This window comes from Rhinichthys klamathensis, unplaced genomic scaffold, assembly GCF_029890125.1.
Source record: "Rhinichthys klamathensis goyatoka isolate OS25496 unplaced genomic scaffold, OSU_Roscu_1.1 h1tg000119l_1, whole genome shotgun sequence".
NCBI classification, from domain to species: domain Eukaryota; kingdom Metazoa; phylum Chordata; class Actinopteri; order Cypriniformes; family Leuciscidae; genus Rhinichthys; species Rhinichthys klamathensis.
Window position 1 is genome coordinate 1,738,962 of NW_026606656.1, and position 105,752 is coordinate 1,844,713.

Consider the following 105,752-nt stretch of genomic DNA (forward strand, 5'->3'; position numbering starts at 1 on the left):
GTAAGCTTTGGTTGACGAAAAACAGAAAATATGAGCATAGTATGAAGTTATCCAGTGACTCCAGACAGTGGTTAACCTCCATTTTATGAAGCGGCGCAAGTGCTTTGTTTGTGCAAAAAAATTTAATTTGAAGCAAAAGAGCAGACATTGTTGCGTTAACGCGCGTCCGAGATTACTATGTAAGTAAAGTAGTAAATTATGTGCACTCGATTTTATGAAGCATCGTTTCATAAAATTGAGGTTAAACCACTGGAGTAACAGGATTACTTTAATGCTGTCTTTACCTTTCTGGGGTTTGAAAGTGGTAGTTGCGTAGGCTGTCAATGGAGGGACAGAAAGCTCTCAGATTTCATCAAAAGGATCTTCATTTGTGTTCTGATGTAACGACATGAGGGTGAGAAATTGACAGAATTTTTATTTGTGATCAGAAGATAAGCTCAAACAACAGAATTTGTGGCATAATGTTGATTATAACATTTTATTATAATCCTTTACTTTAAAAAAATCTGAGTTACAGTGAGTTTCAACAGGAGTCAAACTGTTTGTTTTTTTGTTGGTACCAAAATGCCAACAAATTCTATATTTGACTTTAATTTCTATAGAAAGGTGATGTTCTTTTCAGCATGTGAATTAAAATGGCTTTTAAAAAACTTTTTAGTTATTTTGTTTTACTATGTAATTTTTACAAGATTTTAACAGTTGAAAGACTGAAAATTTTATTTTACCAGTAAAAGCCTTGCAATGCCTTGCTGCCAGTTTTAATAAATATTTAGGCTACTTGCAAGTTGCAACATTCACTATGGTTTTATTCATTTTTAAATATATATTCAGATAGTGTTCCGTGTATTACAGTTTACTGTTAAAACGATTCTTTACAGCATTCTTAAACAGCATTTAACAACATAATCTTGGATTGTGTGGTATTTACAGGATTTTATTGGCAAATATAGTTGCCAGGTAAATACCAGCATAGGTAAATACTGTACTTTAGTGAAATTACAAAAAAAACTGCCTGTAAAATATATTTACTGGATTTTATTGGCAACTTTTGAATGAATGAGCATAGGCTAATACAGGGGCGTAGGAGCCATTATACGTAGGAGCATGCGCATCTAGGTGACACGGATAAATGTACGCAGCGATAATGAGTGTTCCTGGGAGATCCTAGTTGCACGGGATGTGGAAGCGTGCAAAAGTTCCAGAAATGTAGCCTACATAAAGTGCACTAGCCTTGAATGACAAGGTAAGGAAAATAAGACTAAATCTAAATTAAATAACCAAGACTAGGTTGGCCATGTGATTTTTCTCATGAGATGTTTTGAGCATTTTACTTCAGACACCGGATTATTAGCAAACTCCCAAGAGAACTGCTAGCTGGCTACTCAAAATAAACTAGCAATCTATTCAGGCAGCATATTTGTATTTGATCTGTGTGAATAACAGAAATATAAGACTTGCTAGACCTACTTTTAGCTACCAAGGAACCTTTCCACAAGGATGATTTTATTTTTCAATCTATCCTTGGGGGTAAGCTAGGTGGTTAATGGAAATTAAATCAACCATTTATTTGAGTTTTTAATTTTAGTTAATCAGTACATGACTGATGAACAGTAATGTAAATGCTAAATGTCCTAATACCTGTTGATACTACAACAATGCAAAGTATACTCTTAACCTTGCAGTTTTTCACATATCATGTAAGACTCATTTTCTCAATTTCTTTGCACAAAACTCTCCAGAAAGTGCCATTTAATGGTTTATTTTTTAAAAAAAAAATCACTGCTTTGAACCAAACTAAGTAATGCAGTCTGTTCCCATAAGTCTTTAGAAATTAGCATTTAAGTGCCTTATATATAAAAAAATATATACAAAAATCCCCCCCCCCCCCCCCCCCCCCCCCCCCCCAACTTATAACACAGGCTCGTGTGTGAACTTTAGGGGAGCACTCTAGGGGGGTGTGGTTATAACACTCACTACCAGTATGAGATCCATTCTGCACTCTTACTTTCGAGACGAGCGTTGCCCTCGAACACTAGAGAGACACTGGTCGCTACAATAATGAATTCTCTGTTGAAATACTTATTGATACTTGTGGGACTTATCTCAGTGATCATCAACATTGTGTTGATATGCTTAAATTCGAATAGGCTTCCAAAATGTACTATGTCCCGGCCGCAAGAATCTCTACAAGTCAAACATTCAAATAAAAGTCTGGTTTTTGCGGACCTGACAGCAGAGGAGTACAAGTCTGTTCGCGACTACATGTGGGCTCAAAAAGATTTAAAGATCTCCCGTTCGTTCATAGCAAAGCCCTCTGAAAGTTTTATCTTTTTAATTGACCTCTCGCTCCCAAGGAAGGCTGATGTGCTGCGCTACTTGGATGCCAACGGACAGAAGCCCGCACGCGAAGCGATCGTCGTGGTGTTCAATGGCGAAAGAGGTTACCTAAAGGAATATGTGGTGGGACCGTTACCTGGTCCACTGCAGCATCGAGATGTTACTCAGAAGAAATACAATACGCCGACGTTGCCCTTCACAGCCCGACCAGTGACAATTGGGGAGTATGTGAAGCTCTTCAACCTGCTTAATCAAGTTTTCCAAAAACTTGAAAAACCTTTAAGGGAAAGTTTTGGTTATATCCCCAAAAAACGTGAACTGCTCCCGTTTGAGTGTATGCCGAGGGGCATTAAAAGTGGTGACCGTAGGACCTGGATCTCTTTTTTCCGCGATTTCAATGGCATGTACATCCATCCTGTGGGCTTCGAGATGCTGATCAATCACGAAAGCAGCAACACGTCACACTGGACGATTGACAAGTTGATGTACAACGGCCAATATTTCGAAAGCATTGACAAATTTATTGTAGATTACGAAGCGGGTAGTATAAAAAAGATAGTCAACAAAAATATCCCAAACTACGCCTCGCTGAAGCCAAGGGAAAAACCTTCTGGTTTAGGACCACAACAGTATTATCTTCAAGGTAAACGTTACAGCGTTAAAAACAACCAGGTGATTTATCTGGACTGGAGCTTTGCGTTTGGTTTGAGCTCTCTGACTGGGATGAGGGTGTTTGATATTCGTTTTAAAGGAGACAGGATTGCGTACGAACTCAGCGTGCAGGAGGCGATGTCTGTCTACGGTTCTGTAACGCCTGGGATGATGCTCACGAAGTTCCTCGACTCAAGTATTGGAATCGGTCGCTTCGCTCACGAGCTCGTGCGTGGGATCGACTGTCCGTACGCTGCCACCTATGTAGACACGTACCGCTATATTGACACAAACGTCACGCAGCGTTTCAGAAACTCCATCTGTGTTTTTGAGCATGACATTGGGCGACCTCTGCGACGACACTTCTCAGATTTCTTTCATAATGGTTACGGTGGGATGGCAAACAGCGCTCTGGTGATCCGCACAATTACTGCTATTGGGAACTACGACTACATATGGGACTTCATTTTCTATCAAAGCGGCTCCGTGGAGGCGAGAGTTCACGCCACGGGCTATATATCATCCTCCTATAAGGTTGATGGAAATCTGAAGTACGGGCACCAGGTTGCAGAGAATGTCCTTGGAAATATCCATACACATTTTATTAACTTTAAAGTCGACCTGGATATCTTAGGTAAGTGCCATAAAATGATCAAGCACATTTAACCTAATGGAGCTGAAATAACTTAGTTAGAATCATATTTGGTAACTTTATTTTACAGTGTCCTTGTAAATTATTCATAATTACATGCAACTAACCCTCAACCAAATCCTAATCCTACCCTAACCCTATAAGTATAGTTAGGCTACTTAATATTACTCAGTACTTAAATATATAATTACTCTCTAACAATGACACCTTAAAATAAAAAAAGTGTAACCATATTTAATTACACACATTGATTGTGTGTAAACACAATTGGGTGAGTAAATGATGAAAGAATGTTTTTTTTTTCTACAGGTGTCTGGCTGCTAGCTTCCTACATATTGGTCATCTAAAAATTATCTCACAAAGAAATATAAAAATGTTAATTTAGACCGTCTTTTGCAGAGAATACCACATGAATATCTACTTTTGAAAGTCACAAAACAGTTTTAAAACATTTTCTTTCTTTTTTGAAGGTGTGAAGAATATATTTCAGACTAAAGACATGATATATGAGGAGGTGCCATTGCCATGGATGCCCTCAGAGAAAGCAAAGATACCACAACTGGTGGAGCAGCAAATCAGGACAGAGAAAGAAGCGGCGATGCTTCATAACGCCAAAACACCCCGTTACCTTCATATTGCCAGTAATCAGACCAATCGCTGGGGCCATCAGCGCTCTTACAGGCTTCAGGTGGTGAGCTTTGCTGGAGATCACCTCCCTGAAAGTGAGTCTGTAGAGAGGTCCATGTCCTGGGCACGGTAAGGCCTCAGTGTCTTGAGTCATGCCACAATACTGAGACACATGCATGTTTTAGATGTGTTGTTTCTAGCTTTAGCTTCTCTCACATTCACTTTATTTCTTCTAGGTATAAAGTTGCTATAACCAAGCATAAAGATGAAGAGCAGACTAGTAGCAGTCTCTACAATCAGAATTACATGTGGTCCCCATTTGTTGACTTCAGCAAATATATTGAAGATAACGAGGTGATCGACAATGAGGTATTGATAGACAGCTTTATCAGAATATTTTTATTTATCAGATATGTTTCATTCGTTCAAATAATGATCTTTATTATGTCTTCTTAAGGATTTGGTAGCCTGGGTGACCGCTGGTTTCCTGCACATTCCGCATGCCGAAGACATCCCTAACACAGTTACAGTGGGCAATGGTGGTGGCGTCATCCTTAGACCGCACAACTATTTTGATGAAGATCCATCCATCAACTCACCTGATGGAGTGTATTTTGGACAGGGCTCGGAGAGTGACTGTGAGTACAACAAAATGGCGTGTCTGGAAAAGGATCAATGCAGTTCCACACTGGAGCCGTTCACTTACCACGGCTTTGAAGGTGTTATGAAGTTTGAGTAAGGATCTTAATCCAGATATGTATGCTGTTACAGTCTTGCTAAAACATTTGCAGTAGTATATTCTTCATACTCACTTTACACTAGCAAGTTGTTTTGTCAAGTTGTTCACTGCTTTTGTTGCTGTTTTTGTAAATATTATGGATGTTCTCTCCATTTGTCTTTGTCAAAATTATTGTTGTCATAAGTGATGACCATTTCTGGTGTTTTCTTAGTTGATGCTTGTTTTAATTAGACTAGTAAATTAGCATATCCTTTCTATTTCCTATATCCTATCTATTTTTTGCATTTTAAAGTTCATGTGAAGGGTCATTTTCTAACAGTGTAAACTATTTCTAAAAATAGAAAAAGAGATTTATAAAAAAGAGAGATTTATATTAGATAGACTGATAAAACGCCTCACTAAGCTCACTTTTTTATTATAAAAATGTTCATCCATGCAATAAAATGTAAAGGGTGACTATATATTGGTTATTTTGGTCATACTTTTTCCTCACAATCATCATGCTTTCATTTCTAAATAAAATAATAGTATACCAAGGCTGTAATTTCAAATGTTAAGACCTGTTAACTATAACAAGAATAAGAACAATAACTACAATATGAGCAGTCCACATTTCAAGCACAGAAATGACATTCACATACTTACGTTTTAAAGTCCCCCTGTGGTGAAAATCAAGTTTTTAATGTGGTTTAAGTTTATGTGGTGTTTTTAATATGCTTTAAGACAAACCAAAGTCATCAGTCAACACCATTGCTGAGTATTTTCTCCTTTAAATGCAGTGAACCAAAGACAGTCTCAAAAACACGGTTTAAAATCGCTGGTGTTTCTTACGTCACAAACTACCTTGTAACCGGGCTTTAGCATATCATCATGCTGCGAAGCAGAGGCATCTCAAAAGAAGCCAGGTTATCCTGGTGTATTTTTCTGTAAAATCTGGTTCATTTAGCAATATAGCAGGTGAATTACCTATGATGTATATTACGATGTTATGATGAACTATATGCATTTCTTCACTGACGTTTTGAGTTGTTCAAAGCGTTTGTAAGGATGCTGATGTTTAGAAGGCAGCTGTCTGACTCTGAGATGGTGAACGGGAACATGGTTTGTGTAACATTAGCAACACATTATTAGCTGTTTGATAACATAGTCAAGCAAAAGGCTGATCATATAATTATGTAATATTACCATAATATTAATATTATCCATATTCAGGATCCACGTATTCTAAATGAAGCAAGGTTGTAGAGTTTTTTTTTTACAGGAAAAATGATTTAAATGTCATTTTGGTGATCAAAGATGAGTTTTAAGGGATAAAACAGGGGGGTTTGACTATAGGGGGACTTTAAATGAATCGTTTGCACCAAAGCAACTTGCAGAGACCATTTACTTACAGTCACACTCATATTCGAAGAAAAAAAAATTGTGGAATACAAAAGGAGAGTTTTGAAAAATCTTCTTGCAGGTGTTTTCCATTCAATAGTTCCAACAAGAACAAAAAAGCAACATAAAAACTCAATATGACAGACTCGTGCTCAAAATCTTTTGAATATGATAGCTTTGAAGGACATACTAAAATTAGTTGAATTCACTGAAAACCCTCAAAAATTCAAATTACACATGCGGCGCAGGTTTGTCATCATGACAATGCGTTCAGGATACATTTTTCAGTTCATGTATACCCTGGGAATTTAACTTGTGACCTTAGCATTGCTATTGCCATGCTCTACCAGGTCAGGTGCAATCATTTAATGGCGCATTCGGTCTCCTTCGAGTATTTTTTTTGGCTTGTTTCACATACACACGTACTCTCTACTTGTATAGGAGACTGTTGAATTAAAGTCTCAGATTCCTTATTAGCCACCAGCAGATGCATACAAAACAGGCCTGGTTTTACAGTTGAACAGATAAGGAATCCAAACACAAGAGCATGACCTGTCAGAGGGCTATAAATTATGAGAACTGACATTTTACGAGAAACTTCTTCCAGGATTGATGATTATTTTGCCCCCAGCTGCCTCTTATTTCAAGGTATACATGCAAGTAAAGACTAATGTATGTATATATTAAACAAATTCCAAATCTGTTCCAAATCTGTCTCAAACAGACACCCTTCCCCCACATAAACATACCGTATACAGCTATTCTGTTAAGATCTCAGCAGTCAATGAATTCCAGATGGTACATTTGGAGAGCAGAAGCCGTGACAGTTACGCCCATGTAATCTTAGTTTACATATACTTTACTCTACTCCTTAAACATTTGCAATGAGTTACGTCCTATGAGATACTGTATGTGAACTCTATGAAGCCATCACACACACACACATATATATATATATATATATATATACAGTATATATATATATATATACAGTATATATATATATATATATATATATACAGTATATATATATATATACAGTATATATATACAGGGGAGAAGCATGGGCTAGTTGTCGAACTTCTTACTACAAAAAATCAACCATTTTCAATGTACTGTTGCCTTTGTAGGGCATATTGTCACAAATGAACACATCAAAATTTAAGCAGAAATACAATTATGAAACAAAACCAATGAAAAAAAAATGCAACAGCAAAAAGTAACATACAAAAATTTTTCTGACTAAGAAATCCATCCATCCATTCTCCATACCTCTTATCTTCTGTTATCCTCTTATCCTCTGGAACACTCTGGATCGGGGGCCAGTCCATCGCAGAGCTTGGCTATGAAATATTATAATTCATTTATTGCATACATTTATAAAAACATGACAAACTGTCCTAATAAAATGTAACAATTTGCTCCAAATTGTCAAATACATTTGTGTAATTAGTCATTTGACTCAATTCTTTATAGTTATCGTGAGATAGACCTATAGCCCTTGTAACAACCTGTGTAACAACAAGCCCATTCTCCCTATATAAGGTAAAAGAATGTATTACTGTCCTGCAACCTCTCAGATTCAAACAATGTGTCTCACGTGTCATTTCAAACAGTTACAAACAATAAAACAACATTTGATATCTACAAACAGACAAACTGGTGTTCTGAACAAACACAGTGAGACTATATTAATTAGAGTATGTGCTGTGTTTGTGACATGCTGTGTGAACTCAAAGTAGACTGTCAGAGTGATGAATAAGCAGTTGCTGACAAAGAACAGACAGTTCTGTCAATATCCAGAGAGACCTGAAGAAAAACAAACAAATATCATGGTTCTGTTATGGTCACATTTTGTATGTGATTTTTATTTAAAAAAAACACTGATATTCAAAAATTAATTTGATGTTTTAACAAAAAGAGGGGGAAATTAAATATACTGCTGGATTAATAATCAAGCCTTGATATTTTATAGAACTTTTTTATTTTGAAACAATAGCAGCTTTACTTCTTTCTCTCTTTTTGGTATGATTAGGATTTCAGTTTTTAATCACACTAAGACTAGATCTCTTGCAGCATTTCTTTGTAATTTGCTAGATATTTGTACTTTCTTCTCTTAAGAAGACGACCAATTGCACCATACAACAGTTTAACTCCAGCTGTGCTTTTACTTGTTTTCGTGCTTTTACATGTTTTTCTTTGAGTAATTTAATTTCTTGTACACTCCTTAAGTAGACTGGTATATCTTTACATCATTCCCAGCCAATGAACTCTGCAGCCCCATCAATCTGTTTTCAAACTATAAACAATGTCAAAAAAAAAAAGATTGGTTGAGACTGTGGGAGACTGGTTTACAGTGCTTAGAAAAAACAATGTAGGATTTGTAATTCAGTTAAGGGATGAAAATGGGTTGGGTGGGAATACTTTTATTTGAAGACTTGATCCAGCATACGATGCAAAATTTACTTGTTCTGTAGCTTATAAATATTACTGCAATAATACTGCGTTAAGACCTGTTTCAACAGAGCACAGAATCAACTTATCCAAGCTCTGCTGTCTTCCCCATAGTTTCACAGGAGGGATGATAAGTGGTTGTGTATCATTGCAAGAATTCTGAGAAATCTCAGAAAGAGTAATGTCTTCTGGCTTGTTCTTTGAATTCCATAGGTTCCAAGGGTTGCACAAGCTCTACAGCTGCTGCTTTTAACTTTCTCAGCACTCCCACTGGGAATAGATCATGATATCCAACTGTGGGCTGCACAGTTACAGTTCAATTCAGCGGTCAATCAAAGGCAAAGGCTGACTGCATAATGAGGACTCTGAAAAGAAAAAGTTATTTTAATATTTTCATGATCAATGATGATATGCAAAACCAACACATAAGCAAACAAACTAAACATATCCTTCAACTTTATGCATAACTGACACAATCAAACACGTGTATTACCATGCAAAATATTACCATAAAGAGGGAAAGCAAAGCAAGTGCTTCTGACTAAGAAAATTGCTGTTTCACTCTGTAACATATCTCCTTATCATCCAACACGCTCAGAGACAGAAGATCTTACATACACTCTACTCCATTTTACGTTTATGATGATCTTCTTTCTCACTGGAACATCTCGTTTTCCAGACCAGCATATATATAACGAAATATAAATTCACACATTTCAGGAGAACGTGTGGTGGACAGTATACAGTATTTATTTTCAAAGCTGAATGCCCACAGGAACTGGCCGTTGTTATTGTTGTTTTTTTGGTTATCTGCTGTTTTGTGGGGGAAAGACCTCAGAGACTGGACTTGACCAGACAGCGTGAGATTGCCCTGCCCTTTGTTGAACTGAGCACTTCCTGTATGTCTTCCTGTGTATGCGAGCTACATTTGGCTCATTTGAACAAAACTGTTGACTGCAGTAGGCCTAAAATGCATGTTTGACAGAAATCAAAATGCAAAACATGCTAAAATGCAAGAAGGCATCACAAAGGAGACATTTTATTATGGTAGTACAATGTCTATCAATGCAGCATGTTGTACATTGACTAGGCATGTCTCCGTAGAGATGGAATCTGTAAACATTGCCGAGCTCTTAAAGGGTCATGAAACCCTAAACCAAATTTTCTGAGATTTTAACAGAGGTATGTGTGTTGAACAACATTGAAGACAATGTTAGCATCTGTTAGATTTAATAGTAGGGCGAAAATGGTTAAATTTTAGTTTTTTCCAGCTATTTTCGTCTTCCGGGTTTAAAATCTTCATCGCAGGCTGTGACGTGGCAGTGCACAGTGTAGTGCGTTGATGACTCATCGGTCTCTCATAATTATTAATGAGACTGAGTTTTTATATCCTATGAGAAGACACGGTCTCTTAATTATTCATGACACCACGTGGATCTTTCCACAGACATGTCAAACTGTGATATCGCGTAGTAAAGGAGAGAGACCATCATGGGACGCAAGTGCCTTAAAGGGTTAGTTCGCCGATTTAAGACATGAAGTTGTATGCAATCCTTACCAGCACTATAGTGCATACACACTGACCCACTCTGTTGTCACCTCCCTGGTCAGAGTTCTGGCCGCTGGAAGTTTTTCAATAAAGTACTCCCGGTTATTTTCCGGGGCCACAAAACTGTGCGTTTTTACGTGAAAAAATGATTTGCGTTTCAAAGCTTGATTAATTTACCACACAAAAAACACGCCGGTCAAAATTCATACCTCAGTTTTAATCTGCACTATTTTCTATCCATTTCTATCAATCCGCGCGGCTGTCAACGTCAACAGTGCGCACGTTCCGATCAGCTGTTGATAGTGCGACTCGCTGACAACATGTCTGACTGCGAAACTTGGAAACTTCTGATGATGAAACCAATTTTAGCACAATGTCAGACGGATCAGATGATTAAAGTAATTTTACCACAACGACAATGTTATTGATTGCAACACAAAACCTCAATTGTGTGTGTGTTCAATCAAATAGTTTTCTCAGCAAATTGTACCAATATCCCTATATGTTTTTATATTAGACATCTTTTCACGTGTTTTATAATGGAGTCTAAACATCAGCTTGTTTACCGTACAGTTTAGACATGGGATAATAAAGTTAGTAAATAGAGCTTACCCGTGTTACTGGTACAGCAAAACTCTTTAATTTTCCTTTTCCTCCCGGTTGGGGATGTAATCGTCTTCGCTGAAGTGAGCACTACGCACACGAAAATCCTTTATTCTGGATATTTTAGCTCCCGCAGAGTAGCCGATGGCAACCAGCCAACAACAAGCGCTTGCACCCCCTGCTGGTGAGATCGACTAACAGCAGATGGAGATTATGCTCGGTAAGCTGTCTCTAGTTATATTCGAAACAGGAAAACGATGGAATCTGAACTTTGATCCCGGCACATCCTTGTGTTCACAGCCTGGGAATTTACAAGTTCGCACTTTAAATTGTTAATTTAATACTTTTTACGTCGTTGTCAATCGATTGTGTAAACACTACAGCAGATCGGAACGTGCGCACTGTTGACGTTGACAGCAGCAGCGCGGATTGATAGAAATGGATAGAAAATAGTGCAGATTCAAACTGAGGTATGAATTTTGACCGGCGTGTTTTTTGTGTGGTAAATTAATCAAGCTTTGAAACGCAAATCATTTTTTCACGTAAAAACGCACAGTTTTGTGGCCCCGGAAAATAACCGGGAGTACTTTATTGAAAAACTTCCAGCGGCCAGAACTCTGACCAGGGAGGTGACAACAGAGTGGGTCAGTGTGTATGCACTATAGTGCTGGTAAGGATTGCATACAACTTCATGTCTTAAATGGGCGAACTAACCCTTTAAACATTTTACCCGAGAGAGCTTCGAGAATAGGAGAATGGTGGACTTCGGCCTTGTCGATGACCAATGCAAGTTACGTCTTGCGAGTAATGCGGTACCAAGTCCTGAGGACTTTTCTATCCCTTCAGAGTGTGTGTCTAAAATGTAACCCTGGTCATTTTACTTGCATTTTGTTAAATAAGCGGTCGTTATGAACATTTGAGATATTTCGATAATATATCAATTGTATGCTTAATGCGGGAGACTTGTGAATGTGTAGTGTTGACGTGCGGGCCGGGCGACACCGTGTTGTGTGTGTGTGTGTGTGTACGTGCAGGCAGGCGAGCCTGCGAAATGATTCGGGGTCGGGGGGAGAAGCGGTAGGATGTGTGTTTGGACGAACGACTGAAAACTCTGAGATTATTGTTCATTATTGATCGTACATTGTACAGAGGTCAAAATTATTGTACAAATACGATAATTATCGTACATCTGGCAACACTGCTGGCTGATGACAGTTCCCCCTCTCCCCTGCCGTGCCACACCCACTCCCTCCCTTCTTCTCATAGCCATCCACGCCCATTTAAGTTGCATTTTTCAAAAAGATTATGAGCTAGACTTGAGCTGATAGAGGGGGGTTTCATGACCCTTTAACAACCTGCAGGTAGTGTTCTTGTTTACAGTCCACTCTGGACATGTTCTATCTTTGTTTTTCCACATGGTTGAGTAGTTCTAGTGACTGCTCTCAGAAGTTCTGGAAGCCAATGGAAAATTTGCCATCTCACAAAGTTGTAAGTCTTCACACGAACAGGCCTCTGGGTTTCTGGAAATTATCCATCAAGTCAAGGTAAACAATGTCATGTGAAAGTCTCAGTCAAACTCCTGGTTCTTCTTCATTTGACGGCCACACTAGAGAACCAGAACTGAGCTATACAGTACACAATTTCTTGTCATAGCACATCATTTTCCCCTAAATTTCAATACAATACACATTAGACTATACCGTTTAAAGTTTGGGGTCAGTAAGTTTTTCTGTTGTTGTTTGTTTTGTCATGTTTTTTTAAGAAATAAAAATTGTATTCAGCAAGGATGCATTAAATTGCTCATAAGAGACAGTGAAGATGTTTATAATGTTCTATTTCAAATAGATGTTCTTTAAAATTTTCTAAGTAGTAGTATGCGCACATCCAGAAAACTTTCAAATCAAGCATTTCAGTGTAAACAAAGAGTAAACAGACCTTCGGGTCGAAACGTAGTCAATACATTAATCCTTTGAAAGCAGCAGTGACCGAATAATAATAAATGTTTCTTGAGCAGCAAATCAGCATGTTATAACTGATTTCTGAAGGATCATGTGATGCTGAAGACTAGATTTAAACATCTAATTTAACACAGGAATAAATTACATTTTAAAATTTATTAACAGTTAGATTGTAAATTGTAAAAAATATTTCACAATATGGCTGTTTTACTGTATTTTTGATCAAATGCTGTTTTGGCGAGCATAAGATACTTTTCAAAAACAAAAAAACGTACAGATCCCAACCTTTATACACTGCTGTTCAAAAGTTTTGGATAGGTAAGATTTTTAATGTTTTTAAAAGAAGTCTCTTCTGCTCACCAAGGCTGCATTTATTTGATTAAAAATACCACACAAAAAAAAAAAACAGTAATATTGTTCAATATTATGACAATTTAAATAAACTGTTTTCTATTTTAATATATTTTAAAATGTCAATTATTCCTGTGATCAAAGCAGTATTTTCAGCATCATTACTCCAGTCTTCAGTGTCACATGATCCTTCAGAAATCATTCGAATATGATGATTTAATGATCAAGAAACATTTATTATTATTATCAATGTTGAAAATTCTGTGGAATTAAAAAAAAGGATTCTTTGATGAATAGAAAGTTCAAAAGAACAACATTTATTTGAAATAGAATCTTTTGTATTCATCAAAGAATCCTGAAATAAAAATGTAAATAACTGTTTTAACATTGATAATAATGGAAAATGTTTCTTGAGCATCAAATCATGATATTAGAACGATTTCTGAAAAATCCTGTGACACTGAAGATGAGTATTGATGCTGAAAATTAAGTTTTGATCACAGGAATAAATGACACTTTACTATATATTCACATAGAAAACAAATTTAAATTGTAATAATATTTCACAATATTAGTTTTTTTTTGTATTTTTAATCAAATAAATGCAGCCTTGGTGAGCAGAAGAGACTTCTTTTAAAAACGTGTGTGTGTGTGTGTGTGTGTGTGGACTAAAGAATCAGGAGCCCTACGTGTCCATGTTATCACCTCACACAACTAGCAAGTGTCTTTCTCATAATCGAAAGCTAAATTTAGCGCACAAAACCTGCCACTTTACACACATGCACAAAACAGGCCCCCTTTAATGACCAGCGTAGAGACAATTTTCCCTCTATTTACTTCAGAGAGTCCAAAGCTCAGGTGGTGCCCAGTGACCAGGCAACTGAGAGGATAGATAAAAGGAGCAGACTGAATTCAAGCAGGTCGTCGTTGCAATGACAGTCTGGATTCAAGTCACGGAAAACAAGATGATGAGATTTTACAAAATGTGTATTGTGTTCGCTGAGACTGACAACGTTATCCATAGACTGAGAATGAAGATCCATAATACTGATGTTTTATAGCAGACCGACAGTAGTAATGGACGTCTTGTATGGGTATGGGATAAGCAGTACGTTATACCTGCAGACCCATTATGGGCATGCCCAAGGCTGGTTTATGTTTGTGTACTGTGGCAGACATGCGTACAACCTTTTTATTCTTTTTTCCCATCTGGTTCCACCTACAATCAGCAGTGGGAGTGAAGCTGGTCTGGGCTGCTGTTGTAGGAGACTGGCTCAACTTAGTCCTCAAGTGGTAAGTGGTAAATGTTGTTGTTTCAGTAAATATCCAGGAATACCCTTTTAGAAGATGCTAAAAGAAAAAAATTAAAAAAGCAAATAAAGCAATCTCTCAATATTGAACATCTTTCGTTGTAATGTAAAGAATTTATCTTCATGAAATGTCCTCTTATCTGATCTATTTATTAAATCATTAAATAGGTTAATGTTTAGCAAGCGTCCTTATTGGTGGGTTAAAGAAACTGTTTATTATGGCAACTTGACTCTACCACAAATTAAACGGTTCCCCATGACCTGCAAGACTGGCACTGGTGAGTGTCTCCTGATGGTTCTCGTTTTATAGACAAACCAACACACTAAATCAAAAGCAGATTTCACAGCGGATTCTGTCCCCTCTTCAAGGAAGTCCCTCGGGTCATGCGATGGGAGCTGCAGGGGTTTTACTACGCCATGATCACATCACTGCTGCCGATTTTGCAGGGATGCGACCCCCTAAAAAGATGGTAAGAGATTCAGTCCTGTTTACCTTCCTTCCCCCTTTTGATAAAGTACTCTGCATGTTTTTTAATCAATTAAAGAGGAAGGAAAGTGGGAAAAGCACAACATATCACAATCTAAAGTATCTTCCAATGGATGTTTCCAATGGAAATTCCTCATTAGCCTGTAAACTCATTTATCTTAGCAGCTGTGTTTTTTCACCATATCAAGTTCACTCACACAAAGATATTGAAGGTCATTTTGAAGAATAACAGGTTCTTCATATCAACGTTTTGCTGTTTAAAGGGTTAGTTCACCCAAAAATGAAAATTCTGTCAGTAATTACTCGCCCTCATGTTGTTCCAACCCCGTAAGACTTTCGTTCATCTTCGGAACACAAATTAAGATATTTTTTATTTAATCTGAGACCTGGATCACTCCTCCATAGGCTTCTAAGGGATTGAAACTTGCCGGCCCAGAAAAGTTATTAAAGACATCGTTAAAATAGTCCAAGTGACTACAGTGGCTCAACCATGAGTTAATCAAGCGACGAGAATACTTTTTGTGCGCAACAAACAAACAAAAATAACGACTTTATTCAACTATTCATTTCCTTCTCTGTGGGCCTCGAGTGAGTTCACGTAATGTAACAGCGCAGCGCTTCTGTGTTGTACGTCACACGTAGGCTCACTATTGGCCGACCCTGGTCATGTGTGTGACGTACAACACAGAAGCGCTGCGCTGTTACATTACGTGAACTAACTACAATTCTAGAACCACAATTTGTGTTTTGTAGTTTTGTACCTTACTGCAAGAGCACATTAGCAAATGTATACCACAGAATGAAAGCACATTAAGCTTTTTATTTTTTGCCAATTAAGTCTGTTACTATTTCTCACTTTGCCAGTTTTGTATTATTCTAGAAAAAAAATATTACTTTATGCTTTGATGTATACAAATTAGAGCAGAGATATCATGAATATATTGAAAGAGCCATGAAAGAAAGAGATCAGTCAATAAAGAATCAGTCAGAATAAAGTTTTCTGTCAAAATTTACGCATATGTATTATACACTACAGTATATTACATTTTCAACATAATCGTTTGATATGTTTGTGTTACTTTTTATATTTGTGCTCACACGAATTGGTTTGTGTTTCATAATTGTTATACTGTTTAAATTTAGCTTAAAATAGGCTGTTCCATGTCAGGTTCAACAACTTACCCCTTTTTGTGTGATAACACCTCTCTATAAAAAGCAAATGTTTGTTCAGTGTGCCTACAGAGAAATTGACTTTCAAAAATGAACAAAAAAAAGTAAAAAGGGTTACAACTAGCCCTGGTAACCCCTATTATGAATCAAACACTTTTTTTAAATCGAGCTTGAACAATAAACTTACCATGATATGTTGCACATAATAACAACTGGTGGGTACGTTTCTCACAACTTCAAGTTTGGCATAATAAATGAACAATTGTATGGTGTCATCGACTGTGGAAAAGCAAGTGTTTTAAATGTATTAAAATTCATATCTAGTTCCAGAACGCTTTAGAAAATCAAACTCAACGATGAAAAAACATAAATAAACATTTATGTCTTCATCAGTGACATTACAACTCAGTATCGCCATCTGGCGACAGAAGTATTAAAGGAGGAACTGCACAACGGTAAAAAAAATAATTAAAAAATAATAATAAAAAACCATTCTTTGTGTTTTTACTTGATAGAAGTTTGTAAACTGTTAAAAAATAGAATAAATATAAATAAATCGTCCAAATATTTTTCAACACAACAGTTACTTTTATGACATCGTGCTTATCATTTTCCGTGAGACCTTTACATACATTTTTTGTACCGGAAGTGGAGAATGTAAACAACAGACGCGCGCAGTCGTGACCCGTGACTGTCTGTGATGAAACAGTTTCCTTACTGCTGATTAATGTTTCCCTCACTTCCACTGGAATGCATCACATATGCCGCCCTCGACAAGTTTATTCGATCTAACTGCATGAAGAAACCAAGCAAATTAGCCCGTGTGTATCGGCTGCAGTGAGGGAGAGTCGCGGAGAAGCGCTATGCCGCGGCGGAAGGTATGAAGAAGGCCAGCTGCGCTGCGTACATGCTCATAAAGCGCTCGCATCACTCACCTGTGTGTGTGTGTGTGTGTGTTCGTTCATGTGTCATCACGAGAACCAGCAGTTTGCATGGGCGCCGTCGCAGTCATCCTTAGCAAATGACTGTCATGTTTTTTCAAGTTAATTTGTTTGTGCGGGGAATGTGTTCTAGATGGTTGTCAAAACTATCAAATTTAGGCTCGAAATGTACCAGTTAATTTGAACATTTATGTGTAATTACATAATAAGATATTTCCAGCCTTTAATAAGCACAAACACTTTATAAAAATACAAAATAAATGTTTATATATTTTAAGCATAAAATCTAGCATTAAGCATTAAAAATATTTTAAGCAGTCACATAGCCTATCACACACATCAGTTCAGACAGATTTGTATTTTTGTGATACAAGGAAAATGGCTAGAAAGAATGTGGTCATTTTTCTCACAGTCATTGTAATTACCTAATATCTTACTATCAGGATTAGGGATGCAAATTATCGATTAATTCATTAATCATTAATTGATCGACCATTAATCGATCGATTAAAAGCGGCTATTTTCCTGAGAATGTACATTTCTCACGGTATCAATAGTGTCTTTAACATAAAAAGCAAAATATTGCTTATATACTGAATAAAAATGCATGTTATATTGCTCAAATTATGTTTTATTGTAACAGTTGGGATACGGTACAGAATAGCATTTATGTAGTTTAACAAAATAAATTATGCACAGACAATTAAAATACATAAATAATTGTGCACTGGCTCACCTGTTGCAAACATTAAGCAACATAAAATAAATGTTAAATAAAAATCTATATGGGTTGTCTACATATAATAATCTATCTGGTGAACTACTTGAATGAAAAACTTGAAACATTAGCAGCAGCACTTATAATCCCCTTTGCTCTGAGAAAGGTAACAGTAAGATTACTAGACCTGGAAACTTCAATTATAGAACTGAAGGGATGTCAATTTTCACAAATGCCCATGATCGATCGTCATTTAAATGAACAATCAATTATGCGTCTGCTGCTGTGGCATATGGCCAAACGCTATGTTCCTCACCAAATTAATAAAGTGCTTTATAAATAAAGGTGACTTGACCTGACTTGAAGCATCAGAGCCCATGGCATTTTTTATTAGATTTTGGTTTATTGTGTACACCCATCTTTATATTAATCTAGTTCAAATATTTTGATTCCTTCAAGCCAGGGACCCCAGTGTAAAAAAAAAAAGCTCAGTAACATTTTATTAATATAGTTTTCTGTTATTGAAGATAATATAATACATTTAATATTCTTAAGTTTTATTAAGAATATGAACATATATTACTACATTATATAAATGAGTTAAAATTAGGTAAAAATGAATTGACCCTGTGGAGCACCTACTGGGACCCCTGGTTGAAAGTTAAACCCCTGTGTCTGTGAGATTAAATTGAGAAACATAAGGAGAAACTCACCAGGGTCATTGTCACAAGTCAAGTGGAACTATTTGTTTTTTTAGTTACAGTTAAGTTACCTTAATTAACTGAATTAAGTATTCAATTTTATGAAAAACTTGCCATCCTTTTAAAGGTCATTTTATTTCATATGAATCAGTGTGTGTATAACAATAAAAAGATACATTTTGTATTCAGTGACCAAAAGGTTTTTGATGTTTCTGACTCTTAGAAAAATGCGGGCAGTAGCTCTGAAGGTACAGAGGATTCAGATTTCTCCGCTGAGCACACAGACAGCTCAGAGAGTGACACCCACACGGTTAGAAACACCCGACTCACTCGATCCTCTCTGAGACTCAGCCGCAACTCGCAAGGTAGGACACGAGAGAGCAGCCATTGCTATATGACTTACTAAGAGCTCTTCTGTAAAAGTATGATTTACTTTTTCATTGGGCTGTAGGAATTATGAAATTATTATGTGATTTTACTTGCCCCAACATAAAAATATAATTGTAATCTTGCACCAATAGGTGATGGTTTGATTGGTAGAAAGCGTGATTGGTGGAGAACAAAAAAAAAGAAGGAATGAACGAACAAACCTGAGAGCTTTGTTTCTAGATTCCAGTCCTGTGGGGAACCCTTCTGCCCCGGTTTCAGAGAAGGTGGTGAACTATTCCACCCGCCGTGTGACTCGTAGTCAACAGCAGGGGGTGACAGTCTCGCCCAAGAAATACCCCTTGCGGCAGAGTCGCTCTTCTGGCTCAGACACGGAGCAGCATGGGGAAATCTCAGAGAGGGGTAGGAGGAGAAAACCGCATGGTTCTTCACTCATGCCTTCCCTCATTTGAGTATCTCCATGCTTAGCTCTGCTCACATGTGCTTCTCTTCATTTGCTCTTTTTTTAAAATTGTATTAATGACAAGTCAGAGTTCATAAAACATGTTAACTTCACACAACATGAGTTTTCTCACAGGTTTTCTCTTAAGATTCAAAAGTTGGGGGTCAGTTAGATTCAATTTTTGAAAGAAATTAATACTTGTATTGGCAAGGATATATTAAATTAATCAAAAGTGACATTTATAATGTTACAATAGATTTATATTTCAAATAAATGCTATTATAAATAAATACTTTGTTCATCAAAGAATCGTGAAAAAAAATGTATCACGGTTTCCACAAAAATATTAAGTAGTGCAAATGTTTTGATATAATTTGATAATTGTTCATATCAACAATGATAATACTAATAAATGTTTCCAAATCAGTATATTATGATTTCTGAAGGATCATGTGACACTGAAGACTGGAGTAATGATGCTGAAAATTCAGCTTTACCATCACAGGAATAAAATACATTTTAAAATATACTTAAATAGAAAACAGTTATTCTAAATTGTAACAATATTTCTGTTTTTACTTTATTTTTAATCAAATAAATGAATCCTTGGTGAGCATAAGAGACTTCTTTCAAAAACATTAAAAAACTCAGCGACCCCAGACTTTTGAACGGCAGTTTGTATCATTTTCATAATTCTTTGTTAAGCTGCACAAAAATTATTATTTCAAGTAATGCATATCTCATTTCATGTTATTCTGTGGCTTTTGCCTACTTTTTCCATTGTCATTTGCTATCATTTGAATTCATATGCACCACTCTCCATTTGTTTAATTTTGTTAACAAATAAATACATATACAAACAAACACCCTAAAATAGTTAACTCAGTTTAATTGGTTTTCAAAAATATTTTGTCTCGAGCAATAATAAAACTACCCTATGTTGCATTTCAAAGGCATCCTGCCTTTTGAAATTAGTTAAATTTGACTTAATTTTAAAAGTTGAAAAATGTATTAAATTTGTCTGGAGAAAATAAAAAACTTGTCTTTTTGCTAATATTGTCATGAAATTATAGGACAACGACAATCAACATTTTATAATTATTAAATCCAGTTTTTTTAACAAGATTGATCATCACATATTGAATCATTTTTATACTGTAGATTACTGATAAATATGTTAAATATCAAGAGATGTGGTTTGTACTGTATGTAGTTAGCTATACTTTCACTTTTACCTCTTGTTATGGTATTGTTTCATTCTCCCTTTCCTCTGTAGTTGGTTACACATTTAATACAGTTTTCATTTATATTTAGTTTTTATGTAATGATTAGAATATACCTTTTCACATTCTAAGACTTTATACGGTCCGGTTTTCTGTTGTGTTGGTCATCCAGACATTAAGCAAAGCGCAGACCATGATGAGTCCCCACCCAGGACGCCCACAGGCAATGCTCCTTCCTCTGAGTCTGACATTGACATGTCCAGCCCAAATGTGTCTCATGATGAGAGCCTGGCAAAGGAACTATCACTGAAAGAATCCGGCCTTGCTCACCGGCCCAAAAGACGGCGCTTTCATGAGAGCTACAACTTTAACATGAAGTGCCCCACACCTGGTTGTAATTCACTTGGTAATTGAATTTCAGGTCCTCTATTTTAATTTATAAGAATATTTACAATACCATTCAAAAGTTTGGGTCCAAATATGTTTTTTTAAATAAATCTGTAATGCTCAACAAGGCTTCATTTATTTGATCCAAAATACAGTAAAAACAGGAGTATTGTGAAATATTATTACAATTTGAAATAACTTGTTTTCTATTTTAATATATTTTAAAATGCGATTTATTCCTGTGATGACAAAGCTGATTATCCAGTATCATTACTCCAGTATTCAGTGTCGCATGATCCTTCAGAAATCATTCTAATATCATGATTTGCTGCTCAGAAAAAAAATATTATTATTATCAGTGTTGAAAACGGTTGAGCTGCTTGATATTTTTGTGGAAACCATAATAAATTTTTTTCAGGATTCTTTGATGAATAGAAAGTTTTTAAAAAATCATAAATGTCTTTACTGTCCATTTTGACCAATTTAATGTGTCCTTTCTGAATAAAAGTATTACTTTCTTTAAAAAAAAAAAAAACATCTTACTGACTCCAAACTTTTGAACGGTAGTGTATTTCAGTTATTCATTTATGTATTAATAGTGGTTTTATTTTTTAGGTTTTGTTATGTTTACAGACTTTTTTAATGCAGTATTTAAACACTGAAATATTTAAATTCCACCTTCATTTCTCTTTCAGGACATTTGACAGGGAAACATGAAAGGCACTTTTCAATATCTGGATGTCCACTGTACCATAACCTCTCAGCAGACGAGTGTAAGGTAAGGGTTGTTACCGACGAAACCTTTAGCCAGATTATATTCAGCAAGGTTTGCCTAAAAATCAAACATTTTACTCAGGTGAAGGCAAGCTCCCGAGACAAACATGTGGAGGAGAGGACGCTGTCACAGCGGCAGGATGAGAACCGCCATTCCGCCCGGCAACAGGTAAAACAGCACATCAAGTATTTAACGTCCTCACTCGTGAACTGGTATGTGCCCTAGTAATGATCCCCGTTGTATGACATTCTTTAAGAGCTTCTTTCAGGTTCTATGTGCAATGAACTTTCCGTGTCAATTAAATAGTTTCTAGCACTCACATTCTCTGAGTTACCGCTTCCCTCCAGGCCCAAGCAGAGAGACAGCTGCGATATAAGGAGAAGGTGACAGAGATGAGGAGGAAGAGAAACTCTGTTCCACAAAAAGACAAGTACATGGTGGGTGTCACATGCTCCATATATGAAGATCCCTCAGCAGATGCATGTATCAATCTCTTAGCTCTTGTTTGACTCTCTCCAGGAGCACAGACCGTCCCATGGCAGCAGTCGTGAGCCTCTGCTGGAGAACATCACAAGTGACTATGACCTGGAGCTGTTTAGAAAAGCCCAGGCACGTGCTTCGGATGATCTTGTAAGAGAGAAGACCCATCACATTTTCGCCCTCTTGTTTTCTCCTTTCCCCTCTCATTTTCATGAATCTGTAAAGATCGCAGGTGGGATGAGCCTTCGCACCACTGATTTCTAGGATATGCAATGGGCCCACGCTGGACTCTCTTCCACTGTAGCCTCCACACTGCTGCCATTCTCTCATCTGTAGCATGGAGTGTCACTCAAAGTTTTAGAGCACAATACTTGATCTGTTCTGCCAAGACCACCTTTCCTTAAAGGGACAGAAATTCTGTCATTTACTAATCACCATGACATTTCAAACCTGTATCTCGTTATCTTTTAGAGCTTGACTGGGGAAAAAATCATAAGGAGCAACAAGAAGGTGTGTAAGTAATGACAGAATTGTTATTTTTGGTTGAGCTGTTCCTTTAAGAGAAAATAATAATATTAACTTGAGTGGACATTACATGCACCTTCTTATTTTCTCCAGCTGATTTCTATCTTAACTTTAATTTCTACATTGCCATCTGTTTATTAATTAGAACATTCTCTGAAAATGTACACTTCCGTTGAAAAGTTTGAGGGTTGGTAATTTTTTTTTAAATGTTATTGAAGAAATATTTTATGCTCATCAAGGCTGCATTTATCTGATTTTTTTAAACAGCCATAAAAAAACAGTCATATATTATTGCAATTTAAAAGAACTGTTTTTTATTTGAATGTATTTTGAAATGTAATTTATTCCTGTGATGTCAAAGCTGAATGTTCAGCATCATTACTCCAGTCTTCAGCGTCACATGATCCTTCAGAAATCATTCTAATATGATGATTTGCTGCTCAAGAAACCTTTATTATTATTATTATTATCAATGTTGGAAACAGTTTTGCTGCTTAATATTTTTGTGGAAACCATTTAGTTGAAATAGAAATATTGTAAATTTACTGTCACCTCTGATTGATTTAATGCATCCTTACTGAATAAAAGCATTAATTTCTTTCTTTAAAAAAAAATCTTACTGATCCCAAGCTTTTGAACGGTAGTGTATATCTCAACCTCCTCACTCACATGTGAATCTTCTGTGGTAGACCTCAGGGTTTTTTCCTTCTAACTCAGTGTGGTCATTCCCTCTAGTCAGACCTGTGTTTCTCCCACCCTTCATTGGTCCTTGCAGGAAAAACTCCGGCTCGAGGGACAGGTCACAGAGGGCGGCAACATGATAAAGGCCATTGTGTTCGGCCGCTACGAGTTGGACACTTGGTACCACTCGCCGTACCCCGAAGAGTACGCACGCCTTGGCCGTCTCTACATGTGCGAGTTCTGCCTAAAATACATGAAGAGTCAGACTATTTTGCGACGTCACATGGTAACTTTTTCACATGTTCAGTTAATAACAGTTTAAATTTGAACTTGAGGAGACAACGACTTCAATTATGATTCATAAATTTTCCCCAGCCCTAAATCATTATGTTGATAAGTGTGTGTTTTTGCATTCACACATAGACCTCTCTCTTATTTCACTTGCGATCAGGCCAAATGTGTGTGGAAACATCCACCAGGTGATGAGATTTACAGAAAAGGGCCTATATCTGTTTTTGAAGTGGATGGCAAGAAGAACAAGGTAGACCTTCCACCAGGACTCTTGATTATCAAATATCAGTCAGTCCACATATTAATTTGTGATTCTGCCTCACTGACACTGGCATTTTTTTATTTGCAGATTTATTGCCAAAACCTGTGTCTGCTTGCCAAACTCTTCCTGGACCACAAAACACTGTACTACGATGTGGAGCCGTTCCTCTTCTATGTGATGACTGAAGCTGACAATACCGGCTGCCATCTTGTAGGATACTTCTCCAAGGTACTCTGTTAGTGAATCCAGTGCACCACAAACTTCAGTTACCTTGCAAGTGATGGTTTTGTGGTAATTAAAATACGTATTTGGATTTAGGAAAAGAATTCATTCCTGAACTACAATGTCTCCTGCATCCTGACCATGCCACAGTATATGAGGCAGGGTTATGGCAAGATGCTGATTGATTTCAGTGAGTGCAGTAGATCTAGACCTTTTATATCTACATTTGGTCATTCCTGTGTTTAAGCTGAAACAAAAGATCGGTCTTGCAAATAGGTGGTTTTAAATTTACAATTGCAATCACAGATTACATAATTTATGATAAGTTATTTTTTAAAAGGCAAAGAATGTGTTAAAAATAGCTCCTTTACTGTGTGGTCACGTGCACTTTTGTATGCTGTAATTAATGGAAGAGATTAACATGTTAGTGTGTGAATGGCTGGTATCTGCACAGGTTACCTGCTGTCCAAAGTAGAGGAGAAGGTTGGCTCTCCTGAGCGGCCTCTCTCTGATCTCGGCCTCATCAGTTACAGGAGCTACTGGAAAGAAGTGCTCCTGCGCTACCTGCACAACTTCCAGGGCAAAGAAATCTCCATTAAAGGTACTTAGTGTTACATGCACTACTGTTCAAAAATTGGGGGTCAGAAAGAAAGACATTATAAGCATGCATTAAATTGTTCAAAAGTGACAGTAAAGACATTAATAATGTTACAATAATGATTGGGAAAAAAGCATTTCTGGTTTCCACAAAAATATGAAGCAGCACAACTGTTTCCAACATTGATAATAACTAGTGGAATGCCCGTGCAAAATCTGTTTTTGTGTTGTTGTGGCAAAAATTCATCTCAAGCAAACATCACTGCGTAAGAGACACTCAGAGTCAAATTATATAAAATAGAAGTATTTATTCTTGCAAGAATAGGAGCAGTCTAATACACAGTTGTTACCCTGTGCAGAAGAGTGACACACCCCCAGACAGACTGAACTAGCTTTTATCTTAGTTTCAAGGCCTTCTTCCCCCCAGAGCCTTCCTCCCAGTAGTTTTCCATAGACGTCACTAGTTGGCCCATAAGCCCCCCTGCACCAAAATGGCCTTCTGACATCTAGGTCAGAGGTCCTTGTTCGTCTGTTCTCTGGAGTGTCTCCCTCTTCTGCCTCCCCAGGTACATAAACAGAATCTTCTCTCACTACAAGTGAGAGACACACATGTGACATTCTTTGAATCATCTATATTTTACACATTGAATAGGTTCTCTCTCTTATGATATCTGTTAGGGATCAATGACTATTAAAATTTCCACAACAAATTCCCGCTTTTTATCATTCTGATTACCCATAATCATAACAATAAACAATAAGACAAATTTTAAGTCATATCATCACACTTATACTCTTCATCTCTGATTTTTGCATAAATGATCACTCTCCTTGAACCTGTGAAGAAAAGTTTAGAATGAAGAAGCATAAGGCTGTTTTTGTGGGGGAAAGGCCCCGTAATATTTTAGCTAGCAAGTAAACATTTTTACGACGCCGGGCTAAGCGAGAAATCTCTGTTCCTGCGCTCCTGTAAACAGACCCTCAGTCACGCCAGTAAGGAAAAAGGTAGTTATAACATAGTAAGGAAACAAACAGATAAAAGTATAATAAAAATCACTCAGTTTCAAACCCTATCTTTGTACGCCATCTCGTAACACGGATGACCGCTGCTTGTAACCTTCTTTAAATCTTTTGCCCTTAATCTTTCTCAGAAAATAAACAAATAGAAGAAAAACAAACAGAACATACATTTAACACATATCTCACTGTAGCTCCCGCTACCTGTATCGTCACATAATTTTGTTCATCCTTGGGATAGACTGTCATTTTCACCAATTGAACAGACAGCATGTTTCACCTGTCACTGTAATCATATTCACCCATGAATAACAAAATTATTAGAATAACAATCCTAACTCCTATCATTAAGCCTTTTCCATTATTCTACGCCCATCTCCATATTTCACCTCGGTTTTCCTAACCATATTTTGTTCACTTCTAATTCAATTTAGTAAGCTCTATTTAATGCCATATTTAACAAAATCTAACCAGAGAAGTCTTATAATTTTATCCATTCTTCTAACCAATGCAGTTGTTCAATATTAACTCTAATATTTCCATTACGGACACAATCAATATATTTTCTACATTTACAATCAAATCAATACCTAGTTTGATTCAATCAAACAAAATCATCACAAAAACAGATTCTTCTGTTAAACGTTCCGTTTCTTTTACCTTTAACTTTTAATTCAAACATGCTGTGGTTCTACTTAATAAGCTTCAACAATTATCCCTATAATTTACATTAATTAATAGATCTTCTCTTCCCAAAAACATTTTCCTTAAATATTTCCTAATGAATAAGTAACCAATCAAATCTTTTGATCTACTGTATATCAATACTAAGCCCTATTTTGATTTAATCAAATAAAATCCTCAAAATAATCACAAAACCACATTCTTAAACCATTAGTTGGTTCACATCCTCCTCCAGGCGTGTTGATCATCTCGTTCGCCCCATGGACTATGGGATGATTGTGGCCTGTTGGTGTTGTCTAAGGTGAGAGGCTTGGACCCAGGTGACACACTGATCTCCTGAGATCACCACCGCACCCCCACTGGAATGAACCATTTCCTGCTTCCCGTCACCTGTGAATGGAGACCTTAAGTATTTTGTTAGTGACCGCTTGTCTTGCCGCTCGTCCCCTTTGGTGTGACCTGTGGATTCAACAATCTGAAACATTATCACCGGATAATTTCTTGCTCACTTAATAGCACTCGGGGTCCTTTTACCCTGAAAAACACATATCCACTTTGCTTACGTTAACAAGTCAATATTCATACATTTGGAACAGAATTAGTTCTGTTTGATCCAATCCATCCTGACATTCTGTACAAGGAAAATTTTAATTTATGCGCTGCGCAGGTGTGGCACCTTTCTGCCACAATAATAACCCAGGCCAGGACAGTTAGCCAAATTCATCCATAGCCATTATTTTATTGGCACATTTTGCCCTGTCTCCCAATCCTGCATGCTCTCTGTAAAGAGAAACAAATTTCGAGGTTATTGTCAGATAGTAAAGTACGTAGTTTCTTTTGTCTACTGTTCTCCCGTGTCCTTCGATGCCCTGGCGTTTCCTGTTGAAACAATCTTTGTTATTGGTGTGTGCAGCACACTCACAGACATAAATTTTGTTAGGCAGAAAAATGGCTTCTTTCAGGGCTTTTATCCAATTACCCCTAGTGTTCTCCCAACATTTATTCAGCAAATGTGAACCCCTTAATAAACCATATTTGGCAATTGTTATACCATCCCCCTTTTGATGCACGACACAACTCGAGCATCAATTTAACATAACATTTAACATAGTGTTTTTGATAAAGTTTGCCATCAACAGTTTAAACTACTAGTTTAAACTACTACTTTAAACAGTTTATACTACGACTAATCCAAACATTCCTTCAGACAAATTCCCTCCAGACATCTTTCTCTGCCTCTGAAACAAAAATATTACAAAAATATTACATTCTTCACTTAAAGCCACAATCTCATCTTCTTATCGAAGTATTTGAAAGGCAACGGCCCTCAGTCTCACACCGAATCTTGCTTTTCAGGCCTGTTGTTTGGTCTCTCAAGTCAGTCATCTACAAACATTTCCAAAGTCATCAATTGTTTCAGGTCAGGTCATGCTGTACAGACTTGGTCATTGTCAGTCAATCATTTCTCCCCCTTTGTTCACAATAATCATAAATGTGGGAGGCTCTCTTGATAATTTCATGTTGACTTAGCCAATATGTCACTTTGTTGTTTCCCTCAAATCTACAACATTTTCATTTATCTCAGCCCATGCCAGATGGTGATCTACAACTACACAATTCCAATTTACTTAAACTGATCTTCAAATCTACATTATGTATGACAAAATTATTACTACCAGACAGAGCTTGATGGCCAATCAACTTAAAGCTTGTCCCATGTTCTGTATTGTCTTTTCATCAGAATTATCAGCTTCTTTAAAATTTGTCATTTGCCTTAACCCATCTGTAATGATAAACTCATTCCAGAGGTTAATGACGCAATATACACACCATTCAGGCGGAATATTAGTGCCCCAAACTAATACATACAAGACATAAAGTGCTGTCACCACACACACTCATACTAGACACACATATGTTAACTGTTCATTTTCAATATTCATTTTTCTTTATATTATTGCTTAAAGATTTAAATTTTAAATAAGATTTTAACCTTTTCATTTTTCCCTGTAGCTTCTACCTAATTTTACATCTGTTCATTATTCATTTGATTTTTAGACAAGTCAGCTGGGTTGTTTTGTTTCATTATCATTATTTTGCTTCAGCTTGCTCTAGCAGGCCGATAACAGAAAGACAGACACAGTTACCATCCCTTCCTCCAACTCAGGCAGTCTCTCTCACTATAAACAAATAATATTTCCCCCCCCCAGCCTCCTAAGGCTGTAACTTAGACAAAATTTGTATTCATTACAATAACCTTTGACCATTCACCTTTGTTATCCAGACTTTTCTCAAATCTACAAAAGCTGTCTTCATCTTTAGCCACCACCATGTCTAACGACCTTCAAGAGTTAAAACTATGTTATAACATATTAGTTCAAAATCAACACTATGATTTTCCTTGCCCATAAGGCAACCAGTACATAAAAAAAATGTATTACTGTCTCCACAACAACTAATGGGAATCACTTCATGGCCTCAGCTGGCTCTTGAAAGCCCACTCCTGTTCGCCCTTTATCTATAATCTCCATCAGGGTGTTTTCCCCTGGCATATTTGCAGACGCTTGTCACAATAAAAAACAAGCCATACAACTAATGCGGTTTCTTCTGGCGAGTGGTAAATAGAGGAACTCGCATTTCCTGGGTCAGACCGCCGTGACTGTTCCTCACAGCGCATCTCACCTCTCAATGCTCTGCTGACCCCGGTGGCCTCCAGTAATCAGCGCTCAACTCTCATACCTTTCTCACATATAACACCTCCATCCCGGAGGTGCCCAATGTTCGTGACCCCCTGCGTTAGGCTGTCCCCTGGCCAGGAAGATCAAACCCGTCATTGAGTAGCCACTGTACACACTGGTGACCGCTCTTTCCCATCACAGGCTGTTTGCTTCAACAGAACTCAGCTGTTTTCTAGAGCTTAGGAAAGGCACGTTCAAGAGTCACCAGGGCCATCCGGATTGCCTAATAGTGTTCACATGGGGAGACAGTTCAATAACAACAGTATTTAATCACTTAAATCCATTAACTATCTTAAAAGCAGCAACCTAGCTACTTGGATTATACTCAGTGAATTTAGATCACAACCGTACATTCAGTGTACTTCATCTGTAGCCGGAGCCATCGGTCCTGAATGGTGGAGACTAAATGAGACAGAGAAGTTACTGTCCTAAAATAAGCTAATCAAAATGTCATCTCTATCTGTATTATTGTTTTAAATACTTCTTTAAAAAGTCATTCAGTTTTACTTCTAAAACAAATTGCTCTCTAAATGGTTTCTTTTACCATCTCTGTGTCTATGATTCTTCAACTGACACACTGTGCTTTACACATTATCACAGATAACAGCTTTTAGCTGACTCATTGAATGAGAGAGACTCTGAGACTCTATTGGATGGTACACTGCTCTCTCATATACTTCTAACATCAAACATTTATCTATCATCTTTTAACTCTATCCCAGCTTAAGGCATCTTTGCCAGAAATTACATACGGTTTCAAATAAACATATTATTTATATTTGTCTTTTGCCCACCTCAGGGAATTTAGACATTACAAATTTTCCACTCAGATTGAGTCTGTTGCACTGGCAGTTTCAGGCACAGCACACATCAGATTTTAGATAAGCGAACTGTTCAATACAGCCAATAACAAACTTATCTTTTGAAAGCAAAACATCAGCTCTGTTCTTTTCATGGTCAACACTAGCAGGCCTTTTTTGTTTAATCAAATGCCTCTCTATACATTTTACATTTCGCGACTGTTAATCCTATAACACTGCTTCTGCTTATTTGTTCTTACATAAAGGTAATTATTCTAGTTCTCAATAACGTTTCACATTTCTCAATCTCAATTTTAGTTGTCAAGTTCTCAATTACCATAACTTAATATCTGACCTCAAAGTTTTCTCTTCTAGGAGTTTATCAGTCTCCAATCAGGATTCACACTAACTTTTACAAGGCTACTGCCTCTTTTGCAGTTATTATAAATCATCTTTGAGATCTGTCTCTCTATATTACCTGAACCCTTTTAAAAATGCTTAATTAAAACACAATTCTCCTTCTAGTTACCTTTACTATATTTTGCAACTCACATTTGTTGCAGTCATTCATTTTGCATCAACCTGTATTCCACAATTCACTTATAAAAATTAGTATTATAGATCTTTTCTTCAAAAGGATTCACTTTAAGATCAATCTTTTGACCTTGTTTTTTATCTCTTATTTCTCAGACCAAAAATTGTCACTGTCGTCATTTAAACACTGATCTACTTTCAAACCCACACTATTATCAGAAATGTGTCACGTGTTAAATGGTCCTGTTGACCACAGTCAAGACAATCTCTTGTCATCTGGTTGGTTGGTGTGTCAGCCTCAACTACAGCATCAGACACCTTGCAGTTTGATCACTGTGAGCTTCCAAAGGGCTTCAACTTAACACGCCCCTTGAAGCAGTGTGTGTCCCATTCAGGAATGTAAACAGAGCCACTGATAAGCAGTTCTCTGTATTCTTTTTACAGTCCACCAATGGCGGATTTAATCACAATTGCCAAATCATAATCTTCATCATTATTATTGGCAGAACATAATTTCATGAGCAGCACAGAAAATGCTCAAAATATTCTAATTTGTTTTCTGTCTTTACCTTACCAGCTTATCTTTTACAAAACATCTCTGCAAATCTCTTCAAAGTGAGATCTTCAGAGCAGAGCTGTTTACAGCATTTGCTCTCTTCTGTCTCACTATTTATTTACTTATTTATTTTCCCGGACTGTTCCGTTACTCTTCATAAAGTGTAACAATTTGTACATCATTATTTTCATTACAACTGGTTTGAAGCCTTTTTTCCTTCCATCACATTATTGTCTCAGTCTTATCTCTACTGTTTCTCCAAAACAGATTATATTACTCAGTCCGTAAATTACACAGACAACCATTATAGCTACTTGCTTCTTTAATCTTATTTTCTTAACATTAATAAAATAAAGCAGATATATCATCATTTCAATCATTATTTTATCAAAATCTAGAATTGTTCCCCATTCTGCTTAAAACATTCTTCATATCATGTTAATCCCTGTCAATCATACAATGCCTTATTTTATTCTAAAACTTTTCATATCATATAAACAGTTAATTTGACTTCCATAAATTCTATCAGACCATTTCTATTTTCATCACATATAGTTTTCTACTATATTTCTCCTTTCTTTTCCCTACATGCCAGTTCCTTCATTATCCTCTCCTTTCTTTTCTCAAACATGCCAGTTCCTTCATTATCTAACCAGTACATGATTGTTTGAACAATCCCCACACACACATCTCACACACCAACCTTTTTTTTTTTTTTTTACTTCCCTCTTCCACCAAGTCTCACTTACAGTTACCTCTATTTCACACAGACAGCCTTATTGCTTCTTGCTACTTCAATCCTTGTCATATAAATTTAAGTTCTATAGACATCTAATGTCATGCATCCATTTACTGGATGAAGAAGTAAAAAACATTATTTCTCCTGGCAGTTCGACATTTTTATCTTCAAGCCAATAATCCATTATCTGTTCACATTTTTTACACACATGTTGAACGCAGCCACAACAACCTTTTGTCCCGCTGCCCTGTTCCACTGATTCTCGCACACTCTTAGTCTATTTGTGCTCAGTGTTCCCTCCCTGGGAAAATCATGGTATTTTCTCAGTTTTTTCAATATCTAAAACATACATTTCCCCCCATACTTTCCTAGTTCTACAGAAAACCGGTGTATCAAATTTCGCAAGCTTGCTTTTGAGACATCCCCATACTGGCTGTTTTCTGTTCTCTGTGGATTTCTCTTCAACGCGCGTTCCCTTGGTCTGAAAGGCGTCCCTCCCAGACCCGATTTTTCTTTTAACCCAAATCGGTCGGGTTGCACTATTAGTGCCCTCCTAATTATGGTTTACCAAAAAATCTTTTTCTGGTTCCCCCTAATTAGCCTCAGCACCTAAAAACAATTTGCTCCGTGGTGGAACAACTAATTTTCAGGGTACCTATCTGTTTGAAATCTCTTGATCTGTTACAGTTCTCACTTAATCCCAGATTATTTATCTGCTTGAAATTTCTTGTTCTGTCACAGACCTCAATTAATCTCAGATATTTTCTCTCGTATCTGTTTGAAACCTCTTGATCTATATATAGATCTCAATTAATCTCAGATTACGTACCACAGAAACAGCCCTCAGCCAATATGGTTCAGTTTCACTCTTTCCCCAATTAAACTGAATTTAATTAACTTACCCAAAAGAAAATAAATTGAACTGTCTCTTACCAGAGATGCTTCTGTTGCCACCTGCGGGTTCTTTAGGTTCCAGTGGTCGATTCTCCCGGCCCTGATATCGGTCGGCCCCTCTCTCTCAAGTTTACGAGGTAGAGCTGGAACTTACTTAGTCCAGGTGGCCAAACACCGTCCGATCTCAGGTCCAGGAGGCACGTCCAAGGAATATCACTTCTGACACCAAAACTGTTGTGGCAAACTTTATCTCAAGCAAACATCACTGCGTAAGAGACACTCAGAGTCAAATTATATAAAATAGAAGTATTTATTCTTGCAAGAATAGGAGCAGTCTAATACACAGTTGTTACCCTGTGCAGAAGAGTGACACACCCCCAGACAGACTGAACTAGCTTTTATCTTAGTTTCAAGGCCTTCTTCCCCCCAGAGCCTTCCTCCCAGTAGTTTTCCATAGACGTCACTAGTTGGCCCATAAGCCCCCCTGCACCAAAATGGCCTTCTGACATCTAGGTCAGAGGTCCTTGTTCGTCTGTTCTCTGGAGTGTCTCCCTCTTCTGCCTCCCCAGGTACATAAACAGAATCTTCTCTCACTACAAGTGAGAGACACACATGTGACATTCTTTGAATCATCTATATTTTACACATTGAATAGGTTCTCTCTCTTATGATATCTGTTAGGGATCAATGACTATTAAAATTTCCACAACAGTGTGTTTTTAGTAATTGTTGGTTTGGTATGTTTGAGTTGCTGAATAGCCTAGGCTACTATTACACAGGAGCCTAAACTCTGAGAAAACGATAACGTTAAGCACACCAGAATAAAATATAATGTTCAGAATTAAACAGTGTAGCTGACTTACAGATTCAGTTAACATCCACAAATGAATAAGCTCGACGATTCAGGGGAGCACAAAGTGAACTAAGAGAAAACGCTACGCTTGAGAAAACAGTTTGTGAATAGGCTACTACAAATGATGGCCGTGAATAAAATATAATATTCAGATATTTTTAAACCACAAACCTGTAATGTCAGAATGTTTATTTTGGGGAGTGGCCACTCAGTGTGCAGTGTGAGAGGGGGAGTGGCCACTCAGTGTGCAGTGTGAGAGGGGGAGTGGTCACGCAGTGTGAGAGGGGGAGTGGCCACTCAGTGTGCAGTGTGAGAGGGGGAGTGGCCACTCAGCTTGCAGTGTGAGAGGGGGATTGGCCACTCAGTGTGCAGTGTGAGAGGGTGAGTGGTCACTCAGTGTGCAGTGTTGAGAGGGGGAGTGTTCACTCAGTGTGAGAGGGAGAGTGGTCACTCAGTGTGCAGTGTTGAGAGGGGGAGTGGTCACTCAGTGTGCAGTGTGAGAGGGGGAGTGGTCACTCAGTGTGTTGGTGTGAGAGGGGGAGTGGTCACTCAGTGTGCAGTGTTGAGAGGGGGAGTGGCCACGCAGTGTGAGAGGGGGAGTGGCCACGCAGTGTGCAGTGTGAGAGGGGGAGTGGTCACTCAGTGTGCAGTGTGAGAGGGGGAGTGGCCAATCAGTGTGAGAGGGGGAGTGGCCACGCAGTGTGAGAGGGGGAATGGCCACTCAGTGTGCAGTGTGAGAGGGGGAGTGGTCACTCAGTGTGCAGTGTGAGAGGGGGAGTGGCCAATCAGTGTGCAGTGTGAGAGGGGGAGTGGTCACTCAGTGTGCAGTGTTGAGAGGGGGAGTGGCCACTCAGTGTGCAGTGTGAGAGGGGGAGTGGTCACTCAGTGTGTTGGTGTGAGAGGGTGAGTGGTCACTCAGTGTGCAGTGTGAGAGGGGGAGTGGTCACTCAGTGTGTTGGTGTGAGAGGGGGAGTGGTCACTCAGTGTGCAGTGTTGAGAGGGGGAGTGGCCACGCAGTGTGAGGGGGAGTGGCCACGCAGTGTGCAGTGTGAGAGGAGGAGTGGTCACTCAGTGTGCAGTGTGAGAGGGGGAGTGGCCACGCAGTGTGAGAGGGGGAATGGCCACTCAGTGTGCAGTGTGAGAGGGGGAGTGGTCACGCAGTGTGAGAGGGGGAGTGGCCAATCAGTGTGCAGTGTGAGAGGGGGAGTGGCCACTCAGTGTGCAGTGTGAGAGGGGGAGTGGTCACTCAGTGTGCAGTGTTGAGAGGGGGAGTGGTCACTCAGTGTGAGAGGGAGAGGGGGAGTGGTCACTTAGTGTGCAGTGTGAGAGGGTGAGTGGTCACTTAGTGTGCAGTGTGAGAGGGTGAGTGGTCACTCAGTGTGCAGTGTGAGAGGGTGAGTGGTCACTCAGTGTGCAGTGTGAGAGGGGGAGTGGTCACTCAGTGTGAGAGGGAGAGTGGTCACTCAGTGTGCAGTGTGAGGGTGAGTGGTCACTCAGTGTGCTGTGTGAGAGGGTGAGTGGTCACTCAGTGTGCAGTGTGAGAGGGGGAGTGGTCACTCAGTGTGCAGTGTGAGAGGGGGAGTGGTCACTCAGTTTGTTGGTGTGAGAGGGGGAGTGGTCACTCAGTGTGCAGTGTTGAGAGGGGGAGTGGCCACGCAGTGTGAGAGGGGGAGTGGCCACGCAGTGTGCAGTGTGAGAGGGGGAGTGGTCACTCAGTGTGCAGTGTGAGAGGGGGAGTGGCCACGCAGTGTGCAGTGTGAGAGGGGGAGTGGCCACGCAGTGTGAGAGGGGGAATGGCCACTCAGTGTGCAGTGTGAGAGGGGGAGTGGTCACTCAGTGTGCAGTGTGAGAGGGGGAGTGGCCAATCAGTGTGCAGTGTTGAGAGGGGGAGTGGCCACTCAGTGTGCAGTGTGAGAGGGGGAGTGGCCACTCAGTGTGCAGTGTGAGAGGGGGAGTGGTCACTCAGTGTGCAGTGTTGAGAGGGGGAGTGGTCACTCAGTGTGCAGTGTGAGAGGGTGAGTGGTCACTCAGTGTGCAGTGTGAGAGGGGGAGTGGTCACTGTGTGAGAGGGGGAGTGGTCACTCAGTGTGAGAGGGAGAGTGGTCACTCAGTGTGCAGTGTGAGAGGGTGAGTGGTCACTCAGTGTGCAGTGTGAGAGGGTGAGTGGTCACTCAGTGTGCAGTGTGAGAGGGGGAGTGGTCACTCAGTGTGCAGTGTGAGAGGGGGAGTGGTCACTCAGTGTGTTGGTGTGAGAGGGGAGTGGTCACTCAGTGTGCAGTGTTGAGAGGGGGAGTGGCCACGCAGTGTGAGAGGGGGAGTGGCCACGCAGTGTGAGGGGGGAGTGGTCACTCAGTGTGCAGTGTGAGAGGGGGAGTGGCCACGCAGTGTGCAGTGTGAGAGGGGGAGTGGCCACGCAGTGTCAGAGGGGGAATGGTCACTCAGTGTGCAGTGTGAGAGGGGGAGTGGTCACTCAGTGTGCAGTGTGAGAGGGGGAGTGGCCAATCAGTGTGCAGTGTGAGAGGGGGAGTGGCCACTCAGTGTGCAGTGTGAGAGGGGGAGTGGTCACTCAGTGTGCAGTGTTGAGAGGGGGAGTGGTCACTCAGTGTGCAGTGTGAGAGGGTGAGTGGTCACTCAGTGTGCAGTGTGAGAGGGGGAGTGGTCACTCAGTGTGAGAGGGAGAGTGGTCACTCAGTGTGCAGTGTGAGAGGGTGAGTGGTCACTCAGTGTGCAGTGTGAGAGGGGGAGTGGTCACTCAGTGTGTTGGTGTGAGAGGGGGAGTGGTCACTCAGTGTGCAGTGTTGAGAGGGGGAGTGGCCACGCAGTGTGAGAGGGGGAGTGGTCACTCAGTGTGCAGTGTGAGAGGGGGAGTGGCCACGCAGTGTGAGAGGGGGAGTGGCCACTCAGTGTGCAGTGTGAGAGGGTGAGTGGTCACTCAGTGTGCAGTGTGAGAGGGGGAGTGGTCACTCAGTGTGCAGTGTGAGAGGGGGAGTGGTCACTCAGTGTGAGAGGGAGAGTGGTCACTCAGTGTGCAGTGTGAGAGGGTGAGTGGTCACTCAGTGTGCAGTGTGAGAGGGTGAGTGGTCACTCAGTGTGCAGTGTGAGAGGGGGAGTGGTCACTCAGTGTGCAGTGTGAGAGGGGGAGTGGTCACTCAGTGTGTTGGTGTGAGAGGGGAGTGGTCACTCAGTGTGCAGTGTTGAGAGGGGGAGTGGCCACGCAGTGTGAGAGGGGGAGTGGCCACGCAGTGTGAGGGGGGAGTGGTCACTCAGTGTGCAGTGTGAGAGGGGGAGTGGCCACGCAGTGTGCAGTGTGAGAGGGGGAGTGGCCACGCAGTGTCAGAGGGGGAATGGTCACTCAGTGTGCAGTGTGAGAGGGGGAGTGGTCACTCAGTGTGCAGTGTGAGAGGGGGAGTGGCCAATCAGTGTGCAGTGTGAGAGGGGGAGTGGCCACTCAGTGTGCAGTGTGAGAGGGGGAGTGGTCACTCAGTGTGCAGTGTTGAGAGGGGGAGTGGTCACTCAGTGTGCAGTGTGAGAGGGTGAGTGGTCACTCAGTGTGCAGTGTGAGAGGGGGAGTGGTCACTCAGTGTGAGAGGGAGAGTGGTCACTCAGTGTGCAGTGTGAGAGGGTGAGTGGTCACTCAGTGTGCAGTGTGAGAGGGGGAGTGGTCACTCAGTGTGTTGGTGTGAGAGGGGGAGTGGTCACTCAGTGTGCAGTGTTGAGAGGGGGAGTGGCCACGCAGTGTGAGAGGGGGAGTGGTCACTCAGTGTGCAGTGTGAGAGGGGGAGTGGCCACGCAGTGTGAGAGGGGGAGTGGCCACTCAGTGTGCAGTGTGAGAGGGTGAGTGGTCACTCAGTGTGCAGTGTGAGAGGGGGAGTGGTCACTCAGTGTGAGAGGGAGAGTGGTCACTCAGTGTGCAGTGTGAGAGGGTGAGTGGTCACTCAGTGTGCAGTGTGAGAGGGTGAGTGGTCACTCAGTGTGCAGTGTGAGAGGGGGAGTGGCCAATCAGTGTGCAGTGTGAGAGGGGGAGTGGCCACTCAGTGTGCAGTGTGAGAGGGGGAGTGGTCACTCAGTGTGCAGTGTTGAGAGGGGGAGTGGTCACTCAGTGTGCAGTGTGAGAGGGTGAGTGGTCACTCAGTGTGCAGTGTGAGAGGGGGAGTGGTCACTCAGTGTGAGAGGGAGAGTGGTCACTCAGTGTGCAGTGTGAGAGGGTGAGTGGTCACTCAGTGTGCAGTGTGAGAGGGGGAGTGGTCACTCAGTGTGTTGGTGTGAGAGGGGGAGTGGTCACTCAGTGTGCAGTGTTGAGAGGGGGAGTGGCCACGCAGTGTGAGAGGGGGAGTGGCCACGCAGTGTGCAGTGTGAGAGGGGGAGTGGTCACTCAGTGTGCAGTGTGAGAGGGGGAGTGGCCAATCAGTGTGAGAGGGGGAGTGGCCACGCAGTGTGAGAGGGGGAATGGCCACTCAGTGTGCAGTGTGAGAGGGGGAGTGGTCACTCAGTGTGCAGTGTGAGAGGGGGAGTGGCCAATCAGTGTGCAGTGTGAGAGGGGGAGTGGTCACTCAGTGTGCAGTGTTGAGAGGGGGAGTGGCCACTCAGTGTGCAGTGTGAGAGGGGGAGTGGTCACTCAGTGTGTTGGTGTGAGAGGGGGAGTGGTCACTCAGTGTGCAGTGTGAGAGGGGGAGTGGTCACTCAGTGTGTTGGTGTGAGAGGGGGAGTGGTCACTCAGTGTGCAGTGTTGAGAGGGGGAGTGGCCACGCAGTGTGAGGGGGAGTGGCCACGCAGTGTGCAGTGTGAGAGGAGGAGTGGTCACTCAGTGTGCAGTGTGAGAGGGGGAGTGGCCACGCAGTGTGAGAGGGGGAATGGCCACTCAGTGTGCAGTGTGAGAGGGGGAGTGGTCACGCAGTGTGAGAGGGGGAGTGGCCAATCAGTGTGCAGTGTGAGAGGGGGAGTGGCCACTCAGTGTGCAGTGTGAGAGGGGGAGTGGTCACTCAGTGTGCAGTGTTGAGAGGGGGAGTGGTCACTCAGTGTGAGAGGGAGAGGGGGAGTGGTCACTTAGTGTGCAGTGTGAGAGGGTGAGTGGTCACTTAGTGTGCAGTGTGAGAGGGTGAGTGGTCACTCAGTGTGCAGTGTGAGAGGGTGAGTGGTCACTCAGTGTGCAGTGTGAGAGGGGGAGTGGTCACTCAGTGTGAGAGGGAGAGTGGTCACTCAGTGTGCAGTGTGAGGGTGAGTGGTCACTCAGTGTGCTGTGTGAGAGGGTGAGTGGTCACTCAGTGTGCAGTGTGAGAGGGGGAGTGGTCACTCAGTGTGCAGTGTGAGAGGGGGAGTGGTCACTCAGTTTGTTGGTGTGAGAGGGGGAGTGGTCACTCAGTGTGCAGTGTTGAGAGGGGGAGTGGCCACGCAGTGTGAGAGGGGGAGTGGCCACGCAGTGTGCAGTGTGAGAGGGGGAGTGGTCACTCAGTGTGCAGTGTGAGAGGGGGAGTGGCCACGCAGTGTGCAGTGTGAGAGGGGGAGTGGCCACGCAGTGTGAGAGGGGGAATGGCCACTCAGTGTGCAGTGTGAGAGGGGGAGTGGTCACTCAGTGTGCAGTGTGAGAGGGGGAGTGGCCAATCAGTGTGCAGTGTTGAGAGGGGGAGTGGCCACTCAGTGTGCAGTGTGAGAGGGGGAGTGGCCACTCAGTGTGCAGTGTGAGAGGGGGAGTGGTCACTCAGTGTGCAGTGTTGAGAGGGGGAGTGGTCACTCAGTGTGCAGTGTGAGAGGGTGAGTGGTCACTCAGTGTGCAGTGTGAGAGGGGGAGTGGTCACTGTGTGAGAGGGGGAGTGGTCACTCAGTGTGAGAGGGAGAGTGGTCACTCAGTGTGCAGTGTGAGAGGGTGAGTGGTCACTCAGTGTGCAGTGTGAGAGGGTGAGTGGTCACTCAGTGTGCAGTGTGAGAGGGGGAGTGGTCACTCAGTGTGCAGTGTGAGAGGGGGAGTGGTCACTCAGTGTGTTGGTGTGAGAGGGGAGTGGTCACTCAGTGTGCAGTGTTGAGAGGGGGAGTGGCCACGCAGTGTGAGAGGGGGAGTGGCCACGCAGTGTGAGGGGGGAGTGGTCACTCAGTGTGCAGTGTGAGAGGGGGAGTGGCCACGCAGTGTGCAGTGTGAGAGGGGGAGTGGCCACGCAGTGTCAGAGGGGGAATGGTCACTCAGTGTGCAGTGTGAGAGGGGGAGTGGTCACTCAGTGTGCAGTGTGAGAGGGGGAGTGGCCAATCAGTGTGCAGTGTGAGAGGGGGAGTGGCCACTCAGTGTGCAGTGTGAGAGGGGGAGTGGTCACTCAGTGTGCAGTGTTGAGAGGGGGAGTGGTCACTCAGTGTGCAGTGTGAGAGGGTGAGTGGTCACTCAGTGTGCAGTGTGAGAGGGGGAGTGGTCACTCAGTGTGAGAGGGAGAGTGGTCACTCAGTGTGCAGTGTGAGAGGGTGAGTGGTCACTCAGTGTGCAGTGTGAGAGGGGGAGTGGTCACTCAGTGTGTTGGTGTGAGAGGGGGAGTGGTCACTCAGTGTGCAGTGTTGAGAGGGGGAGTGGCCACGCAGTGTGAGAGGGGGAGTGGTCACTCAGTGTGCAGTGTGAGAGGGGGAGTGGCCACGCAGTGTGAGAGGGGGAGTGGCCACTCAGTGTGCAGTGTGAGAGGGTGAGTGGTCACTCAGTGTGCAGTGTGAGAGGGGGAGTGGTCACTCAGTGTGAGAGGGAGAGTGGTCACTCAGTGTGCAGTGTGAGAGGGTGAGTGGTCACTCAGTGTGCAGTGTGAGAGGGTGAGTGGTCACTCAGTGTGCAGTGTGAGAGGGGGAGTGGTCACTCAGTGTGCAGTGTGAGAGGGGGAGTGGCCACTCAGTGTGCAGTGTGAGAGGGGGAGTGGTCACTCAGTGTGCAGTGTTGAGAGGGGGAGTGGTCACTCAGTGTGCAGTGTTGAGAGGGGGAGTGGTCACTCAGTGTGCAGTGTGAGAGGGGGAGTGGCCACTCAGTGTGCAGTGTGAGAGGGGGAGTGGTCACTCAGTGTGCAGTGTTGAGAGGGGGAGTGGTCACTCAGTGTGCAGTGTTGAGAGGGGGAGTGGTCACTCAGTGTGCAGTGTGAGAGGGTGAGTGGTCACTCAGTGTGCAGTGTGAGAGGGGGAGTGGTCACTCAGTGTGAGAGGGAGAGTGGTCACTCAGTGTGCAGTGTGAGAGGGTGAGTGGTCACTCAGTGTGCAGTGTGAGAGGGTGAGTGGTCACTCAGTGTGCAGTGTGAGAGGGGGAGTGGTCACTCAGTGTGTTGGTGTGAGAGGGGGAGTGGTCACTCAGTGTGCAGTGTTGAGAGGGGGAGTGGCCACGCAGTGTGAGAGGGGGAGTGGTCACTCAGTGTGCAGTGTGAGAGGGGGAGTGGCCACGCAGTGTGAGAGGGGGAGTGGCCACGCAGTGTGAGAGGGGGAATGGCCACTCAGTGTGCAGTGTGAGAGGGGGAGTGGTCACTCAGTGTGCAGTGTGAGAGGGGGAGTGGCCAATCAGTGTGCAGTGTGAGAGGGGGAGTGGTCACTCAGTGTGCAGTGTTGAGAGGGGGAGTGGCCACTCAGTGTGCAGTGTGAGAGGGGGAGTGGCCACTCAGTGTGCAGTGTGAGAGGGGTAGTGGCCACTCAGTGTGCAGTGTGAGAGGTTGAGTGGTCACTCAGTGTGCAGTGTTGAGAGGGGGAGTGGTCACTCAGTGTGAGAGGGAGAGTGGTCACTCAGTGTGCAGTGTTGAGAGGGGGAGTGGTCACTCAGTGTGAGAGGGTGAGTGGTCACTCAGTGTGCAGTGTGAGAGGGTGAGTGGTCACTCAGTGTGCAGTGTGAGAGGGTGAGTGGTCACTCAGTGTGCAGTGTGAGAGGGTGAGTGGTCACTCAGTGTGCAGTGTGAGAGGGGGAGTGGTCACTCAGTGTGCAGTGTGAGAGGGGGAGTGGTCACTCAGTGTGAGAGGGTGAGTGGTCACTCAGTGTGCAGTGTGAGAGGGTGAGTGGTCACTCAGTGTGCAGTGTGAGAGGGGGAGTGGTCACTCAGTGTGCAGTGTGAGAGGGGGAGTGGTCACTCAGTGTGTTGTGTGAGAGGGGGAGTGGTCACTCAGTGTGCAGTGTGAGAGGGGGAGTGGTCACTCAGTGTGTTGGTGTGAGAGGGGGAGTGGTCACTCAGTGTGTTGGTGTGAGAGGGGGAGTGGTCACTCAGTGTGTTGGTCTGAGAGGGGGAGTGGTCACTCAGTGTGTTGGTGTGAGAGGGGGAGTGGTCACTCAGTGTGCAGTGTTGAGAGGGGGAGTGGCCACGCAGTGTGCAGTGTGAGAGGGGGAGTGGTCACTCAGTGTGCAGTGTGAGAGGGGGAGTGGCCACGCAGTGTGAGAGGGGAGTGGCCACGCAGTGTGAGAGGGGGAATGGCCACTCAGTGTGCAGTGTGAGAGGGGGAGTGGCCACTCAGTGTGCAGTGTGAGAGGGGGAGTGGCCACTCAGTGTGCAGTGTGAGAGGGGGAGTGGCCAGCGGCTAGAGCGGCAAAAGCCAATGTGTGCTTCTTTTACCGATATATTTACCGATATCGTTTGCATTTCTAATCCAAACAACGTCAAACTCGGCACTGCATTTACTCGTGCCCATAGCAAGACACCTGTCAAGTTTGAAATCCATCGGACTAACGGTTCGAGAGATATTTGATTAACAGACAGACGGAGTGACCTCAGAATGACCTAAAAATATTTTAATATCTAAAAAACCGAAGGAGCACAAACGCGACGTTTAACAGCACAAATCAGCACAAACGATTGAGCATATTTTGGGTGAATGACGTTATCGACCTAACATTCAGTGATTAATATTTTAAAACCCGACACAGCACAAAATTTACTTTTTACAGCACAAAACAGCACAAAAACGGTGTTGTTTAAAATATGTAAATATTAAAATATGTTTAAATATTGTTTAAAATATGTAAATATTTTACATTTTAAAATATGTAAAAACGGTGTAAAATATTAAAAAATTAATATTATTTTAATATCTAAAAAACCGAAGCAGCACAAACAAAGCTTTTTACAGCACTAACGATTGAGCATATTTTGACGACGTTTTGCGTTGGTTGGGGGGCCAACTTAAAAAATCTTAGCGACCCCAGACTTTTGAACGGTAATGTATTTTCTTTTATGGTTATCATAAAGATTTAATACTGAATAGTGATTTTTCCTCTAATTGTTTTCTTTCTTTCTTTCTCATATATTTACTCTTGGGAGCAGAAATCAGTCAAGAAACAGCTGTCAATCCTGTAGACATTGTCAGTACTTTACAGTCACTCCAGATGCTGAAGTACTGGAAAGGGAAGCACCTGATCTTAAAAAGACAGGTAATTGTAATGTAATGTATGTAGTGATTTTAGTACCAGACTGTTTACATGAATTATAGGTTTATTATTTTAATCTTATTTGGTGGTTTCTAATGCATCTCAATGATTGAATGATCTTTAGGATCTGATTGATGATTGGAAAACCAAAGAGGCAAAACGTGGAAGCAGCAAGACTATTGACCCTACGGCCTTGAAGTGGAGCCCACCCAAAGGAACATAAGACAATAATCTGCATGCTCTTCCCTGTTTGCTGTAGTTTAGCAGGTCTTGCTCACTATAGGAAAAGCTTAACAAATAGGAAAGCATTTTCTTGTTACAGTAAGTTACAAGTAAAGCTGCAATCTTAACTGAATCGTGTTTGTCACATGATGCAGCTAGCATTTAGAGTTACCATAACTGTCCTATTCTAGGTTTTTGAAACATCCTATCGATCCTATCACCTAACTTATTTTGAGTTGAGTACCAGTGTTTGATACTCAAATGGCAATTGTTTTTACTGTTGTTTTTAGTCACAGTTAATAAAAAATTGCATCTCTTTATTTTAGAGAATTGACTATTTGACTGTTATATATTTATGTGTTTCTACCACTAATTGTTTTGTGAGCTGAAGAGCTTGACTCTTCTAATTGGGTTCTTGTTTCTTTTTAAATTCCTCTTAACCAGATATGTATTTCCAACCCTATTTGACATTAGCCAAAGTCACTGCAAGTAAAAATAATATTTTATTATTTCAAGTGAGACTAACGTGTATTTTGGAACAGACACATTGCAGTAAATATGATATATTTACCCTTCATTGTCATGTTTTTTTTTTTTTTTTTTTTAAGTCTACATCAAAAACTATTAAGTGGAAGCCTAGTTTATAGCATGTTTTGGCTATATATTGCAGCAAGTGTGTAATTTGTGAGCAGCCAGAATAGCTTAATTTAGCTCATAAAATTACCGTGATGCACTTGTAAACTCCACATGGTGGATTTAACACAGACTATACTATGATATGTCAGTAGCATGTGTTGCAGTTGATTTTCTATGTCTCTCCTCCAAAATAAATTTAGTCACTGTTTAAATCGATGAAGCTCTGTGAGTTTATTGGATATAAATATTACGGTAATAAACAATGGAGAAAATTTTCTAATTTACTCACCCACACAAATCACAAAAGAAGATATTTTGAAGTATGTTGGTAACTTACTTAAGAAAATCAATAATATCAGAAAGGTGATCAGCAGATCCTTGAGTTACGTTGGGGTCAGACAGATCAGACCACAACCTCAGAAAGTAGTTACTAATTTCTAAGAAATTGATGGCAAAATTTTGAAAGAAACCGTACAGCACCTTAAAACATCAACTTGCGCTCTTGACACACTTCCCACATCTTTTTTCAAAAGTGTGTTAAACTGTTTAGAAGCAGATCTCCTATGGTAAATGCCTCACTTTTCTTTGGGAATTTTCCAAACTCCCTGAAAACTGCAGTTGTCAAGCCCCTCCTGAAAAAGAGCAATCTGCAAAGACCATATTAAGCAACTATAGACCGATCTCAAATCGTCCTTTCATTGGCAAGATCATTGAAAAAGTTGTCTTCAATCAGCTGAACAAATTCTTAAGTTCAAATGGATACTTTGTCAATTTTCAATCTGGTTTCCGACCGCATCACAGCACAGAGAAAGCACTCGAGAAAATAAACGATATTCGCTTAAATACTGATTCAGGCAAATTATCAGTACTGGTACTACTCGACCTCAGTGCTGCATTTGACACTGTTGATCACGACATACTTCTTGACAGGCTGGAAAACTGGGTAGGGCTTTCTGGGATAGTCCTAAAATGGTTCAGGTCATACTTAGAAGGGAGAGGTTATTATGTGAGTATAGGAGACCATAAGTCTGAGTGGACATCCATGACATGCCTCAAGGCTCAATTCTTGCGCCACTCCTGTTCAACCTGTATATGCTCCCACTGAACCAAATAATGAGAAAGAACCAAAGAATCTGCTTACCACAGCTATGCAGACGACACACAGCTCTACTTAGCCTGATCGCCTAACGACTACAGCCCCATTGACTCCCTGTGCCAATGCATTGATGAAGTAAACAGTTGGATGTGCCAAAACTTTCTTCAGTTAAACAAAGACAAAACTGAAGTCATTGTGTTTGGAAACAAAGATGAAGTTCTCAAGGTGAACGCATACCTTGATGCTAGGGGTCTAACAACTAAAAATCAAGTCAGGAATCTCGGTGTGATTCAGTAGTCACATTCAAATCCAGACTCAAAACACATCTGTTTAGCTGTGCATTTAATGAATGAGCACTGTGCCACTGTTCGTCCGACTGTTTGCACTGTATTTTATTTCCTTTTTATTCTAAACTGTTCTTATTTCTTTTGATTGTTTTAATTACTTCTATGTAAAGCACTTTGAATTACCATTGTGTATGAAATGTGCTATAGGAATAAATTTGCCTTGCCAAACCAAACATTTTTAGTTACCATTGAGTGCCATTGTCTGGACCAAAAACTGCAAAAATACTGCAAAAAATAAATAAATATATATATATATATATATATATATATAGGCTATGTATATATACATACATTTTTATGTTCTACAGAATACAGGTATGAAACGACATGAGAGTGAGTAAATGATGACAGTTCCCACATTTTTGGTCTCTTCATTTTGGTCCCTTCATTTGCCAGAGAAACGTGTTCAAACAGTTCATTGGTTGTAGCCATAGAAACGGGTAAGTTAAGTTAACGCGATATCAAATATTTGGCAACACACACAGGAAACAGTCAGTGAGTGCACGCTCGTAATAAAGGAAGTAGTAGCACGCCACCAACCAGCGTTTTCAAAACACGGACACTAGAAACGTCATTGTTATCACAGTCAGTCTCGACGTTATGTAGAAAAAAACTACATAGTATGAAGATATAAATATCATGAAAGACCTCTTGTTTTCGGACGTTAGTTCACGGTTTAACGTTAGCTCGCTGACAGTCTGAAGCTTCAGTTATAGTCTGTCATTGCTCTTGTGAACAGAAAGGTAGGTGATATTTTGTTATTTTAATTTTTATGTATTAATTATATACAGTACCAAATTTGTATGTAGCATAGTTGCCATTCTATTATATTCATTGTTATGGTTTAGAGGCAGACCTGTAAACAAACTTAATTCATTAAAGGGATAGTTCACCCAAAAATGAAAATTCTGTCATAATTTCCTCACCCTCAAGTCGTTCCAATCATGTATTCTGCTGAACATAAAATATATATTTGAATAATGTTGGTCACCAAACGGTTTTGGACAATCGTGGACAAAAAAAACTGAGACACTTGTCAGCATATCTTCTTTTATATTCCACAAAAGAAATTCATACATGTTTGGAATGACAAGAGGGTGGGTAAGCGATGACAAATTTTCGTTTTTGGGAGAACTATCCCTTTAGCTTGTTTTCTCTATGAGTAGGTCCTAACAAAATGTCACAGATGGATCTCCTCGTCACAAATGTAGCTGAGCTCCTCACTGCTGCTGTACAGGAGGTGTTGCAGCTCATGGGTCAGGCTATGTTAGAGTATCAGAGGGAGTCTGCCAGAACACGCCTGGAGAATCAGAACCTCCAGCAGAAGTTAAAAGAACTCAAGGAGAGGACGGCTGGGGCTTCAGGTGAGGTTATAGTATAGTTGCTGAATTAACTTGTCTATTTACAGTCATATAAAAATTCTCAGTCAATCTCTTTTATATTTTAGATAAAGTCCTGAAAGTCTCTTTTCCCAGAGATGAGCCTCATTTAGGGGAAGATCATGTGCAGGAAGATCTCGTTCATCGAGGAGATTCAGTAGTGAGTGAGGAGATTCTGAGTGAAAATCCTGTTCATTTAAAGCTAGTTTTAGATGATATTACTATAGACAACCAACATAATTTTCTACAAGGGACCTGTGACTATTCTCTGACGAATCAAAGACCCCTCTCCAGGGTTAAGAGTAGCCCTCCGAGAAGAATCCCCAACCCTTCATCTGGCAGCAGAGAGACTCCAGCAACCAGCAACACTGAGACCCCATTGGGTTTAAACAAAATCAAGGTGGAATCTAAATCAGAGCTTCCGGAATGTTCCGTCACGGAGGAGACAGACAATGCGACAACACAAGCGCCTGTTGTTCCCATGCAGGATGCTCCTCTAGCAAATGAACACGACCAGCAGCCTGTCTCCACCTTTTCTGACAGCATTGTCCACTATAACCAACCTTGTAAATTACTAAATTCTACTTCTAAACACATTCTTAGGTCACGGGTAGAGAATACGGTCCACACAGGGGATGTTCACAGTGCCCCCTGCATGAGTGAGAGCAGGGAGATTCTGCACAGCTGCCACGTGTGCGGTAAGACGTTCGCGACGCCCTCCAGCCTCGGAGCTCACTTTGTATGCCATTCAAATGAGAGACCTTTTGTTTGCAAGTGCTGTCAGTTCAGGTTCAGTCGTTTAGCCGATCTGAAAAAGCATGAGCGCATTCATACAGGAGAAAGGCCATTTAACTGTTCTCTCTGTGGACGGCGATTCAACCGAACAGAGAATCTCAAAAGACACTTGAGGAAGGTTCATTTTGGAGCAGCGCTGTGAGCTTTAAATTCACAGCATGTATATTTGCTGGCTGCAGTATGATAAGGGCCTTTATACAGTTGTGGTCGGAATGATTTCCACCCCTGGTAAATATAATCAAAGATTGCTGTAAGAATAAATCTGCATTGTTTATCCTTTTGATATTTTGGGAAAAGGATATGCAAAAATTAAACAAAAATCCAACCTTTCATTGAAGAAAAATGGCTGAAAGTGGGGGGTAAATCACATTATGAAATAAATGCTTTTCTTCGAAACATGTTGGCCATAATTATTGGCACATTTTTATTAAATACTTTTTGCTACCTCCTTTTGAAAAGATAACAGCTCTGAGTTTTCTTCTATAATGCCTGATGAGTTTGGAGAACAACTGACAAGAGATCAGAGACCATTCCTCCATACAGAATCTCTTCAGATTCACAAGTTCATGTTGGTGCCTCTCCTCTTCACTTCACTCATTTTCTATAGGGTTCAGGTCAGGGAACTGGGACGGTCATGGCAGAAGCTTCATTTGATGTTTGTTTTGGATAGTTGTCCTGATGGAAGATCCAACCACAACCCATTATAAGCATTCTATCTGTTGGTATTTGCTAGAATCCATGATACCATGTATCTGAACAAGATGTCCAGGACCTCCAGCAAAAAAATAGGCTCACAAAACATTAAAGATCCAGCAGTATATTTAACCATGGGCATGGGGTACTTTTTATCCCTGTTAGCACCAAACACATCTATTGTGTTTGCTGCCAAAAAGCTCTTTTCTTTAGACCATTGAAGTTCCAGTCGTATCTGAGATCTGAATATTCTGGAGTTTGTTTTTGGATGAGCGAGGAGGATTTTTCTTGAAACCCTCCATAGATGGAGAATCTCTGCAATTCTCCATCTATGATCCTTGAAGAGTCTTTGGCCACTCAAACTTTCCTCCTCACCGTACATTAAGGCAATATAGACACACGTCCTCTTCCTGGCAGATTCGCAACATCTTTAGTTGATTGGAACTTCTTAATTATTGCCCTGATGGTCAAAATGGGGATATTCAATTCTTTAGCTATTTTCTTACAGCCACTTTTTATTGCGAATCTCAACAATCTTTTGATGCACATCAGAACTATATTCTTTGGTTTTACTCTTTGTGACGGATGATTGAGGGAATTTGGCCTTTGTGTTTCCTCATATTTAAACTCCTGTGAAACAAGAAGTCATGACTGGACAATTTTATGTTCCTAGTCACCCTGGTGTACTAAAAAAGTAAATATTAATGGGAATATTCTTCAGAAATATTTTACTCATAAAAAATTCTAGGGGTACCAATAATTGTGGCCAACGTGTTTTGGAGAAAAAACATTTATTACATAATGTGCTTTAAATTATTTTACTTCAGTAAAAGGTTAGATTTTTTCAAATATTTTGAATTAAAGATCAAAAGGATAAACAATGCAGATTTATTTTTACAGCCATCTTTGATCATATTTACCAGGGGTGCCAATAATTCTGACCACGACTGTATAACTTTGAATGCTGACTTTGGATCACAACATTCGTTAATTTCTCAAAATGACAATTACACCAATATGATTGATTTCTCCCACGTTAATATGATGCATTGCCAACTGGTTGCATCAGACTGAATTGAAATAAAAACCAAATCATTATCAGTGGCTAAAATATGATACATTTAAAATATGATACATTTATAATGATAAAAACAACAAAGGACAATAGATATGTGGTAAAACTCAAAACGTTTAAAGTGCGGAACACTGGATTCTTGTTCTTGATTTTTTTATGTTGTTTGAAAGAAGTGTCAAAATTTTGAATTACAATTCAAAATAACTGTTTTCTATTTGAATATTTTTAAAAATGTGATTTATTTCTGTAATAGCAAAGCTGAATTTTCAGCATCATTACTCCAGTCTTCAGTGTCTCATGATCCTTCCGAAAGGATGATAATATGATGATTTGCTGCTCAAGAAACATTTATTATTGTCTTCAATGTTGAAAACAAAATTTTTGTGGATTCTTTGGTGAACAGACAGAATTTCAAAGAAAAACAAACAAACAGAAGTGTAAACACGTAGGGTTTTTTTCCTTTACAATAACTGTTAGAAATTTCTTACATGTGGTTTTGTTTCCCCCACGGGTTGGTGAGGCCTCGTTGTTGACCATATAGGAATACATAATTGCTGCTGCAACCCTGTTGTTCTCATTGTTTTTATTTTTACAGTATAATATCGAAGACACTGATATAATCTTTCTTTTCTGCAGCTGAGCTCTGGCAAATAATTAAACACTGAGAGATGTTTCAAAGTGAATTTCAGTGGAAATAAAAAAACATCACCCATTTCTTTTATAACAATTTGCTTCAGCTTCTCTTTTTCCTCCATTCCACACGCCACTCGTTCCAGTCCAATAGTGTCCGGTCTGTCTGCCACTTCGCTTGATCCAGTTCTGACAGAGAGAAGCAGAACAGACGATTACGAATTTCATAAGAAATTTCCCATAACATTTTGTCTCTGAATGCAAATAAAACGTTTCTTTTTTTTTTTTTTTAAACATGCATTACTCTTTACCTTTTAGAAATGTGTCGAAAATTTGATCAATCATCTTATGACTCTGCGATACTAACTCCCATGGGTCTGGAAAATAAAACCCAGTGTCAGAAAAGAGGCTACCATCAGCAAGCGCTATTCAGAAACAGATCACGATTGAACAAGTGCTCACCCTTAGTGTTCGCGAGCTGTTTGAGTGCACCACCCAGAGAGGAATCATTGTGCAGCACATTACGGAGACACAAGGCCTGACATGCTGCCATTATTTCATCATGCACAGACGCATCACTTCCCAGACAAACACAGACAGTAGCTGGCAAGAAAAACACAAACCATAAATCTGTCATCGTTTTGCCTGAGGAACAGTTAAGCATAAATTGACTAATATAATTTTAGACCATGTTATTATGTCTACCTCTACTTGTATAGCAGAATTGGGGAGTTTTTTGTACCATTTTTGATTCCAATGAGATACGGTTTGCTGTTGTTCTTCAACGCCAGCTGCAGTTCTCCTGGCCTTTAAGTCATAAAGACATAATTTACAGTGTTTTCACAACAATAAAATATATATTCTTTCTAATTCAGTGAATGATTATAAAACTGGGTTTAAGAGCATATGAACGCACTCTTGAACAATGTCTCCAAGCCTCACACCCATCTTGATGGGAACTGTCCTTCCAAGTGCTGCAAAAAGAGAGAGCATTTTGTTGATTAGATGCGTAATGATTGACCCAAATCATTTTAATCCTTAAATGAACAAGAAAAGGTGATTAGGTTTTAAGGCCATACACAAGAACACAGGCTCCCTCTGATTGGCCTCCAGTGGACTGAGCACTTGACCATTCAGCAGGTACCGATGGAGGACTATGGACAAGCGAGCCTCGTTAAGGGTTTCCATAACAACCGAACGAACAGCTTTGTAATTGGCAAACAGGTGGAGAACAGTGAACAGGAAGAACAGGATGAATGTCAACCTGCATGAATGAGCACAAATCAGTACAGTATCTGTCACACACTTCATTTACAGCGTGGCTTACATATCGGGGTGTTACTCACAATGGGTTATCTGTTACAAGTGGGATGAGCACCAGGCTGACTAGCAGTCCTGCCAGGTTCACCAGGGTTTCCTTATTGGGAAAGAAAGGCAGAGAAATGATACACTGATACATGACACCACTGACACACATAATGACATCAATTTCACACACTAAGAGGGAAATTTGCTGGGAAAATCAAGAAAGAAATGAGCAAATAATTATTTAGCAAATGAGAGAAATTGAGTAATAACCTGGCTCCCATCTTTAGCAGAGATATCAGCCATGTTGTTTCTCCGAGCTTGATGGACAGTTAATGCAGCTCTTGTTGCTCCACCAGCAACTCCTACAATGGACTGGAATGACAGGAATAGAAGAATAACCATAGATATTCATTATCAAATGATGATTTAGGCACAGTCATGTTAACATTTAGAGCAAGATGTTGTTAATATTTTACCTTAAATATTCCAGCAATGCAGATGATTAGAATAAAAAAAGGAGGGAAATGAGGGGCTGCAATCTCCATGAACATTGCCACGTCATTAAGAATGTCAGCGAAGAGCCTGAAAAGACAAACGTTGAAAACGTTTAAGAAAAGTATTACAATAAAATGGTTATTCAAACTAAAACTTAGTAAAACTAAAACTAAAGTCCTTAGTATATTGTACCTCCATTTTTTGGCTTCAGAATCTAACTTGTTCCTGAAACACAGGGTAACAATTAAATACTATAAAACAAAACATATTCACAATCTGAAATGTCTGGCGAAATATTACCCTTTGAGCCAGGCAAAAAGTATTCTTCCCAGCATCCCTGTTCCATCTGAACAATGAGAGAGAAAATGGTCAGAAAAGTAAGCATTCGAGAAATAAACATCAGTACTTCATGCACATACCCCTAAGCAGCCATGTTATTGTAGCTGCTGCAACCGTTGCTTCTTGATTTCCAACCCCAACACCCCTCAGTGAAGCCTGAGTAGCGAGTGTACCAGACAGAGAGCTGGAAAATGCCTTGGAAAACAAAAGACAGTGCTATGATGCTAGTGTGTGTGAATATATTTTATATAAACATTCATGTCAAGTGGCATCATCAGAATAGCATGCTGTGAGACAGCTACATCAAGGTAAATGTTGCTATCCTTTAAATAAAATAAAAGCAATATTTTAAAGAAAAAACACGGATATGTATTTGCGTCCAAATGTGCAATAAATACAATTTCTGAGGGATTTTTTATGTACATGCCAAATGTTAAAGTCCCCCTGTAGTCAATAATTTTATCCCTTGAAACTCATCTTTGATCACCAAAATTACACATTTAAACGTTTTTTTTTTCCTGTGAAAGTTTTTTAGTCATGCCTTCAAGTAGCTTGAATGTAACTCTACAACCTTGCTTCATTAAGTATACCCAGATCTATGAATATGCAAATTGGCCCCACCTCCACTCACTTATAGCGGCTCAGAATACCTGATCCACTTGGTTAACTAGTAAACGCTGCACAATGGCAAGTGGAAATACTGGTTTCATTCAGCCATATATGTTTGAACCAGAAACTGATTCAGAAGAAGTGTGAAGAGAAGAGTGAATTATACAGGCTCGTCTGTATACTTCAATGTATCAGAATGGTAATGCGTTTTATGTATCGCTCTCTACAACGTCGACACATAATGGTAATTAATATGATCAGCCTTTTGCTTGACTATGTTATCAAACAGCTAATAATGTGTTGCTAATTTTACACAAACCATGTTCCCGTTCACCATTTCAGAGTCAGACAGCTGCCTTCTAAACATCAGCATCCTTACAAATACTTTGATCAACTCAGAACATCAGTGGAGAAAGGAATATAGTTCATCATAACATCGTAATAAAGATCATATAGGTATTTCATCTGCTATTATTGCTCAATGTACCCGATTTTTCATATCAACAGAACAATATGCCAGGATAACCTGGCATCTCTTGAGACTTCACGGATCCGCAGCAGTTAATGATATGCAAAACCCTCCCCCCTCGTGAGTCGTGAGGGGATTGGTTACAAGGTAGTTTGTGACGTAAGAAACACATACGATTTCAAACAGCGTTTTTTTTTTCACTGCAATTTTAAAGAGAAAATTCTCAGCAATGGTGTTGACTGAAGACTTCACACATGGTTTGTCTTAAAGCATATTAAAAACACCACATAGACAAATTAACAACATTAAATACTTGGTTTTCACCACAGGGACTCAAGGATTTGATACTGAACAATGATTGTATGATTAGATGTTTGGCTAATGGGGAAAAAAGACATACGAGTGTCAGATCCATATGACATGTACCTGCACAGTGTCCCAGAGCTGATACTGTAAGTAATCCTCACTGACACTCTTAGGATATCCCTGTGGCAGGAAAACGCTCTGGGAGAGGAGAGATCAGTTAGTGACGTCTCACAGAGTTTTTTTATAGGCTCTGAAAGACTTTCATGCTTTTCTGAACGAGTCACGCACTTTAAACACGCCAGAGATTGAATTTCCCGCAAGTCTGCCGTCCATTGCTTCCTTCTGTCTCTTCATCCTCCTATCCTTCAACAGGTATTTCCAAGACTCCTGTGAGCCATAACGCTCTGTCGCAATCACTCCTTCACAGTCCTCCATCTCTGGCATCTGCACATCAGTTAGCACGAGTTTATTTAGAAACAATCGAGCAACTAAGAGAAATAAAAAACAAGGCTTTTACTTTGAATTTTCACACTCAGCTGTAACCAGTCTCACACATTGCAGCTCATGCACATCATTTAACAAGTTATATGGTTGAATACAATGGTGCTTTCTATATGTTGGCACGCAGAGCAGATTAAAATGCTATTTAAAATACAATAACAAGAATTGCTCCTTGCGATTCAGTTGTGATTTCTTAGAATCGCCCACCTCACCATGTCTCACTCTTCCGTGTTTAGATTGTATCGCCACGTCACGAGCATGTCGCGGCTTCTGATTGGCTCGTTGAATCTTACGTTGGCGCAAAAAAAGACCATACAAAAAGAGAGAAGATTCTTTCCTCATGACTGGCACTGCCTGTAAATGCTGTAGTAGTTTTTGTTCACTTAATTTCCCTATTTGTATGGTTATGTCATACACAATATATTTTATTTTGTTAGTAAATTAATGTATTGTTCTGTATAAATTTGTGCAGCTGTAGATTGGATTTTTCTTTTCTTTTTCATTTTCTTTTAATTAACTTAAGGGAAACAAGAGGGGGGGAATAAGGAGTGTTTATTTTTAAGCTGTCTGACCTCAGTGTCTGTCTCTTTGTTAGTGTGTCAGCTCAACCCAGAACAGCCAACCTTCACACGCACAGCAGAACAGAGCCTGTTCGTGTGTGTTTGATAGAGACCATTACAGAACAACAGGTCAGGCCAGCATTGACAGACTTGCACTGAAAAATATTGAAGCATCAGAGAATCTGTTTTGGATATTTCATATTAAGTGGCAGTTTTACTATTTATTACTGCAACTTTTATTACAGTTCAAAACAATCTTTTAAAACAGTGGTTCTCAACCAGGGGGCATCAGTAAACCTCTAAGTGGACCCCAGATGGCTTTAAAATAAGTCAAAACAAGTATTAAAATATGCGAAAAGAACTAACAATTATTTTATTGTTTTAATTCCCTCAACCAGGATTCCACTGTCTTGAAAACCCGGGATATGTGACTTGACATGTAAATTAATAAAATCTTACAATTCCATTGGGCATTTTTGAATATACACTAAAAGTTTTAAATCTGTAAGATTTTTTTATGTTTTTAAAATAAGTCTCTTATGCTCACCAAGGCTGCATTCATTTGATCCAAAATACAACAAAAACAATAATATTGTGAAATATTATTACAATTGAACTGTTTTCTATTTGAATATATTTTAAAATGTAGTTTATTCCTGTGGTCAAAGCTGAATTTTCAGCATCATTATTCCAGTCTTCACTGTCACATGATCCTTCAGAAATAATTTTAATATGCTGATTTGATGCTCAAGAAACACATTCTTATTAACAAAGTTGAAAAACAGTTATGTACAATTTTTGTTCAGGATTCTTTGATGAATAGAAAGTTTAAAAGAACATACACTCATTTATCTGAAATAGAAATCTTTTGTAACATTATTAATGTCTTTACAGTCACTTTTGATCAATTTAATGCATCCTTGCTGAATAAAAGTAGTCTATTAATTCTTCATTTCTTTAAAAAAAAATCTTACCAACCCTAAACTTTTATACCGTAGTGTGTAATGTTACAACAGCTTTCTATTTCAGATAAATGTTTTTTTTTTTTTTTTACTTTCTATTAATCACAGAATCCTGTTTTCAACATTGATAATAATAATAAAAATGTTTACTGAGCAGCAAATCATGATATTAGAATGATTTCTGAAGGATCATGTGACACTGAATACTGGAGTAATGATACTGGATAATCAGCTTTGCCACCACAGGAATAAATGACATTTTAAAATATATTCAAATAGAAGACAGTTATTCTAAATTGTAAACATATTTCACAATATTACAGTTTTTGCTGTATTTTGCATCCAATAGCAGCCTTGGTGAGCATAAGAGACTTCTTTTAAAAACATAAAAAAAATATAAAACTTTTGAACGGTAGTGTACATGTTTCTAGATATGCCAAGCTCTAAAATGTTTTATCAGGTAAAAATATTTGTACACAAATCTTTAAGGAAAGCACAAACAGCTGGAAAAGTCATAGGATCATTGTCAAGTCAAGTCATCTTCATTTATATAGCGCTTTTAACAAAGGATTGTTCCAAAGCGGCTTTACAGTGATAATAGGAAATTAAAGTAACAGAGATTGTTTTGGCTGTACAGCAGCTCCAGAATAAAGTTAACCTCCAGCTAAAGTCAGCTATGATCGATTCACCTCCGTTGCAACGATCATCAGTTATTAACTTAGGGGCCGCTAACACGACACTGTTTTAACAGAAAACTTCCACGCAAACTTCAAAAACGCGAACCCGTGAGAACGCAGATGGCGCGCACACAGGTACTAAGAGGCCACTCCACAGGTATGCGCGTTTGAATATATGTGCACAGGCATGTAGTCCTTCCCTAAAAAACCAACCCTCAATAAACTACTTGTCTGGCCTTAAAATTTATAATACAGAATTTTTATCGCTTTGTCGTAGCCATGCGAACCGGAACTATCCCGACAACGCTTTATCTGTACAGAGGTAAAGGGAGGGAGGCCTTCACAGGGAGGGACTAGTGACACTTCAGGACTGCGTTCCGGCTGACCTAATCTATGCAGCCTAACATTGAATTATAGAAGTCTATAATGTGTTATGTGTATGCTAGGTCAAAGAGATATGTTTTTAGTCTAGATTTGAACTGACAGAGTGTGTCTGCTTCCCGGAAAATGTTAGTTCCAAAGTTTTGGTGCTAAATAGGAAAAGGATCTACCACCTGCAGTCGATTTTGATATTCTAGGTATTATCAACTGGCCGGAATTTTGAGATCGCAATAGACGTGAAGGACGTGAAATGCGTTAAGAGCTCGCTCAAGTACTGCGGAGCTAAACCATTTAGTGCTTTGTAAGTAATCAGCAATATTTTAAAATGTATACAATGTTTAATAGGGAGCCAATGCAGTGTTGACAGAACCGGACTATGGTCATACTTCCTGGTTCTGGTAAGAACTCGAGCTGCTGCGTTTTGGACCAGCTATAATTTGTTTATTGAGCGTGCAGGGCAACCACAGATTGAATGGACAATAGGGGGCATTGGAGTCAGTAAGGTTGAGCAAGGCTTTTTCCAGATTCTAGGGGGAAAAAAACTAAAGTGAGATGAGTAACTTCATATTCGAATGACGTCTTCATATAATTCCTTCATATACATACCATGGAATTAGTTGATGTATCAAGTGATATACCTGCATGCCTGGTCTTGAAAATGGCATCTGAAATATGCAGACTTAAAATCTAACTCTCAGGTCCTGTCTATTAAAAAACAACACGCCTGATGTTTTTGCAAAAGGAAGAAGTTTAGAAACATTACTTTATCTGTCAAAGAATGATCATGAAACATGACAGGCTGTAAATCATTCAGCTGTCCAACATTTATACAATTAGGAGATATCACACAGAATACATGGAACTCAGCTTACATGTCAGAAACTTGAATCTTGTGAGGCTGTGTAAAAAGAAAGAGAAAGAAAAGGTGAGAGAGAGAATGAGTAACAGTGTGTCATGAAGTCAGAGCTTCTCTGTTACAAAGTCTGCAGGAGCTACTCATGATTCACAGGGGAAACAAGGTGTGGTAAACAGACTGATAAACGTAAGACTTTAAGAATGTGAGGGGAAGTAGTATTTCAAGCTGTGTGGGAGTGAATAAGACAAAGGGGGAGGGAACATAAAAAAAAAGGAGGTGTGGTTTTTTTATTCTGTTGTACTTGGTTCAAAGCATTTCTCTCACACTGCCTGCCTTATCAGAGGTCTAAGCTGGAGCTAAAGAAGCTGTCCTAAATATTTCACACGTATAACTGACAATAAGAGGAAGTTTGGATGGGAAGTCATCTGGAATCAAGTTGTGACAACGACATGTGACAGTTTTGTCACAGGACTCTAGAACTTCTACATAAACTCAAATAATAATTAGAGAAGTATTAGTCACAGACATATTTTTCAAAGCAAAGACACCAGAGTTGGTTATTAAGTACCTTTGGATCTCTGGTCGACCTGAGGAATTGTAGACCCTTCTTCCCTCAAGATCAAGCCTGGGCGAGTCTGTAAGTACTGGGAGCTTTAGTTTAAGCAACTGTTTCAACTGGCATGCTTTTCATTTGCTGCTTTCTTCAAAGATTATAATTTTTCTGGATGCAGATTTTACATTGCTAAGATTTTAGATTCATGGCTATTCAGTCCATGCATTCGTTCATTCAGAAACTTTGAGAGTGTTAAAAAATGGCTTGTCATACCATCAAAATATTAAACAACAGTGATTGCCAAATAACCCTTGTTAGGCTCATAACCACAACTAGCAGTGAGATCTGTCATCACTATCCTACAATACTATCATACAATGCCAGTTTCTGTCATACCATGACTATCTCTGTCCATACCTGTTTTTCAAGTGCCATGGACAACAATAAGAAAAAAGAAAAACTTAAATGCTTTGAGAGGATGTTGGAAAATCCCTGTTAATTTCTTCTAATATACATTTATCCTTCCTCTCACTCTGGTTATCTGACTTTTATATATAGGCATCTGGATATATATATATATATTTTAAATTTATCGTCGATTATTAAAACTGAAAGCTAAAAAAACAGTGTCAAGAACCTGTTCATCTTGTTTTAAATCACTACTTGTCTCATTAATTCCCATGTAAGCTTTTAACAGAACTTAGCCACTGTGTATATTATACAAAATCATCAAAATACAGTAATGTGCCATTACTTCTATGCTGACTTCCCTACATTTATACTTTGTAATTTGTTACTCCAAACAGAGATGAGTGCGAACGAACAAGTAGTGGTGAAGGTTGAAACTTTACTTGAACATCCTGAGCCGAGAGCTGACCCGCACGGCGTCACCAATCATGGTCTACACGACATCTGTAAGGACCCAGACCACCGGAAATTAGCCATATGCAGTATCATATGTGGCCTTTCCTGCTTTGGAATTATGTCCTTTATGTACTCTGTCAAGGTAATAATACAGTATTATTGAAATGTCATTGATGTACCGTTGTATTACAGCACAACATTGTAATAAGCATCACTTATCTCTATGCAAAATTGAACTTAAAACTATATTAGTAACCCACCCATGCAGTTTGAGAGAAAGATTAGAGTGTAGAAAAACACACAAGATGTGCAATGAAAATAAATGATTCAAATGGCTTTCTGGAACTTTGTAAGACAATCCTATTTCATTGTTAAGTTTCTGTAAAAAGACGCTTGGCTGAAATCTGTTGCCAAAGGCATAGATACTGTTGGCAAAGCAAAAACCATGAAACTTGAGAACTGTAGTCAGTGATGAAATACAATGCAAGTATCTAAAAAATACCTGGAAATCTGACACTTTCTTTCCTCATTTTTTTCAAGGCCCGAGAGACAAGAAAAAGACTTGAAGATTGTCAGGAAACACGGGAAAAGGTTGAGAAATACTCCAAAAAAGCTTGTAGATGGGGAATTGGGTCCATTGTGGCCTGGGTGGTTTTAATTCTCATCTTTCCATTACTGATTGGATTTCTGTCCTATATTGTAACCTTCATGGACTGACACAGCAGAAGCTTTTCTACAGATACATGAACTGTAAGAGTGTAGAAACAGAGTCTTACAGTTCACATTGGACTGTGCATCTTCTAGACCGTCCAAAGAATTTACCTGATAACAAGAAACTGGTCATTATTTAAATTTATTGTGGGTTTAGAATGGTGCTTGCCATTAGTCTGGATCAAAAGTCCAAAACTTGCTACCGGTATTTAAAACAGAATTCAACAGCTCAACCTTTGCTAAATATTTTAAATATGTATGCTTTTAGTAGCAATTAAATCAATGCCATTTTTGAATGCAGTTAAAAAAAAACGGTACAGAAACTTTCAGGAATTTGTTACATGCAGCAGATGGAGAGACACACACACACACACACACAATCCTGACCAAAACTACTTTTACATTTCAACAAGCTGTTTTTATTTAGGGTCTTAATGAAAATTGGAAACATTGAGACACTCACAGAGAGCATGGCAGTCAAATGTTGAGATATTGTGGTTACAACTTTCTGTTCTTGTAAATAAGTTATTTCAATATGTTGTGCTTTTGATGTTTTGTACATTGCATGTCTTGCAGGATTTGTAATAAAATGTGTAACAGTCAAAATACACCTGTTCTATACGAAACAACGGGGGGGTGGGGTGGGGGTATACAAAACACAGCTCAATTGTATTCTGTTAGAAATACAGAACCCAGACATCTATACATATCAAACAATTTTACACACAAACCATTCAACATGTTCAAACACCATAAGCAGTATTATAAGTCACTACATCAAAGAGGAACAAAAGTGTAAATTAAGTGAATGGACCATATTCAGAGTACCTGAGTAAAAGCATAGAATGCATTGAACCCTTTAAATCCTTTATGCTCAAAAAGTATAATTTAAAACTGAACAATGCAAACTTTTGTCCTGCTGGTAACTCACTGTATTCAATGCTGCCGCTATAACTTTATAAAAGCCTTTGTGCTGTCTCCTTTATAACAAAACACACACAGGCCATACTGAGAGTGTATTAATAAGGCATTCAACTGAACCAATGAAGTTTAAATGTTTTAAATGTGGAAGATACGGAGAGAGGAATTGTTTATGAGTGATCTGGCGACTCTTACTGTGAAACACTTTTTGATACAGAGATGTGCCAAACAGGAATATTATATATATATATATGCCACAGATTAATGTAAACAAGTGCTCTTCCTTTGAACATTTACAAAAGGACAAAACAAAGCACAGTAACTCCTTGAAGGGTGTTTCTTGTTTATCAGACCAATTTACAAAATACCTAGCAAAATATATAAAGAATGTGATGTATTTGTAAGATCTTTACAGTACACTAGTGATCAAAAACAGATTTTACAGCTTTGTTGTTGCTTTAATGAATTTACAGTAAATTTCTACACGCAAAGCTCATTGTTTGGTACAGATCAAACAAGACCTCTGCTTCAGCCCGCTATCTGCTGAAGTGCCATCCAGGTGTCCAGCTCCTCAAGCTTAGAGCAAAGGAGTGACTCCAGTTCATGCAAGGCAAGGCCATCCTGCACTTTGGAAGAGCCCCCGACACCTCGTCTGGTTCTAGAGATCCCAGAGTTCCCTCCTGCCTTCCTCTGGGCTCCACCCCCCGCCATTACACCCACCAGAGGTTTCTTGGGCTTCCTGGTAACACCCAGTTCAGGGAATTCGAAAAAGCGCTTCACCTTTTTTTGTCCCACGACAGCCTGAGAGCCATCTCGCCGGTTAAGAGGCACCTCAAATATGGTTTCCAAACGTCTGAAAAAGTTTGCAATCGTAGCTTAATTGACCAGATGTTAAAAGGGAAAGAATAAAATCTCAAAACGTAACTGCATGCTCTCAAAGTAAATTCAAGTCCTAATATGCTACATAAAATTATTTTACTTAGCCATTCGTATTTAAGGCTGTAGATGATTGACATTAAGTAAGTGGTTGTCAAAATGTGATATGAAATACAACTATGGAAAAATAAAAAATAATGCACTAGACCGGGGATTCCCAAACCTGCGTTTGACAGCTGAACCCCTTTAATTTAAAATATTTACTTGAAGTAACCCCTGAGGTTTTTATTCAGTTTAACAACACATTCACATGTTCTTGGTTATAAATTACATGCAGATAAATAATTAAAATATTGGGGGGAAAACGTTTTTTTTTTGTTTTTATTTGTATTTTAAAATAGTTTTAATTTTATGTTTTTATGATTTAATAGCTTTTTTAAACAGCTTTTCATTAAGACACAGTTTCAGTGCAGTTCCTCCAGGGGTTCATGAACCACAGTTTGGGAAAACCTGCACTAGCCTATGTTCTTTGGCAGTGAAAGAACACTTTGAGCTAAAAGGTACTAAAATGGGGCTATTCTGTCTACCCTCCTGCGAGTCTGCAAGTACTAGAAATCCTGAAAATGAGTAGACAAATAAATAAATGATAATAAAAATCAATAAATACAACCAGTCTGAGGGGTGTTTTCACATAAAAATGATTTCAAAACATATTTAGTTTTCATGGTTTTGAAATGGACTCTTGCCATACACACTGTAATTGCATAGTGTTAATGTTCTTAAGGTTGCAGTCAAAGAGGTCTGTGCAATTATTGATAAATACAGGTGGTTTTTGGATGGTCTGATTTAATCAGATGTGGTGCCTGGCCAGAAAACTTTGAGAACCTACTAAGTGGATAAATGAGTTATTAAAGGAGAACTTCGGCGCAAAATGAACCTTTGGTCTAATTACACATTGTTACCTAGTCAACCGTTATCTGAGATTTGTTTTCATGATTATCGAATGTAAATAGTTTTATCTCTAAAAACAGTTTAGCCTATAAAGCTAGTATAACGCTAGTATATAGGGCATAGTGTAATGACAAATAAAAATCGCTTGTTAATACCACTAACAAGGCTCAAAATAGCCCCACACTAGCACGGTAGCATAATGAGGGTCCCTACCTTCAAACCGAAGCATTGAGAACTTTGTCAGTGTCCAGACAGTTTAATGAGAAGATATTTTAAACATACAGTCAACTTCGCGTATACAGGCAGAAGCCATCTTTGAAATACAGTCTTTACCAGTCGATCTACGAACGCCGATCCAAGTGCGCTGGTGAGAATGTGAACGAGCTATAAGTTGTGATAAGGTGAGCGCGAACAGCAGGCTTGGATCGGCGTTCGTAGATCGACTGGTAAAGGCTGTATTTCAAAGATGGCTTCTGCCTGTATACGCAAAGTTGACTGTATGTTTAAAATATCTTCTTATTAAACTGTCTGGACACTGACAAAGTTCTCAATGCTTCGGTTTGAAGGTAGGGACCCTCATTATGCTACCGTGCTAGTGTGGGGCTATTTTGAGCCTTGTTAGTGGTATTAACAAGCGATTTTTATTTGTCATTACACTATGCCCAATATACTAGCGTTATACTAGCTTTATAGGCTAAACTGTTTTTAGAGATAAAACTATTTACATTCGATAATCATGAAAACAAATCTCAGATAACGGTTGACTAGGTAACAATGTGTAATTAGACCAAAGGTTCATTTTGCGCCGGAGTTCTCCTTTAAGCTCAACTACCCAGAAAATAAAACACATTGGTAAAACGTCTCACCCATCAGGAGGTTTGCTGAAGTTTTTGTTGGTATAGATTTCCTCCAAGCTAAAATCCTTCTTCTTTATTCTGTAAAACACAAAAAGAAATGCGTCTTTGCTGTGATGAGGTAAATGTAAACACACATTAGCTTCAGCTAGGAAGAAAGAGAAAAGATAAATATGACCAAGTCCATGACCTTCTCTATGCATATACACACCTGATGACCTTCGGAAGGCCCATTGGGGTGAGATTATTCTGGGGCTTTGGAATCTTTTTACGGATACGAATAGAGGACACCTTTCCTCCTTGACCATCCTTTATGTCTGTCTGTTTACACAGAAAGTGAAGAAATGATTAAGAATGATGATACATTTTTAAACCAAAAACCAAAGTTAAGAGAAAACAAAACTCACACCTTGATTTCAGAATCTGATAATGCTTTCTCCTCTGAGATGGCTGCAGAGAGTTTAAGGTCAAAGTTGGATCTCTCTTCTTCATTTATTGCCTCCTCACACTCCATCTGAAGCACTCCATGGTCTCCCTCCAAAGAACTTTGAGGGAAGAAAAAGTTGGATTTTAACTACTGACATGCATTTTTTTTAAAGGTCTTGCTTCTTAAAGGAGAACTCCGGCGCAAGATGAACCTTTGGTCTAATAAAACATTGGTACCTAGTCAACCGTTCTCTGAGATTTGTTTTCATGATAATCGAAAGTAAAGAGTTTTATCTCTAAAAACTGTTTAGCGTATAACGCTAGTAATGGGGGCATCTATTAAGTAAAAAGAAATCGCTAGTTTATACCACTAACAAGGCTCAAAATAGCCCCACACTAACACAGTAACATAATGAGGGTCCCTACATGCAAAACGAAGCATTGAGAACTTTGTAAGTGTACAGACCGTTTAATAAGAAGATATTTTATGAAGACAGTCCACTTCGTGTATACAGACAGGAACCATCTTTGAAAAACAGTCTCGACTAATCAAACCACGAACGACGTGCTAAGTGAGCTGAACGGTATGAAGTTCAGTGAACTTCTGAACTGTATGAATGGCGTTCGTGATTTGATTAGTCGAGACTTTGGAAAACAGATGGCTCCTGTCTGTTTGCACGAAGTGGACTGTCTTCATAAAATATCTTCTTATTAACCGGTCTGTACACTTACAAAGTTCTCAATGCTTCGTTTTGCATGTAGGGACCCTCATTATGTTACTGTGTTAGTGTGGGGCTATTTTGAGCCTTGTTAGTGGTATAAACTAGCGATTTCTTTTTACTTAATAGATGCCCCCATTACTAGCGTTATACGCTAAACAGTTTTTAGAGATAAAACTCTTTACATTCGATTATCATGAAAACAAATCTCAGAGAACGGTTGACTAGGTACCAATGTTTTATTAGACCAAAGGTTCATTTTGCGCCGGAGTTCTCCTTTAAGGGGAAAATGTCTGAGATCATCAATAACGGTGCTCCGATCAGGATTGTTGGGGCCGATCACTGGAAGCAGTATTGGCCGATACCGATCATTGATCATGGGGTCTTATTTGAAGTCTTTTTACCATGAAGCATTATTTATAGAACACTAATACATTACTACATTCAGCAAGGATGCATTAAATTGATCAAAAGTGACAGTAAAGACTTTTATAATGTTAACTGTATAATGTTTTGTACTCATTTTTTAACCTTTTAAATTTTGTATTAATCAAAGAATTTAGAAATAAATGTATCACTGTTTCCACAAAAATATTAAGCATCACATCTGTTTTCAACACAAGAAATGTTTCTTGAGCAGCAAATCAGCATATTATAATGATTTCTGAAGAATGATGCAGAAAATTCAGCTTTACATCAGAGCAATACATTTCATTTTATAATATATTAAAATAGAAAACAGTTATTTTAAATTGTAATAATATTTCACAATAGTACTATTCTTACTGTATTTTTGATCAAATAAATGCAGCCTTGGTGAGCATGAAAGACTTCTTTCAAAAACAAAAAAACATTGATTTCAAAGTTTTGAACGGTATTGTAAATATTTTTAAAAGAGAGGCTTACACAAAGATAGGCTTTTGAGGAAAAAGAGCCTACAATGTTTAATGCCAGATTGATGTATAACCCAGGGATTTGTTAATTATTAATATTTATTGTCATTTCATTAGTTATATTTTATTCACCAATTTATTATAATATCTAAATATGCAATATTCAGTTTTTTTATTTACAATTATTTACATTTCCTGACTCTTTAATTTGTTGGACACTGATAATATAAGTTTTTCTGGTGCAGTGTTACAATGTCTGCTTATTTTATTGTGGTTTTTGGGAGGCTAATTTTCCCTTATACAGTTTCCCAAATGGTGTACTTTCTAGAAAAGTTCAGAATTGAGTGGAGTATGTATTCCGACTGAATAGCTGCTACTGTTAATGTCGATTGGTCAAGAGTTATTAAAGATGTAGTAATAAAGATGTATGAATTGTACCTCACCATGAAATCAGCATTATTGCTACTTTATCCACGCCAGACAGAGATTGAGATGGCACCGCCGCAAGCATGTCATAAATGACATACCTCTCACGGCAGGCACGTGTCTTTTTGCGACGTTAGCATGAGATCGGTTTATGAGATCGGCAAATTGAGAGATCGCCGATTAAGTCACAAGCAGCAATTATCGGCCAATAGCACTTTTAATATGATCGGAGCACCACTAATTATCAACATGCTACATTACATAATAATGTACATGCATAATAATGGGTAATAAAAAGCGAGTATACTCGGATAGCGTGGATGGGAATCTGATAAATTACCTGCAGAGTGATGACACAGAGGCAGAAGGTGTCTCAGGGCTGGGAGTGACAACAGAGGAGAGGCCGGTTAAAGCATGACAGGAAGTGTGGGTGGTAAAGGGGGAACTGAAGGAGGGCGATGATGATGCAACAAAACTGGAGGCAGCTGAAATGCTGCCAGTGCTGGCATCACTATCATGACTACGCCCTTGGCTTGAGCTTTTAGACAAGAACGCTAAAGGACTGGACAAAAAACACGAGACAAGGGCTGTGAGAGAAGTGGAAGGAGAATAAGGGGAAGAGGGGCACAAAGGGCCACCCCGACTAGCAGGGTACACCTCTTTACGAAGACACAAAGGGGCAATTTCTCGCTCAATCTCCACACTGCAGACAGTGTGTCGGCGAGTGCGCTTGGACGGAGAGTGATAGTGGATGGGAAGTTGAGTGGGTGAGCTCTTTCTGCTGGGTGAGGTAGTGCTGTTGTCATGCGTGTGGGACCAGGGTAAATGACAGTCACTGGATACTAGGGACGGGATTTCAGGGCAGGAGTAGCTGCGCAGGAGGCGGTTGGAGCCGCTACCTGACAACGACACTACTGGAACGGCTTCTGCTTCATCCTTGCTTCCTTTTCTTTTTGCAACGGAAACATCTTTTCTTCTTGGTTGTTTTACATTCTTCATGGGTCTGCTTAGTTTTCTTTCTAAATGCACTGGATCTGTTGAATCCGGTGACAAACGTTCCTTTATTTCTTCTCTTGATGCAAGACCAGAAAGAGATGTCACCTGCTCCTCAGACACAGTAATAGACTGTTGGCGGTGCACTAATGTTATTTTTGAAGGTTTACTTCTTGGTCCTGCTGGATCAACCACTGAAGTCACCCTGTAGTCCTCAAACTTATGCTTGGGTGGACGAAGGTTTCTCTTCTGCAAAGCATCACCTGAACCTTTAGGATGCCGTCTTGTTTTTCGAGCTTCAATGGTCTGCTCAGGCTCTTGTGGCTGCGTAGGGTGCTGAAATCCTGGAGATTCTGATTGACCATTCATGATATTTATATCATTGCTGTGCACACACTTGTTAATTGAGAAATTTTGTGTGCAGTTTTGAGAGGATGTTGCATCAGTGGAATCACCTTCATTGCTAGGGGTCAGTAAGGTCCTACGTTTTACATTTTTTCTCAACCGACTTCTCATCGTCTTGTCCTGTCCCATTTCTTCTGAGGTCTCTACAGAATTTCTCATCTCAACATCTGCTGCATTACTACTACAGATGGGTAGATCTAAATCTAGGTGCGTGTGGATCATAGAAACCCCTTTCTTCTTTTTCCTAACCTCAATATAGGTTTCATCCTCCTGGTTTATTTCCAGAGTGATGCCATTGTCTTTTAATTTTTTATTCCTCACACATCTTCCTTTTTTAGCATTCGGCGTGTCACATTTCTTCCTTGCCTGCAAGTCTTTCTTTGACCGAGGAGCTTCTCTGCTTCTCTTTGCCCTCACTTCCCCAACAGTAGTGCTCATTGGAGGGTCTGATACTTTAGCTGAGTGGTGCGTCCGCTCCATAACGTTTCCAGACTGTGATTCCTTTATACCCACATCCAAAGGCTTTGATCCTGTCACAAAAGTGGCCAATTCACTGGAGGTGGGCTCGGCCGTCCATGACAGATGTATCTTTCTAGGGCTTTTCCTGGTGGCCACCCGTGTATAGGATTCTTTGTTGCCAAACGAACCACCTATGCTTGTGTCTTTATCTATCAAGTCAAAATAAGAGGAAGTGCTAAAAAAGGAGGCTCCAGGATCAGGCTTGTTTAAGCAAGTTTTGTTTGTGCTCTTGTTTGACTCTGGGTTCAACAAGTTTGATCCCTCTTCTAAAAAGCAGGACTTACGACTATGTCCACAGGCTGTGTCACTGCTAGGGGTCTGACTCTCACCTGACAGCCGATGCAGAACAACAACGGCATCCGCTGGAACATTTGCTTGACTAGACACATGCATGGCACTTGCAGAATTTAAAGGTTTGTCTGTGGACAGATTTGGTCTAGACCAGAAGAAAGGACTCCATGCTTTACAAGGACTGGCAACACGAGTCACATCCTGAAGGACGGCTTGTTGTGACTGGCTTGAAGGACAGTCTATCTGATTTTCTTCATTTGGTGCACCCTCGTTGTGCATTTGAATATGATCCAATACTGGTTTGTGGTTGTTACTTGTTGAAATTGTACAAAAATTCAGTCTCTGTGCAACTCTGTGGCGTTTTGGAGCAGTGTGGCACTGCAGTTTTTCAGAAGAAGGCCGTTTTGGAAACAATCCATTTCTACATTTATCTTCATCTGTCTCGCCCTCCTCTGTCCGGGTTGAATTTTCAACATTTGACTCAGTTATTAATGGTTCATGCTGTTCAGGATGTACGATTGAGGACAAAGAGTCACTGGGCTTAAAAAGCCGAACAGGGCTCATGACGATCTCAGTGAAGCTGGCCATCTTGGATTTGAATGACTGTAGAAGCGGACCTATCTCCCATCGTTTTATTGGTGAAGGGCTCTCTGGGGAATCCCTCTCCATTGGCTTCCGGTCATGGCTTTGATCCTTTACAGGGCAGCCATCTCCTAACTGTGAGATCACACAGGGTGATGCCGGTTTGTGGCTTTCATCTCTAAAATAAAGAGACAAAAGACATATTTAAAAGATGTTTGCTGGCTAAGGGTTACAGATCCATATTGTCCTTCTGACCCAGTAACACTCACTCTGAATATTGCTCCTCCATCTCAGCTTCAACTCCGGTGCTTGTCTAAAAACAAGAACAAAATAAAAGGAGGTTAGGATAAAAAAGACAAAGGAATTAAGAATGTAACACACTGTAAAGATACTGTCTTACAGTAACTGATCAATCACATGACATGCAGAGAGTCACTGGAGCGGAGTTGCTGCTATAGGAAGTGTAGTTATTCACCAAGAATTTAACTATTAAACATTTTTCTTCAAATAAAGTTGGGGGGAAAACAAAAGCAAACATCTCTGAGCTCATGGTTGATCAGTATGGCGAAAATGAACGGAAGTTTTACTTCCATCACCACCAGACTGTTGCACACAATATGAACAATAACAACAGCAGCCAATAGCATCTGACAATTAACTGACTTTAATTAAATGTGAATTTAGATTACTAAACTTACATTGCTCATATCTGGGTTTACTTTTTACTTTTGCGTAATTTTAAACTAATTTAGTTGTTACAGGTTCTTAGACAGACAACATAAATGACAAGCAGATAACCATGTAGAGAACAAGCATAACTGAAGTCATGCGATTCACAGAACCAGTGCGTTGACAGTGGCAGAACTAAATGACTCATTAGTGCAAAACCTAAACAATGGCCCTTTTGGCTTCACACCTCACTATCTACACTTTTCTTCCATTGTGATTTGTTTTTCACTGAATGGCTCTCAAAGGTGTGCCACTGTCAGTTCCATTGTGTCTGTCTTACCTCCTTGAAACCTTAGCGACTCTTACAACAGTAACAAATCATGAGTATGATGAGTAATGCCTCGGATGGTTTTGTAAACTGTATGCTGTGAGCAACCTATTCTTGACTACATCTCTATTACTTGTATCAGCTTGTGTGAATTCATTAAGTTGTAACTTATGTCTGGAAGTCGTCAGGAAGAAGCTGCCAGCTAATTACATTGCAATGAAAAAGGAGAAATGTGAAAGTTGAGGGATGACAAACACAACGTTTATTTCACCTCTCGCATGATGGGGATGAGCTCAAGTGTTGAGGTTGTGATGACTGAGCCTCATCTTTGAGTCTCTTTCTTGGTCCCACGGTGCAGTCTACTTTTTCTGTTTGCCAACCTTATTCCCAAATCATCACAACTGTGGAACAAGCATGTCACTGGTTGGTTAGCTAGTTTCACTCTTATTTTAGTTAACACTGGTGCTTTTATCAAGTTATTATTAAGCACTCATTCAATACATAAACACAATTTATGGTCTTTAGAATTCACTAAGGATGAACAAAATGATAAAAAAAAATGATGAACAAACCTAGGCTTGTAGTATGAAATTTTAAAACATTTTAAAGTCAGCATGAAAAGGAAGTTGCAAAAGTTGTGACGTATACGTGAAACAGCTTCTCAAACAAGAAAAAAATGTAGGGCAAGACTTGATTTGTCCATCGGGAATTGATTGGATCGCTGGATAGTTGTTTGCAATTGCTGTGATGTCATGTGAGTAACAGGTTGCCCAGCCCTCATGCCAGTAACACGTCATCAGAGAAAAGATGTCATAGCAAGAGGGAGGGGAAGTTACTTTGATTACAGATTACGAGGGCACATTCAAAATATTTATATAATTTTTTTTAAATGTATATTAATAATAAACATAGCAATATGCCATACAAAAACAAGAATTGTCCATTTTGATTTCATGCCGACTTTAATAAATTGTATTCAGTAGCCTAATAGTCACTTCAACCGAAGTCCCAAGTAGGACAGACAACAAAAACAAAAACACTAAAAGATTTCTCAAAATATCTTCATTTATGAAAGTCATGCAGATTTGGAACAATATGAGGGCGAGTAAATTATGACAAACTTTTGAACTATTCCTTAAAATCCACACTGTGTGTGGTGTTGTGTACACATTTATATTTCATTTTAATCAGTAAAGCTTAAAATAAAAACAAAGGACAAGTCACAATAAGAATAAAACGTTTCTTTTAAAGCTTTTAGCATAATTATGGTAACCAGGGTTATTATAGTTAACCAAAACGCTAACTGAAATAAAAATATTTAAAAAAGACTTAAGCTTGTGGCCAGGGTCACTTTTCTCATTTTCATCACAGTAATGTCTAAAAGAACAAATCAACTCAAACCAACAAACACAACAAGCGCGTAGCAACAATTCAATAAAAAGAAAAGCTATTGGCATCCACTTAAAAATAAATAAAGATATAACGTTAATGAAGATAAAAGCAGAAACTCCTCAGTTAGTTATCATCACATACTGATGATGTGTACGGTGAGAATATAATATTGTCTGTATTTGATTAAACAGTTCTGTTGTCCGGTAAACGTGTTTACTAATGCTTGCGCGACATTTTCATAAAAAATAAATACATAATTCATTAACTTGCAAACTACACATCATAACGGGGAGTTTATTAGGAGTCTCCCCAGCGTTCGGTACAATTTGGTCCCCAATATTTTGTTCGGAGAGCAAAGTTAATATGCATTTAGAAATATTATTAGACAAATTATAATATTTTCTCTTTATGTAATATTTAGATGTGCCTGTGCAGCTAAACTACTCGACATTCAGCACAATTGCACCGAGAAAAGATCAAATAACAGCAGTTTCACATCGGAGACATATTCACTTCAGCAGAATAAAATATAACGTTACAATAACTGCAGTCAAACAGATTCCCACATAAAATCTCAAAACATAACTATATGAATTCCTCATTGGTTACGGTCATGAGTTAAGTTGCTCAGCAGCGGCTTTATTAATAATATTAGTTTTCAGACACTGGTGTGTTTTTTGTGTACGTCGTCGACGTATATTGCGGCTAACTGAGCTATGCTGCTATCTACGCATAAACCAGTCAAATACAGTGCATTAAAATAGTATTTTACCAGCTCGTACTTTAAAAACCGGAGTGAATTATGTAAATAAACTGGACACTAACCTAAAATCGTTTGAGGGCAAACGTGCTGTGAAAACATCTCCTTTAGGCGTTGTTTCGAAAACACCGATGTTTGTGTGACATTTCCACGCCGGACGGCGCCCGAGTTTCACCACTGCGCTTCACGGTTCAGACCTATCATTCGATGCGAGAGTGTTCCCGGTCAGTCAATGAGCCAATCAGAATCTTGCATAGTAAAACATGTCCCGCCCCTCGGGTAGACTCTAAAATCGCGGCCAATTAAAAATGTGTAACATCAACGTATTGGCCAATTAGGTTTCAGGAGGGAGAAATGCAACCAATAGCGATGCCATAAACAGTCGTCTTTGTTCCGATGTAAACTTAAAAGCTCTCGTTGGTTTATGTACCGCGGTTTGTATATTGAATCTCGTCCGTTGCAAAATAGCAGCGCCTTGTAAAAAAAAAATTGGACATTGAAAATCCAATAAACGTGCTATTACAAAAGTGCATGAGTCATGATAGCTATATAATATTAACCAGAACATTAGGTTGGATCCAGCCAGAAAAGACTTTATTTTAAAACACATCATGTATCAAACACAGGTGCACATACTAGTGTATGTGTGTACATAAGAAAAACACAATTACTGAAGAGTAAACTATTTTTCAGAGAAGCCCTCTCAGAAGGGCAGAAGAAATCAAATAAAATCAGTAACATGGCTCATGGACAGATCATGTGTAAAGTTCAAAGTCTATTCTCTTTGAGTTGTAGAATGGGGCGCCTCCTTGGTCAATCCTTCTGCAGTATACTCCATCCTTGAAGTAGCCCTCATCCACCCAGTCCTGGAATAAAAGATAAAGCAATATATAATACACTACTCTTTTTCATAATACCTAAACTTTCACAAAAAAGTGTCTGTCTTTAATATAAATCAAAATCATAGTGTGACATAGTAACAAATGTAGGCAATACTGAATATTTCTCAATGGTCATGTAATTCTTTTGCCAACACTCTGCCTGTCTACTACTTGCTGGTCACATCATTGGTTAAAGGGTTAGTTCACCCAAAAATAAAAATTATGTCATTAATGACTCACCCTCATGTCGTTCCAAGCCCGTAAGACCTCCGTTCATCTTCGAAACACAGTTCAAGATATTTTAGATTTAGTCCGAGAGTTTTCTGTCCCTCGATTGAAAATGTATGTACGATATACTGTCCTTGTCCAGAAAGGATATAAAGACATCATCAAAGTAGTCCATGTGACATCAGTGGGTTAGTTAGAACGTTTTGAAGCATCGAAAATACATTTTGGTCCAAAAATAACAAAAACTATGACTTTATTCAGCATTGGATTGTCTTACGGTTCTGTTGTCAATCCGCGTTCAGTGATGCTGATGACGTGTATCTGGTGCGTCCGTGTATTCGGGTTCAAATAAATATGCTGGGCAAAAAAATGCAAGTTATGCAAAAATGATTGTTTTGTTTACAGCGTGCGTCTCCCTCAGACTGCAAACGAAGCTCGGGCGCACGATAACACGTCATCAGCATCACTGAACGCGGCTCAACAACAGAATCGGAAGAGAATACAATGCTGAATAAAGTCGTAGTTTTTGTTATTTTTGGACCAAAATGTATTTTCGATGCTTCAAAACGTTCTAACTAACCCACTGATGTCACATGGACTACTTTGATGATGTCTTTATTTCCTTTCTGGACAAGGACAGTATTTCGTACATACATGTTCAATGGAGGGACAGAAAACTCTCGGACTAAATCTAAAATATCTTAAACTGTGTTCCGAAGATGACCGTAAAATTCGGTCTTACGGGCTTGGAACGACATTTTTGGGTGAACCTAAACCTTTAAGCCAATGTCAGACGCTCTAAAAAACAGTGCAATATTGCATCTGCCACAGTTTTTACATTTTAATAGCAAATTTAACAGAAATAAAGAAAAATAGTTGTAAAAAAAAAATGTGCTAGTTCGGGTGTGTTTGCTTACCTGCATCTGTTGGCTGCTGAAGGGCCCATAGAGCTCAGAGTTTTCCTCATTGTCCCATTTGTACTCCCACATGACCTCATCACTCACTGGAGAGAAACACTGCTATTACTAAGGGATTAGCCATGAATCAAATAATCATAAATGAAGAGTGACGATAAAATTACAAACATGTTTAAAATGTACAGTTTCACTGATGTTGGATCAAGTTCATTTGTTTGCATCTGAACTAGACTGGATTATTTGTGACCGCGACAAAACAGTTGCAATAACTACTACAAATACAGGTTCATTGAAGATTTATCTAATTACACCAAAACAAAACAAAATAACATTCTTATCCAACCACTGACCTATGCTGTTGTCTTTATCCTCGTCTTTTTCTGCACCATGCCTATCGTCAAACTCATCAGCGAACATGTCTAGCTCTTCTTCTTCCTCTTTTTTATCCTCAAGCGTTTTGGCTGCCTTTCCTTGAGTCAACCCCTTCAGCTTGTAGGCCAGTTTTTCATACGTCTGCTGATAAATTTCAAAATCTCCAATCCCCACAAGTCTATCTGCCAACGCTGTCAGTTTGTCTAGTTTATCAGCGTCTCTGTTCAAAGTCTTTTCCTCCTCTCCTCCTCTCAGCTTCCCTTTCTTCTTCTGTCCTCCAAGACCGCCAAGTCTTCTCAGAGCAGCAGCCACTGTTTCTCCAGGAAGCAGCAGCTGAATGATGGCTTCTGTGAGTTGATAATGGCTGTATGTAGCCAGAGGGTCTTCTGCTGGCACTTTCTCCTCCTCTATATCCTCTTCCTCACTGTCTTTCTGCTGTTCCTCTCGTTTTATCTCCTCCTCTGCTTCATCTTCATCACCAACCCTTCTCTTACGCTTTGCTGCAAGGCCTTTCTTCTTTTTTTTTACAGGTTGCTCTTTTATCTTAACCTGTGTGAGAAAAACATTGGAACTTTGAGCTTAAGCTTTGATTCCCAATTATTTATCAGAATTAATTGAATGTATTGAATATGAAAATGTACCCAGTCAATATTGTCCAGCCAGTTGTCCCTGATATCTTCCTCTTTGTTGACAAAATAGTTTCCCTCTGAATCAAAGTAACCCTCCTGCATTTCCTCATCGAGGTTAAAAGGGGTGATGCGTACCCCCTCATCATAGTCAATGGTTGCCATTTCCTGGCCTGTAAACAAAAAGAATGTGAAAGACAAATATTAAGTACTATTAACCATATAGTGTTAATTTCGTCAGATGAGACGAGACTAAATATGTTCGTCAACTACCTTTTTTTCCATGGCTAAGACGAGACGATGACGAGACTGCACCAATGTCCAAAAACGCTGACTAAGACTAAATTAACATGCATTATTGTTGACGAAAAAAGACGAGACTAAAATGTTTTGCATAAAATAAAAACGAAGATATTATCTCTCTTCATTTTCGTCTACAATCGTCTCTACTTTTTCATCATGAGAGAGACGACATGATAGGTAGAAGAAGAAAAAAACTGTACTTTTACTTCGTTACGTTGGGCGACGTTCCTCTCGTTACTTTATTTTAATGCAATGTTGTTAAATGCGTAGTTTATTCCAAGCCTGCTGCTTCTGGGCATGAGCGATGCTCAATTCACCAATGAATCACTCTTTTGAGTCGGTTATGTTCAAAGATGTCATCAAATAAGTTGGCAGATCTGTCTAAATCGGTTCGCGAATCAGTTTGAAGCGCTTTCTATTCTTCCACTCGACTCGGATTAAAGAACATCAAGAGCGTTTGATGAAGTGGCCGTGGACCTACAGTACAGTCAAGTGACAGTCTCTGAACAGAAAAATTAGACGGGAGATATCCAAAAACAGCTTTAAAAACCTTTGTAACCTTGTCAGTCGGACTCTGCTGGGCCGCAGCTTTTGAATTGTGTTGGTTTAAAATAAAATACTCTTCAGAACAAGTTCATCATTTGTGAATGTGTCTCACAAAGTTGCATTCAACAAAAATCATTCAACAAGTGTATTTTGTCAGGTAATTATGACATTTAACCATTATTTGAGTGTGTGAAACAATGACTGAAATGGTTATCAGAAATGATTTATTAAAATAAAAAAAGACTAAAATGTTTTGACTAAAACTTGACTAAGATATATTGAGTTTTCTTTTGACTAATACTAGACTAAAATGACGAGACTTTTAGTCGACTAAAACTTGACTGACAAAAAAAGATATGTGAATGACTAAATATGACTAAAACTAACAAGGACATTTGGCACAAGAGTACATTCAAAATAGGTGACAAAATTAACACTATAACCATAACAAAAATACAAGGAACCTTGTGCTTCAAAATACTGCCATTTGTCAACCTTTTGCTCCATTCATTACACAGAGCCTTATAAACAATTTAAAAGGAAGCATGACAAAGCTCAACAGGAAGGAGAGAAACCATTCTGCAATGCGCTTAATTTATTTGATAATCTGCATGAGAACAAATTATTCACAGACCTTCCACGTCATCATTGGCAAGGATGTCATATTTGCTGATATTTTCTCCATCCCCTCCTTCATCTTCCTCATCACTGTCCAATGAGTGTTTCTCCTTAAATCTGGATCCTGGGCCACTTACAACATCAACAATCTGTAAAAAGACATTGGATAGAGCAGAAAGAGCATGGGCATTCACAATACTTTACAATCCATTTAATCGGCATAACAACATGCATGGAAATAACAGGACACATAGTATAATTAAATATAAAGAGTTATATGAGGCCAACCTTTTTCTTTGGAACAACTTCTTCCAAAGTAATCTCTCCATCTCCATCCTCAAAGGTCACTTTCCTTTTCGACATGCTAAAAGAGGCATAAGACACTACATCAGACAACATTGTGTTTTTGTTGTGTGTGTGTGTGTGTGTGTGTGTGTGTACACGTCTAGTATACACGGTAAATATGTTATATTCTTAACAGGATGCTGGGACTTCATAACAGATTGAATTAATGAAACCTGTACATATTGTTTAAGATTTAAAAGCCAATAAAAGACACTTCATAGACAAGCAAACTTGCTCCAGTTGACTGTTAGAAGACACTTAACGTTAATTGCGCTCCTACACATAAACTAACGTTACATCTAATGAGATGTGTATAAAGTAACTTTTAAGGCCTGCTTCTTTAATATCTACAAAACCTTACACAAACATGTATGGGATGCATTTGATTGGTGATCCAGTGGGATTATTGCAAACTAAATTGAATCAAGTATCACATTTAATTGTTTAAAATGTTCAACACTGCGGAGCAATGCTTAACTTAAGCTAATGCTGCGAGCGTCCGTTCGGAGCGTGTGTCAGTTAGCTAACGTGTTCAAAAGTCTTATCAAATTAACTTTAACTTGACTTAGACACACGCTTAACAGACTGGTCAGCTATAAACCAATACAAATAAAGTGTAAAACACACGGTGGAATAATAGTTACCTGGATGTTATTCTCCCCGCTGCGCCATTCAAGCAAAACTAAAACCGGAACAACGTCATTCGTGTGATTCTGGTAGAATCTCTATCGCCACCTACAGGAGGACCGGTTGAATGACGTCCATTGCGATTAATTCACTTCTGTGTGACCTCACGTCCATCACTTGATATGCTTGGATTTTTTTTACAACAATAACCTCCTGATTTACGTTTCCAAACGAGCAATTATTGTTCTGTTATTTTCAAACGAAAATCTGGTCATTTGGCTTACATATGCTTTGTGGGAACATTCTCTCTGGAAAGAGAAATATATGATGCGTCTCTATGAACTAAATACAGGAATAGAAAGTGTATTTGAGATGCAGAACAGCAGCGACTGTGTGCAAAAGCCACCTCTATGCAAAGGCACAGTTCTGACATAATCTATCTAGTAAATATTTAATAAGAGCCTAAATTAGAAACATGAATCAATAATACGCAGTCTAGCCTATCTGTTTTTTATTATTTATTAATAATTATTTACTTCCCCCTATTGTTTGCCCATCATTCATATTTGTTGTGGACGTGAAAGCGCACATGCCACTGCAGTTTCACTATTAAGTCTAAAGAGAATAGGGCATCGGCTTTTGTTACCAGGAAGTGGGTCGCGTTATTTATATTTCAACACTAGAATACCGGCGCGACTCGCGCGAGAGTGCGCGCTGGTAACACGAAACTTAAATAATAATATTGGTCTTTGCCAGGATTGAGGCGCTTGGTCTTAAGTTATGTTTTTCCCCTAAGGTCGTATGGATACCCTCGATAAATCAACGGAAAGGCATTGACAGAAGTAAGTTGGTGCACCTGACAAATATTTAGGCGGTGTGTCACAGTTCAGTTCACAATTCCTTTTCACCGTTTGTTTCCGTGTTTATCTTTTAACAAGGCGTATATAGATGCTTTAAGATTGATACATAATATTTACGTGGCAGTGCTTTGACTCCGCGTGAACTAGATAGACAGGTTGTTCACGTATGATTTAATGCTTACTCATGATTAGATTGGCACGTTTCCTTTTTCTAAAAAAAAAATCACTAATTATTTATTTTTCATTTTAATCTTATTCTGTTTAAAAGAATGACGATAGCCAATTCGATTTGTCCATGGGGTGTAATTTCTTTTGCTGACTGTAAAGCTCGCTCCCAGTGCTCACGCTAGGACACGGCTGAACGCCAGGTGGCGTTGGAATGAAGATCCATGAGAAGATTCTAACCCATTACCTGTCCTGCACTTCACCTGTAGATAAGGAGGGTTACCTCTACAAAAAGGTAAGGACCTGGATTTGTCAGTTTACCCAGATATTATTAAATTAACCTAGAATGCTACTTTGAAAAAGCTGACTCTAAACAGTAAAATGCAAAAAATATTTTTAAACTGTAAAACTTGTATCAAAGTGTTGGCATTGAAACTGCCTAGGTTGTCGGATTTCTTTACTATATGGGTGCTTGGGAAAGCGAACTACATTATATCTGACACATCTAATCAGATGTTACCTTCAGTATCCTTGTATAGAGTCCCTTTAGCAAAAAAAGATTTAAATTTCCATATGTGCCATTTCCCTGCTCAATTCAAATAGAGGTGCATGTTTAGGTTATTGTACATTTGAAATATTTATTCATTTTTAACGTACTATGGTGTTTTGTATGCGCTTGTACTCCACTGCTGTAAAACACATTGCTCCCAAGGGTGACAATAAATGGTTAAAGTAAAAACGATGGTGACAAGCAGGACTATATGATTTGATAAGGAAATAGTTATTGTAAATTATCTCCAATAAAAACATTGTTCAAATGCCAATATTTCTGAACAGACTAAAAATAAACCACCTCACTATCTGTAAATGGTACTACTGGAGAAACAAGGCTGTTACACTTATCATTTGATAGACACTTATTAAAAGCATGCCATTGGCCTATTTCTTAATTAGTGACACTAAGAAGTCTATCGGTCTTCTGTGCATTACATTTTCACATATCCAGCGTTTCTCTGTTCTGTTCACTCTAGAATCATTTTCTTTTTCTTTAAACAAGTCGTAATTGAAATGACTTCCTCGTCCTACCTGTGTTTGAACTATTACCACATTTCTGTTCCACAGAGAGAGAGGAACACCACTTACCTGCGCCGCTGGTTTGTGTTGAAGGGGAATCTGTTGTTTTATCAGGAGCGTCCAGGCGATCGTAACCTGTTGGGTGTGATTGTTCTGGAGGGCTGCATGGTGCAGGCATGTGAGACGGACGGTCAGTTCTGTTTCTCTTTGGTGTTCACCGGACCAGGCCTCCGCACTTATAGACTAGCCGCTGATGATCATAACAGCCAGGAGAGCTGGATCGGCGCTCTGTTCTGCGCTAGCCACATCTACCTTTCTATGATTGTCAGAGACCTGGAGAGACGTTACCAAGGTGTGTTTATGTGCTTGCATACTGTATGTGTTTTGTGTGGCTGTATTAGCTTGAATGCAATCATCTTGTCTAAATTATATTTGTTTATGCTCTCAATAAAACAGAAGCTAGAAGAGACAAAGGCCTTTGTGATTCCATCCAGACCTCAGCAGTGACTTCTACACCGAATAAGATAATGGCTTCCTGGAATACAGGACAACCCTATTTCGTACATGGGACTTCCATAGTGCCCAGAGATGGGCGAAGCTACAGCGCTAGTTCAGCACCACCTCCATCTATGCCGAACAGACCCATCAGCTACAGTCTTCATGCCCCTCCTATTCAATTAAAAACTACCAGTAAGAGATCTCCAAAGCTCTGGCCCAAGAGAAATGCCCACGTCACCCCCTTAAATGGTCCGGCACCATCTTACGGGGAGTGGCCAGTTGTGGGCTTTGATCCTTTGGAAGAATTTAGTAAACTGCATGAGTACTATGGAAATGAGATTAAGAAACTAAGAGCTGACTGGCTGAAGAAGAAGCGTGAGGAAGTGGGATACGTTGAGGAGGACCTCATTGATCTTGGCTAGAGTGACCTCTTTTGGTTTGTGCAGATGCATATTCATATGCATGTGTTTAGGTTGTCATCAAAATAGTAAATCCTGTTCTAAAACAATGGATTAATGAAGAATCCTGCTGTCTTTTTAATTTTATGAAGGTATGCAGATTAGCACTGACTTCTGATCTTGATGGCATTTCTGGTAAAAGGTTTCTCATTTCCTCTCTGTGGTCAGCCTATACGTCTCAGCCCCCATCTCAGCCTAGTTCCTTGCTTCAACTGTCATAAAACAGACCCAAACCACAAGTAGCATTTATGTGCGGACATAACTGCAAAAACTAATGTTGCATTCAAAGCAATTCAAATACTGTCAAATGAGGTCAGATGTCATGCATGTTTAGTGAAGGGATTGAGTATTTGCTTTATTTAAGATTACATGTTTGTTGTAGAGCTCTATAACAATGATTAATATTTAATTTCTTTATATTATGGACTGAGGGAGCCTAAATTAAAGTAATTGTGTTGTGTATGTTAATAGGTCAGGATTTGTACTCAATGTTCATCTTTTATTTGACAGAAGGATGTAAATGAACTTATGTGATTTTCTAAAGAATAAGTGACTGTTAAGTTCTGCCTTACAAAACATGTTCTACTCAGTTCAGGAGGTTTCACAAACAAACTGAAATACTGGCCTATACTTCCTCTTTCTCATCACCTCAATTCTCTGGGGATGTAGATGTGCCTTTTTTCTTTTAGTTTTTAGTTTATTTTACACATCGGGAACAGTCAACACATTATTTAATAGTAAAAGTTTTTATAGGTGTGACAGTCAAATCAGTCAATATTACAAATAAACTGTACAGTTTGTATGCATTAATCTTTTCTGAGGTACAGCTCTTCATAGCAACAGAGGGCACTGCACCTCATTAACAGTACTAATACTGTATATTTAGCGTGAAAAAACTGATGTTTTATTATATAATGCCCCAAATTATATATATATATAATATAAGTAATTTTGGATGTATTTTATTGTATAAACGTTTTATATATTCCGTTTCTATGAACTGCATCCACAACACATTGTCTTAAATTAATATAGATCCATTTTGTTATCATATTTATTTTAATGATAATTTGTTGACAGATTAATTTGATGCAATGTTTTTAGTATTAATCCTCTGATGTACATTATAATAAATTCTGTAAATTTCTGTTTTAACATTTTGAGTGTAATTCAACACTACATTTCACAGCAGCAATAAGGACATTTTTCTTAAATCAGTGGTTGTATGTATATATATATATATATATATATATGAGTGTGTGTATATATATATGTGTGTGTGTGTGTGTGTGTGTGTGTGTGTAATTGTCAACATGTGGGAAAATTAATATTTTAGTATGGTGAGTAGATGTAATACAAACATATAGGCAGATATTGTGGTTAGTGTAATGATTAATAAAATCACAACAGGTTATGAAGATTTATGGAGATTCTGTAGCATACATTAGAGCTCTAAGAACAGAAACAAAATTACCAACGCCTTCAGTGTTGGATGCTACGTTAAGATCCTCATTTCAACCATAACCTCTGCACATTGCAGACCTGAGGTATGTCTAACCCCTATAGCGATGGTGTGGTCTTTTTCACCTCATCCGGATTCCAGTCATCTCTGTCATGATAAACAGCTTTGAAGAAACATATCAGATCACGTTACACATAACTCGAACTGTACGTATAGACATGTACACTTTGACAGGCTATAAACAAAACAAAGATGAGTAACACAGTGGCCTACAGGCTAGCCTATACTAAATCGCAGATGTGTACAACCATATCAATCATAAAGCGAACATACTTATTAACGGGCCTAAAATGAAGACCCAAATCATTCTAATATGACATAAAATATCTCAAATAAAGGTCCACACATCCTCAGACCCAGAAACCTCTTTCCCTGCCTGTCACTCTCTCTCTCTCTCTCACACACACACACACACACACACACACTTTGAAAGCTGTTCCACCATATATAGTTATATGAGGGGTGTTAATATAGCATAGGCTATACATATCTAATTTGAGAACTTGTCTAGTCATTAAGCTGCATCAATGATTCAATTATTAGTTATCAATGTTACCTTAAACTTAAACTTCAAACCCCATTACTCAATCCAATAAATATACACATACAATATATATATATATATATATATATATATATATATATATATACAGTTATTTACAGGAAATGCAGAAAATTTAATAATTTGTGTATATGTATGTATTTCCTTTTCAAGATCATTATTAATAATATTATATAATATTAATAATAATAATTTTATAATTATATGTAATCATTTAATGTGAATATATATATGCAATATAGTATATATATATATATATATATATATATATATTGGAAATAATTGGTAATCAATAGTAATAAATTTGATCGAATAGATCAACATTTATTAAGGATACAAATGCACTTATGACTTTCTGATTTTAAAACACTTAAAATTCACCTCTTAAAAAGGCTGCATAAATAATTACAGCTGAGCTATTCTAGAAAAGATTGTTGAAATAGAACAATGAAAGATCTATAGGCAAGATCTAGATACGGGAACACAAGTAAAGGACAGACTCACAAGATATCAAATTAATCTAAAAGAGGAAAGGAACGCACAACAAACTGTGGAGCTTCCAGAAGAGGTCGAGGAAATGACTGATGGATTAAACAGAGAAGAAAAGGCAAGCACAAGAAGCAGACAAGTTTGTTGTGCTATTTTGGTCACTCTCAGCTGTCCATTGCCTCCGCCTTCCCAATAGAACCTGTTTTAAAGGGATAGTTCACCCCAAAAAATTAATTCAGAGCAGCGCTTCTGTGTTGTACGTCACACATAGGCTCACTATTGGCTGACGCCGGTCATGTGTGTGATGTGTGTGACGTACAACAAAGAAGCGCTGCGCTGTTACACTACATGAACTCTCTTGAGGCCCACAGAGAAGGAAAATAATAGTTGAATAAAGTCGTTATTTTTGTTTTGTTTTTGCGCACAAAAAGTATTCTCGTCGCTTGATAAACTTAAGGTTGAGCCACTGTAGTCACTTGGAGTATTTTAACGATGTCTTTAATAACTTTTCTGGGCCGGCAAGTTTCAATCCCTTAGAAGCCTATGGAGGAGTGAGCCAGCTCTCAGATTTAATCAAAAATATCTTAATTTGTGTTCCGAAAATGAACGAAAGTCTTACGGGGTTGGAACAACATGAGGGCGAGTAATTACTGACAGAATTTTCATTTTTGGGTGAACTAACCCTTTAAGCTTCTCTTCATGTGTCCCCTACCAACCCCACTGGACTGCATTGTGCTGATCATCTCAGACTAAAAGAAAAGAAGATAATTATGTGCCCATTCACAGTGCAGCTTCCCATTTGCCACCACAAATTGCACCTCAAAGTGACTGTAGAGTGGCCAAGTGAGGTCAAAGAGCGCAAAGGAGAGAGAGAGTGCTGAATATAGGCATGGCCATGTGGCAGGGTGAGGCAGGGGGACATGGGCCCAAATCTTATGGCATCACTATACTAGGAAAGGCATTAAAACCCTATTTTCAATTAGGGCTGACTTGGAAAGAGGCGATGGGAAGGGTTATGATTTGACGCCAGAACTAACTCTTATAAATCAGATGGGGGCGTGTACACAAGTTTATCATTGGCTCAAAAAATCTATGGATTTAAATCAATCAGTATCTATTATTGCACCCTCCCAATATTGATCTGCCGCTAATCTAAATATAGTGGTGGGAGTTGTGTCCTCCTCAGTGTCTATGGTTACAGCTCATTCATTTCAAACTGAGTCCCTTACGTCTCCATGTCCTTATTAGTCTACATGTGACACGCAGACTGCTGCCATTAGTATCAGATTCATCCCATTCCAAGACTCTAATAGCTATTTCAAGCACTGTAAGATGATAGTGCATCCCACCCTGTGTTCCTTCATCACTTTCCCCCTACCTCATCTCTCTCCCCTTTCATAGTTTCCCTCTTTCTGTCTGCTGTTTCCCAAGCCACACTTAAGGTTGGATCTATAATTAGCAAGGGGCCTTCGCCAGTATATAAGGCTCGCGGGAACAGGTCACTACGCGGCTTCAGTCTTCACTTCTTGAGCTTCTTAGACTTCACACCGTCCCAGCATGGTGAGTAACCAGTACCTTAGCTGTTACCTGGCCACACCATCTAGGTGGACACATAGGAACCAAGGACATAAAGCCTCACTCTCAGCAGGGTCACGTGGAGGAGAGCTTGCGTTTTGAATCAGCATCTGATTCTTGGATAATTGAACTGTGGACTTACAATACCTTTAACAGGATGTGATTAATTGGGCACTTTTTCTGAACCAGTGTTACTGGAACCAGGAAGTTAATGCTTAAGCTGCAAAACTAAGTGGTTTTGCTTTCACTTCCCATAACATGCAGTTTTTTGTAATTTATTAAAAAGTTACTGAGTGGACAAAGATTATATGTTTGTATATAGAAAGTTGTAAGTTTCAGCATAGTTTCAGAAAGCATAATGCTAATGTACTAATGTAAAGGTACTTTGGAACGAATTCAATACACAATCCAATCCAACAGTTTCCAGTAGCTGACTATGATGCCCTTGAAGCTACAAAAATACTGAATAAAGTGTCAATAATCAATGTAAACTTATACGACTTATGCAAAGATAATTTTTTGGATGTAGGCTATATCACTCATATAAATCTGTTTCATTAGTATGTAGCTGTTCATACAGTTTTATTATCAATAAATGTGTTCAAATGTCTTATGAATGAGAGTCTGGTGTCTCTAAGCTTTGTGTGGCACTGCTATGTGAGTTTCTTTTTTTCTGATTTTCAAATGATGTTGATATGGATTATTGTCGAAAATTAGCACTACATCTATTCTATTTGCATGCACTGCTGTGTTAAATGTTAAAAACTTTATTATTATTATATATTTTATTTTGCATATGTAGGCACCCAAGAAGGCTAAGAGGAGGGCAGGAGGAGGAGGAGAGGGTTCCTCCAACGTCTTCTCCATGTTTGAGCAGAGCCAGATTCAGGAGTACAAGGAGGTAAATATTTTTTTCAGATCTTCTTGTCAATACAACAAGCACGCTAATTTAACCATGTCAGATACATTGGTGCTTAACAAACATCATATTTTGAGATCATTAGTCTAGATGTTGTTTTAGAAGTTACATGCTTTCAGTTTATTGTGGATTATCAAAGTCGAATGAGTTTGATGGGGGTAAATGTTAGCATACATCAGTTCAATGCAATAAATTACCACTGTGATTTGTCACAAAGGTTGCTTTAGAACTGGCCTTTTAATGCTAATATTTTTAACCCCTACTAAGAGAAAGGTCGAACCGTATCTATATTAAGGCTCGTATAGTATAGCAACTGGACAGACAACTTGTCTTGTCTGCTAATTTATATATACTGTTCATATATATAAAAAAAATACCAGAGCCTTCCTCTCCACTGCCCTCCCATCTGTCAGACACTGTTCTGATACCAATGGGACAGCAGCTGAAGATCACAGTGCATGCCAGAGAGACAGAAAGAAAGAAAAGTATGTGGAATATTAGACAAGATAAAAGAGAATAAGATTAATAAATAAAAGTAATAAATAACAGCCCTCTATCATGGACTCAAGGAAAGTGTGAGTAAAAAAAAAACCTATTGTTAATAAGGTTCATGTTTAAGGGCGCTTGAAGTGGTTGCAAGAAAAAAAAAAACAGAAAATGGGCCCAGAAATTACATATAAATCACACACAAAATAAAAACCTGGAGAAAATTTGATATTTAACAGTAGTTGTCTCTAGTTATGGTTCTCAAACATGATTCATCTAAATTAGATTGATTATCTCGAACACTAAGTAAAAGACTATGTAAGCACACTGGAATTAGCGTCAGGCTAGTGTACGATTGAGCTAAGTAAGGATGTGAAATGGTTTGAGTAGTTTATTAGTAAGTGATACAGCCTTCTCAAGTTCCTCTTCAGGAATGTCTGACATTACAGTTGGGATTGACTTAACACGTCTCCCAGATGGAAAGAAGGATCAGTGAGGGTCTCTGTGGGGGCCGGGTGGAAGCAGCAGCTGCCGTTAAGTATTCAAGCCCCTTCTTGAGTTTCACGTGATTCAGAAGGACATTTTACTAATGTCAGACAAGAAAGAAAGCCTGCAAGGGGACGATTTCCTGATATGACTCATTAGTCATTGGTTTGCAACTGTCAGCAGCCTCATTTTTCATCACCACCTACTCCTGTAACAATGTTCTTTTTTCTGTCCTGCACACATAGGCTTTCACAATCATTGACCAGAACAGGGACGGTATCATCAGCAAAGACGACCTTAGGGACGTGTTGGCCTCATTGGGTGCGTTTATGATTTGTGTCAGTTGTGTACTTTGTAAATACATCCATGAATCTGTGCTGACCATCCTCATCTCTCTATATAGGTCAGCTGAACGTGAAGAATGAGGAGTTGGAGGCTATGATCAAGGAAGCCAGCGGCCCAATCAACTTCACCGTTTTCCTCACCATGTTTGGAGAGAAGCTGAAGGGTATGCAAAAGTCCCTTTTTCTTTCCATTTTCCCCTTTGGTTTTCCAATCATTGTAAATTCAGTTCGCATAATTCACTCTCTGTGTCTCTGAAAGGTGCTGACCCCGAAGACGTCATTGTGTCTGCCTTCAAGGTGCTGGACCCAGAGGGCACTGGCACCATCAAGAAGGAATTGTGAGTCTATATTCACTGACATTTTATTCCAGAAAAAAAGAAAGATTGCATATCTGACTGCCACTCTTTCTCTCTCATTCCAGCCTCGAGGAGCTTCTGACCACTCAGTGCGACAGGTTCACTGCAGAGGAGGTGAGATCAGATGTTGCTCGTCTTTAGAAGTTTAAAGTCGGCATGAAAAGAGAATTCACCCTATTTTCTAAATGCAGGTTATCTTATTGTAAATTATTGATCCATGTATGTTTTATTTTTAAAGTTCTTTTTAAACTTAATTTAATGATCATTTTTAATCAAAACATCATTCTCTCTGATGACATATGCAGGACTTCAAATCCCATCCTAATTCTTTTTCTTTTTTGACAATCCATTTCGCTCGGATGTATGGAAAATCCGTCACAATATAGAAAACAGACACTACTTCAGTTTCATCGCAACTTTAATCTATTTTCATAGATCAGTTAAAATCTCTAAAAGCATTTTAATGTTTGTTTAATCCTAAATTCTTTGTTCTTCCTCCTTTAGATGAAGAATCTGTTTGCCGCCTTCCCCCCAGATGTGGCTGGCAATGTTGACTACAAGAACATCTGCTACGTCATCACACACGGAGAGGAGAAGGAGGAGGAGTAAACGGCTGTGGAAACAAGACAGAAAATGAAGAGATGAACGTGTTTCTCTCTCTGCTTTACTCTCCCAGGCCTTTCTTTGTCCTCCTTCTCTTTGTGTTTCTTCCTCCCTTTCTATCATCTTTGTTACTTTCAAGCACTTACTCTCTCCATCTCTCCAAAGACTTGTCTCGCTGAGACTGAATTGGGAGGGTGGAGAGGCTCATGACCACAGTGTCTGTCAAGTGGGGACATGGGATTGTTTTCAATAAAATGAACATCATTTCTATATCTCTCACATACTCTCTCTTTCTCTCTGCTTCTCACTCATTACCCATGACCACCTCTCTTTCATTACAATCAAGCATGCATGAAAGTTGCATTTTATGCTGCTGTCTAGAGGGTTGAAATGAAGGCATCTATAGCTTTGGGCTGAAATACCTCTCTAGATAGATGTGGAAGAAGCAAGATGGAGTGATCTCGCTCTATAATAGAGGAACCAATCATCATTCTCGTTTCTTCCCCTGATGGTTGACTAAAAAAGAAAGAGAAAATGAGGGTTTTGTACCGAGAGAGTTGGGCCTCCTAAAAGCGATGCCAAGCTTATCACGGAGGGAGTAAGAGAGACAGACCATCCAAGGAAGAGAGGAGAGGGGGGACTGAAAGAAAACATATCCTCTTCACTCCCCCTCTCCCCTCCTCTTCACTATTTCTCTGTCCATGTTTTTTTTTTTTATCTACCCTTTTGCTTTCTGCATCTGGGCCTGCTTTGCTCTGTCAGAAACTCTTCTGTAACCAATAAAAGACACAAACTGTGAATAAAACATCTTTTTGTACTGCTATGTCTGCTGGCTGTGTGTGATAGGTGGGAAGAAACTAGACAAGTCTGTTTTAGGTGTAATTACAGAGCATAAAGATGATACTGTGAGATAGGGAAGGGAAGGCTGCATAAGACTGCAGGATAATGATGCAGTAAATCACAAGGGTGACCAGCAAAAGGTGACCAGCGCTACCTGCTGGATAATGATAGTCCTACAATGGCAATGATAACACACACATTCGTCACATTCGCCTCCACATAAATTGAAAGGTTTTAATTGTTTTAAGCATTAATTGCCTGTTTTCTAACTATTAAAAGAGCAAAAAGCAGAAAAACGCTTCTTGCTGAAAAGCACTTGCTTTGGTTTAAAACTGTGAATGTCCAATTTAACATTTAATCCATAACAAAACTAAACGTTGATGTGATGCATATATGGAACAGTTCAACAATAGAGATTTTCTTTTGCATTCTCTCTGAGCATATTTACTTATTTGTTATGAGTGTAAAAAGCGGGACAATGCACAGGCAGTAGGGCAATAGGGCTGTTCAATTCCTCACTGTTTTCGATTCTTTGTTTTACTATTAAAGAAAGACCGAATTAACTTGTTCACCTAATCTCATCGTGACCACAGTTTATAAAGGTAGTAGAAAGTAGCCTTCTCATAAAAAGCTTTACTTCAAAATATGATGATATTTTTCTAAAACTCTGTATATTTTAACCCTATATTGGACTAATTATGAAACCACAGCTAGAAAAAAATATATGACTTTATATTTTACATATATTTAAGACTAAAATTATTTTTCAAAATTTGGTTTCAACATCTGACCTTTGATCTTTTTTAGGGTGGCTTTTTATAACTGACTGTCCTATTATGGTAAATTATTTTTGGGAAACTTCACACACATTCAAATGTATTTTCACTATCTGAAATGCAGTGAAAATGTCTTAGGATTTCAAAAAACATTAAAAAGCTTTAGAAACATTCCATTTCATCTTGTGCTACTATATTTCATTTGGAACTCACATGTGAAAATGTGAGCCACTGCAAAGCTATGGGTGGAGTGTGAAGTCCAGCTCCACCTCTCTGAATGTAATTTGGGTGTAATAGGTGGGACTAGAATATCCAACCACACCCTAACCTTACCCATAACTCAACCCATGATATCCAAAGAGGTGGAGCTGTGCGTCATTTGGCTCTGCAGTGAGCACAACTTAAAAAAAAAAAAAAAAACCTGGGAAGTGGAGAACCATGTGTGTTTCAAAAAAGCATTAAAAACATTGTTTATTTCTTGGAATTTCAAATCAATGCTTGTAGCACTAGTAAAAAAAAAAAAAAAATCAACAAGACTCTTCTTTTTCAGTGTAGCCCACACTTTCCACTCGTTTACTATAGATATGCCTAAATAGATTCATGGCGATTTTTCTTTCAGAATGATAAATCTTTGCAATTGATTATTTTTGGAATCTATCTTTCTTACACTTATTTGACCGAAACAAACACTTTCATCGACATTCTTCCTTCCACAGAAAAAGAGGGAAAAAAAATTGAACGACATAAGGGTGAGAAAATTATGACAGATTATCAGTAACTTTGGGAAAAGTAAAAAACAAAATGTATCAAGAGGTAAAAATGCCTTACCTCAAAAATTCGCGCCATCCCTACAAGTCACTGTGCACGCGCTTCTGGAGTCAAGTGCGATATGAGTAAAAGTAGGCTACTTTATGTACATTCCCACATAAGGTTAACAAATTGCAATAGATTTCTCATTGAATAAACTGAGATTTTCGATTAAACAGCCACCGCAACACCCTCAATTGAAAAAATAAATCCTTTGTAGCCGTCTCCCGAACCACGTGATGTAAAATAAATCACGTAAACGTAACAAAATAAATGACACTTAAAATAACTCATAACATAAATAGAAAAAAAACACTCGAGGGAAATTTTAATATATTATGATTTATTATTCATCACACCTGTAAATATTAAATACAATGTGAACTTCCTCTTCTGCAGTTTTAGAACAGCTGTCTTCATCTATGAATTTATTTCATTCTCAACTGTAAATGGTTTCATGTAAACTTAAAAACAAGTATGAGACATACAAAGGACAGAATGAGAGTACTAACCTAAACAAACACTAAAATGAAAATGATTAAAATTAATTTTACAACAATTCTATAACATACACTGGGTCGAATTTACCAATGCAGAAATCCATAAGACAAGTCAAACTACTTTACACCCAGTCCCAGCTGTCTCAGAGTGTTAGTAAACCAACACTGGGTGGCCTTTCATTAATTATTGGTGAGCACAGCGTCTGAACCATTTTAAGTCCACCGGTCGTACCCTTGCTTGGCAATACAGACAGGATGGTGTTAGTGAAGATGGCCTGACAGGTACAAAACCAGGTTTATGCCAGTGCTTAGAACTTAGAGCAATTATTAAGAATAATTAAACACCTTAATCTAGATCAGCCAGGTTATCTGAAAGTAACAGGCCATAGACATCCCACTCCACTACACCTTCAGCAGATCCAGTGCTCGTGTCAACAGTGAAGGTAGGCTGAGGCCCCTGGTGGCCACAACATAAATGTCAACATCTACATTGTGCAAACAGTTAGGAACAAAGTTTGCATAGACATAATTTGCTTGCTTTTCATTTGAACAGCAGTGCCTTTAGAGGAAGCAATGACCAATGAGGTCAGTAAGGGCACCACTGATAAGTGAGGAGGAGGTTTGATCCCCTGCAGTTGGAACTGAACGATGCAACGAGTCCAGTAGACACAGGAGACACCATTAAACCATTGACAGAGTATTGGCTACCATATTGCAAACCAGAAATCACTTCAGGTTTCTTCTGTCTTGACAGAAAACATTATATACTGAGTAGGAGTCCTAAAAGCATAAGTATGGTCCAATCACCTAGTGAATGTATCCGAATAATTCATTATACTGAGGGGTCAGTGGATTATGGTGGAGTTCAGTTCGCCAGTGTTCATCAAGAGTAACACTTTTCGAGTTAACGTTTTGTTAAGGACAATATTTAACATTTAATTACCACAGAAATGCCTCACACACATTTTATTGATCCATTCCTTTTCTTTCACAACTCTTTGGGATCATTTCCCCCTTCAATGGGACATATAATAATAATAATAATAAAAAAGATCAGAACAAAATAATCATCAGTATGAAATCATCTCTCATGAAACAAATACTGCAGTAAAATTAGACACACTAGTGATTATAAAACGTTTAAAATAAATAATAACTGCTTGGTTTTGTTCTCCAGGATGTTGGGAGAAAAATGTGCAAAAATCATTTTCAGCGCCTGAAAATAAAAGAAAAAAATAAATCCTTTGATTAAATACAACACTCTCCTAAAGCAAAGCTCACTGCCATTCCAGTCTACCAGGCCTCCATTTACTTGCATAGAAAAATAAAAAATCTAATCCAAAATAAGACTAATAATAGCTGTAATACATATTACATGGTTTCATCCGATTAAATTAAGTTTATACACATCAAAACATTACAGCCTGAGGCCGAGAACTTCAAAGGTCAAAGGTTAATGCTACAATGCTGCACCAAAACCTTCCCATCCAACAAGGCGCGGACTAAAGGAGTCATGTGAACTGGATTAGAGAGTGCCCTATATTAATGAACCCATCAAGGTTAGTGCTGAAAATCAACAGTCCTCAGTGCATACATTTATTAAAATCGGAGTCTGAACTCTACATCCATATCAACATCAAGATAATTAACATCAAACCACACAGATATCTGGAGTGAACTACATGCTTGGCAGAATTTTTAGCCTTTACTGCAGTTTATGTGATGCAATTTGTTCGAAAAGAGAAACAAAGAAATAAATAAGCTCATCTGCGGCAAGAGGAAATATTTGGTGAGGCTGACATAATGATGGATTGAGATCTAACGAGTTTGCAGTCTTTGTTCTTGGTTGAGTGTACTTATGCATCTCCGCTCAGTTTTGATTTCCTTATTAATTATGTTAATTCGGATATTCAAACTTTTGTTAAATGGATAGTTAAAAGTGGCTTTTTCCACAGTTTTGAAAGAGAACACATTCCCTCAGTTCAATTTTGCTCTTCCACTCCCCCCAACACTTATTAATTCCTCCTACCAGAGCACAACAGGAAAGAAAAGCTCTTTTGAAAGGAGACTGAAAACAGAAAAGAAAGACAAGACCCGTGTGCTGCACGAGACTGACAATTCACTACACTGCCAAGGCACAGACATACAAGAACACACACTAACAAGCAACAGTACGATGAATAAATAGGTCCTCCAGAACACTAAAAACATAACTTATTACTAGACAGTGCCGCGCTTTTCACGCTGCAGAAATGTTTTATTCGGGTATTCTGGTTGAGACACCTCTCGGGTGACGGACAGAAGGGGATTGTGGGGTTGGACTGGCACAGACGGCGCTAGAGGTCTACTGTATGTACACCATGGCACCCAGTACACTAGAATTGACTACTAATTATCCAGCTGATCTAATCAATCAGGTATCCAACTTCAAAAAAAAAAAAAACGCTGAATAAAAAGCTGAGTAAGAACTGCTTCCTGTTGCAGCATTGGGTGAAAGCACTGTGCAGACAAATGAGAGGCATGGGGCAGATGCAGAGATCCAGTTATCCTTGTGAAGTGAGTACTTGAGATGAAATGGACGTTACAGGAGATTGTTCGCTTTCCCTCTTTGTCTCTTTTCACCAGTCTGCAGCCATTTCGATTCCTTGTCCTCTTCTTGTTGAAGGGGCAGAATTAGGCCAAATCTTTCGCCGCTGTAGCTCCATTCTTCTCCTCTGTCTCTCCTCCTCCCCCTTTGTCTTTTTTCTTACCCCCCTTCTCCTTTTTCTTCTCCTTCTCGGCTTTCTCCTTCTCCTTCTTCAGCCTTTCCTTCTCATTCTTGTCCTTATCTTTCTTCTCCCGCGATTTTAGCTTCTCCTCCTCTTTCTCCCGTCTTTTGTCCTCCTTGGTTTTCTTTTTCTTTTTCCCGTCTTCCTCTACTGCCGTTTTTGGAGTATCTGGGCACGGGGGTAATGGGGAGTTGTTTGCGGTGGGTGATGGGATGGTGGGGGTGATTTGTTCAGAGACAACTTTAGGCGACGGCTGGAGCATGTGCGCACTGGACGCGTGTGCAGTTGGAGCCGGTGGTATGGTAGTAGGAGATGTTGTAGCTAGGGGACTGGGCCCATGGGGTGCCGGTGGACGCCCACCGGCTCCAGCATTGGAGGCAGACGGCACTGGAGGTTTTGAGGCTACTGCACTGGCACTGCCCCCAAGTGGCTGCATTGGGACGATATCCTGGCCCAAGCTGCCAGAGGTGGAGCTCTTCTTATTCTGTGAATGAAATGGCATCTTGGACTTTCTAAGACCAGGAAGTGACAGGAGGCTTGATGACGCACGCAAGGGTCCAGGGGGAGGGATATGAGCACCTAGAAATGACAGGCTGCCGCCAGAGCTGATCGCAGCAGCCCGGTGTTTCTGCTCGAAGATGGCCCGTGTGCCATGCAAACGGCGATTCGGTTGGTGGGTCAACTCTCCACGAGATTCCCGCCACTTACGCACCTGAATGCTGCACTCCCTCTCGATTAGGGCCTCCGTCACAGACAGAGAGACCACCTGAAAACAGAGCAGAGAGTATGAGAAAGGACACAGCGTACTGCACTGCTACTTCTCTATTGCGAGATTTCTTGTAAGAGTGAGTTTGTGTACACACCTCTTGCACCAGAACTTCCTCCTTGATGCTTTCAGGGGGGATGTTCCTTAGTCGCTCCATGGTCTCGTACATGCCCTGCACCTCACGGAGCTTATCCACAGACCCCAGCATCTGCTTAAGTAGCACCAAACCCACCCGAAACACGATCTTCACTCCTGACAAACAACATAAAAAAACGCTTAAATACGCTCTTATTCTGATAATAAGAAGTGTTTCTTAAGCACCAAATCAGCATATTAGAATGATTTCTGAAGGATCATGTGACTCTGAAGACTGGAGTAATGACTGCTGGAAATTCAGCTTTGTCATAAAATAAAATAATTTAAAGATGATTTAATTGACTAATGTGTATGACTAACCTTCACAGAAGAACATGTCCCAGACACGCAGGACACAAGACCAAGGCAGCGTACGGGAGAAAATGCACATAAACCACTCTGTCATGTACAGGATGGGGTCGATCTTAAATTTCTTCAGGTGACGGTAAGCCATGGGACACACTCTCCTCAGAAGAGAGAAAAAAATCTCTCCGTCCAGCTGGATAGCCTCCTGATGGACAGGAGAGGAGAAGAAAGAGGAGTTTTGAAATAAACACTTTCCTCTGTGGTCCTAGTAAGAGTCTCTTTTTGTTACTCACCAACCCAGCGCTGTAGTAGCCAGGCAAAAACTTCTCACAGATTTGCACAAGACACCAGAAGGCTTGCTAGAAGAAAATAACAGTGAAGATGGTGACAGGGTTATATCCTGTGATATTAATCTAGTCATATTATCTTGATCCTGTCTTTTTAAAGAAAATCAGCTTAGAACAGCAACCTAGACTGAGCTTTGTTCAACTCTGTCTTACCTCAGCGGGCATGTGCATGAGCAGCACTGCTGCCACTGGTGCCTGGGCCTGACAGTAGCCTTCATCCGGCCGGTAGATTGTGTAGGCCTTCAGTATACGGAACAGGTCCTGCTGCCTGAACCCACACACACACACATAAAACTTTTGACAATAAGAATGGCTGATATTTATTTTTGTGGTACGGGCAATAATTGTATGAAATGATGGTGTTCTGCTTGTTGTTTTTTAAATAATTAATAATAATATTAATTATTATTATTATTATTCAAGTTTAAACAATCAAAACATTTCATCATTTTTGTTCACATCACAAAAATAAATATCAGCAATTCTTCTTATTATTAGATATAATAAATTAATAATAATCCTTTCTTCCCCCCTTTTAAAGTGTACTGTTTGAATTGGGTAAGATATTATCTGCTTGGCATAGACATATTCCCCAACATATAATAGATGAACTGAGAAACAACAGAGCAGAGGAGAGATGTGAAAGTGTGGGGAAGTATAAAACTAAAGCCCAAAGTATACTTTGTTTTTGTTTTCTAATGCAAATGCTAGTGTATGCATACAGTTGAACACGTAGCCTTTTAAAGTATACTCCATTTGATAGGGGTAGACACATGCACTCTAGAAAGTACTACATTCGCCATGTTGTCACTGTGTCATGTGACCTACCAGAGTCAGTTGCGTTGCTTCACTTCCATTCATAAATCCTCTGGTGGCCTGATGGGGAAGGAAAGTGTCCATATGCGCACTTTAGAATCTTGCAAGAAGCAATGTCATCCGGGTACTTTTCACCTTTTTTTTTTTTAATACTATGAATTCGGGCATACTACTCTGTTGCTGTACTGTCGCATGCTATATAGTAGGGAAGTATTCGAATTCGGACGCAGCAATGTTCTTATTATTGGGAGATATGAGGGTCAATGGCTCTACCATTGGCAAATGCGTAACGGCAAACTTGGATCACGTATGCCTTGATAACCAGTCACATTACAGTCTTGACGTCACTGAATTTCGTAATTTAGTGAGTTATGCGACAGTCAATCACTGTTTGCAGATCCCATAGAATTAAATGAAAAGTGCAGTAAACTGAATCATACCTGTTGAGCAATTGTCCGTAACTTCTCTTATAAAACAGCATTTTTTCGGTGCAAATAGATCAATCCAAAACAAATGTTTAAGGGTAAACATGTTGAAGATTAGCTGATAGGCTGACAAATCATCAAATGATTAGCTATTTCCTCACAAAAGCAGTTATTCAGCGTAGTGAACCTCTCCTCCATTGACATCCATAAAAAGAAAAACGGCCTCTTGTTATCTTCCCTGCCTACCACAGGCGTTACACTTTTTCCGGCTAAGGTTGCAGGCTCGCATTCAAGTGGCATTGGTTACAAAAATCAGGCAGCACGTGTACAGTACAGTAAAAAACAAAGTATACTTTGGGCTTGAGAGGGTCAGTGCTGGTATCAATATGTGCACTACGCAGTGAATAAAGAATAATAGAAAACACAAAGCAAACCAAAAACACAACAGGAAAAAAATTCCTTCCTTCAGTTTCCAGGATTGTGTAACAATCTAAATAAAAGCCTTACATCACTCTTTCTCTTGATAAAACCCTCATCTGAATTTACCCATGTCCTCCCCGAGCAGCAAACATCTCATGAAACGGGAACTGCCTGTGCAAGTCCTTCTCTATGATGTCCAACCACTTTGGATCTCCCTGCTCTTGCTCCAACTCCTGAGACAAAAAAAAGGAAAGTGTACAAATATGTCTATAATAAAAAAGTTTGTACATTAAAAACAAGTGTTTTGATCATCTAAACTAAGATATACATGACTGCTAGTATAAGAACATTAAAAAGGAAAGAAAGGGTTCCAAATTGCAACTAAATGGTTGTGTTTTGTGGCCATTTTTCTTGCCCGTTTAACACTTGTTGTTAGTGGTCACAGCTTAACTGTCAAATGTGAACTGGAACAAAATATGCAATATGATTAGCAGATGCAATTAATGGTGTAATACAGTAAAAACATCATATATTATCTGATGTGTCTGTCTTTTAATTGTTTAATTTTAGTCAGGAGCCCCTTGATAGTAAAACCTAAATAGTTAACAACTAGCCTGACTTCGTCATACTCATATTCTAGTCAGAATGTGAGTCTGATACTGCTCCATAGGGCTTTGATTATGAGGCGTGTCTTAACCGAACCAGGAAAAAAAAAAACTCTGCACTCAATTGGATAGACCTACAACCAATCAGAGCAACGCAGTAAGTGACGTATGTTGAGCTACGCATAGTTGTAAACAGAACTCAACTGCACGCACGCTGGAAGAAGTAGTAAAATAATGAGTGTTGCTTCTTTTACTTGGTCCTTTATGAGTGCGACTGCGACCAAATGAGAAACCACAACGACCACAGGGTTTATTGCGTCCCATCTTCTTAGTGACCATCGGAGCCAGCTGATAAATTAAACTTTTGCCGAATCCCGTAGGAAGGACGGCAAACACATCTTTCCGATCGAAAAATTCCTTGATTGCAGTTCTCTGTTCGTCTTTTAAAATGAATGCGCTGTCGATTTCTTTTACAACAGACGCGATAGCGGAATCTATACATCTCAATTCTCCAGCTGCAGTCAACTTTGAGGGAAACCAGTTCAACCTAAGCGCTCTTTGATAACGTGATGATTACGTAACTGCAGATCATCTGTCCATCATCGTATAAAGCCCGCCCTGGCAATTTGATTGGCCCGACGATTTCTGAACAGATCATAATTACTCCTCAATGGATCGAGTCCAGACCAAACTTCCCCACCAAAAAATGTTGTGGGCGGGGTTCGGGCTGGCATACAGGCTAGTTAATAACAGCAATAGCATATGAACTTGGGAGAAGTTGATTTAGGGCCATGACTATACGAACAGTAGGTGTATCAACCTGACCATACCTCAAACTTTCCTGGATTGGATTCGAGGAGCTCCTGGCTGTTGGAAAGCAGCTGCCAGGCTTTAGCTCTGAGAGAGGAAGGGATTCCTTTCCTGCAGCGGATTTTAACCTGCATCAGAAAGAAAACATAACTCAGCATGTATCAACATTCATAAGCACTGTATTTTCTAATCCAGTCGGGAATGTCGGTCAAAGAAACAGACCTTTTGAAAGCGCCGGGATACCCATTTGTCCCAGTTTCTGAACATGTCCAGCCATTTCATCTCTCTCTGTCTCGCCACTGCCACAGCGATTTCTGCCTCGCTACAAGACAGAGAGGGATTCACAAATACATAAACCACATACAACGCATAAACCTACAAGCATCCACGCAAGCCCTGAGATAATGTTGAGCTTTTGACAAATGGCTCAAAGTCAAAATGGTTTACTCTGAATCTGAGAGAACAGACATCTAATATACAGACAATTGCTGCTTTTGAATCTCTCAAAACTAATTAGAAAGCCCTGAAATCTTCAGAGTTATTGGTAAATTAATATGTTTTTGGGTTACACTACATTTTAAGGTGACGTAGTTTCATTGTACTTAATTAACTACATGTACTTCCTTTAGTTACGGTTAGGGTTAGTTACTTGTAATTATGCATAATTTACTGTTAATTATGCATAAATTACTATAGTAAGAACATGTAGTAGCGTGTAACCACTAAACGGAATTGCAAAAATAATTATAGTTTTATAAGGACAGACCAAAAAACAATTGTCCCGCCCCAAACTCACACCACTGATTGAACAAATCACGCTATTTGGGGCTTGTCAAGATACTCAAACACAAGATTGCAGCATAGAGTCAATATTTACGCTATTCAGGAAACCATCTAGTAAAAAAAAAATATGACTCAACTTACTTAACTTCAGCCTTCACTCGGTCTCTAAAGTAGAAATTTGTGAACATAGTGAACAAGTCAGTAGCTTACAGACAAGAAATAACATCTCAGAACATTGCTACACTGTTTAGATGTATTGAATTTTGAAGTTAATACCTTTAAAAATGAATTTAAAAAATATTTTTAAAATAATTTACTGTCAAATATGTAGCAAATATGTGACTTATAATAAATAGGCTTTGAGATTTGTTTAGCCTTGGTCTAGACACTAATTCAGGTACTTGTGAACGTGTCTGACTAAGACAATAACTTGTAAAGAAAAATAGCAGAGAACTAAATCTGACAGACAGCACGCTGAGCATATGAGAAAGTCTAATTTAAGACTAACCCACACTGACCATTTTTAAATAGCTGAAAAAGCATGTGGTGGTTAATAAGTTAGGCTGAGCCGGAATTAAAAAAGGAAACGTTCAACCGTAAAGGACAGTGTTAGTGGCTATTTTAGGTTGAATTAGTCAGTACTAGAGATAAAGCAGAGACAGCCGGGGGAAGAGAGAGACAAAAAGTGAGACAGTCAGTGCACTCTGACTCAGACGAGCCCTCTCAGCACAATCTGAGTCACTTACAACAAACACACGAAGGACACAGAGAAGCAGCGAGAGAGACGGACACAGGAAAAACGCACCAAATGCTCATCCTGATCCTGCTCTCGGCTGTAGGCGTAAATTATTAATACCCCAGCAGCACACTTCACATCAGGTGCTGGCAATTACCCTATCAATCTCATTCATTATAGATGCTTACTCTGATTTATCAAACCAAGTAGAGCCAAACAGAAGTATATTCAATATATGAGTTGCAACATGAAATCAAATCCTTTCTTAACGTATGTTCATGGACTTGTTGTGCTGGGGTTGATCAATATATTTCTGCCTTTGACAATAATCAATATATATATATATATATATATATATATATATATATATATATGTTATGCATTTGTTCGGAAATGGCTTAAAAACAGTTTAACGTTAGTTTAAAATCATTAATACCTGTTTTCCAAAGTGCTGCACTAAATTAACACTATTAAATTATAATTACATAAAATTATTATATCATTTATATATTTACCAACTTAAATTTTACTAAAACATTTTAATATATATTTTTTAATATACTGTATATGAAAACAAAGACTTCAAATTGATTCTTTGTAACTGACAGTTTGAACTGATTCATAAAAATGAATCAAACATACCAACTCTTAAGGCCTATTCACACTAAGGACACACCACAACTATAACAATATCAATGACAAAGAAGAATGAAATCATTGGAATCACTTTCAGAATGATTTTTTCCAGCTGATGAACAGCAAAGATTGACATTGACAGCCAAGCATAATCCACATATAACGCATCAGATTGTGAAAGCAACATTTTTATGAAGTGTTTCAATTTGACTTTAAATATAATTATATAAGTAGTAACATTAATTATAATAAGCAATATTATATTCAAATATTATTATATTAATATCAGAATTAAGTTGACAAGCAAGCAGCTGACAGTCGAAAAGCAAATAGAGGCAAGTTTCAATATGCAGTAAAGGGAAGAATTTTTACATTGTAAAACACTCTTAACACATTAAATGCTGAAATATGTGACATGCTCTAATAATCTGAAGTGGTTAGTCTTTACTCTCTGTGCTTATGAGAAAACCATAAAAATAACATGAGAATGTGTTTTTGTGTCATTCGGTTCACAACCACCCACCTTCCCTCACTGTACTGCGCTCCTCCCAGGAAGCCATATTTATCAGTACGCCTCACTGGACCGTTGATCTCCGAGTCTGACCCCACCGAGCTGCCGTCCTCGCCGAGCCCTGACAGAGACTCCAGAGTTCCTGACATCAGGCTGGCCGACTCCAGGTAGCTGAGCGTGTCCGGGGCTGGACGCCTGTACGTGGAGGGCAGAAACATGGACCCACCAGACTCCTGCACCAGTACGGCTGGGGGTTCGGCCCTGGAGGGTGTGCAGGGGGGCTCAGGGGTCATCTTATCAGTGCTGGGACTGTTGGGTTCGGGGTTTTGGATGGGCTCAGGCTGTTGGGCTGTTTGTGCTTCTGTTTGCCTGGAATCTTGTGAAGAGGGGGCCGGGTTGGAGACTGGAACGGGAGGAGGGGTAAACTGAGAAGGAACGTCCATGGGGGGAGCAGGACTGGAATTCTGGCTGACTTGAACGATGGGATACAGATTAGGACTGGGATTAAGTTCAGGCGACAGAGGCATCTGCTGTTCCTGCTCTGAGCCCTGTGCTTCAGTGTGCCGTTCTGTTTGGCCAATGAAATCACTTTTCCCATTAGACTCTGTATCTGTAGCAGCTAGTACCTCTACTGGTGGTTCAACAGCACTCTTTGTTGCTGTTGAAGAGGCAGCTGCATTGTTTTGGCCAGGTGTGGGCTCCCAAGATGAAGAGTTTTTTCCACCTGCCTGTAACATTGGGTTTCCCATTACGGCTCGGTCCCCGTAGAGAGAAGATTTTGGGATGGGAGTTTCTGAAGGGAGAGGCTGTGGGCTGGAGGGAGCAGGCACTGATTGGTCACTCATACTGGGAGGGGAGGGGGTGAGGGTGGAGATTTCAGCCATAGCTACTCCTCAATCATACAGCTGATCAAAAGAGAGACAAAACCAGAGTCAGTGATTATTATTCCTTGAAATACAAGAATAAAAACAAACACTGTCATTTAATTAAAAGAGTAAGCCCCTTTTGGTCTGAGAAGTGAATGGCTGCAATGAAGCAGGTGTTTAAATGTGACTAAGACTCTCCAGTTGGCGGGAAAAGAGAGAAAACATTAACAAACATATATATATATAAAAAAAAGAACCAAATAAATCTTCTGTCAAATTCCATGAGCATGTCTCTATCCCAGCTCTTCAGAGATACGATTTTCCCCCTTTTTTTCCCCTTAAAATAATAACATACACACCTAAAATGCATTAAACTCAAGTGTGCTGCTCCAAAAACAATTTCTGATCACCTTTGACTGTCTCTTTCTCACAATAATCACAAGTCAGATAACTATTCTCTCTTATGAATTAAAATAAAATAAAACTATACTGAAATATAGTATTTTATAAAAATAGAAATGTTCAAAAATATGGCAAAACTGTTTAAGAGACCCGAAAATAAGCACAGTTTCCAAAGCTGGTCTCATCCAACTTAAAGGCCCCGTTTAAACCTGGTATTAAAAAGCGTTTTTGTCAATACAATCACAAGTGGACGACTCTAAATAAAGGTGTAAACGGGGTCTACAATGTTTTGAGCTTGTCCACTTTCGACCACTTTCAGAGGTAGTCGAAAACGCATTCGACTGGATTGCTTTCATAGTGTAAACGAACGCTCATGTGGTCGAATGTGTTTGAATAACCGCAAAAGACCGCAGAGCGCAGACTCTCCCGACTACTGTCCTAAATAATGCATAAACATTATGGGAAGCGCACTAGATAGACAGGATTGTGTTGGTTATTCTATATTTGTTTTATCATCTATCATTCATCCATTTGTTACAAGTAAGACAATAAGACTTCTAGAATGACATGTCTTTGAGGAATATTATTTTAAAAAATATATAGAGAAATGCACTTACAATAGAAGTCTATGGGGCAAATATCCACACATTTCTTGTTTGCTTATAAAATCTGAGACATGAGTTTAACTGACAGCATGCTTAACTTGTAGATCTTAGAGAGAACTGCAACGAGTATTATTTTAACCCAGAATACACACTACTGTTCAAAAGTTTGGGGTCGGTCGGTAAGATTTTTAAAAAATGCTTTTTAAATGTCTTCTGCTCACCGAGGCTGCGGTTATTTGATACAGTAAAACCAGTTATTTTGTGAAATAATGCTGTTGTCTATTTTAATATTCTTTTAAATGCAATTTATCCTGAGAAATAAATTTTTTGTAACATTTAAATGTCTTTACAGCATTCTGGCTGAATAAGTCTTAAAATAGCATAAATTGGTTTAGATTATCGTTTTAAATCTAAATTAGTAACTAAAATAAATAAAGGGTAACAACACGTGACATGAAGCATTGTATTTAAGCATATCCTAAAGAGTAAGAGACATTCAGACACAAGGACCTTTCAATTGTTTGGTAAAGAAGACAATGGTGAACTGTTTCAAAGAAAGTCTCAATGAATATGAATTAAACAGATGCAAACAACAGTGATATGATGGGTTGCACAAGTCTGTACAGATCTAGTTTAGGTACAGTGTAAAGGAACAGGTTACCACTATTTCCTCTTACACTAAGATCTGCCTCATAGACTTCCGTATGATCTATATATAAATGTGTCCGAGTACACATGCTGACAGGACATAAAAAGGAAGTGATTCCTTGACAGAAGCGCCGTGGCTGAAAGTTCGAACATGCTTGTGAATGTAAAGCACAAATGCTGTCTAGGCAGACAGCTCACTGTTTTGAAACACAAACCATGTGTGATTGTCAAACTATGGGGTGTGTCTACAAAAAGCTGATAAAACATTCACAGAAGTCAGATGACTATTAAAAAGTAATGTGTTATAAAGAGTTATCGCACAATAAACTATTAATAACCTAATTGTAAAACTCATCAGGAAGCCTTTGTGGTAGAGATAGGAAGTCTTGCTCATTTTCACAAATTTGTTTTCAGACAGGTGCAAAAATGATTCAATGATCCTTTTAAGACATGGTGTAATTAAAAATGCTCATACATTAATCTTAAAAAGAACAGTCATTTGGTACCTAAATATAAATTAGCATTTAGGCCTACATTAGATTAGACAATGCTAAAACATTTACATCTATTGGCTGAAAACGGGTTTACACCATTTTAAAGCTATTATTCAACCAACCAACTCGTATGTGAAGATAAACGATCATATATCAGTCATATTCATGCTGTTTGATTAAAGTAATATATTTTTTTCTTCCCCAACTGTCAAATCCTCCAAATACTCTTGAAGTAATTTTAATCAGTCAATCAGTTGTTGTTGGTTAAAAGCCCAAATCGTTCGAACTGATTTTGTGAATCGGTTCAAATGATTCACTGAAACGATCCGGCTCAAAAGAACCATTCGTTCAGGAATCGGACAATGGCAATGCTACTACTTGGTGGGACTCCACCCATACACATGAACTGTGCTCGTTCCGGGTGACCAAGACTAATAATATCTAAACAAGTGTGAGGGCCGAGGTGAGATGTAAACAAACCACACAAAAGAATTTTCAGGGACAGTTTTTATAAAGGCATTGGTGCAAACGTGTGAGCTGTCAATGATCGCAGTGTGACTAAAACCACACATGTGAGGTGACTGGACAATAATACAGTGGTACCCGGATACCGGGAAACCTCCATTTCTAAAAGACCAACATCTCTACAAAATACATCACGCTTTAAAAAACGCAAGACTACAGTCATAAGACACACAAGTAAGGTCATAAAGTGATTATTTGGTCCCAGAGACTTAACCCGCAGGAGTAACGTAAACGTTAGCTGGATTTGTGACTGCCAAGTTTAATCTAAAGCAGCTAATCGTGCTGTCCGATCTGTCATGCAACAGCCTCTCATCAAACGTGTCTTAATTATGCCGAGAATCACCAATCAACCCGTGATACATATGATGTATAAAACATTATAAGTGTTTAATTGTAATGTATTAATGTAGTTGCTGAAACTGGCCTGCTAACTTGCTAGCTCATGCCTACGTTACAGTATCCAGTGCGGCCGATCAGCTCAACTTCCCGGTTTACGGCGCAGGAAAATAGTGTTATAAACTCTGTTGATCTGTTTTGCCACATCTGTCTCGTCTTCTGAGAGAAGACAATAGAGACGAGTGTTCAGACTCACCCGCAGCTGAGGGATCTGTCCGTCCGTGCCGGGGAGGCTCCTGTCCACACCGGTTGCCGTGACCCCCCGCCACCGCCGCCGACGACGTTGAGCGGATTTAAGGCGCGAGGAAGGCAGGCCGTTGATAAGCCTCTGGGCCGATAGGAAAGTTTTAATGATAAGCCTAAAAGTGAGGTTAGGGGTCTGTGTGTGGAGGGTGGTGTGTTGAAGGGCTAACGGTTAGCTAAACACTCTCGCTCCGCACTGGGTTCCCAAACATCCGCGCGCAAACAGATCCGTATCAGTGTTGGCATTGAGTGCACTTGTGCATTGCATTTGAGAAAGTCAAGAAACCTCCCTGAAATGGGAATCGGGCCACATCGCTGGATGAGATAAACACGGCCCTGCTGACATATCGCCGTGTCCGCATTTCCTACAACCAACTCTGAGTGACAGCGACGTGCGCGCACCCGTCCGACAAGACGTGAGCGCGCTCAGTATCGACTGACGTAACGACGTCCAGTCAGGTCAACCAATGCTGAGGACTTCTGTTTGAATATCTAAGCAAAAAAGCTTTAACATTTTTTTTGTTTTCAATTCTTTTTAATGTTTAACTGACTTGTAATTCACAAAACTTGTAAGTATTTTATTATTTATGTATTTGTCAATGTTTTATATTTTGTATTTAACCCTCTTTTTTTCGAACTATGTTTTAATTTTGCTTCTCGTTGTTATATTGTCATTTGTCTATATATTGTTTTGCGCATTCATTTAAAAAGACAAGCAACTGCCAATGGACCTTCTTTATTCCCGACATAATATGTATCTATTATTAAGAGATAACTACGATAAGGTAAGATAAGGGATTCATTATTTAAAATAACAAAAAAATATAAAGCTTTTATATTTAAATAAAAATCAAATGTTGATTGTTTTTTGGTAATGCTTTACTTTAAGTGGGCCTTGTTAAAATGTAATTACACATTCGTACTGATTGACGTAGGCTACTTACATAGGGTAAGTATAGTAAGATAGTATATTAAGCAGGTTTAGCTGCTTGTAATTATCTATAATTTACCATTATTACTACAGTAAGTATGTAACAGGTAACAAAGACACCGCAAATAAAGTGTTATTGTTTTTTATCCAATAAAAATGAATAATAATCAATTAATTAATTAATACATAATGAAAAGAGTACTAAAAAAAGTGAGCCGAATATCATGTTATATCATTATACTAGTTAAATTTCACAATGTATCAA

General features: G+C 39.3%; 10 protein-coding genes and 1 long non-coding RNA gene across 23 annotated transcripts; 7 read left to right on the top strand and 4 right to left on the bottom strand.

Annotated features, from left to right (window-relative positions):
• Nucleotides 1–1,998: 1,998 nt before the first annotated feature.
• On the top strand, nucleotides 1,999–5,467 carry aoc2 (amine oxidase copper containing 2). The gene is made up of 4 exons (XM_056255205.1): nucleotides 1,999–3,622; nucleotides 4,111–4,396; nucleotides 4,504–4,636; nucleotides 4,725–5,467. Exons 1-4 carry the CDS (start codon nucleotides 2,059–2,061, stop codon nucleotides 5,004–5,006), a joined length of 2,265 nt encoding a protein of 754 aa, XP_056111180.1. The 5' UTR covers nucleotides 1,999–2,058; the 3' UTR covers nucleotides 5,007–5,467.
• Nucleotides 5,468–14,351: 8,884 nt separating this feature from the next.
• g6pc1b (glucose-6-phosphatase catalytic subunit 1b) lies at nucleotides 14,352–15,085 on the top strand. The gene is given in 5 exon segments (XM_056255220.1): nucleotides 14,352–14,464; nucleotides 14,466–14,594; nucleotides 14,780–14,889; nucleotides 14,981–15,018; nucleotides 15,020–15,085. Coding segments are annotated over 5 exon segments (456 nt in total).
• A 1,837-nt stretch (nucleotides 15,086–16,922) lies between these two features.
• On the top strand, nucleotides 16,923–43,481 carry kat7a (K(lysine) acetyltransferase 7a). 9 transcript variants are annotated; one of them, XM_056255206.1, is made up of 16 exons: nucleotides 16,923–17,146; nucleotides 18,852–18,993; nucleotides 19,238–19,417; nucleotides 20,853–21,086; nucleotides 21,763–21,845; nucleotides 21,924–22,010; nucleotides 22,190–22,279; nucleotides 22,362–22,472; nucleotides 22,794–22,832; nucleotides 23,623–23,814; nucleotides 23,980–24,069; nucleotides 24,169–24,309; nucleotides 24,400–24,493; nucleotides 24,758–24,904; nucleotides 42,958–43,064; nucleotides 43,186–43,481. In XM_056255206.1, the coding sequence occupies exons 1-16, from the start codon at nucleotides 17,132–17,134 to the stop codon at nucleotides 43,282–43,284; spliced, it is 1,851 nt and encodes a 616-aa protein (XP_056111181.1). In that variant the 5' UTR covers nucleotides 16,923–17,131; the 3' UTR covers nucleotides 43,285–43,481. The 9 variants fall into 9 exon arrangements, with proteins under 9 accessions (XP_056111181.1, XP_056111182.1, XP_056111184.1 ...); XM_056255207.1 differs by having other exon boundaries at nucleotides 22,362–22,451; XM_056255209.1 differs by lacking the exon at nucleotides 22,794–22,832 and having other exon boundaries at nucleotides 22,362–22,451.
• Nucleotides 43,482–45,996: 2,515 nt separating this feature from the next.
• zgc:113090 (uncharacterized protein LOC553741 homolog) lies at nucleotides 45,997–47,909 on the top strand. The gene is made up of 3 exons (XM_056255219.1): nucleotides 45,997–46,105; nucleotides 46,529–46,726; nucleotides 46,810–47,909. Exons 2-3 carry the CDS (start codon nucleotides 46,540–46,542, stop codon nucleotides 47,676–47,678), a joined length of 1,056 nt encoding a protein of 351 aa, XP_056111194.1. The 5' UTR covers nucleotides 45,997–46,105; nucleotides 46,529–46,539; the 3' UTR covers nucleotides 47,679–47,909.
• Nucleotides 47,910–49,721: 1,812 nt separating this feature from the next.
• Nucleotides 49,722–54,264, bottom strand: rusf1 (RUS family member 1). Of its 2 annotated transcripts, none has more exons than XM_056255215.1 (15): nucleotides 54,174–54,264; nucleotides 53,749–53,904; nucleotides 53,581–53,658; nucleotides 52,157–52,271; nucleotides 52,038–52,083; nucleotides 51,930–51,962; nucleotides 51,719–51,824; nucleotides 51,513–51,614; nucleotides 51,281–51,351; nucleotides 51,014–51,198; nucleotides 50,851–50,908; nucleotides 50,677–50,741; nucleotides 50,397–50,537; nucleotides 50,246–50,311; nucleotides 49,722–50,123 (listed from the first exon to the last, which is right to left on the bottom strand). In XM_056255215.1, the coding sequence occupies exons 1-15, from the start codon at nucleotides 54,174–54,176 to the stop codon at nucleotides 50,038–50,040; spliced, it is 1,311 nt and encodes a 436-aa protein (XP_056111190.1). In that variant the 5' UTR covers nucleotides 54,177–54,264; the 3' UTR covers nucleotides 49,722–50,037. The 2 variants fall into 2 exon arrangements, with proteins under 2 accessions (XP_056111190.1, XP_056111191.1); XM_056255216.1 differs by having other exon boundaries at nucleotides 54,169–54,187.
• Nucleotides 54,265–57,498: 3,234 nt separating this feature from the next.
• On the top strand, nucleotides 57,499–60,131 carry LOC130088458 (uncharacterized). The gene is made up of 3 exons (XR_008807470.1): nucleotides 57,499–58,034; nucleotides 58,757–58,956; nucleotides 59,355–60,131. It is a non-coding gene; the product is annotated as an uncharacterized LOC130088458 (long non-coding RNA).
• Nucleotides 60,132–60,777: 646 nt separating this feature from the next.
• On the bottom strand, nucleotides 60,778–71,718 carry prr14 (proline rich 14). Of its 2 annotated transcripts, none has more exons than XM_056255202.1 (8): nucleotides 71,596–71,718; nucleotides 69,636–69,779; nucleotides 68,651–68,694; nucleotides 65,932–68,559; nucleotides 63,537–63,672; nucleotides 63,339–63,448; nucleotides 63,140–63,208; nucleotides 60,778–61,299 (listed from the first exon to the last, which is right to left on the bottom strand). In XM_056255202.1, the coding sequence occupies exons 3-8, from the start codon at nucleotides 68,668–68,670 to the stop codon at nucleotides 60,975–60,977; spliced, it is 3,288 nt and encodes a 1,095-aa protein (XP_056111177.1). In that variant the 5' UTR covers nucleotides 68,671–68,694; nucleotides 69,636–69,779; nucleotides 71,596–71,718; the 3' UTR covers nucleotides 60,778–60,974. The 2 variants fall into 2 exon arrangements, with proteins under 2 accessions (XP_056111177.1, XP_056111179.1); XM_056255204.1 differs by lacking the exon at nucleotides 60,778–61,299 and adding an exon at nucleotides 62,048–62,241 and having other exon boundaries at nucleotides 63,103–63,208.
• A 389-nt stretch (nucleotides 71,719–72,107) lies between these two features.
• Nucleotides 72,108–77,117, bottom strand: cd2bp2 (CD2 (cytoplasmic tail) binding protein 2). The gene is made up of 7 exons (XM_056255218.1): nucleotides 77,011–77,117; nucleotides 76,310–76,385; nucleotides 76,038–76,170; nucleotides 74,570–74,727; nucleotides 73,907–74,477; nucleotides 73,557–73,642; nucleotides 72,108–72,396 (listed from the first exon to the last, which is right to left on the bottom strand). Exons 2-7 carry the CDS (start codon nucleotides 76,382–76,384, stop codon nucleotides 72,286–72,288), a joined length of 1,134 nt encoding a protein of 377 aa, XP_056111193.1. The 5' UTR covers nucleotide 76,385; nucleotides 77,011–77,117; the 3' UTR covers nucleotides 72,108–72,285.
• A 581-nt stretch (nucleotides 77,118–77,698) lies between these two features.
• On the top strand, nucleotides 77,699–80,104 carry pheta2 (PH domain containing endocytic trafficking adaptor 2). Of its 2 annotated transcripts, none has more exons than XM_056255222.1 (4): nucleotides 77,699–77,835; nucleotides 78,122–78,313; nucleotides 79,141–79,444; nucleotides 79,549–80,104. In XM_056255222.1, the coding sequence occupies exons 2-4, from the start codon at nucleotides 78,233–78,235 to the stop codon at nucleotides 80,010–80,012; spliced, it is 849 nt and encodes a 282-aa protein (XP_056111197.1). In that variant the 5' UTR covers nucleotides 77,699–77,835; nucleotides 78,122–78,232; the 3' UTR covers nucleotides 80,013–80,104. The 2 variants fall into 2 exon arrangements, with proteins under 2 accessions (XP_056111197.1, XP_056111196.1); XM_056255221.1 differs by having other exon boundaries at nucleotides 78,204–78,313.
• A 3,969-nt stretch (nucleotides 80,105–84,073) lies between these two features.
• Nucleotides 84,074–88,213, top strand: mylpfa (myosin light chain, phosphorylatable, fast skeletal muscle a). Its single transcript, XM_056255223.1, has 7 exons — nucleotides 84,074–84,181; nucleotides 84,999–85,097; nucleotides 86,333–86,408; nucleotides 86,491–86,595; nucleotides 86,691–86,769; nucleotides 86,853–86,901; nucleotides 87,292–88,213. Exons 1-7 carry the CDS (start codon nucleotides 84,179–84,181, stop codon nucleotides 87,394–87,396), a joined length of 516 nt encoding a protein of 171 aa, XP_056111198.1. The 5' UTR covers nucleotides 84,074–84,178; the 3' UTR covers nucleotides 87,397–88,213.
• A 3,977-nt stretch (nucleotides 88,214–92,190) lies between these two features.
• On the bottom strand, nucleotides 92,191–104,534 carry LOC130088461 (TBC1 domain family member 10A-like). Of its 2 annotated transcripts, XM_056255225.1 has the most exons (11): nucleotides 104,510–104,534; nucleotides 100,390–101,282; nucleotides 98,636–98,659; nucleotides 97,934–98,033; nucleotides 97,732–97,839; nucleotides 96,423–96,529; nucleotides 94,789–94,903; nucleotides 94,582–94,647; nucleotides 94,304–94,493; nucleotides 93,945–94,099; nucleotides 92,191–93,847 (listed from the first exon to the last, which is right to left on the bottom strand). In XM_056255225.1, exons 2-11 carry the CDS (start codon nucleotides 101,259–101,261, stop codon nucleotides 92,987–92,989), a joined length of 2,598 nt encoding a protein of 865 aa, XP_056111200.1. In that variant the 5' UTR covers nucleotides 101,262–101,282; nucleotides 104,510–104,534; the 3' UTR covers nucleotides 92,191–92,986. The 2 variants fall into 2 exon arrangements, with proteins under 2 accessions (XP_056111200.1, XP_056111201.1); XM_056255226.1 differs by lacking the exon at nucleotides 98,636–98,659.
• Between the last annotated feature and the right edge of the window lie 1,218 nt (nucleotides 104,535–105,752).

Bases quoted from the DNA above. Each gene is read 5' to 3' on its own strand.
- aoc2 (XM_056255205.1), top strand. From the start codon at position 2,059: ATGAATTCTCTGTTGAAATACTTATTGATACTTGTGGGACTTATCTCA. The intron at 3,623-4,110 runs GTAAGTGCCATA...TCTTTTTTGAAG, and splicing joins AGTCGACCTGGATATCTTAG to GTGTGAAGAATATATTTCAG. The intron at 4,397-4,503 runs GTAAGGCCTCAG...TATTTCTTCTAG, and splicing joins AGGTCCATGTCCTGGGCACG to GTATAAAGTTGCTATAACCA.
- kat7a (XM_056255206.1), top strand. The intron at 22,833-23,622 runs GTGTGTAAGTAA...TGGTCCTTGCAG, and splicing joins TCATAAGGAGCAACAAGAAG to GAAAAACTCCGGCTCGAGGG. The intron at 23,815-23,979 runs GTAACTTTTTCA...ACTTGCGATCAG, and splicing joins CTATTTTGCGACGTCACATG to GCCAAATGTGTGTGGAAACA.
- zgc:113090 (XM_056255219.1), top strand. From the start codon at position 46,540: ATGTCACAGATGGATCTCCTCGTCACAAATGTAGCTGAGCTCCTCACT. The intron at 46,727-46,809 runs GTGAGGTTATAG...TTTATATTTTAG, and splicing joins GAGGACGGCTGGGGCTTCAG to ATAAAGTCCTGAAAGTCTCT.
- rusf1 (XM_056255215.1), bottom strand. The intron at 53,659-53,748 runs GTGCGTGACTCG...CTCCTCTCCCAG, and splicing joins CAATCTCTGGCGTGTTTAAA to AGCGTTTTCCTGCCACAGGG. The intron at 51,199-51,280 runs GTGAGTAACACC...TCATTCATGCAG, and splicing joins CTTGTAACAGATAACCCATT to GTTGACATTCATCCTGTTCT.
- prr14 (XM_056255202.1), bottom strand. From the start codon at position 68,670: ATGGAGGAGCAATATTCAGA. The intron at 63,673-65,931 runs GTAATTTATCAG...CTTCCCTCAAAG, and splicing joins TCTGTGTCATCACTCTGCAG to TTCTTTGGAGGGAGACCATG. The intron at 61,300-63,139 runs GTGAGACGTTTT...AAACTTTTTCAG, and splicing joins TTCAGCAAACCTCCTGATGG to ACGTTTGGAAACCATATTTG.
- cd2bp2 (XM_056255218.1), bottom strand. From the start codon at position 76,384: ATGTCGAAAAGGAAAGTGACCTTTGAGGATGGAGATGGAGAGATTACT. The intron at 76,171-76,309 runs GTTGGCCTCATA...GTCTTTTTACAG, and splicing joins AAGTTGTTCCAAAGAAAAAG to ATTGTTGATGTTGTAAGTGG. The intron at 74,728-76,037 runs GTCTGTGAATAA...TTTTGTTTACAG, and splicing joins TGCCAATGATGACGTGGAAG to GCCAGGAAATGGCAACCATT.
- pheta2 (XM_056255222.1), top strand. From the start codon at position 78,233: ATGAAGATCCATGAGAAGATTCTAACCCATTACCTGTCCTGCACTTCA. The intron at 78,314-79,140 runs GTAAGGACCTGG...TCTGTTCCACAG, and splicing joins AGGGTTACCTCTACAAAAAG to AGAGAGAGGAACACCACTTA. The intron at 79,445-79,548 runs GTGTGTTTATGT...TCAATAAAACAG, and splicing joins CCTGGAGAGACGTTACCAAG to AAGCTAGAAGAGACAAAGGC.
- mylpfa (XM_056255223.1), top strand. The intron at 85,098-86,332 runs GTAAATATTTTT...CTGCACACATAG, and splicing joins AGATTCAGGAGTACAAGGAG to GCTTTCACAATCATTGACCA. The intron at 86,902-87,291 runs GTGAGATCAGAT...TTCCTCCTTTAG, and splicing joins ACAGGTTCACTGCAGAGGAG to ATGAAGAATCTGTTTGCCGC.
- LOC130088461 (XM_056255225.1), bottom strand. From the start codon at position 101,261: ATGGCTGAAATCTCCACCCTCACCCCCTCCCCTCCCAGTATGAGTGAC. The intron at 98,034-98,635 runs GTAAGTTGAGTC...TCTGTCTTGTAG, and splicing joins CGAGTGAAGGCTGAAGTTAA to CGAGGCAGAAATCGCTGTGG. The intron at 94,100-94,303 runs GTTAGTCATACA...GTTGTTTGTCAG, and splicing joins GGACATGTTCTTCTGTGAAG to GAGTGAAGATCGTGTTTCGG.